Source organism: Hyperolius riggenbachi, chromosome 5, assembly GCF_040937935.1.
Source record: "Hyperolius riggenbachi isolate aHypRig1 chromosome 5, aHypRig1.pri, whole genome shotgun sequence".
In the NCBI taxonomy this organism is placed as follows: Eukaryota; Metazoa; Chordata; class Amphibia; order Anura; family Hyperoliidae; genus Hyperolius; species Hyperolius riggenbachi.
In genome coordinates this window covers 417,521,742-417,665,920 of record NC_090650.1, presented here as the reverse complement: position 1 = coordinate 417,665,920, position 144,179 = coordinate 417,521,742, and positions in this window count along the sequence as shown.

Below are 144,179 nucleotides of genomic sequence, written 5' to 3'. Positions count from 1 at the left end.
GGGAGTGCGCAGAGTATGGATTTCTCCGTCCCTGGGGGTGAAAGGATGGAAAAAGGGGCGGAGAAATCCATACGCGCGGGGGTAAAGTGGTTAAACACTTCGTTTCTGTACAGCCAAGGTAAACAATCAAAATTTAAAGGATACCTTAGCTGTCAATAGATTTTAAAAAGGACGCCTAATGTGTGTATGCGGAGTTGTGCGGCGTACGAAAGGAATTGGCGCAGGAGACTTGGGCGCAGGATACAGCCTGTATGGCTTATCCTGCTGCTGCACAAATTCCCATTGATTTTAAATACTATGTCCCCCCTCCCCCTCCCCCAGGGCGCCATGGATGGTAAGCATCATCTTCTGACAGCGCTGAAGTTACTCACTGCTGCGCCCAAGTCTCCTGCGCTGGAATGGCAGTGTTCGGTTGTGCGAATGCTTACCACACCTCCCGTCTCCCTCCGTTCTCCTGTACTGATGCCCATAATCTTCTTCCTGGTTGGTGCGGTCTGTGCCCTCCGACCCAGACATACTATGCTGCACATGAGCATCATGTCTGCTTCGGCCACTTGCGTACTGGAGTACTGGAGAACGGAGGAGAGGTAAGCCTCCGCACAACTCCGCATACACAAATTAGGCGTCCTTTTTAAAATGTATTTACCGCTAAGGTATCCTTTAAACTTGGTAAAATGACATATTGTGGTACACTTTAAAGCAGCCTTTCCCAGCAGGAGCAGCATTAGGTATGTGTCGCAGCTCACCGCCCCACTCTGTCTCTCACCGCTTCTCCCCACCTCTGCTCTGACTGTAATTAGAGCAGGGCTACAAGAAAATGGCCACTGATGTCCACAAATGTGGACATCGGCGGCCAGGGCCGGATTTGTACTTTTTACCGCCCAAGGCCAACTATACCGTCTGTATGGCTATTATCTCTGTGTGCCCCAATGAGAATTGTACTTACATCATTGGATGTCACAGACAATAACTATTTCAGTAATACACGTATAAATTATAAGTTATATTTTCCTTAAGAACTTTTACGTTATGTTTGCCATCTCATTAATGATGGACCCATTGTGCCACCATGAGAGTTAGGCTGAAGTGTACCTGCAGGTTAGCGCTTACAGGTCTTGCAAGGACGACACAAGTACACAGGACAGAGAGTTCAAAGGTTAAAGCAGTCCCTGTAGATAGGGATGGCTGCATAGAACAGCTTTACTGTCCCTCACTGAGCCGCCCCTAAATTTCTGGTGCCCTAGGCCATGGTTTATGTGGCCTTGCCAGAAATCCAGCCCTGTCGGCGGCCATTTTCTTGTAGCTCTGCTCTAACTACAGTCAGAGTGGAGGTGGGGAGAGAAGAGTGACGTCAGCGCTGGAACGAGTGGAGCTGGTGAATCAGCCACCACCTCCAGCACATGCCGCTGAGGGCTCCTACAACTCGAATGAAAGCCGCTACTGCTCTCACAGGAGTGTTATGATACTGGAGCCTGCTGACAAGTTTTGGCAGCTGACAGCGCTGGAGCAGAGGGATGGAGGAGGAAGCCTCATTAGGATCCAGAGGCTTCCCCCTTCTGAGGTAAGTAACCCCCACGGGCTTTTTTTTTCTTTAGGTCTTTAATGACCTCCCCATGGCCTTGTGGGCAGCTCTTTTATTCCACCTCTCTAGGCTGTGCCAATGGAGGCAAGCTAGTTTAGACTCATCCCTCTGCTAAAGGTAAATGGAGAGGGGAGGAGCCAGATTCTCGGAGCTGCCACCGTACCATCTATGCAAGCTGTAATCTGGTGTCAGACATGTCCGCTGCAGTATCAAGTGCGGCATCTGATTAAAATAATTACCGTGTGATAATGAACTACTGGATTTCCACCTGGTGATACTGTATACTGTTTTGTGTGCTGGCATGAGCACATGGAAAATAAGGAGTAATAGGCTCACTGTTATGTAAATATTTAAAATAAGCTGAACATGGAGAGCATTGTTGGCACAACAGAACTTCCAGTCTTCTCTGCTTCTGTTTGGCCAAAGTACATTATTGTCCTACAATCTCTCCAGCTCGCATGTGTGACCCCCACACCGATACCCAGACTCCCCTGACCTGGAAGCAGGGCCAGTTCTAGACTTTTCACTGCCTGAGACAAACTTGTGACGATGCGCCAACGAACTGGAATGATCGCACAGCACCCGACAATTTGCACCGCATGTTATAGCTTTGGTGACCCCCCCCCCCCCCCAAAAAAAAAATCCCTTCAGTATAGGTAGTTAGCCAGTTATAGGTGCCACCAGTGTTGGTAGCTAAGTAGAGTTGCCCCCAGTATAGGTTAGCCAGGTACAGTTGCCCCAGTATAGGTTAGCCAGGTACAGTTGCCCCCAGTATAGGTTGGCCAGGCACTCTCTTCACTTCCTGTTTCTGCCTGGTGCTGCCTGAGGAAGTCGCCTCACTTGGCATTATGGGCAGACCGGGCCTGACTGGAAGACACTAGAACACAAAAGGGGGTTGGATTTACAAAATTGTTTTGCCATTAGGTGGAAAAAGCCTAGTTACCTTTTATAAAGACGCTGACAGGGGGCGTAACTAGAACCTGGCAGCCCGCCCCCCCCCCCCCCCCAGCAAATATGAGCCAGCTGGCCCCCTGCAAAACCCTTTATCCCCCACCCCCAGGACTGGGCGTAAGTATAGTTATGCCACTGGCGAGCTGGGCGCAGGGTGAGGCAAATGACAGCTTTCCCTGCTGCCGCTCAAGTCCCCGGCTGCGTTAAATACTATTCCCCATCCGAGTCGTAGAAACTTGGAGGGAGATGTAATTTGGGGTACCAGCGATCGCCGGAACCCCTAATTACCAGTACGCGCCCCGTGCACTATAGCATTACTGCCATAGCGCCACCTACTTTCGGACTCGCTGAGTGTCGTGTGCCAAAACCACCCGCTTTGAGGCCAGGGTAAAAAATGTGTCTGGGCACACCAGCACTACCCTATCAATTTTAAAGTAATGATGGGAAAAAAGTTTTCAGTGTTGGAAATGTACACATATCCCCAAAACAGCAGTGCATTTCCTACTGTCGTTTTCTGATGGTCAGTACACTGACCAGAGGAGTAACAAGTAACAGGGACCCCCCTGTGAAATTGTCATAGGGCTCTAAACTATCCAACCTCCTCCCGGCCATAACCGATCCCCCCCCACCCACACACACACACACACCAGAGGCGTTGCCAGCCCCAAAGATCAGTGGCACATGCCCCGGATCTATTCTGGGGTGCCCCGGATGTCCCCCAGGCACCACAGCACCCAGCATGGCACCACACAGTACCCAGCATGCCCCACAGAAATGCCACTGCACCCAGCATGGCACTACACAGCACCCAATATGGCACCACAGCACCCAGCATGGCATTACAACACCCAGTGTGGCCCATAAAGGCACCAAAGCACCCAGCATGACACCACAGCCCCCAGCATGGCACCAAAGCACACAGCAATTGGGAGAATGCTGGGTTCTATTGTGCCTCCATGTGGACACATGTGATACCATGCTAGGTGCTGTAATGTCTTTATGGGGACATGCATGGAGCTGTGGTTCTTCAATGGGGCATGCTGGGAGTTGTGGTGGGGTGGGAACAGGGAAGGGGGTCCACTAGAAGGTTAGGGAATGCTATGCAGGGACTGCCAGACAACCTGGCATCAGGCCAGCATGCCCAGCAGGAAGCCAGACCAGCCAGCACAGAAACCAGGTAACTCCGCCTAGTTCTGTTTAAGTGACACTGCCTATTTATGCGATATGCTGCCATTTTTTTTATTCCTGTGCATGGCCACACCCATGTTTAAGCTGGAGTGCCCCAAAGTGCCCCAGATCTCTTAGGATCCTAGCAACACCCCTGCCACACACACACACAATTTGCCCATTGCAGAGCCGCTTCCAGCGCTGCGGGTCTCCTCCATGCATCACGTGACTTGCGTCGGTCATGTGATTGGGAGCCAGCGAATGGCAGCAGAGTATCAGAGCGTGCGGCTGTGATGCATGGAAGAGAGGAGCGGGAATAATGACATCACTCCCTGTGCTACTCTGCATGCAGGTGGGCAAAGGGAGGAGGAGTGTGCCTCAAAGCTCCTCCCCTGTGGGTGCTACTGGTATGCCCCTGACAAACAATGACATTGCAAATGACCAACAGGAAACCCAGGGGCAAGTTGCAACGCTTTTACTGGGGAGCAGCTGTGTAAGGATCCCTGACAAATACAGGTATTATTTTGCATTAAAACAAGTAAACGGTTTGAAAACAATGTTTAGTAACATGGAAAGCAAAGGAAGGCATTTGACATTCACATTTCTGGCTTCCTTACAGATCTAGGAGTTGAATCCAGAACAGGATCATCCACCTAGGCAGGTGCCTGGGGCCTAGTGGGTGTCAATGGGGCCCACCAGCCACCTTCTCTGACCTCTCTCCACTTCAGCTTACCAAAAAAGACCACAAGGTGGCACCAAATCTATTACCTTGCCCAGGGCCCAATTACATCTGAAATGACACTGAAGCAAAAAATTGTATGTGTATTAAGATCATTAATAGTACAGATAATTAATAGAGCATAAGTAGCAAAGAAGAGAGTCTCATATTTTTATATTCAGTTATATAGCTTTTTTATAACTGCACCATTCTCTAATATTTGAAGTTTACAAACTACACTCTGTATTTTAAACTATAAAACAGAGCAGAACTAATGATCCTTTGAACTTATCTGCAGTAAAACCTTAAACAAACAAGGAAACAGTGAGAGACAAGTTGAGATAAGTGCTTCAGAAAACAGCACTGTATCCAACCAAGCTTGGTCTGAGAGCGAAGGGCTAGTTCACACTGGGACGATTCTTTAGCGCTTTGCTGATCGCTGGCGATCAGCAAAGCGCTGCTACTAATGTATCCCTATGGATGCATTCACACTGCAGCGGTTGCGATTTCGATTAATCGCAAATGTGCTGCATGCAGCGTTTCAGGGGCAATTGCGCAGTGATTCTTGCTCTGTTGAACGGAATCACAAGCACAAATCGTGCTGAATTGCGAGATTTCGCCCGCAGATCGTGGAGCCGAACGTGATCGCGGGAAGCGCCGAGTGTGAACCGGCTCTAAGAGAAGATCTTTTGCATAGATAACAACTGAAGTTTCTTAACTCTTCCTGTACTGGAAAACAATATGAGACTCATATCAGTGAAAAAAAGCAGTTAAAGGCGCCCCAAAAAGATAGCCAGCCACTTCCTTTCCTGGTTCGCAACCACCTCTGCTGCTGTGCCAAGGATAAGTCCACTTTTCCTTCACAGAAAACAGTCAGATAAAGACACAGCCACTGGCGTAACAATAGGGGATGCGACCCCTGCCCCCCCTACGGTATAGGTAAACTTTATTCATGCAAAGCACATCAGTCAGGTATGTACAAAAATCACTCACATAATGAGGGTCCTATTCCATGTAGGACCCTCTCCGGAAATTGTGCTTTCCACCCTTGTGGTACTACAATAACAATAGCGATCTCTGGTGTCCAGCCCGCTCCCGTCCCTGGGACGGGATTTCTGGAGGTGGATTGGAGCTTGTATATGCCAACAGCAACATAATACCTGGCGCTGTGTCCAGGGGCGTAACTAGGCCCCACTGGGCCCCCCTTCAGAAATTCTGAGCGCCCCCCCCCCCTCCCCGGGGCCTGCTCGGGGCCGATTTGGGGGGCTGGAGGGGTAGCAACATGAGGGGAAAGCCATGCCCACAGTCGGCGGGTCCCTCCCCTCTGCGCTCCCCTCCAGCTTAATGAGTATCCGGGCAGCGACAGGGCAGGCAACGGCTGATACATACCTTCCGTCTTCCGTGCGCTCCAGCGTGCGTTCCTCACTCTAGTCTCTGATGTGACTTCCTGTTTCCTGTTTATACAGGAAGTCTCGTCAGAGACTAGAGTGAGGAACACACGCTGGAGTGCACGGAAGACGGAAGGTATGTATCAGCCGTTGCCTGCCCTGTCGCTGCCCGGACACTCATTAAGCTGGAGGGGAGCGCAGAGGGGAGAGCCCCGAGGTGAGGGAGAGCCCCGCCGTCTTTGAGCATGGCTTTCCCCTCATGCTGCGACCCCTCCAGCCCCCCAAAATGGCCCCGAGCGGGCCCGGTTGAAGCGCTCAGAATTTCTAAAGGGGGGCCCGGTGGGGCCTAGTTATGCCCCTGGACACAGCGGCAGGTATTATGTTGCTGTTGGCATATACAAGCTCCAATCCACCTCCAGAAATCCCGTCCCAGGGACGGGAGCGGGCTGGACACCAGCGATCGCTATTGTTATTGTAGTACCACAAGGGTGAGAAGCACAATTTTCAGAGAGGGTCCTACATGGAATAGGACCCTCATTATGTGAGTGATTTTTGTACATACCTGAGTGATGTGCTTTGCATGAATAAAGTTTACCTATACCGTATCCACTGAGAGAATTCCCTTTTGTTTCTCTTTGGGGTGCACGGAGTTGCACTATAGGAACCCAGGTTACAGGAGGGATCTCTGGAGGTGGATTGGAGCTTGTATATGCCAACATTAACATAATACCTGGCGCTGTGTCTTTATGTGACCAGACTCATATCTGTGCTGCTCATTCGGATTTCGCGGAATTGAAATTGCCGAATTTCCAATCGGAAAATGGAACTCGGAAATCGGAAACCAATCGGAAATCCGCAAAATCGGTGATCGGCATTGGCGGAAAGCGGCGTTTCTGCAGAATCGGAAATCAACATTTCCGACTATCCCTATGTTCTATTTCTTAGCTGTACTACAGATACAATTCATTATCTCCAGTAGCAGCTCCAGGATTTTTTTTAGGGGGTGCTATGCAGGTGCTGGACCAATTTCCGGGGTAGCTGATGACCTGCGCGCCGCAGAAAAAAATGGGTGTGGCTACAACCTGTGATGCGGCAAAAAATGGGCGTGGCCATGACCGGGTGAGGGCGGAGCTAACTGTAATTTATAGTGAACCCGAGGTGAAAGTGATATGGAGGCTGCCATATTTATTTCCTTTTAAACATTACTAGTTGCCTGGCAGCCCTGCTGATCTATTTGGCTGCAGTAGTGAACTGAATTACACCAGAAACAAGCATGCAGCTAATCTTGGCAGTTCTGACAATATTGTCAGAAACCCCTGACCTGCTGCATGCTTGTTCAGGGTCTATAGTTGAAAGAATTAGAGGCAGAGGACCAGCACAGCAGCCAGGCAACTGGTATTGCTTAAAAGGAGATAAATATGGCAGCCTCAATATTATTCTCACCCCGGGTTCCTTTTAAAAGTGCAACGCAAAGACAGTGGGCCCAAGTTTTGGTGACCCTTTCCCCAGAAAATTCACATAATTGTGCAGGTTTTCTCAAGACAATACACATAATGTGAGCAGATTTGCCCAGAAAATATGTTCAATCCTGTCGACAGATTTGACCAAAAAACACATTCAAATCATGAGGCAGATTTGACCAGAAAACATGTTCAATCATGACGGCAGATTTGACCAGAAAATACGTGCAATCGTGGCAGATTTGACCAGAAAATACGTGCAATCATGTCGGCAGATTTGACCAGAAAATACGTGCAATCGTGGCAGATTTGACTAGAAAATACATGTAATCATGTCGGCATATTTGTCCAGAAAATACGTGCAATCATGTCAGCAGATTTGAGTAGAAATACGTGCAATCATGTCAGCAGATTTGAGCAGAAAATACATGCAATCATGTCAGCAGATTTGACAAGAAATATGTGCAATCATGTGGCAGACAGACCTGGCCAGAAAACACTTCAATCATATAGCAGAGTTGCCCAGAACATACACCTGGCTGGTTGCCTGTCTGTAATATAAAAAAAAAACATTTACTCACCTGAGGAACTCCTGTCCAGCCCGGCCTCAATCCGGCACGCAGCTCCCACGATCCTCTGCAGCCAGCAACTGAAACTCCCGCGCTGAGCAAGGCTACGGGAAAATGGCGCCCGAAGCCCTGCACTGCAGACTCAAAGTCTCCAGAGCAGGGCTTCGGACGCAATTTTCCCGCACCCCAAAGCACCCCCCTGGCGCCACCCATGATTATCTCATAAGTTTATATTCACTTCAGATTCCCTTTTATCCATCTCTGGTTGAACCTACCTAAAAAGTCATCTTTTTACTTTATTTCAGGGGAAAATAAGCATCCACTGCACTTTGGTATTGCTGTCCTGACTGTATCAAATATGCTTGCAAAAAGAATGTTTGCAGAAATCGCAGTACCCTGAAGTATCCAGCAGAGGTCACAGTAATATATGAAAAGAGCTACAGGAGAAATTACCTAATGGTTGGTGCATCACAGCGAAACCCGCACAAGTATTTAAAGGACGGATCCGGTGAGCACGTGAAACCCGGTCATCGATTTGACAGAGTTGTTATGAAACCTCAGCACTTAAGCTAAAGTTAGACTGCCGTGTATCACTGACCAACTTAACCAGAACAATTAGCTTACTCAACGGATGAAAGATTTTAAAGGAAACCTCTGGGCGACAGAGCTGGGGATACTGAAGAACAGCAGGTCCTGCTCAATCTTTATTCATTCAACAGTCCTAATATAATTAAAAAACACCTAGGCTACCTGATTCAGGGGCGGAGGGGGGTGGAGAACGGCCGGTCGGTTCAGGTAGCCGCAACCCACGCCGCTTTCCGTTGCCCACAGCTCTGGGGTCATGACGCTGGAAGGAGAGAGCTCTCTCCCAGCATGCAGGGAGGCAGTGGGGCGGCATGTCCAGGGAGCGAGAGCTGCCCAATGCCAGCTCTGGAAAGCCTGCAGAAACGCCCAGGGGCGTAGCAATAGGGGTTGCAGAGGTTGCGACCGCATCGGGGCCCTTGGGCCAGAGGGGCCCCGAAGGGACCTTTCTCAACTACAGTATTAGCTCTCTATTGGTCCTGTGCTCATAATAATCACTTCTATAGATGCTTTGAATAGTGGTAATCATTAACACACCGTCCCCCATCCCCGTCTTGCACCTCTGACACTGTAGTTGCCAATGGCAAGTTTTGGTGCGCCATATCAATTGTTCTGTATAGTGTGCTTGGGGGGCCCCAATGTAAAACCTGCACCGGGGCCCGCAGCTACACCACTGCAAACGCCCCTAGCGGGCATTTAAGTAGGGAATCCTTCCCCTCCCAAATATTGTTGCTAATTTCAGGGGGTTATAGCCCAGCGGCGGTGGGAGGGCTGTAGCACAGGGGGGGGGGGGGGCAGAGATCGACGTCAGGAAGATATAGAGGCATGTTATGAGGCAGAGAACATGCCTCTGTGTCCCATATGCCCCCCCCCCCCCCTCCCGTGTGGCGTGGTCAGGGGTGCAGGGGCGTGGCTTAAGTGTCTCTCTTTCTTATCTCAAAAAGTTGGGAGGTATACAGTTACTAGTGTTGCAGAGAAGTCTGTGAAGATATCACAGACAAAAGTCTCCTTTCCTGTTGCCTAGCAGAGCTAATCAAGCCAAACAGTGAATTAAAAATGGTTTTCAAACTGAAAAGCAACAGTTTATCTGCCGATAATGGGTTGTGACCTGCAGCTGATCTGAGGGCCACCATTACATGTACTGTAGATGCTGAGGTCGAGTGGTCCCCCGTGTGGGTAACGGGTGATCTGCGTTCCTTTGTGCGCGTCTCATCGTTACACCTCTGCCCTCATTCTTATACAAGAACAAATTTGTAACAACAACAATACAAATGACTGGAGATGGATTCCTGATAAGGGACACAGTGACTCCACTGTGTGTACATAGTAACCATACCAAGAAGGTATTGTCTCTGCGAATGCAAAGAGAATCATGTGGGTGCGGAATGCAGACTGTCCACGGGCTATAAAACGGACAATCGAGTCCACACAGCACAGTGAGAAGCACAGGACCCTTCTGAGGATACTGCTCACATGTCGGAGAGCAGCTACTGCTCTTACCGAGCCATTACCCACAACAGCCAATCAGAAACCATCTCTTCACAGAGGTCACTATGTTACACTGAGCTCTGTATAGTTACAGCACTACAGTAGAATGGCTTTATATTAAATCCCAAGGACCCAGGCCAAGTAGTTTACTATATCAGAAATTGTCATACTTAAAGTGGACCTGAACTCTTGCACAGGACAGAAGGAAAACATAGGGATATGCATCTCCTTGTATGAATTGCCTTCTCAAATATATTTATTTTTTTGCTCTCATCTGAGGCAGACACACAAAAAAATTTCCACACCACTGAGCCCTGTGATGATGGCACTTTGGTGATGGCCGCCGACGGAGTGTTAAGTGGGGTGCCAGAATCAGAGCAGGAGGAGGAAGATATGTCACGCTTCCATGCGGAAGCTGAGAAAGATGAGGTGTTCTGTGTTAAATAGTCAACTACGTCCTGACAATATTGGGGGTTGATGGCACGTGCCTTCTTCTGAACACTGTACTTTGGTCGAGGGCCGCACGAAGTCACGACAGCGCGACCTCGAACAGACCTGCCAGGTGGCCTGCCTCTGACTAATACAATGTACGGTTACACAGGTGCAGTGAACAGGTTGCAGTGACTGCTGGTACGACAATGTGCGGTTACACAGGTGCAGTGAACAGGTTGCAGTGACTGCTGGTACAACAATGTGCGGTTACACAGGTGCAGTGAACAGGTTGCAGTGACTGCTGGTACAACAATGTGCGGTTACACAGGTGCAGTGAACAGGTTGCAGTGACTGCTGGTACAACAATGTGCGGTTACACAGGTGCAGTTAACAGGTATGCACGGACTGGTATATAAAACAGCGTGCGGTCACACAGATGCAGTGTACAGGTATGCAGTGACTGATAGTACAAATGTGCAGCTGTCACACACACAGGTACCGTGAACAGGTGCAGTGACTGGTGGTATATAACACTGCGTGCGCTCACGTAGGTAGGTAGGTGCACTGAACAGGTGGGTATGCAGTGATTGGTATTACAAATGTGCAGCTGTCACACACACAGGTACCGTGAACAGGTACAGCGACTGGTGGTGGCATATTAAACTGCGTACACTCACGTAGGTAGGTGCACTGAACAGGTGGGTATACAGTGATTGGTATTACAAATATGCAGCTGTCACACACACAGGTACCATGAACAGGTGCAGCGACCGGTGGTGGTATATAAACTGCGTGCGCTCATGTAGGTAGGTAGATGCACTGAGCAGGTTTGTATGCAGTGATTGGTATTACAAATGTGCAGCTGCCTGTCACACACACAGGTAGTCACTGAATGTGCTGGGTCTGGCAGTGGCACAGTAGGAATTACCAAGACTGACAGGGCTGTATATGCAACACAAGTGTCTGTGGGACACACACACACACAAAATAGATCACAAGAACAACATTAGCTCTTAAAAGAGCTGTTGAGGATGAGGAGTGCTTTTTAGCAATAGGTATCAGCAAGAAGGAGCAACCTAACAAGCCTAATACAAGAGCCTAACTAAGCTTTCTCTATGTCAGCAGGTTCTCTCCCTTCTCTAATTACTGCAGTCCAGTGCTGGTCGTAATGGAAAAATCTACGCTTACGGATTATTACGCGTAATTTTACGCTATTACGCATTACACAATTATGGTTACGGCGTAGGAAATTATCTACGGTACATCACTGTAATTATGCGTAAACTTACGCAGTTACGCGTAAGGATACCGTAATGTAGGGGCTTACACTACGATGTTACGCGTATTGCCGTAATACCCATTAATGCGTATTTTTTTACGCATACGGACGATATGTACGCAATAGTCGTCAATGTGACAGTTATTGCGTACATATCATTCGTATGCGTCAAAACGTACGCTTATACTGAAGGACGGGAGAAGATACTATTGGTTGCTTAGGATGTTGACTGATTGGCTACTCTTAGAAAAGGGGAGTTTTTAGGTTAGTAATTACGCGTAAGTGTTCGTAAAATTACGCATACCTAGCAATTACGGTAGACAGTGTAATTACGATACCACTTTACTGCTTATGCGTAAATAATTACGCGTAAGACCGTAAGTTACGCGTAGCGCTTACGCGTAATTTTACATTGAATTACGATGCGTAATTACGCTCATGCGTAATTTCGGCCCAGCACTGCTGCAGTCACACGAGTGAGTGAAATGGCTGATGCTGCCTGCGTTTTATAAGGGGGGGGGGGGGGCTCCAGGAGGGAGTGTAGCCTTATTGGCTACCCTGTGTCTGCTGAATGTGATGTAGAGGGTCAAAGTTGACCCTAATGATGTAGTATAGGGGGCGGGTCGAAGTCGCAAATAGTTCGCGGTTCACCGCGAACGCGAACAAGCGAAGTTTGTGCAAATACATTCGCTTGCGATCCGTTCGGGGCATCTCTAGTGTTAGGCAGCCAGGCTCGTGGCGAGAGATAGGGGGACACTGGCAGCAGGGTGTAGGGAGTAGAATTTGGTGGAGGTGGGATGTGTGCATATACATACATTACCTTGTCCTGGACGGCGATCATCATCGCTCCTTCACTTCCTAGTTAGTTTGCAGGAGTCCTGCAGCCAGCTATTCACCAGGCGGGGACTGAAGCCACATGGTGATTGGCTGGATGCAGGACTACAACAAACCAACTGAAGAAGTGAAAGAGCGATTACCAGCCGGGACAAGGTAATGTATGCATATGCACACATCCTCCCTTCCCCTATTCCTACTCCCTCCACCCCGCTGCCTGTCCCGCTGCCTCTCCCCCCCCCCCCCCCCCGACCCTCGTTGCCTAACACCAGTGTCCCACTGCCTCTCCCCCCGAGCCCCGCTGCCTAACACCAGTGTCCCGCTGCCTCTCCCCCCCCCCGCTGCCTAACACCAGTGTCCCGCTGCTTCCCACCCCCGCTGCCTAACACCAGTGTCCCGCTGCCTCTCCCCCCGACCCCCGCTGCCTAACACCAGTGTCCCGCTGCTTCCCACCCCCGCTGCCTAACACCAGTGTCCCGCTGCCTCTCCCCCCGACCCCCGCTGCCTAACACCAGTGTCCCGCTGCTTCCCACCCCCGCTGCCTAACACCAGTGTCCCGCTGCCTCTCCCCCCGACCCCCGCTGCCTAACACCAGTGTCCCGCTGCTTCCCACCCCGGCTGCCTAACACCAGTGTCCCGCTGCCTCTCCCCCCGACCCCCGCTGCCTAACACCAGTGTCCCGCTGCCTCTCCCCCCGACCCCCGCTGCCTAACACCAGTGTCCCGCTGCCTCTCCCCCCGACCCCCGCTGCCTAACACCAGTGTCCCGCTGCCTCTCCCCCCGACCCCCGCTGCCTAACACCAGTGTCCCGCTGCCTCTCCCCCCGACCCCCGCTGCCTAACACCAGTGTCCCGCTGCCTCTCCCCGCCGACCCCCGCTGCCTAACACCAGTGTCCCGCTGCCTCCCCCCCCCCCCCCCCCCCCCGAAACATGCTGCCTAACATTAGCCCCGTGCATTTTTATTTTTAACACTTGTAACACATGCATTTTTAACACTTATCCCCTACTCTGCCTGGGGGATATCTGGGGCACCCCAGAATACATCAGGGACACATGCCACTGATCTTTGGGGCTAGCAATGCCCCTGAACATAACTAATTAACGTAGACTACTATATTTCTATTCAGATTTGGGAGGACAATAGGTGCCTTGCCTGGAGTCTCCACCTTTACTCATCATCTATTCAGGGTTATAGGTAACACACTAAGCCCGACTCCCACCAGTGGTTTTCTACTTCTGTTGGTTTAAGAGTATGAGAAGGTGCCCAGGCTGGAGGAAAGGAAGATTTGATGGTCACAGAGTGAAGATGGCTCTTGGCCCAGAGCAGGCTCATCCACCAGGCAACCTAGGTACGTTCTTGGAGCCTAGTATGTGTCAAGGAGCCCACTTGCCACCTTCTCTGACCTCTCTCCACCTCAGCTTACCAAAAGAACCACAAGGGTGGGCCCAAATCTACTAACTTGCCTAGGGCCCCATTACAGATCTGAATCCAACGTTGTCTTGGCCTCCTCAGAATCGTAAAGGTTCTTTTCTCAAAAATCATTTTTCTGATAACGATGATGAGATGAAATGAGGCAATTTTTGGTTAGTAGGAGTTTTTGTGTTTATTATGGTTGTTTGAATTCCCCCAGTGCGTAAGAGCAACACTCCCCACCCCCCCCCCCACCCCCAGCTGTTTATCTACAGTACAGCACTCCGGAACGCTTAGAGAATAACATCACACTAAATATAGCTGCCCCTGAGAATCATACTAATTCCTCACAGATCCATATTTACATAGCTCTGAAAACATCGCTGCATATCTCCAAATATGACTAGGATTTCAGCCTCTCCTGCGGTTTCATTTTTTTCTACTAGAAAGTCATTGCCGTATTTGCAGTCTTCAGGCCCCTCCCCCCCATGGGTTTTTCCGTGAGAATGTGTGGTGGTGGGCAGCATCACTCGTGTCCTTGGTCTGGAGAATGAAAGAATAACAAAAGGAAAAACAGAACAATCACGCTGAAAAGAGGAAGTAACAGCATCGGTTTTCCTATGGGAAAAAAAGAAGACGATATAAGGATTGTAAAGCCAAGTCAATGTCAGCAGCGCTAATATTTACCAAACAGGATGATGGGGGAATTAATCTTCCATTCCGCTAAGCTGTTTTATTAGTAAACTATTTTAGTGTCTAGTGCCAACATGCTTAGTGCCAGAGATGGAACAATGGCACCAGTAGTTGAGGTGACCTAAATTAAACCGGGCATAAGAGAATAAGCTCTATAATGGGAGGCCATAGACTGGAAAGACTGTGTAAATGTTCTGCCGCACCAGAGATTGGAGTAGTTGTAAGTGGAAATGAGAGTAAAGTGAGTTGAGTTACATAGTTTGGTTGAAAAAAGACATCCGTCCATCAAGTTCAACCAGAAAAAACAAACAAAAAACACCATCCTAAACCTGCACATATACCAGTTGATCCAGGGGAAGGTGAAAAACCTTACAAGGCCTGGGCCAATTAGCCTTAAAAGGGAAAACTTCCTTTCCGACTCCAGATGGCAGTCAGATAAAATCCCTGGATCAACTCTCCGGGGAATTACCTAGTAATTATAGCTGTGGATGCCCTTCAAAGCAAGGAAAACATCCAAGCCCTCTTTACGTGCAGATATACAGTTTGAGTTTGATATAGAGAAGATATATCCCACCCTTTAGATTGTAAGCCTTGGCAGGGCCTCCCCCCTCCCTTAGTGTGTCCTTAATTTTACTACCCCGGCAATTACACCCTTCTCATGAACTAACTCGTACTTGTTTTGCCGGGTCTCTGTAAACCGCATTTTACACCCTGATTGTATGTATAATCTTGTGCTATGTTGTATAACCGTTTGCTACCTCTCTGTCTGTCACTCCTTGTTGCAATGTATGTATCTCTATTTATTGTCCAGCGCTGCGTAATATGTTGGCGCTTTATAAATACAATAAATAATAATAATAATATTGCCATAACTACTTTTTGAGGTAAAATATTCCAGATTGTAACCACTCTCACTGTGAAGGACCCCTTTCTAAATAGATGGCAAAAACTTTTTTCCTCCATACGCATGCCCCCTAGGGCTGTACAAAGGCTAATCAGCCTAACTTTTGTATTGCCCTCTGATGTATTTATACATGTTAATCAGGTCACCTCTCAGTTGCCTTTTTTCCAAGCTAAATAAGCCCAGTTTGTCCAACATTCTTGAAGTTTTCAATCAGGATGATACATTTTCTTGACTAACTTAGAGGACTTCTACGTTAGCCAATAAATATATCATCCTGATTCAAAGCTTTTTGCTTTTACTAATGGCTAACATTGTACAACACTCTACTGTTCCAACATTCTTGGTTAAGGAAATCTTTCATCCCTCTGATTAATTTAGTTGCCTGTCTTTGTACCTGTTCTAGAAGGTCAATATCCTCTCTATGGTGGGATGCCCAAAACTGTATCCCATACCCCAGATGTGGCCTCACAAGTGATTAACCAACTTCTCTGGTGTTGATCGATATAGCTATATATCACAGTAGAGAGACTTGAAAGGTAAAAGGGGAGGGGCTTGCTCCTGAGTCCAGACACTGAAGCACGTTCTTCCGACAAAGTTATAAATAGCATGGATCCCCACTGTCCCTTCTTTCCCATTATCAGTGGGAGTGAATTAGTAGCTGAGTACAGCTCTGGACCCAGCAGCTGCTCCTCTGTGGTTAAGCCCCTGATATAAGACTATGCTTTTTTTGTGACTAGAGGTGTGGATTGAATGTTTGGAAAGCATTTAAACACAAATATTGAGAAATGTTTATAAATATATATGTATCATTGGGTACTTAAAGGAGTACTGTAGGTGGGGTAGGGGGAAAATGAGTTGAACTTACCTGGGGCTTCTAATGGTCCCCGGCAGACGTCCTGCGCCTGTGCAGCCACTCACCGATGCTCCGGCCCCGCCTCCGGTTTACTTCTGGAATTTGCGACTTGAAAGCCAGGAAAACCACTGCGCCTGCGTTGCCATGCCCTCTCTCATGCTGACACCAAGAGTGTATTGCGCAGGCCCAGTACAGTCTGCCCCTGTGCAGTACGCTCCTGGTGACATCAGTGGGAGTGGGGATACTGCTGCACAGGTGCAGTGGTTTTCCGACTTTAAAGTCGGAAATTCCAGAAGTGAACTGGAGCATCGGTGAGTGGCTGCGCGGGCACAGGATATCTGCGGGGACCATTAGAAGCCCCAGTTAAGTTCAACTCTTTTTCCCCCGACCCCCCTACAGTAGTCCTTTAAAGAAAACCCTGCAGTGAGGAAACTCATTTCAGGGTTAATACATACCTAAGTAAAGGGAAAGCAATGGATACCATAGAAGCTTCCTGGTCCTTGGTACGTCCAATCATTCTTGCGTCTTGCCCTGTTAAAGTTATTTGTCCTGCCATGTCTTTGGTACCCCTCGGGCAGCTTTCGGAACTCCTGACTGATGCACTTGTCTTTGGAGTTATATAGTACCGAAAGCTGCCCAAGGAGTATCGAAGAGCTATTCGACCTAACAAGCCAACCAGGGATTCCCTCTATTTAGCTATATATCTAACCTGTTTCCTCACGTCAGATTCCATTTTAGATTATATAATTCACAATAGGGGTATTCAGCAATCACCATATTTCACTTCAGTACCAGCAGTCCCTGGCCCCTTAAGGACCAGAGACTGCTGGTTCAAAAAAATGTGGCTCACTGATATCTCGCCACACAGACCCTTCGCTGTTGCCGTTCACGCCAATCTCCCGTCCCTAAAGCCCACTTATCCTGTTGTCGTTATGACAGCAGTCAGCAGAGCTCCGTAAGGCGGTCCGGAGCCGATTTAATTGGCTCCTGACCCTGTGATCCCTGTGAGCTAATGTGATTGGCTTCCAGTGATCACAGGGTCAGGAGCCATTGAAATTGGCTCCTGACCGGCTCATGGAGCTCTACTGTCATAGCAACAGCAGGTTGACTGGGTTGCAGCGGCAGCAGTGAGGTGCGATCGGCAGTAGCAGTGCAGTCATTTAAATCTACATCCTGGCAGGATTAACAGGTTCCAAACAGGGCGTAGATTTCAATTAGCATGGTCTGGAAGCAGTTATAGGGGTACATGTTACAATGGTGTTGAGAATAAACACTAATTCCTACTGTACCACCATGCTTTGATCAAGTCATTAGCGCTTGTCTGCTTTAGGGGAACCAGCAGGAAACCTCATGGGGAATGGTTCTCCAGTCTCAGCACCCAGCACAAAACTTCTTGATTGGCTGAATAGTGGGGCATAGTTTACTACAACCTATTGTAAACCTAGCTGCAGGGTCGTTTCTTGGGCAGTGCAGGCAGAGCGACCGCCCTGGGCTCAGACCGGCAAGTAGAAGAATGGGGGCGCAGGTAGAAGGACATACCCTCTATGGAGCGGTGGAGACAAATGGAAGAAGAGAGATTACCAGCACGTTCACCTTCCTTGACTCCTCCTGGGCAGCCTGCGTCAGACGTCAAGTCATCCTCATGCCACCACCACGTGATGACACCTGATGTCCTGTAGCGGTACCGCAGGCTGTCAGTGCGCGGCGCCCATGAAGGAGTCGGCTTTCTGGGCTCTCTTTGCCTGTGTGTCTTCTTGGTCCCCTTCTGGATGAGCGACTGGTAACTAGTAAGTAGACAGATCAACTTGTGACCTGTGGCTGTGTGACTGTCCCTAAAGAGAAAGGGTTCGCGAGTCCATGGGGGTGGGAGTGTTTTTGTGGGCGCAATTTTTACTCCTTCGCCCTGGGTGAAATTTAGCCTAGAAACTGCCCTGGCTAGCTGCTCGAGAGGGTGCCGTCCACTAATTCCCATGAGCTGAATTTCCCTATGAAGGTTTCCTGCTGGGTCCCCTATGCTAGACTAGCGCCATTCCTCAGCTGCGGTGCCTTGTCTTGTGAACTTTGCCATCACAGCTATTGCTGTCCCCATCCTCCATGGCTCCCTCCGCAGTCAGCACGTGGCAGTTGCACGCCACCCATGTACAGTTCTGAGCAGCTATTGCACAACCTCTCCGTCCGGTGTCAGTACGACTTGTGTTATAATGAAATAAAGGAGGTGAAACAAAAACAGCATTAGCATCCTTTAATTGTGCTGACGAAACTTTTAACAAGGCGCAGTTGGCACCGGACAGGTAATCTGATAAATGGCAGTGTTTGGCAATGCCCGTGTGAGTGTGTGTTTAATGTTGGATACATTGTGTAACCCAGACCTTGCCTTGTGATACTTTATAAGCAGAGATGGAGCAACACAGGACCACTGAATCATCCACCACTTGTCCAAACAACCGGCACAGCGCTGGGAACAAACAGGAGAAATGTCACATTTAAAGAGAACCTGAGACGAAGTTTAAAAAAAAGTTTTATACATACCTGGGGCTTCCTCCAGCCCCCTTCAGGCTGATCGGTCCCTCGCCGTCCTCTTACGACGCCTGGATCTTTCACTAGGCGGCATACTGCTCATGTGCGGCCCTATTGCGCTCCCATCGCTAGGACAGTACTGCACAAGCACAGAACGCTCCCGGCCGCGAGAGTGCGCACTGCTGGACTGCGCCTGCGGTGACTGGCACCGATTTGCGAAATTACCAGGCGGTGGAGGACAGTGAGGGACCAATCAGCCTGAGGGAGGCTGGAGGAAGCCCCTGGTACGTATTAGGCCTCGTTCACATTATCACACACAGATTGCCGTGTGATCGGAACGAGACGCGTATGATCGCACGCCATCTGCATTTGCATGCGTTGCGTGGCTGATCCTATTCACTTGTAGTGAATGGGTCAGCCGCACGTTTTGCTAAAAAATGCATGCAACATGTGTTCGCGCACCGCACTGGTACAGATCGCATGCAGTGTGAACATCAGACAGTGCACTTCTGATCTTCATACCTGTCTGCCTCCTGCATGCGTTGCCGAAATACGGACGGCAAAGCGTGTAATGTGAACAAGGCTTAAAACTTTTTTTTTTTACTTAAAGAGGAACTCCAGTGAAAACAATGTAATAAAAAAAGTGCCAAGTGTAAGTATAAATGATTTAATCAGTGTTTGCCCATTTAATATCTTTTAAATCCCTGATTTACATTCTGACATTTATCACATGCTGACATTTTTACTATTGGCAGGTGAGGTCACTGGAAGGAGATGCTGCTTGCTTTTTTGGCAGTTGATAACAGCTGTAAACAGCTAATTCCCACAATGCAACAAGGTTCACAGACAGGAAACTGCCAGGACCATGGTCCTCAGAGTTCCTTGTGGGAGGGGTTTCACCACAATATCAGTCATACAGCGCCGCCTGATGATCCGTTTGTGAAAAGGAATAGATTTCTCATGTAAAAGGGGCTATCAGCTACTGATTGGGATGAAGTTCAATTCTTGGTCACGGTTTCTCTTTAACTCAGGTACAGTTTAAAGTATAAATGAACTTTATACTTTAAATACTACCCCTACTTAATACTTTAACAACTTCAGGACTAGAGCAATTTTCATTTTTCACCGCTCATTTGCTTCTCATTAACTTGCATAGATGAATATCTACGCCCTGAAACAATACTGCTCCCTTATCAGTAATATCTTTATGATCCAATACCGATCTCCATGTCCTACCAATCTCCTCCTCCTCTACTCTCTCAATCCCTATGTGCCCTAGCAATCTTCTCCTCATCTCTCACACTCCCTCTGGTATCCTACAAATCTTCTCCTGCTCTCTCTCTGTCCCTCTGTGTCCTACCAATCTTCTCTTCTCTCACAATCCCTCTGTGTCCTACCAATCTTCTCCTCATCTCTCACAATCCCTCTGTGTCCTACCAATCTTCTCCTCATCTCTCGCAATCCCTCTGTGTCCTACCAATCTTCTCCTCATCTCTCACAATCCCTCTGTGTCCTACCAATCCTCTCTTCTCTCACAATCCCTCTGTGTCCTACCAATCTTCTCCTCATCTCTCGCAATCCCTCTGTGTCCTACCAATCTTCTCCACAGCTCTCACAATCCCTCTGTGTCCTACCAATCTTCTCCTCATCTCTCACAATCCCTCTGTGTCCTACCAATCTTCTCTTCTCTCACAATCCCGCTGTGTCCTACCAATCTTCTCCACAGCTCTCACAATCCCTCTGTGTCCTACCAATCTTCTCCTCATCTCTCACAATCCCTCTGTGTCCTACCAATCTTCTCCTCATCTCTCACAATCCCGCTGTGTCCTACCAATCTTCTCCTCATCTCTCACAATCCCGCTGTGTCCTACCAATCTTCTCTTCTCTCACAATCCCTCTGTGTCCTAGCAGTCTTCTCTTCTCTCACAATCCCTCTGTGTCCTACTAATCTTCTCCTCATCTCTCACAATCCCTCTGTGTCCTACCAATCTTCTCCTCATCTCTCACAATCCTTCTGTGTCCTAGCAGTCTTCTCTTCTCTCACAATCCCTCTGTGTCCTACCCATAGCCGGCCTTTGACCTGAGCGACTGGAGCGGTCGCTCAGGGCGTCGGCTTCCAAGGGGGCGCCTATAGCTGGTTGCCTATACTGAGGACATCTACACTTGATTTCCTATACTGTGGGCACCTATAGCTGGCTACCTTTACTGAGGGCACCAGTACCTGGCTACCTATACTGGAGGCACCTACACCTGGCTACCTATGGGGGGGATAGAGACCTTCAACTGACTTCCTATACTGGGGGCACCTATACCTGGCAACCTATATTGAGAGCATCTACACATGAGATCCTATACTGGGGGCACCTATACCTGGCTACCTACCTATACTGAGTCTGAAGGCTTTTGGGGGGCGCACTGCGGCTATAATGCGTGGTGCAAATTGTTGGTGCTGTGCTTTCATTCTAAATGGGGGGGGGAGAGGGGGGGCGGCTAACTGTTCCACTGATTGTTTTATTAATATTCCTGAAAGGTTCTAGCCTACATTTTTAAGTATATTCATGATAATGCACTCTTTCCTACCATTCGTGGCTATTAATAGTATTTTTTTCTATTATACATATGTGACGTGTCACAGAGATCTGAGCATTTGTGTCACAATGTCAAAAAGGTTGGGAACCACTGTCCTAGGAGATATCCCAGGAGAAAAGGTGAATTGCATATGGGCCTGTGTGTGCGCACGCACGCTGGAAGAGGATGACGGGGGGGGCACAAAAATCAGGTTTCGCTCAGGGCGCTGTGAAACCTAAGGCCGGCCCTGGTCCTACCAATCTTCTCCTCATCTCTCACAATCCCTCTGTGTCCTAGCAGTCTTCTCTCACAATCCCGCTGTGTCCTACCAATCTTCTCCTGCTCTCTCTCGCAATCCCTCTGTGTCCTACCAATCTTCTCCTTATCTCTCACAATCCCGCTCTGTCCTACCAATCTTCTCCTTATCTCTCACAAATTCCCTCTGTGTCCTACCAATCTTCTCCTCATCTTTCAGAACCCTTCTATGTCCTAGCAATCTTCTGCTCTTTCTCAGTACCTCTATGTCCTAGAAATCTTCTCCTGCTCTTTCTCCGTCCCTCTGTGTCCTACCAATATTCTCTTCTCTCACAATCCCTCTGTGTCCTACCAATCTCCTTCTCATCTCTCACAATCCCTCTGTGTCCTACCAATCTTCTCCTCATCTCTCACAATCCCTCTGTGTCCTAGCAATCTTCTCATCTCTCACAATCCCTCTGTCCTACCAATCTTCTCCTCATCTCTCACAATCCCTCTGTGTCCTACCAATCTTCTCCTCATCTCTCACAATACCTCTGTGTCCTACCAATCTTCTCCTGCTCTCTCTCGCAATCCCTCTGTGTTCTACCAATCTTATCCTCATCTTCCAGAACCCCTCTATGTCTTAGCAATCTTCTCATCTCTCCCTATATGTCCTATCAATGGCTTTTTTCTCTCTTAGTCCATCTATGTCCATCCTACTGATATTCTCCACCGCTCTTGCAATCCCTATAATCATCTCCTCTTCTCTCTCAGTCCCTCTACGTATGTCCTACCAATCTTCTCATTCTCTTTCCAAATCCCTCTGTGTCCTACCAATCTTCTCCTCCTCTCCTGTAATCCCTCTATGTCCTACTTATCTTTATCTTCCCTCCCTCCTTCCCTCCCTCCCTATGTCCTACCACCAGACTTCTCCTTTCTCTCAATCCCTCTATGTCCTACCAATCTCCCCAGCACCTAACCCTAATCTTCCCCCAATCACAAAGTAAAGACAAAACCCAAAGTACTTATCTGGTGAAAAACTGAGAGCATCAGAAGCTTACGCTGAAACCACCGAACACCACAACAAAAATGGCAGAGTTTGCAAAACACTGTGTAATCTCAGCACTTGGCATTTTGGCACCAATGTGTTTAAAGCACAGCTGAATTCAGCAAACCGTTGAAATGAATGCAGTACCAGCACCAAGAGAGGAACTCTGCACCAAAATATCCCAGCCCTGGAATTATGTGCTTAGGCTCTTCAATGTCCCCACGGTTATTTGTTCACTTCTCTGTGCCATAAGTCCATTTTCATTTTCCTTGCTTCAAATGGAGACAGCCAGAACACTCAAAAGACTTGTAGAACCAGGATAAGTGTACTGCTGCAACTGCTGGAATACAGGGCAGTACATCACAGAGCTGCATGGAATGAAGTCTTTACATACTGTTAACTGTTGTTATACTATCTTTGTAACTGTTGTTTTTATTCATGAAACACCTACCAAATCAAGTTTAATTTAAAGAGGAACTCCAGTGAACATTTTACTGTTGGCAGGTGATGTAGCTGCTGCAAGGTTTTTGGCAGTTGGAAACAGCTGTAAACAGCTATTTCCCACAATGCAGCAAGGTTCACAGACAGGAAACTGTCAAAAGTTCGAACTTTTCTCGCGGGAGGGGTTACTTGTGGGAGGGGTTTCACCACAATATCAGTCACACAGCGCCCCCCTGATGGTCTGTTTGTGAAAAGGAATAGATTTCTCATGTAAAAGGGGGTATCAGCTACTGATTGGGATAAAGTTAAATTTTTGGTCAGAGTTTCTCTTTAAAGAACAACTCCAGTGTAAATAATGTGATAAAAAAAAGTGCTTCATTTTTACAATAAGTATCTATAAATGATTTAGACAGTGTTTGCCCATTGTAAAACCTTTCTCTATCCTTGATTTACAATATGACATTTATCACAAGGTGACATTTTTACTGCTGGTAGGTGATGTCACTGGAAGGAGATGCTGCTTGTTTTGTTGGCAGTTGTAAACAGCTGTTCTATCCCACAATGCAACAAGGCTCCCATAGTGTGATGTCAGCACCATGGTCTTGACATCACACAATATCGGCCATACAGAGCCCCCTGATGATCCGTTTGTGAAAAGGAAAAGATTTCTCATGTAAAATGTGGTATCAGCTACTGATTGGGATGAAGTTCAATGCTTGGTTACTGTTTCTCTTCAAAGCCTAATTCACACATCCAACTTTGATTGGCCAATTTTACCATTTCCATGTGGTATGAGAGCTTGCACAGTGGGAGACATGGCAGCGCTTTCAAACAAAACTTATACCTGAATAATTTATTTGCATTGATGTGCAGAGCTCCAATAACTGGACTAAATTACACAACTAGCTCTCACTACAGGCAAAGGGGGGTGTTAGCTTCAATGATGATGTGCGCACAAATTATTACCTAATAGACTTCCCCACGGCGGTGACGTACCCCCTTGGGGAAGACCTAACACTAATTTAATGATAAAGACAGAATATTCCTTGTGCTGCTTATCATAATGGTATACAAGCAAGTAGGACCAGCACCACTCAAACAGTAGTATTAAAGCTCTTTTATTCGGTCAAAATGATGGCTTAGCAATGACAGACGCTGTTTCGGGCCATGCCCTTTGTCAACCTGCAACAGAGTAACCAAGCAGCTCAGGGTGACCCAAACCACTAGGAATGTATAGGGGGAAAAAAGGAACCAAAAAGCCCTCCTACTAAAAAAGCAAAGCTTGGTGTAATTTGCCTTCTTAAAACAGAAGGAAATTTGCAATAAGTTAGTTATAAGTGAACATTTGTGGTTACCCACAATGCTCTACTGAATATGCAAATTATCCCTTTTCGCCCTTGTTAAGCCAAGCAAGTGCAACAGAAAGGGCATGGCCCGAAACAGCATCTAAGCCATCATTTTGAGCGAATAAAAGAGCTTTAATACTACTTTTTGAGTGGTGTCAGTCCTACTTGCTTATGGATTGCTGCAGGTCTCTATGGGCACTGAGGCCTTGACCGAGGCACACCTGAAGTCTACGATTCTTGGTGCTTCTCCTGAACATTGCTTGCTTATCATAATGGTACACACATTTCACAAAACAAACAGACAGATAAGTGACAACGCTTAAGGATGCACCTGAAACGTAAGCCAACAGGCAATGCAGAGCCCCGCCGCAACTAAATACATGCCTTGAATGCAAATCAGATGCAAATTATGTGCTAATTTTTATCTAAAAATTTGGAAGTGAATGTGAAGCAGTGAATGCAGCTAGCCATTAGTATACTTACATTCAATATGCACAGTGGGAGACATGGCAGCGCTTTCAAACAAAACTTATACCTGTTTTATTTATACCTATTTGCATCTGATTTGCATTCAAGGCATGCATTTGGTTCCGGAGGGGCTCTGCATTCCCTCTGTTGGCTTACATTTCAGGTGCATCCTTGAGCGCTGTCACTTATCTGTCTGCTAGTATAATATCTTACCAGGGGATTAACTAGAGGGGAGCATCCCCTGCGATCGCAGTGGGGGCCCAGAGCTGTTCTGGGGCTCCAACTACCAATCTTTCCCACCTCCAATAAAAGGGCCCATCCTTCAGATCAGGTGTTTTTGTGGCTACATTTGTTATGGGTTTTAGATCATGAAGGCCACACTTGTTTTATGACCCTTGTGAGATGGGCCCCAAGGCCCCTTGTGAAGGGAGCCAATGAGAGGCAAGGGAGGTGTGTGAACAGGGCCGTGCAGAGGCTCTTTAAGTGGGGGGTGCTCAAATTTAAAAAAGGGGCCCTATTTCAAATGTGTATTAAGTAGTGATGATCGTAATCTGCTAATTATGATTACAATTTCATTTTTCCAATTACAGCCATACATAAATTACGATTCTAAAATTATAACTATTATTGTTTTATAAAGCGTCAACATATTCCATGGCACTGAAATTCTATTGATTTTGTGTAATCCATTCGTAATGTCACATAATTTTTGAGCCAATTTAGCAGTTAATAGCAAAAACCCCATACATGCTGCCGTCACCAGAATTGCTATGCATGTTAAGTGGCCTCTGCTTTCACCTCTTCCCCAAGAAAGCAGTAAGTAGGTCTCTGACTCTCTTTATTCTCCCCCTCCCCCCCCCCCCAACCAGCAAAGCAGCTATAGCCCCCCCAACAGTAGTTACAGGCTAAAGCGGCACAGGAAATTTGGGTGCAACATGCACTGCCACAGGCCATAATGTGAATTACGGCTGCAGCGGCACTCTGATAGTATTTTGGGAGCTGTCAAAAGACTAAGCCCACATTACTATGAAACAAAACAATAACATTTATATAGCACTTTTCTCCTGGCAGACTCAAAGCGCTTGAGCTGCAGCCACTAGGACACACTCTATAGGCAGTAGCAGTGTAAGGGAGTCTTGCCCAAGGACTCCTTACGGAATAAGTGCTGACTACAGTATTGAACAGGAAGAGATTTGAACTCTCGTTTCCTGTGTCAGAGGCAGACTTAACCAGTGCACTATCCAGCCACAGCAACAGCTGGCAACTGAATTACATCTTGCCCCTAAAGGTGCGTACACATGCACTACAAAAGGCAACGACTGGTCCGCCGGACCCTCCTGCTGGGCGGTCTTTGTCGGCGGACTTATAAGGCTGTTCCTGAACGATCCAGAAACAGCCTTATCAGTCCGACAACAGCGCATACACACGTGCTACTGTCGGCTGAACGTCCGCCCAGCGGAAGGGTCCGGCGGACTCGTCGTTGCCTTTTGTAGTGCGTGTGTACGCACCTTAAGACACAACAAAAACAGGACGTTCTTTAGGCTCTGTGACTCCATCCCTGGCATGCAGATCTGTCAGCGGTGGGTGGCTGCCAGGCAAATTTTACATTTTTAATGGATAAAAGGCCCAAAAAAACACCCACAATTTTGGACAGACAGGGAGTGGAGTCAGTAGCAAAATATTAAGGAAAGTTGTAGGCTAAACTGTGGGCATTTTTATACATTTTTATTGTTTCTTAGTATATATTAGATATCACAATCTAATCCCTTTTCCCTACCATAGTCATAGTCTAATGTCCTACCATATTATTATTATTATGTATTTATATAGCACTGACATCTTCTGCAGCACATTACAGAGTACATAGTCATGTCACTGACTGTCCTCAGAGGAGCTCACACTCTAATCCTACCATAGTCATATGTGTAATGTCCTACCATATTATTATGTATTTATATAGCACTGACATCTTCTGCAGCACTTTACAGAGTACATAGTCATGTCACTGACTGTCCTCAGAGGAGCTCACACTCTAATCCTACCATAGTCATATGTGTAATGTCCTACCATATTATTATGTATTTATATAGCACTGACATCTTCTGCAGCACATTACAGAGTACATAGTCATGTCACTGACTGTCCTCAGAGGAGCTCATACTCTAATCCTACCATAGTCATAGGGCTTGATTCAGTAAACCGTGCTAAGTGTTAGCACGCCTGTGAAAAGCCCTATATCATGCCTAAAGTTAGTTTAGGCATGATAAATTCACATCTAAAGACTTTAGGCGTGATAACTAGGGTGCTAACTGGGTTAGCACTCTTTACTAAATTCACATCGCGCACAGTCCCGCACGCAAAACTTTGCATGCGCACCGCAAAAACAGCGCACCCGATGCGCCTATAAGGTCGCATTGGGTGCGACCTCAATGTCGCACCATGTGACGTTAAAGTCGCACGCAATGCGACCTTATAGGCGCATCAATGCACCGTTTTCGTCGCACCGCGATGCGACATTTCGCGCACACCGCTCTGTGGGCACGCAAAGTTTTCAGTGTGGGACTTTGCGCGCGATGTAAATTTAGTAAACGGTGCTGACCCAGTTAGCACCCTAGTTATCACGCCCAAAGTCTTTAGGCGTGCTAACTGGGTTAGCACTGTTTACTGAATCAAGCCCATAGTCTAATGTCCTACCATATTATTATTATGTATTTATATAGCACTGATATCTCCTGCAGCACATTACAGAGTACATAGTCATGTCACTGACTGTCCTCAGAGAATCTCACACTCTAATCCTACCACAGTCATAGTGTAATGTCCTACCATATTATTATGTATTTATATAGCACTGACATCTTCTGAAGCACTTTACAGAGTACATAGTCATGTCACTGACTGTCCTCAGAGGAGCTCACAATCTAACCCTACCAGAGTCATAGTCTAATGTCCTACCATATTATTATTATGTATTTATATAGCACTGATATCTCCTGCAGCACATTACAGAGTACATAGTCATGTCACTGACTGTCCTCAGAGAATCTCACACTCTAATCCTACCACAGTCATAGTGTAATGTCCTACCATATTATTATGTATTTATATAGCACTGACATCTTCTGAAGCACTTTACAGAGTACATAGTCATGTCACTGACTGTCCTCAGAGGAGCTCACAATCTAACCCTACCAGAGTCATAGTCTAATGTCCTACCATATTATTATGTATTTATATAGCACTGATATCTCCTGCAGCACATTACAGAGTACATAGTCATGTCACTGACTGTCCTCAGAGAATCTCACACTCTAATCCTACCACAGTCATAGTGTAATGTCCTACCATATTATTATGTATTTATATAGCACTGGCATCTTCTGAAGCACTTTACAGAGTACATAGTCATGTCACTGACTGTCCTCAGAGAAACTCACAATCTAATCCTACCATAGTCATAGTCTAATGTCCTACCATATTATGATTATGTATTTATATAGCAGTGACATCTTCTGCAGCACATTACGGAGTACATAGTCATGTCACTGACTGTCCTCAGAGGAGCTCACACTCTAATCCTGCCATAGTCATAGTCTAATGTCCTACCATATTATTATGTATTTATATAGCACTGACATTCTGCAGCACATTACAGAGTACATAGTCATGTCACTGACTGTCCTCAGAGGAGCTCACAGTCTAATCCTACCATAGTCATAGTCCAATGTCCTAACATAGTACCCCATTACATAGAAGCATATATTAGGGAAAGAAGTAGTAATGGGAGTAGCAGATGTGCAGAGTTGGGGTCTCAGGCATGCATACACCTCACCCCCAGTTAAAGTACTAGACTACAGAGGCCCATGCTCAGGACACTATTTACTCTGAGTTTGTATGCTGTGCCTGTGTGGGTTTCCTCTGGGCATTGCTTAATCACTGGCAAATAATTAAAAACTGGAATGCTTTTTTATTTCCTCAGCACCTTCCAATACACTTATTGGCCAGAAGCATCAGCCGAAGGGGCCGCGGAGTGAGAAATTATAGGAGATAGTACTGCTCTCCTCCTACTCCTTGTCTCAGGAAGTCCCTTATCTGTTGAGAGAGGACAGCCTGACCTCAGTGTTATGTGAGATGGGCACCAAGCACATGCCTGCAGGAATGGGGATCACATTGGTGGTGGGAGTAGTGGGGGCCATCCCAGCAATGACATCACCCAGCAGACTGTGACTACATCTGCCAGGTGCAGCCTGTGATGTCACACGGAACATGGCCTGACTTCCCATTCCGCTGCAGTGACATACCTCCCAATGTTTGAAGTCAGTATTACACATGGGCTTGCCACACCTGTAGTCATGCCCTAAATTTACATACATTATGCTCCCCATACAGTTCCCTGGCATCTTATGGTCACCCTCCCTCCCACATAAAGTAAACTAGTTAGACCCAATTCTACAGATGGTACACTTAACCATAGAGCTATGTGATGCAGGGGAGGGTGGGGGAGAAAAAAACCCACTGACTTTCATCCACAAAAGTTTGCAATATAACTGCGGGTTTTAAAGCGGAACTGAAAGGTCTAAAAAAAATAAGCGTTTCACTTACCTGGTTTACTTCTGCCAGCCCCATGCAGCCGCCCTGTGCCTGCCACGTGACATACTGATCTTCCGCTCCCATGCCACGGCTCACATTCACTTCGCACAGTGGGTTTCCACTGCGCTTGTGCAGTCCCGTGCATCCTCGTTCACATCGCTGGGAGTGCACTGCGCAGTACAGATTTTTTCATACTGCGTCTGCGCAGGTCACGCCTAGCTACGGTAAACCATGCCAGGATACGTGTGGCCAGGGCGCAGTGGAGGTTGACTTAAAAGTCAGCTTACACTATGAGAAGAAAAGTGAGCCGCAGGGGAACTGAGGATCAAAATGTCACAGCAAGGGCACAGGGAAGCTGCAGGGGGCTGGCAGGAGCCTCAGGTAAGTGAAACTCTTCTTTTTTTTTTTAGACCTTTCAGATCTGCAAGATCACCAACACTTGTGACCACTTCCAAACAAAGGAGGCTCCCATAAGTACAAAAAACGAAGTTGTAAAAAGTTCTACCTGACCAGGTGTACAGCTTATGAAATCCATTCAGACTGAGTGGCTGGTTATGTTCCCTAACACTGACTGCAGTGAAAAGGGGACAGAGAGATCAGATGGGCCCTGGAGATGGGAGCTGCTGATCTCTGCTCTCTGGTTAGCTGACCAGACTACACTGCACTTGCTCCTTGGAGCTGAAAGCTAAATGCCTTTGTTTGCTGTGCAGTGTATATTACCAGCAGGGAAACGTGTGCTTATCAGCTTGTGTAAACATTAACAAAGTCCAGTCTTGAGCTGCAAGTTCCTGATTTCCTCAAATTTGCAGTAGCATGTACAGAGATTCTAGCATGCATTCCTTCCATGTGCGTTTAGGATGTACTGTTCTTCTTCATAGCTGCTCCGAGGCTCTGCAATCAAGGAAGAAAGGGGGTTGGCGGAGCTCCCACGCAGCTCTGACCAATCACAGAGCCACAATTGATGACTGGGGAAAAGGGGGTAGGCTATCAGGGACAGTGCAGCGCTGGCCAAAAAACATCAAAAGAATGTCACTTTTTATGGAAAAGTGTCTATATAACGCTTGGCAACCTTGCTGCTGGCCAGTAAGTATATATTAACACACTCCAGGCGCTACAATGAGAAAGTCCAGGGAAAGGGGCCACATTTGTGAATCTTACAAAAGGGGGGGTGCTGGAGCATCCAAAGCACCCCTCTCTGCACGTGCCTGTGTGTGAACATGGAGGGGGGAAGCAAAGTTTTGCCTGGGGGGATGGCATGCTTTGTAGTTACACCACTGGAGCTTACCCACACAATCAGGGGCGCCTCTAGACATAGGCAGTACAGGCCATTGCCTGGAGTGCCATTGGTCCTGGGGGGCGCCATGTTGCAGAATTAAGCCCCACCCCCAAATTAAGCAACACCCCCTGTGGCTGTTCTATTACTTGCTTCTGCTGAATCTACTTAGCGTAAGTTGCAGGCAGCTGACACCTCTGTGCCTTGTGCATCCTTCTTTCCTCCTTTGTGCCATCTCTGCCTCCTTCTGTGCCCTTTGTGCCTCCTTATGTCCCCTTTGCCTTTATTTGTCCCCTTGTGCTACCTCTGCCCCCACTGTTCCTCCTTTAGTCCCACTCTGCCTCCTTCCTGTGCCTCCTTCTGTTTCCCTTTGTGCCTCCTTCTGTCTCCATGTGCCTCTTCAGTCCCCATGTGCCACCTCTGTCCCCTGCATCTTCCTCTGTCCCCATGTGCCTCCTTTAGTCCCCCTGTGACTCCTTCTGTCCCCCTTTGTGCCTCCTTCTGACCCATTGTAGAGGGTGCCAGGCCGACCAGGCATGAGTGCTGTGCAGGGAGGACCGCGGTCAACCCCCCCCCCCCCCAGATGTTGTGTCCCCAGATGGTGAACAGGCTTGCGGCGTCAAATAGACTCCACATCAGTTCACTGGCCCACAGCCCGTAAGCTCACTTCTGCAGCCTTACATTACGTGTATTTTCTGGTGAAACACTGCCCGGATTGCTAATTTTCTGATGAAACGCTGCCGCATTATAATTATTTTCATGGAAGGGCGCCGTGGGGGGGGGGGGGGGGCACAGATTTTCTCGCCTGAAGTGACAACATGGCTAGAGGCGCCCCTGCACACAATCAGTTCACAGAATTTAATATCTGTTGGCCATCATACTACATGGAGGTGGCAAAATTGGTCAGTGATTGGACAATCATAATTGAAAGTGTGTACCAGGCTTTAAGCCTGCTGCACACATCCAATTTTGATAGGGCCAATAATTGGCTAATTCTACCACCTCCATGTAGGATGAGGAGAGAGCCAACAGATTTTGAGTACTACAGTATGAACAGATTGAGTAGGTTAAGCTCTCGTACTACATGAAGGTGGTAACATTGGCCAGTGATAAGCCAATCGAAATTGGATGTGTGTACCATGCTATACTGTTTGACCAATAAAAAAATATTCCAATTCTGATAAACAGGAAAGCAAGCTAAGAGCGCAGTTTGCAGACTGTTACTATATCCGATTAGCTGGCAATGCGGACTGATGAGCCATTCAACCGCCTCTGTCAATAGAAAACAACGTCACAAGGGCTGCCTCCAGGCACAAAGCCACCAGAGATGAACGTTTCATAAAAAATAAACATATCAGTTGATAGCTTGTAAAGAATAAATGCTCTACCTGATAATTTCGCCGCTCTGGTGTGCCTTTTTTAGTGTTTTTTATCCATTATTGCTCCAGGAAATATCCAATATGGCCGCCGGCTTATATCCCTTCTCCTTCGGGTTATGAGTTGTTCTGGATGTGCTGTCTAGGCTATATGAGACTAGGCTGCTATCTAGGCTAAATGCAGACTTTCATCTATGTGCTTTCATTTTGGTATGACGTGCAGCTGCCTGTAGGAAGTGTCTCTCATAGGAATGAAACTGCAGTCATCATCAGTATCTATGCTGAGAGCACACAGAGCACACAGGGATCATATTGCAGCCACAGGGCTTCTCTCTCAGCAGGAGCAGCCCCTCCCATGTCATCACAGCTCTCAGTATGCAAAGCATGAAATCTGAGCCAGGAGGTGGCAGGCTTGGGCTTGAAAAGACTCCACAGCAGAGTGACTCAGCTATAATGATTCCAGGTCAAACCTAGACTGAGCCAGTCTGGGATTCTTATCACAGTTGCTAATAGACTAATTAAGCAGATAACAATGAAACTAAAAGCAGGGTAGGTGTTTACTGTCATGTTTCCACTGATAAATGTAATAAAATACATGAGGGTGCTTCGTCTCTGGTTCTCTTTAACCAAACTAGGTAACCTGACTGCAAGCTGTGTTCAGCATGTACCACTGAGTGATCACAGTCGATATTCTTCTTGGGCATGGACTTAACAAGATGCTGATACCGTTGCTGAGGAATGTTGGCTCATGCAGACATAATGGCAGCTCTAAGTTGGGTCAGTTTGGACGGTGGCATTTCCAAGCTTTGAAGTGATCTTTCGACCTCGCCCCACAAATGCTCAATAGGATAGCAGGAAAAAATGGCGCCGGTTAAGGGTGGATGAAAAGGTTACGGCCATAGACTTGAATGCAATTATCGTTGATACAGGAAAAAAAGGGCGCCTCGATAAATATCGTTAACATTAGAACATGTATGTTATCGTTTTAGAAGCTTGCAACGTTATAGTTTTTATTAAATTATTTAATTTCTATGTACAGATTTTACGTTATCAAAGATATTATCGTTTCTATGTGTAAAAGGGTGTTTCTGCAGAGGGAGTGGTTAGGGTTAGTCACCACCCGGGCGGCGGTTAGTTTTAGGCAACACCAGGGGGGATGGTTAGGCACCACCAGGGGGGTAGTTAGGGTTAGGCACCACCAGGGGGGTTAGGGTTAGGCACCACTGGTTAGGGTTAGGCACCACTGGGGGGGGGGGGGGTAGGGTTAGGCACCACTAGGGGAGTGATTAGTTTTAGACACAACCAGGGGAGGGTTCTGTGTGAGAGTAGGGTTGGGTTAAGCTGTTTTTTTGAATTACGTAACACTTTTTAACATTAATATCTTTTCGTTATTATTTCCCGTCTGTTTTTACAACAGTATTTATCGTTAACCAAGTTTGACAATGATGTTTATCGTTATCAGATTTCATTATCCACTGGCGCCATTTTGTTATCCAGCTGAGCCCTGTTTTCATGGCGCCTTTTTTCATACATGCCTCAATAAGATTGAGGTCAGGGGACTGAGCTGGCCATGGAATGGAAGCAGGTTAAACTCTGATTGATGTTCCTCAAACCAATTTGAGACCAATCAAACACGGTGGCAAGAGCCTGCAACAAACACAACGGGGGTTGTCCACAGACCTCAGAAATCACTCTGTTAATCTCGGGGAGTCACAGATCATCGTGGGAGGTCCATCAAGCCTCCAATCATAATCCAGTCCATACACAATCAATCGATTCCGGACTCAACCCTTGCACGAATAATCTTCAGAATTTATTGTAATAATGTATGCGGTTATACAGCAGACAAACCGCATACATTATTACAATAAATTCTGAAGATTATTCGTGCAAGGGTTGAGTCCGGAATCGATTGATTGTGTATGGACAAGAGCCTGCAACAGCCATCTTTTCCTGTTTTTTTCTGATACCAAAGGCACTCTTGATGTTCTCCTGCTGCTAAAGCCCATCCTTTGCAAAGTCTGTCTTGTTTTATGTTGGGATATACTTTGTGATGCACCTGCATTAAATTCAGCTGTAATTTGTTGTGTTGTTGCCCTTCTGTTGCTGGGGACTATGCGTCCTCCTCACCTTCTCCCCTCTCATTCACCAGCCTTTTTCGACTAGAATATTCCTTATCACTTGAAGTTTTTTTTTTCTCAATTGCCACTCATCTTTACATTGATATTTAAAAAGTTTAGACCCTTAGGTAAATATTTACATTATTTTTTTTATTGTAATGTTTTTTTGTTTTTTTTTATTAAACATTTTATTTGGGTAAATAGTAATTTTTTTTATGTAAATATGTGTTTATTTTTTATTTTTTTTACCTGTAGATGTAGTTTTACTTTTTGGCCACCAGTTGGCATCCTTGAGTTTGTTTACATGATGTCACTCTAAGCATAGCATGTACGCTTAGAGGGACGTAGGGGGACGTAAGAGGCAGAAAAAGCAAGGCTTCCGAGAGAAGCAGTCACTTTTTTTGAAAGGGGGAGGAATCAATCATCAGGCACCATGTCCTGATTTATTGATTCCTGGGCTAACGATCCGCGGCCAGGAGCACGCGTGCATGCGCGCGATCAGCCGCGTGAACGCACATGGCCTTCTGGACGTAGCTTCTACGTCCAAAAGGCTTAAATGGTTAACTACTTTCGGACAATGCTAATTGAAATCTACGCCCTGTTTTGATCTTGCTGGCAGGGTGTAGATTTCAACTCACTTCCGCTGCGCGCATCCGCCATTTTCGTCCCTCCCACCATTCTTGCCACTGACTCCTCGCCATCACCGGTCTCAGCTCACTTGAACTGCAAGTCTCTATGACTGCAGAGCCCTGTGAGCCTTTCAGGAGCCGATTTCATTTCAATGTAAGCAAGTCCCATTGGCTTACATTGATAGACATGGCCAGGAGCCAATGAAAGTGGCTCCTGACCGGCTCACAGGAACTCTGCAGAGTAGGTAGCCCAGGTTCTCGACGTGCGGCGGTGACGGCGGGCTCTGGTCCTTAAAGAACAAGTGACACCCATGCTAACCTAGAAATAAAAAACACATATAAGTAGATAAATACTACTTCTACTTACATAACAGATGTATTGTGCTATCCACATTATGATTCCTGTGAAATTTATAAAGGAAAAGCAGAAAATCCTATTCTAGGCAGTGGCCATCTTGCCAAGCTAATGCTGACATCATATCCTCCCTGACTCTTGTTTTCCCCCCTCCCTTCTCTTGCTCATTGTGTATTCATTAGCTGCCCTCCTCCCAGAGTCTTTAGACACTCCCACTGAGGTGTATACTAACAACTGCACTGTCTTTTTTTATTTACACATCCAATCACTGCGTCAACTTTCTGATAAGCAGCTAGGCAGGGAAATAAATGGAAGAAGAGGAATATATTATAGATAAAAATAACTCCCAGCATTCATCTCTTTGGCACTGTTTGGCACTAGGGCCAGTGCTCCTAACGTATGTGATAACTCCAAACCATAACAGCAGAAAAAGTTTTGCAAGTTTTAAATGCAGGATTAGCATCTTTATAACTTAATACACTTAGACCAGTTGCTGTTAAATTAGATTTTTATGGTGACGATACCGCTTTAAGGGGGCAGAGACTGCTGGTACTTCAGTGGTTAACCACCCTGCCGTTCTATTAAGATCGCCAGGGCGGCTGCGGGAGGGTTTTTTTTTTATTAAAAAAAAAACTATTCCATGCAGCCAACTGAAAGTTGGCTGCATGAAAGCCCACTAGAGGGCGCTCCGGACGCGTCATTCTGATCGCCTCCGGCGATCAGAATTAACAAGGAAGACCGCAATGAGCGGCCTTCCTTGTTTTGCTTACCTCATCGCCATGGCGACGAGCGGAGTGACGTCATAGACGTCAGCCGACGTCCTGACGTCAGCCGCCTCCGATCCAGCCCTTAGCGCTGACCAGAACTGTTTGTTCCGGCTACGCTGGGCTTGGGCGGCTGGGGGGACCCTCTTTCGCCGCTGCACGTGGCGGATCGCCGCGCTGCGGCGGCGATCAGGTAGCACACGCGGCTGGCAAAGTGCCGGCTGCGTGTGCTCCTTTTTATTTCTTGAAAATCGGCCCAGCAGGGCCTGAGCGGCAGCCTACGGCAGTGGTGGACGAGCTGAGCTCGTCCATACCGCCCAGCAGGTTAAAGGTTATTATGCTGTTGCGTATCTTTTAGAGCAGAGAGGAAGTTCTGAGTTCAGGTCCGCTTTATTAAAGAATACATTCATGTAAACAGAAATAAAACAAAAACAAAAAAAACTGCTACGCACCCGCATCGTTTGCCTTTAATTAGATTTTTAAGTCGATGCTAAAATGTTCTTAGATACGAGGCACCTCACCAAAGAAAGTCAGTCCGGAATCCCCTCCCCTCCCAGCGTTCTTGGCACTCAGTGCTCCCGGCTTCCTGTATTACTCATATCTCTCGGTGTCCTCAGATTCCCTGGCTCCACACGTGTACTTCATTATTGCGAAAGACAAGCCTCTAGATATTTCATCTGCCTTCCCTGAACAGTAACGCTCTCATTGGTGGCTCAGGAACCGTTCCCATCGCGCAAACAAGCACGCTGGATGCCGCCAAGGGTAATTGTTTTCTGGTGGATTTTCAGATGATTTTGTGTCGGGCCAGGAGACAGCTGAGTACTGTGATTACCGGTCATTCACAATTCACGTTGCATTAGCATGCAAATGTTAGGAATGATAGAAAAAGTGTGCAGGCAGCAGGCCCTATGTGAGATGGCCTAGATTGGACAGAGGTGGTCAGTATGGATGAGGGGGCTGCACATGGGCATTGCCGTGATTTTCAGACTATAAGACGCTCCGGACTATAAGACGCACCTAGGTTTAGAGGACAAAAACCAGGAGAAAAAAAATATACTAAGCTTGGTGCATCCATGGTGAAGGGGCATATTGTGGATTATGCCCCCTTTGTACCTCATGACCCCTTGTACATCTTGTGTCTCCCTGTGTCCTCCTCTGCCGCCCTTGTGTCCTCCTGTGTCCCCCTCTGTCCTCCTTGTGTCCTCCTCTGCGCCCCTTTGTGCCCCCCTTGTGTCCTCCTTTATGCCCCTTTGTCCCCCCCTATGCCCTCCCTTTGTCCCCCTGTGTCCTCCTCTGCATGGGCACAGTACGGGGAGTCCCCGACATTGCGGTGGGTTGGAGGTATATTGGCAGGCGTTAGGGCCACCTTCAGGGTAGTACAGGAGGTACTGCTGTATGGGGCCCCAAGACAGTCTGGGGCCCAAACAGTGGAAGTTCCACATAGACCCCAGCTGTCAATCACTCCCGCAGTGTGGCCCCTTTCAACTACATGAGCTTTGTGGTGAAACGCCATTGATGCCAGCTGCTTTATGTCCCCTCTCCCCCTGCTGCATGACATGCCGCAATGCAGGGGGGGAGGACTACTAGGCATTGTGGCTCTGCCCCACCCTGCTGTGGCTCCACCCCCTTGTGAGTCTATTACGGCAGGTGGAGGAGGCCTGCTACACCAAAAGGCCCTGCTGGTTACTACGATACATCTAACACTACCTACCTGCTACTAACAGGGCCATAGCTACCATATAAAAAATATGCCATTGCCCCAGGGCCCCAGAGCCTGTAGGGGCCCCCAAGGTGTCCTTCCCCATCTTAAATGTTGGTCCCCAGGGACTCTGCAGAGTCTGTTAAGTTGGGAGGTGATTGGGGGAGGGTGAGAAGCCAGCTCAGGGGCCCAGGAGGGAAATTTGGCTGTAACAAAGAGCCTCTAATGACATTTTTTGGTCAGGGGGTGTCTGTTGGGGGGCCCCCAGGCTAATTTTGCCCTAGGGCCCAATTGTTACTTGAACCGGCCCTGGCTACTAAGCTACCTATCAAATTGTGATTTGACATGTGGAGGCACGGCGGAGTAAGGGGGGGGGGGGGGCAGTAGGTTGGGCACAGAAAACCCTTATGGCAGCACTGGCAGGCATTCACAAGTCAGGAACTCCCTGCATTTGGACTATAAGACGCAGTGACTTTTTCCCCCACTTTGGGGAGAAAAAGTGAGTTTTATAGTCCAAAAAATATAGTACTTTGAAAATCAGTTTTCTTTCAGTTATAACTGAGAGCAACTGATTACGTGTTAAAGAGGCCTAAGGGCCCATTTCCACTACTTAGTGATGCGGATGCGGCTACCTAGTCGCATCGCATCCCTTCCGCCGCCGGCCGCATCACTCCCGCATCTCCCGATGTGGAAGTGTATTGGTGGAGATGGGACGCGGATGTGGCCGTGCGAGACTCTGCAGCATGCTGCAGATTCACGGATCGCTCCGCACCGCTCCGCACAACATGCACTCGGTGGAAACTCTTCCATTGCTGTGCATGTGTTTCAGGATACCCGCGGTGCGATGTGGCTATGTAGCCGCATCGCACCGCTCCTAGTGGAAACGGGTCCTAAGAGGCCCCAAATACCTTAATCTCTAGTTATCTGGCTTGTAGTCACTGCCATGTATCCCCTTTTCCAATTTCTCTTTGCTTCAAACACAATAGGGGAATGAGAGCTGAGTGAGTTGGAGCCTCTCTCACCTCTGCCTCAGCCCTGCGCCCCCCTCCTACACTGCGCCCTGAGGCTGGAGCCTCTCTTGCCTCTGCCTCAGCCCTGCGCCCCCCTCCTACACTGCGCCCTGAGGCTGGAGCCTCTCTCGCCTCTGCCTCAGCCCTGCGCCCCCTCCTACACTGCGCTCTGAGACTGGAGCCTCTCTCGCCTCTGCCTCAGCCCTGCGCCCCCTCCTACACTGCGCCCTGAGGCTGGAGCCTCTCTCACCTCTGCCTCAGCCCTGCGCCCCCCTCCTACACTGCGCTCTGAGACTGGAGCCTCTCTCACCTCTGCCTCAGCCCTGCGCCCCCCTCCTACACTGCGCCCTGAGGCTGGAGCCTCTCTCACCTCTGCCTCAGCCCTGCGCCCCCCTCCTACACTGCGCCCTGAGGCTGGAGCCTCTCTCGCCTCTGCCTCAGCCCTGCGCCCCCCTCCTACACTGCGCTCTGAGGCTGAAGCCTCTCTCGCCTCTGCCTCAGCCCTGCGCCCCCTCCTACACTGCGCCCTGAGGCTGGAGCCTCTCTCGCCTCTGCCTCAGCCCTGCGCCCCCCTCCTACACTGCGCCCTGAGGCTGGAGCCTCTCTCGCCTCTGCCTCAGCCCTGCGCCCCCCTCCTACACTGCGCCCTGAGGCTGGAGCCTCTCTCGCCTTTGCCTCAGCCCTGCGCCCCCCTCCTACACTGCGCCCTGAGGCTGGAGCCTCTCTCGCCTCTACCTCGGCCGGTGTCGTAAAGTTAGAATTGGAATCATGGGAATGCATTCATAAGCTAATGCATTTCAGATTTTCTAAAAACTTAATTGTGGTTCTGCTGCATTTTTCCTGCATTTTGATTGAGGCCAAAATAGTGAAAATTGTATAAAAAAAGCATATGAATCCCTGATTGTGTTTAGCGATTGTGTTTTGCGACTTTCACTGGTGTGAAAAAGCCCTTAATAGTCAGTGCTTTCAGTGAGTAGCAAAAATACAATTTTTAGCAATATTGAAAAGCATATTATAAATCAAGGGGAAAATACATCATTTAAAGGGACACTGTAGGGGGTCAGGGGAAAATGAGTTGAAGTTTCCCGGGGCTTCTAATGGTCCCCCGCAGACATCCTGTGCCCGCGCAGCCACACCCCAATGCTCTGGCCCCACCTCCGGTTCACCTCTGGAATTTCAGACTTTAAAGTCTGAAAACCACTGCGCCTGCGTTGCCGTGTCCTCGCTCCCGCTGATGTCACCAGGATCATAATGTGCAGGTCCAGTATGGTCTGTGTCTGTGCAGTATGGTCCTGGTGACATCAGCGGGAGCGAGGACACGGCAACGCAGGCGCAGTGGTTTTCAGACTTTAAAGTCTGAAATTCCAGAAGTGAACAAGAGGCGGGGCCGGAGCATCGGTGAGTGGCTGCGCGGGCACAGGATGTCTGTGGGGGACCATTAGAAGCCCTGGGTAAATTCAACTCATTTTCCCCCGACCCCCCCCTACAGTATCCCTTTAAAGATTTATTTTAAAAAAAAAACTGATACTGCTAGGAAGAAACGTCTTTTCCTTTTAAACAATGCACATTGCCTGGCTGTCCTGCTGATCTTTTGCCTCTAACTCCCTTAGCCATAGTCCCTGAACAAGCATGTAGATCAGATGTTTCTGACTCAAAGGACAACTGTAATGAGGTGGATATGGAGGCTGCCATATTTCTTTCTTTTTAAGCAATCCCAGTTGCCTGGCTGTCCTGCTGATCATTCTGCCTCTAATAGTATTAGCCATAGACCCTGAACAAGCATACAGCATATCAGGTGTTTCTGACATTATTGTCAGATCTGACAAGATTAGCTGCATGCTCGTTTCTGGTGTTATTCAGACACTACTGCAGCAAAATAGACCAGCGGGGCTGCCAGGCAGTCAATATCCCTCTTGTTACAGTTGTCCTGTAAGAGTGACTGGATTAGGCTTATGCATGTTTTAGGTCTGTGATTCATACACCACTGAAGCAAAAAGGAGCATCAGGACAGCCAGGCAACTGGTATTGTTTAAAAGGAAGTAAATATGGCAGCCACCATATCTCTTTCAGTTCCAGTGTACATTAATGCCTATTATACTGGTATGCACTATAGGAAACAGCCCAAGCCATACCTCCCAACTTTTTGAGATCAGAAACAGGGGCATTTAAGCCACACCCCTGGCACGCGTCAAACCACACGCACGACACACCCCTAGTCTGACTACTATGAACATTTCATGAGAAAAAAAAATGTTTTATAATTGAAACCACCCTGGTCCTTTCTATCCTGGTTTATTTACCTTCATATTAACATTTGTAAATAATAAATATGCCAATTTAAAGGATGGGAATAAAGTTTAAAGTCACTTAAACACATTTTTCAGTAGAAAAATGCATATATTTACATAGATCTGTGACTCAGTCCTGAAAGAGGGACACATGAGGAAGAAAGAGGAACAGAGGGACAGGGTACCCAAAGAGGGACTGTCCCTCCGAAAGAGGGACAGTTGGGAGCTATGGCCCAAGCAGCCCTCGTATTGCTTGCCTAAGCAGATCCATAGACTATACACAAACACACATGACCCACATTCAGGTAACAGTCACTCTGTTACTCCCACTTCTGGAGCAAGACGTTCCAAGCCTTGGATTTCCCAATCCCTGAAAAACTGGCTCTATCCAGCTTGAAACTACGCAGACCGTTCTGCCGAGGATCTTAATGATGATTACATATAATTGTGTAAGAAAGCATAATACCTGTTTTTCCTAGAACTGTGTTATATTGCAGGACTTGAGTCTGTCAACCTCTAGCCCCACCTCATCACTGAGAAGAGAGACCAAAAGGGGGCGCTGCCCAAAGGAAACCTGCGCTGAAAGGCGAGTAAAAAAGGCTGTAATTCTAATAATAAATGTAGAAATGCACAAGGCAAATTGTCAAAGCAATGATATATGATAGGCCCAATCAGGCCTACATCACAGGAGCCTATAGGCACAGGTGTCCTGGCACCAGGGCAGGGCCGAGGCAAGATAGGCTCCAGCCTCAGGGTGCAGTGTAGGAGGGGGCGCACAACTCGCTCAGCTATCATTCCCCTATTGTATTTGAAGCAAAGAGAAATAAGAAAAGGGGATACATGGCAGTGACTGCCAGCCAGATAACTAGAAATTAAGGTGTTGGGGGCCCTGGGGAGCCTCTTAGCCTAATAGCAATCAGTGTGTGACGGCTGGGGTGGGAGGGATGGAGGGGCGCACTTTGGTGTCTCAGCCTTGGGTGCTGGAGGACCTTGTCCCGGCTCTGCCTGGCACCCTAGGCTTCACCCTCCAGAAACCCACAAACCCCCACCGAACCGCACCACAAGTGTTCTGGCTGTCCCAGCTGTGACTTCTCCCTAACCAGTAGAGTACATAGGTAGTTACAGGTGCCCCCTAGCATTAGGTAGCCAGCTAGTGGTGCCCCGACTGAATGGAGATCTTGTCAGTGGAATGCTGAGAGCAGGGTGACTAAACTCTCATTTAAGATCTGCTCAGGACTAGTGTTGGGCAAACACCTAGATGTTCGGGTTCGCAAACGTTCGCCGAACATCGCCGCGATGTTCGGGTGTTCGCGCCGAACTCCGAACATAAGTAAACAGAATGCTATATAGTGTGGCTGAGCGAGGTACACAGAGTGGCAGTAAACACAATGCTATATAGTGTGGCTGAGCGAGCGGTGTACTACTATTCCCAGCAGCGACACAATGACTGGGGGGACCCTGGCTAGCGTGGCTGGAGTGCGAACTACCCTGCCTGCCTACCCAAAGCTAAACCCACAGACAAATGGCGGAGATATGACGTGGTTCGGGTATTTATTTACCCGAACCACGTGACAGTTCGGCCAATCAGAGCGCGTTCGGGTCCGAACCACGTGACCCGTTCGGCCAATCACAGCGCTAGCCGAACGTTCGGGGAACGTTCGGCCATGCGCTCTTAGTTCGGCCATGTGGCCGAACGGTTTGGCCGAACACCATCAGGTGTTCGGCCGAACTCGAACATCACCCGAACAGGGTGATGTTCTGCAGAACCCGAACAGTGGCGAACACTGTTCGCCCAACACTACTCAGGACTCTGCAAAGAGGAGGGAGGCGCTAGGGTAGGGGAGTGAGCCGCCCCTCCATCATCAGGCGCCTGTAGGCGCGTGCCTACTTGCCTTATGGTAAATCCGGCCCTGGGCCCAATGTTGGACATAGTCCGACACAGGAAAACATGGCTGCTGCTACGGTGTGCTGTTGTCGGATAAAATCTGCTACGGCAGTGTTCCCCGACCCTGTCCTCAAGGCCCACCAACAGTGTATGTTTTCTGGAAATCCACCATGGTCCTGACATCACACTGTGGGAGGGGTTTCACCACAATATCAGCCATACAGAGCCCCCTGATGATCCATTTGTGAAAAGGAATAGATTTCTCCTGGGAAAGGGGGCATCAGCTACTGATTGGGATGAAGTTCAGTTCTTGGTTACGCTTTTATGCTGCAGAATTTTCAAATCCAATCATTGCAACAAGCTATTCTTCTAGCTCTCAGTGAGGCTACTGTACTGTAAACTGGTAGTTAGGCCCACTGTCCCTGAGCTATGTCAGGATACAGGTGCTTTTTACGGAACACATACGTATAGGTACAACATGCATTTATTTTTTTTGCCTAGAGTTCCTCTTTAAAAATAAATTAAATTAAATTTGTGACTGCATTAAAGGCTGCTTCTTTATGTATACCCAAAATACTGTTTTAAACGATATTTGTTGAGCACTCGGTAAATATTTGTCTGCCGTCTGACAGCGTATGACCTCTCCTGTATGACTGTTGTTTATTCTGTTAGCAGTTATTTTGTAATGTTATCAGAGCTCCTCTGTGTCTGTTATGTCTTCATACAGTGTGTTGTTGTTTTACGCATGTTTAAAAAAACAAAATGTATTATGAAATGACACAATATGCCAGGTTTACCATTTTTGTTTTATTTACATCAGCCGTTTAAAATAACACATGCTCTGTCTATTGCAGTGCACTGGAAAACGGGGAGGTGGAACAATGCAATTGTGAAGGTTTTATGTTTTGATTTACCTAACAGGCCCGGATTTAAATCACAGGAGCCTAGAGGTACAAATGTCCTCCTGGCATCCTAGACGCTGCCCTCAACAAAAATCTACACCCCTGGAACAGCACAGCGAGTGAACTAGCTGGCCCAGCTGTCACTTTTCTGTTAATTCCCTTGCCCGTCATATGCCCCTTAGTCACAGGTACTCCTTAGTATTAGGTAGCCAGAGCTATCTGTCCTCAGTCAGTATTAAGCAGCTAGAGGTGCCCCTGACTGAAGGGAGATCTGGTCAGTGGAATGCAGAGAGCAGGGTAAGTAACCTCTCATTTACCCTCTGCTCGGGACTCTGCATAGGTGCCTGTAGGCACGAGCCTGCAGAGCCTTATGGTAAATCTGGACTTGCCTACTAAAAAGTAGGGATGATCGACGGATTTTGAGGAATTCCGACTTTTGCATCGGAATGTTAGCAATTTCAAGCTGAAATTCAGGATTCAACTCCAAAGAGTAATTGGGAATTGGAGATTGGAGAGGGGTGGTTTGGGTCAGGCATTAGGAAGGGGTTGGAGAGGGGTGGTTTGGGTCAGGCATTGGAAATTGGAGGTTGGAGAGGGGTGGATTGGGTCAGGCATTAGGAAGGGGTTGGAGAGGGGTGATTCGGGTTAGGCATTGGGAATTGGAGGTTGGAGAGACGTGGTTTGGGTCAGGCATTGGGAATTGGAGGTTGGAGAGTGGTGGTTTGGGTCAGGCACTGGGAATTGGAGGTTGGAGAAGGGTGGTTTGGGTCAGGCATTAGGAAGGGGTTGGAGAGGTGTGGTTTGGGTCAGGCATTAGGAAGGGGTTAGAGAGGGGTGGTTTGGATCAGGCATTAGGAAGGGGTTGGAGAAGGGTGGTTTGGGTCAGGCATTAGGAAGGGGTTGGAGAGGGGTGGTTTGGGTCAGGCATTAGGAAGGGGTTGGAGAGGGGAGGTTTGGGTCAGGCATTAGGTAGGGGTTGGAGAGGGGTGGTTTGGATCAGGCATTAGGAAGGGGTTGGAACTTGGAGAAGGGTGGTTTGGATCAGGCATTAGGAAGGGGTTGGAGAAGGGTGGTTTGGGTCAGGCATTAGGAAGGGGTTGGAGAGGGGTGGTTTGGGTCAGGCATTAGGAAGGGGTTGGAGAGGGGAGGTTTGGGTCAGGCATTAGGAAGGGGTTGGAGAGGGGTGGTTTGGATCAGGCATTATGAAGGGGTTGGAACTTGGAGAAGGGAGGTTTGGGTCAGGCATTAGGAAGGGGTTGGAGAGGGGAGGTTTGGATCAGGCATTAGGAAGGGGTTGGAGAAGGGTGGTTTGGGTCAGGCATTAGGAAGGGGTTGGAGAAGGGTGGTTTGGGTCAGGCATTAGGAAGGGGTTGGAGAGGGGTGGTTTGGGTCAGGCATTAGGAAGGGGTTGGAGAGGGGTGGTTTGGATCAGGCATTAGGAAGGGGAGGTTTGGATTAGAGACAAGGGAAGGCTTTACACTGGGGAGATGGGGAATTACAGTTGGGAAGGAAATGATTTAGGCGCCCAGAGTGGAGTCTACAGAGCCTTATGGAAAATTTGGCCCTGATGGTGGGTAGGGATGCTGATTTGGATTCCGTGGAATTTAAATTTGTGCATTTTCAAAAATGGAAAATGGAATTCCGCGAAAATTGGATTTACTGTAATTCAGAGAATGCAGAATTTTTTCTCGCAAAAATTGGATCACTGCAGCAATTTTAGACCAATCACAGGACTGATTTTCTGTCCTTTCAATTTCCTGATTCCTGTATCTCCGTATTTTTTTTTTGTTTGTTTGTTTTGTTCTATGTGAATGTTTTTTTTAATTTTTTGCATTCTCTGATGCAGAAAAAAAAGACTATTAAAATACTCCTCAAAAATCGGAGAAAAAAAGGAAAGTCAGAAAGTTGGAAAAACAAAAATTGGCATTGGTGGAAATCAAAGCAGGTATATACTGTCACTTATCCTAATACCCACCGCTCCCCCTGTTCTCCTCTCTGCCCCCCTATCATACGGTACCTAGAAGACCCCCGGACCCTCTTCCATGTTACCTAAGTCGGGCTGTACTGCACAGGACGCTGGCACTGCACACTACGCACGTCCTACAGCTTGTGCCCATGGCTGGGACTCGGGAGCCCACTGTGCATGCGCATGACGTCATGCCCATGTGCAGTGCTCTCCCAACAACTTAGTGCTCCAACGACACAGAAGAGGGTCCCGAGGGGCTTCTGCTCTCTATGAACTATTGACCCTTTTTATATCTCTTTCCTGCTCTCAGAAGCCATTTTCTGCTAGAGAATTGTTTTATAGTTGTAATTTCTTATCAGTGAGGGTCACACTGTAGTCTGACCCAGTCCTGACTCAGACAGGAACTGCCACTTACACACCTGGGACTTGATTCACTAACTGGCGCTAAGTGTTAGCGCCGGAGTGAAAAGCCACTTAGGGCACAAAAAGTAGCATTGCGGGCACTAATAGTCGCGCAAACCTACATCGCATACAAAATAGCGCACTGCGCGCGCACTACATGGCCTTTGCGCGCACAACGTCACAACATCGCATGCTTCTCTGGCTGGTAGTGGCCTGTGGATGGTGTCAGTGTACTACAGCCTGTTTCACCATCTTCTGGCTGCTCACTGAGAAACAGTCCTGGGCGTTCCCAGCTCTGCCATGTGGGCTCCAGTCACCCTCCGCTCTGCTCAGTGAAGGCAATTCATGATTCATGCAGCAGTAATTGATGACAGTCGCTGCACTGTGTGAATTGGGCCTCTTCTCAGCGAAAAAAAAAAAAAAAAACCTTTAGCTTCTGAATCCCAACTTGTGGGAGGTGAGGGGCTGAGGGGAGCTGGAAGGAAAAGCAAACTTCAGAGTGAACCTCCAACATTTAAAGAGGCCCTGTACTGACATATAGTAGAGTGCAGTAAACTATTCAGGATATCCATGTTTACGCTAAATATCCTGGTTTCAGCATCAAAAACACTTCCTACAGCTATATGTTGCTGTATATTGAATGTAGCCCCGCCTCCCCTTGAGACCTAAGGTGGCCACACACCATACAATTTTTTAAATATCTGTTCAATTCAAGAATTGCAATCAATTTGTCTGACTGATTGTAACATTTCAAAATATGACCAATGTACCACACACACGCTCGATTTTTCCCCAATCATGATAAAAATGATTGGAAACTCTGAGAAAATTGAAAAAACATTGCTAGGGTGTGTAAATTGATAAATTGACAATCTAACACATGCCTTACAATCTTTAGAAATATTGAAGAAACAATTCCAGATTAATAAAAATCGGGGAAAAAATGGGAAATCAGCTTTCGATTTTTTCGGGAGATCCGATCATATTTATCGAATTGCCATAAAATCGGATCATTTTATTGTATCGTGTGTGGCCACCTTTAGCCTAGACTGTGTATTATGCAGAATCCCCACCCCAGAGCATTTTGGGAGGTTTAGAGATCTTTTCTGCTGGATTTAGAATTCTACGAAACAAAACATTCTGCAGAGCTGCACCTGACAGGACTTAAGATGTCACTGCCTTGTTCTTGGGTGTAAAGATCTCTGCAGATGAAGAATGCAGCCATGAAATTAAGACATTTACTCCTTGGAAGGAAAGCAGTGACAAACTTGGACAGTTTAACCACTTGAGGACTGCAGGGCTAAACCCCCCTAGTGACCAGGCCATTTTTAGCAAAATTGGCCACTGCAGCTTTAAGGCCAAGCTACAGGGCCGCACAACTCAGCACATAAGTGATTCCCCCCCCCCCTTTTCTCCCCACCAACAGAGCTCTCTGTTGGTGGGGTCTGATCGCTCCCCCCATGTTTATTTTTTTTTTAAATAAATATTATTGTTTGTTTTTTTCTTGAAAAACCCATTTCTTTAAATTCCTTCCCTCCCTCCCTCCCTCCCTCCCCACAGCCAGCCAATTATGGCGATCGGCTGTCATAGGCTTCTGCCTATGAGAGCCGATCGCTCTCTTGTCCTCCATGGGGACAGCCGTGTCACACGGCTGTCCCCAGTGCAGCGCTGCTGCTCATCGCAGCGCTGCACCAAGTAAATAGACGGCGTGATCGCCGTCTAACAGTCTCCCGAGCGGCTATTGCTGAAGGCGGGGCGGAGCTCCGCCCTCCAAGCATGAGATGCGCGCGCACCATGCAAAACAGAGCCCCAGGACTTTACGCCAATTGGCGTTAGGCGGTCCTGGGGCTGCCGCCGCGGCCACGCCTACTGGCGTGACGCGGGCGGCTGAAGGTTAATAAAAAGCAAAGATGTTAACTTTTCAACAGAGGTTTGTATAGTCAAAGCCATGGTTTTTCCAGTAGTAATGTATGGTTGTGAGAATTGGACTATAAGGAAGGCTGAGCACCGAAGAATCGACACCTTTGAATTGTGGAGCTGGGGAAGACTTCTGAGTGTCCCTTGGACTGCAAGAATATCCAATCAAATAAAGAGACAGCCATACTATCCCAGGGAAAAAAAACACATAGATAGCTATTTGTTCTACTTACATAACATATGTATAGTACTGCCCATGTTTTGATTTCAGTGAATTTTATATAGTAAATAAAGAGAATTCTGTTCCTGGCATTCGCCATCTTGGTTCCCTCTGAATGAAGCCAATCCTGATGTCATTTCCTTCCTTACTTTTTTTTTTCTCCTAGAAACTGCATGGTCATAGCTAGCTTGTAAACACATGAGAGCAAAGCTTAAGATCAGACTTCAACAGCATACTGAACTGTCCTCAGCCAATCAGTGAGGAGCAGGACTGTGGGCGGGGTGATGACAAGCTTCCTTCTCATCGGCAATGTACAAAATAGAGCCAGGCTGACTGAGATAAGATTTATTACAGCAGAAACATTTTTTGAATAGATAGGAGTGCTTGCAATGCAGCAGGGTAAGGTTGCAGGCTGCATATTAAACACAGAGCAGTAGATAAATGGAGTTTTATTTTATGGCTAACAATCTCTTTTTAAATAAATTAACCCTGACTGTTCATTGGAGGGAGCAGTGCTGAAGATGAAGCTGAAATACTTTGGACACTCAATGAGAAGGTGTAGCTCATTGGAGATGACCCTGATGCTGAGAAAGATTGAGGGCAGGAAGAGGAGAGAATGGTAGATAATGAGATGGTTAGATAGTATCATGGAAGCAACAAACATGGGCTTGGACAAGCTTCGAGATGCAGTAGAAGACAGAGGGGCCTGGCATGCTGTAATCCATGGGGGTGCAATGGCTATCATTCAGAAAGCATTTCCGTATGCGGAAATGCTTAAAACAGCTGACTTTACCGAACACTCGGCAAAGTCAGCATTCATAAAGGCTCTTTCCGCATGAAAAAATGACACTACCGAGCAGAGTGATAAATCCCCGCCTTGTGCGGTGATTATAGGAACAAATGTAACAAAATGGTAATTCATAAAGATTACTGCAAGCGGTATGAGGACGGGAAGTACCGCTCCCTCTTATGTGGTGATAACAATGTAAAGTTAATGGAGACACACAGACCTCCCAGGCAGCTGCAGCAGAGCGGAACACGGAGAAATTTATCAACTCGGCAGCTTCCGTGTCTCCGCAAGCCTACCGCCAGCCTAGTTCAGGAAATCTCTGCAGTGCTATCGCACCTGAACACTTTTTTTTATGAATGCCCACCCAGAAGTCTAAAATACCGGCAGCGGTGTTTTCCCGCACTGATTCTCCTTACCGACAGCTCTTTTTTTCAGAGCTTTAAAGAGACACTGAAGCGAAAAAAAAATGATGATATTATGATTTGTACTAGCCGACCCGCAGCGTATCATACGCCGCATAAGGGGGTAGAGGGCAGGAAGGGGGTATTGGGCACAGTGGCGGGGAGGGGGGTCGGACCCCCCCCCCCCCCCTCAACTGGGTCCCCCATGTGTGCTCCCCCTCCAGCTTAAGCTCAGCAGGAACCCCCCCTCCCTCACCTGGGTCCCCCATGTGCACTCCCCCTCCAGCTTAAGCTCAGCAGGAACCCCCCCTCCCTCACCTGGGTCCCCCATGTGCGCTCCCCCTCCTGCTTAAGCTCAGCAGGACCCCCCTCCCTCACCTGGGTCCCCCATGTGCACTCCCCCTCCAGCTTAAGCTCAGCAGGAACCCCCCCTCACCTGGGTCTCCCATGTGCATTCTCCCTGCAGCTTAAGCTCAGCAGGAACCCCCCCTTCCTCACCTGTGTCCCCCATGTGCGCTCCCCTCCTGCTTAAGCACAGTAGCAGCCGCCACTATTAGTAAGAGGCAGCGAGCGGGGATGCCTCACCTCTTCCGTGTTCCAGCGTGCGATCCACTGTTGTCACTTCCTGCAATGCTCCCCACTGTATTGGTGTAATTTGCCTTTTTAAAACAGAAGGAAATCTGCAATAATTCAGCTATAAGTGAACATTTTTAAATATGCAAATTATCCCTTTTCAACCTTAGTAATCCAAGCAAACATCCAGAACCACTGGTGTATAGCAAGCTTATAGCTTTAAATTTTACACAGCTATATCAAACCCACATGTGACAGCCTGTTTCAGCCTTTTGGTCCTCATCAGTACATAGCAGAGATTGATATGGCAGTATGAGATGGGGCTTGGACCAGTACAACAGAGTAACCAAGCAGCTCAGGGTGACCCAAACCACTCGGAATGTATAGGGGGATAAAAGGAACCAAAAAGACCTTCTACTAAAAAAAATCAAAGCTTGGTGTAATTTGGCTTCTTAAAACAGAAGAAAATCTGCAATAATTCAGCTATAAGTGAACATTTGTGGTTACCCACAATGCACCGCTACTAAATATGCAAACTATTCCTTTTCACTCTTGGTAAGTCAAGCAAGCCTATGGGCCGGATTCACAAAGCGGTGCAAACTGCTTAGCACGGTTGTGCTAAACAGTTAGCACGTGAAGTGCCGTTCGCGGACTTTTGCGCGCACAAAGTGCTGCGATTTGCGTGATTGCGGTCTTTTGCGCGCGCATTTTGCCACAAATCGCGGTACTTTACACACGCCAAAGTCCGCGATTGCGCTCTTTTGCACGATTCACAGCACTTTCCACGCACAAAAGTCCACAAATGGCACTTCACGTGCTAACTGTTTAGCACACCCATGCTTAACAGTTTGCACCATTTTGTGAATCAGGCCCTATAGCTTTAAATTTTACACAGTCATATCAAAACCAAATGTGACAGCCTATTTCAGACTTTTAGTCTTCATCAGTTCACAGCAGAGATTGATATGGCTGTATGAGATAGGGCTTGGACCAGTACAACAGAGTAACCAAGCAGCTCAGGGTGACCCAAATTACTAAGAATGTATAGGGGGATAAAAGGGACCAAAAAGCCCTCCTACTAAAAAAAGCAAAGCTTGGTGTAATTTTCCTTCTTAAAACATAAGCAAATCTGCAATAATTCAGCTATAAGTGAACATTTGTGGTTACCCACAATGCACTGCTACTGAATATGCAGATTATCCCTCTTTGCCCTTGGTTTGATTTGACACTACTTCTTCTTGCTTGGACCAGCCCCTTCTTCTTGCTTGGACCAGCCCCTTCTTCTTGCTTGGACCGGCCCTGGGGGCAGGGCACTACTTCTTCTTCTTGTTTGAAGCACTTACTCTATTATATATAGAGATTCCCCCTCCAGGCCGCCATGGATAGTGGGGGAATGATATAATTCGGCTTCCAGCGATTGCCGGAGGTCGAATTATTGTGTTTTTTTTAAGCAACTTCGGCTCCGTCTTCTGACGGCGCTGACGTTACTCACTGAGCGCAGCTATAGACTGATTCCCATTACAGTCTATAGCGGCACTCGCTGCGCCTAAATCTAGCAGTGCTGTAAAGCACTGCTCCACGACCGCTTTGCAGTATTGGTTTTTTGACCCTGCATAGTTTGACATGCGAAAGCAAATGCATATTTGCATGAGCATTGCCTCATGAATAGTCAATTAGGACAGATTTGCAAAGCCAGACTTGCTAGGGTTAAGCCTCCTTTCCACAGACTGTTGATAGGCAGTGAAATGCCTCTCAAACTCTCTCAACTGCTCACTGCTGCCTAGTAACTGCTCACTGCTGCCTAGTAACTACTTGTTGCTGCCTGATAACTGCTTGTTGCTGCCTGATAACTTCTTACCTGTGCCTGGTAACTGCTTGCTGAGCACACAGCTCAACAGTCCGTGGAAAGGAGGCCTCAAACTTGGTCTTTGAGCACGCATAAATTTTCTCATGCAAAGTACTTCTTCTTCTTGCTGGAAGGTTGAGGCACTTACTGAATTATATATATAGATGTGTAGTACAGCTAAGAAAAAAAACATTAAGATCAGATACATCAGTCTAATTGTTTCCAGTACAGGAAGAGTTGAGAAACTCCAGTTGTTATCTCTATGCAAACAAGCCATTAAGCTCTCCGACTAACAAGAGCAGGCCATACACTGGCCCGATTTGCGCCCGTTTCGACAGCAGATTCGATCACTGGGATCGAATCTGCTGCCAATCGTTCACGCTACACGCCGAATTTCGATCCATTTCGTCCGATCCCGTCGATCGTGCCGTGCGGAAAATAACCGTCGATCGCCCGCGGGTAAAGAGCGCATCGCTAGCGGCGTTCGAGTGCCCGACGACCGACGCAATAGAGCCCGCATACATTACCTGCTCCGCCGGCGCGACTGCAGTCTCCCGGTCACCGCTGCTCTGTCTGCGCTCTGGTCTCCGGCCCCGGCATGCCTCACTTCTTCTAGCCCGGCAGGAAGTTTAAACAGTAGAGCGCCCTCTACTGTTTAAACTTCCTGCCGGGCTAGAAGAAGTGAGGCATGCCGGACCTGGAGACCAGAGCGCAGACAGAGCAGCGGTGACCGGGAGACTGCAGTCGCGCCGGCGGAGCAGGTAATGTATGCGGGCGGGCGGGGGCAGCAGCAGCAGTACCACCACAACAGATTGTGAACGGTTTCAGGCTGAAATCGGTTCACAATCTGTTTGCTGTAAAGGTAGCCATACGATCCCTCTCTGATCAGATTCGATCAGAGAGGGATCTATCTGTTGGTCGAATCTGATGGCAAATCGACCAGTGTATGGCCACCTTTAGTCCTGGAGAGGGCTGTTATCTGACTTTTATTATCTCAACTGTAATTGAACTGTTTACTTTTCCTCTGCTAGAGGAGAGGTCATTACTTCACAGACTGCTCTGAAAGAATCATTTTGAATGCTGAGTGTTGTGTAATCTGCACATATTATAGGATAATGCAATGTTAGAAAAAACACTATATACCTGAAAATAAAAATATGAGAATATTTTCTTTGCTGCTAATCTTCTAGTAATTATTCATAGTACACAACCAATTCATTATATCATATATTTTTTTTCGCTTCAGTGTCTCTTTAAATCCCAACTTCAGGCTTGTGTTTTCTAATGCATATTGTATGGAATATTTCATCATTTGCAATTCTCAAAATCTCCTGCATTGCATAATGAAAATAATTTTTGCATTTTTTTAATTACCTGGCTGGCTGGCTGGCTGGGTTTGCTTTGCTGACTTCCTGAGTAAGTATCAGATACTGCTTGGGTCTGTGTTCTGTTCAATCTCCTCCCCCTATACAATCATTAGAGATCAGTGGGAGCTGTATAGGGGAGGGAGTGGGTCACTAGACACCAGTGAACAATATAGGGCAGGTAGACAGGGCCACTAGACACCAGGGAACTCTACGGGGAGGGAGAAGGCATTAGACACCAGGGAACTGTATAGGGGAAGGAGAAGGGCCACTCGACATCTGGGAACTGTATAGGGGAGGGAGGGGGGCCCCTAGACACCAGGGAACTGTATAAGGGAGGGAGGGAAGCACTAGACATCAGGGAACTGTAAAGGGAAGGGAGGGGGCCTTTAGATACCAGGGAACGTTATAAGGCAGTAAGTTGGCTACTAGAAATCCAGGTTGTCCTATGACTTGGCCCCAGTGTTCAATGTCGGCCCACTTCGTATTTGAGTTTGACACCCCTGTATCTAGGTCGAAAGCAATGACCTGGCCATTGGCAATGAGGAGATAAGCTGCACCAGGAAATCCCATCTCTATCTGTGAGGAAACGCGGAAAAGCCGCCGCGTGTGCCAAGAGCTAGGCGGCTGACTCCGCGTCCTACGCAGCGGTTTGCACGCGTCTGGTTGTGTGGTGGAACGCGGAAAAGCCGCCGCATGTCCTGTCAGCAAAGCGGCTGTTTGCATGCAGCAGCATGTGCTTGGTGTGGCTGGGTCTGTTAGTGCACCTAGGCAGATGGAGAGCTATGCACGCGCGGGCCTGAATTCAGGACCTTTATACCTGCAGAGGAAGTGTCAGCTGATCAGGAAGGTCAGCTGATTCCTGCAGGAATCATGATTGGCTGAATGGTTCGGGCGGGGCAGCAGAGTCCAGCAACTATATATTCTGCTGCTTATTCAGTTGCTGGTTGTCTGGCGTTGCGATCACATACGTGGGAGCACCCAGATCCGTAGTCAGATCCGCAAGTGTGCCGGGACCAGCTGGAGCTGTAATCCTACACTTAGCTAGATTTTGTTGATAGCTTAAAGTACTAGTTTGATTGTGATTATCTGTTATGACTTCCTGCTTGCCTGACTATCCTCCTGAATCTTGCACCTCGATATTTCTGATACTCTGTTGCCGAACCCCCCGGCTCGTCCCTAGACTCTGTTTCTGCCTCCTGATTTTGTACCTCGATATATCTGATACCCCGTTGCCGAACCCTGCCTGCACTTAGACTCCGCCTTTGCCTCCTGATCTTGTACCTCGATATTTCTGACACCCTGTTGCTGAACCCTGCCTGTACCTAGACTCCGCCTCTGCTTTATGATCTTGTACTTTGTCTGTCCGTGTGTGTACGACCTGGCTTGTCCGACCTCGAGAACCGACCTTACTCTTGGAGGCGGTTCCCCGTCCTGTCAGTGACATCTCCTCCTGAGTGTCACTTTCAGACAATCCTTCCTACTGTCAGTCTGACTCCTCCCGTCTTGGAGAGCTCAGGTCTGCGGAAGGAATCTGTGCAGTACTCCTTGCTGCACTGAGGCCTAGTCCTCTAATGCTACGTACACACATGCGACAACGATCGTTCGTTGAGAACGACGAACGAACTTTTAATTGATGAAAGAACGACCTATGTAAAGATAGTTTTAAAAGGTGTGTAACGATCTGATCGTTAGAACGAACGTTACATCATGTAAAGCAACTATTGCGCCTGCGCATAAAAATGAGAAGTTTCACAGAGAAATAGTGAAATGCGCATGTCAAGCCTAGTACGAACGACCGTTTCCAACGATGTGCTACTTTTGCAAACGATCGTCGTTGGTTAAAATCCGCCGAGACAGAACTTACTTTTGTAGCGATTTGGCTCGTTCGTCGTTTGCCTTAATAGTCGGTGGTTCGTTTTTTGTAACGATCGTCGTTGGTAAAGATCGGGGAACGATCGTTACAAACGACTATAGTCGCATGTGTGTACGCACCTTAAGTGTTACTGTTGCACCAAACACTACACTCTACTCAGGTGAACAGAGGTTAGCTAGTATATCGGATTATCGGTGATACTGCAGATCACTTATAATCTGGTATACATCTGTATTTCCAGTGATACTGCAGATCACCGGTAATCAGGTCCTCTCTGTGCTTCACCGATCGTTACACTATCATTTAAAGTATTTAAAAAATATACTTCAGAAATCTAAACCTGCGTTCTAATAAATGCATACGTAAAACAGGTCACAAAGCCGTGGCTTCAACAAAATTAACATGGGTGTATTCAAAGCATTCATCGTCATCATGGTTTGAAGGGGGGAGCACAACACAGGTGGCCTCAGGGGGCAGAAAGAATAAATCCAGGCCTGGAGGAAGTCCCCCGCAGCACTCTGTAAATGGGAGAATTAGCCTGATCATTTCACACAATAAACTCTTGCCTTTTCGGGGGCTGCAGAGAGAGGAGTTGGTTCTGTGGAGCACATAATGATCTCTGTATGTAATATGTGATTCTAATGAAAGATGATGTGTTCATATCCATAAGAGCTCATCACACATGAATGAATCATCGGCCCTTGTTTAGAGTAATGTAAACGCTTCGCCCGGTCGATGAATCACTGTAACCTACACAGTGCTGCACATGTAACCCCTCAACACAGAGGCGTTCAGTGCTAAGCAAGGCCTCGCCTTTAACCCTGCTACCTCCAATATATATATGCTATATAAGCTAAATTCGAAATTATTCACAAAGGACACACATTATGTTTTCATGCTGCCGCAAGTCCTTTTTTTAAATGTTTAATTTTTGTAACACACTACTGGCCCGTATGCAATTCACTTTTTCTCTGGAGTCCTGTTGATATTTCACAAATTGCCAACAAAATGCTTTTTAAATCACCAGCAAGCTAGAAAATACTCAAAATTATTTTGGTGGTACTTTTTCGCCTACTTTGTGGTCCTTTTTAACAGCAAAGTGAAAAGTTATTTTAAAAAGATTCTGAAAAACAATATCTCAGGAGAAAACTCAGGGAAAAACTTTAATTGCATATGGGCCTGGGCAATTCACTTTTTCTCCTGAGTTATCTCCTAAGATATATATTTTATATTCTCTTCAAAATAACATTTAAAGGGATACTGTAGGGGGGTCGGGGAAAAATGAGTTGAACTTACCCGGGGAGTCTAATGGTCCCCCGCAGCCATCCTGTGCCCGCACAGCCACTCACTAATGCTCCGGCCCCGCCTCCAGTTCACTACTGGAATTTCAGACTTTAAAGTCTGAAAACCACTGCATCTGCGTTGCCGTGTCTTCGATCCCGCTGATGTCACCAGAAGTGTACTGCGCAGGCCCAGTATGGTCTCTCAGCTAGGAGAACGCCAGCGCATAAGGCTGCATCTGAAATGACCACCGGCTCAGTGTGCAGCACCTAAATAGATTTTCTGCACACTTCGCATTCAATTCAGATGCAAATCATATGCAAATCTGCTACTACTTGTTATGCAAACAGGAAAATTGCAACATGTGTTTAGGGATACGCAGCCTTTCCCCCCACCTTTCCAGTATGGTCTGGGTCTGTGCAGTACGCTCCTGGTGACAACAGCGGAAGCAAGGACACGGCAACGCAGGCGCAGTGGTTTTCAGACTTTAAAGTCTGAAATTCCAGAAGTGAACCGGAGGCGGGGCTGGAGCATCGGTGAGTAGCTGCGCGGGCTCAGGATGTCTGCGGGGGACGATTAGAAGCCCCGGGTAAGTTCCACTCATTTTCCCCCGACCCCCCTGCAGTATTCCTTTAAGCATTTTACAATTGAAAAAGTACTCAAAAGTTGGTAAAGAAAAAAAAGGTACAATCAAAATTATTTTGAGTATTTTCTTGCTCGCTTACTTCTGCTTTCAATGACATTTTATTGACAATATTGAACATGTCAGCTGAGAGAATTGAAATAGGGCTCTAGGGCTATATGCAGTTAAAGAGGAACTTCAGCCTCAACAAACATACTGTCATTAAGTTACATTAGTCATGTCAATTAAAATAGATAGGTAATATAATCTCTTACCCTCCATGTTTTAAAAGAACAGGAAAATGTTTGTGATTTCATGGGGGCAGCCATCTTTTTGGTTAAAGGAGGTGACAGGGAGCATGAGACACAGTTCCAACTGTCCTGTGTCCTGATCACCCCTCCCAGCTGCGCGCGCTAGGCTTCAAATTTCAAATTCAAAATGTTAAAAAAATTGCGCCAAAGCAGAAGAAGTAGAGCAACCACGTCAGAAAACCCATCATGCTTTGCACAGCATCAGGGGAAAATGCCCGGGCAGTTTTTTTCTGTGCAGCTAAAAATGAAGCTTGGGTAAGAAAAACAAAGTTCTGATGCTGTGAAACTGTTAAAGAAACACCAAGCCTTTTCAGTGCTGCTGAGTAGATTTTTAGTCTGGAGGTTCACTTTAACTTTTTCTCCTAGGTGATATTTGTACAACTTGTCAATAAAATGCCACTACCAGCAAAAAGTATATTCAAAATAATTTTGATATTACTTTTTCACCTAATTTTTGGTACTTTTTCAATTGCAAAGTGCTGAAAAGCTATTTTCAAAAGATGAAAAATTATCTCCTACAACAAAAAAATAATGGCATATGGGTCAATGAAGGAGAAAACGTGAGTTGAGTAAGGGCCTAAGGCCCCGTTCACACTTGCGTTTCTGTAAAGAACGGACCGGATGACCGGATCCGGTCCGTTTGCATACGTATTGATAAGGCTGCGATCCGGATCCGTTTGGTAAAAGAGATAACAAACTATATAAATATTGTTGGGGTCTGGGAGGTCAGCAGAAGGTGCACATGTAGAATCAGGTCCTCCGCTGTTTAGGGCCTCACCTCCACCTCCGACATACTGCCAAACAGCTCCAGCACGTGTGTCACTGCTGCTCCACTCCAGAAATGCTGGGCCCATGTGTCCCCATCCAAAATGGCCGCTATTACCATAGAAAACGCATAGGAAGTGGGGTAGAACGTCAGGTTTTTATAGCCAGTGAGTTCTGTGCTTTCCGTTCCCCATTGGTTTCTATATTCTGATGGTGCAGTCAGGCTCCGGTCCGGGTGCGTGGGCCGGATGATCTGGACCCAAAAATAGAGCATGTTGGAAAAGTGTCCGGAGTCCGGATCCGATCCGGCTCCGTTCTGTACGGAACGTACGCATGTGAACGTCCGCATAGACTTTGCATTGCTATGCGGAACGTACGTTCCGTGTGTACAGTATACGGTCCGGATCCGATCAGGCGGATCTGGACAGCGAACGCTAATGTGAACCGGGCCTTAAGGCTCGTATGTAATCAACTTTTTATGCTGAGTTTTCTCCTGGGTGATTTTTTCACAACGTAAAATGCCTTTTAAACCACCAGTAAGTAAGAAAATACTCAAAATGATTTAGGTAGTACTTCATCATCAATGTTTTGGTACTTTTTCAATTGCAAAGTGCTGAAAAGGTATTTTACTGTAAATACAAACATTATCCCCTAGGAGAAAACTCAGAAGAAAAAGTTAATTGCATATTTGGCATAGATCTCCAGGCAAATTTTGAGATTCAAAAGTATTTACAAAGCAAAGCGGGGTGCTTCAAAATCAATGATTTTAATCTGGTTTGTATTAACAGTGGGATTATAGTCAAGACACCTCCAGAATATTACACAGCAATTGTGTTTTGGGTTAAATATAGGTGGTATCAGTGGCCTCTGGCACCCTGGCCTGGCGGTGGGAGCTGCACAGGCAGCAGGAGCAGGGCAATGCAGCAGCAGCAGGTGTAACGTGTGACAGGAGCATGCCGGACGTGGCACATGGCACTTGCCAAGTGTCATGTGGCACTTGCCACGCGGCACTTGCCAAGTGTCACGTGGCACTTGCCATGTGTTACGTGGCACTTGCCAAGTGTCACGTGGCACTTGAGTGTCACGTGAGTGTCACGTGATACGTGGCAAGGGCCACGTGACACTTGGCAAGTGCCACGTTACACCTGGAAAGTGCCACGGCACACGTGGCAAGTACTACGTGACAAGTGTCTCGTGACACTTGGCAAGTGCCACGCGACGCGTGGCAAGTGCCGAGTGACAGTCAGGCAGCAGAGGAAAGTCAAGAAAACAACCCTGCTATAGAACTTGCTAGTAACTTACTCAGTTGTTTCTGCCCATATGAATAGACTAAAGGTGGCCATACACTCGTTAGATTAGCAGCAGATAGATCATCAGATACATTTGTGATCTATCTGATTTGTTTAGGAACATTTTTTACTAGGAACAGATTTCCAATAGATTTCAGTATGAAATCTATTGAAAATTGATCTGATGGCATTTTTTGCCATCAGATTTGCATTAGGGTGAATGCAAACTGATAAGCAATCTCAACAGATCGATTTTGATTTTCCAGCATGTCAGATCGATTGAAATCGATCAAAATCAATCGAAATCGGCCGCAAATCAATCGATCAGGCAATTGATTTGCGATTGAAGCTGAGTGTATGGGCCCCTTAAGAATGCTCAGCAGCAAATTCAAAATTTAAATACTCCCATCCTTGGCTTATTTGAATTTTTCCAACCTATTAATTAACACAATCGACTAATAGAATGCCCTAGTGGGAAATTCAAAGATAGAAGCTGGGACTAATTGTGCTGCAATTGTCTGGCAAGATATTAGCAGAATAGAAGAAAACAAGAAGAAGGCCAGAAGACAGAAGATCATAAAAACTTAAAGAGAATCCGAGGTGGGGATCTTAGAAATAAATCTATACACAGAGGCTGGGTCTGGCTATAGTGCCCAGCCTCTGTTGCTATTTGAATCCTCCCTAAGTCCCCTCTGCGCTCCGCTCTCCCCCATAAATTACAGCCGCGCTGGCGACACGCAGCGTGTCACTCACGCCACTCCCCCGCCTCCTGCAGAGCACCGGTCCCCGCCCGCGTCCCTTCCCTCGCCGCTGATTTGAAGGAAGGGACGCGGGTGAGGACCGGCGCTCTGCAGGAGGCGGGAGGAGCAGTGTGAGTGACATTAGGGAGGTAAACAACAACCGAGAGCGCGGCTGTAATTTATGGGGGAGAGCAGAGCACAGGGGGCACCTAGGGGGGATTCAAATAGCAACAGAGGCTGGGCACTATAGCCAGACCCAGCCTCTGTATATAGATTTCTTTCTAAGATCCCCACCTCGGGTTCTCTTTAAAGTGGAACTATAGACAAAATTTCCCCTCTCCTCCAACAGATTGGCTACACTATAAGACTCTCAAAAGGACAAACAGCTAGCTTTTTAATGATTTTGCCACAGGTACCCCGATTCCTCCTGAGTACCTAGAAGCAATTATCACAGTGATTCCTAAATCAGGAAAAGACCAGACCAGTCCTGCCAACTTTAGACCGATTTCTTTGCTCAACATCGACACAAAATTGTATGCAAAAATCATTGCCAATAGGTTAATGCACTTTACTCCTAATCTATTGTCTTACGACCAGGTGGGCTTTACTAGGGGGAGACAGGCTTCGGACGGCACGAGACGAATGTTAGACCTACTAAAACATGTTGAGCTCTGTCGAATGCCTTCAGCGATCTTAACTCTGGACGCGGAGAAGGCATTCGACAGAGTTCACTGGCAATTTCTGAAGGAAACATTAATTAAATTTGGATTCACTGGTGAAATTTTGACAGCAATTATGGCCCTTTACTCTTCCCCTTCTGCTAAAGTGAATGCTGCAGGGTTTATCTCAAAATCCTTCAAATTTCCAATGGCACACGACAGGGTTGTCCTCTATACCCTATCATTTTTGTGCTCCTTATGGAAACTATTGCCCAAAAAATACGTTCCAACCCTGATATTTTAGGAATCACTGTAGGCGATGCCCATCATGTTATTAGCATGTTCGCAGACGACGTAGCCTTAATACTCTCTAATCCTGAGACTTCACTTCAACATCTCATCAGTGAACTTTATGCCTTCTCAGAAGCCTCCTATTATAAATTAAACCACCACAAATCTCTATTAATGGGTCTGAACTTGTCTCCCTCTGTGATGTCCAGGATTCGTGACAAATTCAACTTCCCATGGGCAAGCTGTATTGTCCCGTACTTGGGTATACAGCTGTGTAAGAATACTGCTGATCTATTTAAAAGCAATTTTATCCCCCTTCTATCCGCTATTAAAACTGAATGTGCTGATCTATCCAAATTTTGGCTGTCTTGGTCAGGCCGTATAGCGGCCTTCAAGATGCTTATTCTTCCAAAAATATTATACTTCTCTAGAACCATCCACATTCCATTACGCAACGCATTCCTGCTAGATCTCAAACGAAGTGTAAACCACTTTATTTGGAACGGCAAGAAAGCCAGAGTCCCCTACGAAGTAATGGTTCTCCCCAAAAAAACTGGAGGTTTGGGTCTTCCGAATATCGTTTTATATTAACGCGCCGCAAACCTAGAGATGGCCAAACACTGGTGGAATCCTAATTTTCCCAAACTTTGGATAAGTTAAGAGAGACACTTCCTAAGCTCACCGCTGAGAAATGTCCTGCTTGGTATGGTTCTTGGTGCCCCCTCTCCACGATCCCAATACCCCTCCATACAATCCACATTACTAGCTTGGGAATACTTCCTCAAGCACCCCCAGACATCAAAAATACTCACAGTCCTTTGATCATTTGTCGGTTCTACAGCAGTTTACTCCTGATCTTAACCTTTCTGCATGGTACTCCGCTAATATTAACTTCCTTAATGTAGAGTGACCATACGTCCCAGATTACCTGGGACGGGTCCCAGATTCGGGGTCCCCTGTCCCAGGCTGGCTTGGGTCCCAGGAAAAGTCCCACTTTTAGATGCAGGACGTCCCAGCTGCGGGAGTATGTGACATCAGTGTTCCGTCCTCGGCCCACCGCCGCCCTGCTCTGCCCTGCTGCTACTGCTCCCCTCCCTCCCTGTCTTCTGCCTGCATTGAATTGGCTAACAACTGGATTCCTGTTGCAGTCTGCCCCGCCCCCCGCTGTTTAAAGGGAACCTAAACTGAGAGGGGTATGGATTTTTCTTTTAAACAATACCAGTTGCCTGGCAGCCTTGTTGCTCTCTATGGCTGCAGAAGTGGCTGAATGACACACCTGAAACAAGCATGCAGCTAATCCAGTCTGACTTCAGTCAGAGCTAGAGTGACCAGACGTCCCGGATTGCCCGGGACACGTCCCGGATTCGGGGTCCGCTGTCCCAGGCTTAATGAGGTCCCGGGAAACGTCCCGCTTTCAGCAGCGGGACGTCCCGGCCTCGGGACTCTGGCCACTCTCTCCTCAATGAACTGGCAGCGGCGTCTATAGACGCCGTGCCAGTTCATTGCCCGCAGCCCCGCTCCAGCCTCGTCTTCCGGTGTCTGTTTCCGACACCGGCAGGCGAGCAGGGCTACGGCAAGATGGCTGCCGAAGCCCTGTACTGGAGACCTATTTGTGTCACTAGTACAGGGCTTCGGGCGCCATCTTGCCGTAGCCCTGTCAGCGCGGGAGAGAAGAGCAGGAGGAGGAAGACGGTCCCGGGACGGAGCAGCGCGCCAGAGGCCGGACACTTCTGCCAGGTGAGTAAATGTTTTCTTTTCCAGGTGAAATGTTTGCCCGCATTGTTTCTTTTCCAGGTGAAATGTTTGCCCGCATTGTTTCTTTTCCAGGTGAAATGTTTGCCCGCATTGTTTCTTTTCCAGGTGAAATGTTTGCCCGCATTGTTTCTTTTCCAGGTGAAATGTTTGCCCGCATTGTTTCTTTTCTGGTGAAATGTTTGCCCGCATTGTTTCTTTTCCAGGTGAAATGTTTGCCCGCATTGTTTCTTTTCCAGGTGAAATGTTTGCCCGCATTGTTTCTTTTCTGGCGAAATGTTTGCCCGCAGTGCGTTTCTTTTCTGGCGAAATGTTTGCCCGCATTGCGTTTCTTTTCTGGTGAAATGTTTGGCCGCAGTGCGTTTCTTTTCTGGTGAAATGTTTGCCCGCAGTGCGTTTCTTTTCTGGTGAAATGTTTGGCCGCAGTGCGTTTCTTTTCTGGTGAAATGTTTGGCCGCAGTGCGTTTCTTTTCTGGTGAAATGTTTGCCCGCAGTGCGTTTATTTTGTACTGACATGTTGCCCGCATTGCGTTTATTTTGTACTGACATGTTTGCCCGCATTGCATTTATTTTATACTGACATGTTGCCTATTGCGTTTATTTTCTGGTGTCCGGGGTAACTGTTACTGCATTTATTATTTAATGGTCATAGATGGCTATGTTTGCTGCTTTGTGGTTACGGTATACTATTAGCATCACACAGTTTCTGCACACCCATGATACAAAGTCTCGTTTGTCCACATCATGGCGTAAACACTGCTTTCTTATGCCTCGCTGTTACATCATTACGTTAGCTCCGCCCATACAATGTCATGGCCACGCCCATTTTTCCGGCGCGGCCGCCCTCCCCCAGTCTTCGCCGCTGCGTGCTCCTCACTCCTTCCCACTTTTCGCCGCGGCGCAGCGCCGCTGTTTAGAAACTTCAAGATCTCTCCACAACTAGCTCTATTACTGGTGGGACTAAATACACTTCCCAAAAACCTACAGCCACAGATATGCCATATCATCCTAGCGGCACAGTCTCTTATTTTTTCTAATTGGAAAGCCGCAGATCAAATTACAATGCCCAAACTTTTAGCCCCAATCCACCGGAATTTAACATTAGAAAATAAGATCAGGACTCAGGAGTAGAACCGCTGGGTCCGCTCTCATATCCTCCCTCCCGGACTCCTGGATGCAATACTCTGAGCGCTAACACTATGGCTCATGCATCTATATGGACACAAAATAAGAAAAGTCTAGAAATATTGATCTTGGTGAGGCCTGTTCACTGACCCTTGACCCCTTTCCCCCATTACCCTACCTGTATAGTTAGTTCACTTATCTGTTTATGTTTATCTGCCCTGGGTTTTCTTTTATATTAGCTTTGGAAAATATAGGGCTTAGGTGGTAATACAATGATTAGCACCTACACTGCTCTCACTCCAGCTTGACTATGATCTCATCACTCTCGTTGGGCCTTGGCCCTCTGCTATGGATGGGTGGTATCGATACAAATTACTTATGGTACAAGCCCATAGTGGCCTAGATAATTGTCTCCATAAGTAACTCTATTCTTAAAAATGGTTGTCAACTTCCTGACATGCGCATCCCGCATCTATCACTGATTTATCAAAGGTTTACAACTGTTTATAATATGCCTTGTATATGTTTACATCATATTTTGCCTCATGTAATACTTTCTGCTCATGTCTCTATCTGTTTGTTGCTTTAAACATTCAATAAAAAGGCATTATAATGAAAAAAAAGGACAAACACCTGTTTTTTTATAAAAAGTTATTGAAAAGGTTAACAGACTGAAAATCTTATCAGTTACAGTGTTGTTTTCTTAGCAGTTCCACAGAATATTCTTTAATTAAGCCAGCAAAATCCCCAGGACTGAACTCCTGAAATATAAGCAAAACCAGAAAGAGGACCGTGTCCCATTGGTTGTCACCTACAACCCACACCTGGAAATTTTAAGGAGGATTGCTAAGGAACTTCATCCCATTTTAACCAGGGATCACAGACTGAGAAAGATTTTCCCTAAACCTCCGCTCTTGTCATATCGGCAACCACACAATCTAAAACAGATGATTGTCAGGAGTTCTTTGAATAGGCCTCAACAAAACGGAACATCACCCTGCCGACAAAAAATATGTGGAACCTGCAGACACATTTACTCCACTGACAGGGTAACGATACCAGGTTCACAACAGGAGTACAGAGTACAAGGTACATTTTCCTGTGGTTCCACCAATCTGGTATATCTGATCATGTGTGCTAAATGCCCCAATGTGATGTACGTGGGAGAAACTGGACAAATTCTGCGCAAACGTATGAATGGACACAGGCACACTATTAACGATACCAAATCTGAACTCCCAGTTGCTACACACTTTCAGTCCAACGGACACAGCATGGATGATCTTCGTGTCACTGCCCTGAAGGGTGGCTTCAAAACGTCAAATGATCGATTAATAGCAGAAACAAAATTTATAAAATGGTTCAAAGCGGTGCAGAACGGTTTGAATAAGGACAACAACTTCTTATATTGGTATGAGGCGGATGATATTTAAACTTTCTCAGCCATTTTAGCTGAACTTGTGAACTAAGAATTTACGATACCTCTGGGTCAATCCTAATCCCAGGTCTGTGAGCATGGCGTAAACAAGGATGCTTATCTTAGCTAACTACCTTTAACCCCATTTAGATGGTCTGTTTGAATTAAGGCATCTTAATGACATGTATTTATGCTTGAAAAAAATATCTGTTTTCCCTTTTGATGTGGCATGTATATAAGCTGTCTGTACCACCAGCCTGCAAACTAACAAGATATAAGCCCGACGAAGGCTGCAAGGCCGAAAGCTTGCTTATTTTTATTCATTTTTAGTTAGCCAATAAATGGTATCATCCTGATTTAAAACTCCTTGAATTATATAGATAAGACTAAAGCAATAAAGAATAGATTTTCTCTGTGCAGGATTCAGGAAAACAAGGAACCAAAGAAAATCTCTCCCTTTCTCTCCTCTCTAATTATCCCATCAGGTATGACCTGCATAGAGGACCATCTTCAATGTTTATTCCTGGATGCAATTATACAAATCATTATTGTGAGATCACAGAGTGCCAGGCCTTTGGATCAACCTTACGTTTGTCTGCAAAGGCTTTATTTAGTCAATAACAGTAGAAAGGGAAGAGGGCCTGTCCCGCTCCCATCAGGTTTAGAATCCAGGAGGTGGGGGAGCACAGGATACAGTAGGAAGGGAAGAGAACCTGTCAGGCTTATAGTCTAGGAGGTGGGAGAATACAGGATACAGTAGGAAGGGAAGAGGACCTGTCTTATCAGGCTTATAATCTAATAGGTGAGAGAACACAGAATACAGTAGAAAGGGAATAGGGAACCTGTCTCATTAGGCTTATGATCTATAAGGTGGAGGAACACAGGATACAGTAGGATGAGAAGAGGAACTGCCCCATCAGGCTTATAATCTAGGAGGTGGGAGCATACAGGATACAGTAGGAAGGGAAGAGGACCTGTCAGGCCTATAGTCTAGGAGGTGGGAGAATACAGGATACAGTAGGAAGGGAAGTGGACCTGTCCCATCAGGTTTATAATCTAGGAGGTGGGGGAAAACAGGATAAAGTAGGAAGAGAAGAGAACCTGTCCCATTAGGCTTATAATCTAGGGGGTGGGGGAACACATGATATAGCAGGAAGGGAAGAGGACCTGTCCCTCAGGCTAATCATTTAAACAAGTGAGAGAACACAGAATGAAGCTGGTAAGTTAAAATTCACTAAGCAAAACGTAATTGTACTTGAAGGGATAGAGTATATAGGAGAATGAAAGGGGCATTCTGAAGAAGTATACTGGAGGGACAACTGACAGCAATATTACATGATTGATTTATAGGTTGGTTTGGAATATTGTGGAAAATGGAAAAAACTTTCAGAGTTTTTACCCCCCCCCCCACCCAACACCACCAAGTTTTCTATTAAACAATGAGAATGCAGACAGAGAGTCATATGTTTTCCGTGTCATTGGTGGGATGAGAGGGACTTGGTGAGGTGGTTGTTCCATGTTTTTGTATTGTCTCCTTGTAAATCACGGGGACTCTGGGAATCTGCATTCTTGGCATGCTTGGGGTTTGTATCATCTCGGGAGCTGGATGTCAGGATGATTCCGATTCCCAGAGATGAACAATGACTTTCTTCAGGCAGAAAGTCCAGGAAAAGTCAAGCCGCGGTTTCCTGAGCGAAAGTGAAGTCAGATGACACAACACCAGCCGCCGCTTCACCACCCTCTCCTAACCTGCCCATTGGGCTCATTATAAGATAACTCCGGCTCGGAGACTATGAATTGTTTTTTTTGGGGGGGGGGCAGAACTTATCCTCCTCCTGTGATTATGTGTTTTAAAGGACCACTATCATGAAAGATTGTAAAATACATGAAAACACATATATAAAAGGTACATTTAACTCAGGGTAAAATTAACTATAAATTATTTATCTCCTATGTTGCTGTCACCTACGGTAGTAAATATTGACAGAATTGACAGGTTTTACACTGATCTATCTCTTCATGGGGGATTCTCAGCAATTCATTTATTCTTTACAAAAGCACTTCCTGGAAAGGATCTATGCAAAGATGCAGGCTGCCCCTACCTGTTTATACATTATTCTGGCAGTTGGACTGAGCCACTGCCATTCACCAAATGCTTTTGAAATAAAAAAAAAAAAACCCCGAGAATCCCCCATGAGGAGATGGACTAGTCCAAAACCTGTCAATTTGTCAGATTTTTACTACCTACTGTAAGTGAAAGTAACATAGGAGAAAAGTAATTTATATCTCATTGTACTCTGAGAGAAATATAGTTTTTATTTATGTATTTTCATCTATTTTAAACTTTTTGCAATAGCGGTCCTTTAGTTTTCTAAGCTATACCTCTTACTACTTATCAAAGCCAGATCATCCACAAGGCAACTTACACAGGTACCTAAGGCGAGTTTCCAGGGGCCTGGCTGGACCCTTTTCTAATCCCCATTCCCCATTTTACCTTGCCTAAGAAGTCAGGTCGAACAACAGGGGGAGTAAAATTTCCTATCTTGCCTATCTCTGCTGGTTATAGCCCATTAACCTTCTTACCGGTATGGCTGACACTGTGTCAGGCATACCGCTCGCTGGCCTCAGGAGTCCCCCTTGCTTAATTTATTTGATCAAATGGCTGCAAAACCTTTAGCTAGCACTAGGCTAGCTAGTGCAGGTGTCCAGCACCCCCCGATCGCCCCCGATCCCCCCGCTTATACATTACACAGCCTGGCTCCAGCGATCGGCGCAGCCTCCCTGCACAGCTCCGGTCTCTCTATGGGCACAAAAGATATAAATCCAGCCTTGCCTGTAAGATCAGGGCCGAACTCTTCTTCATGAATGAGGGTGATTGTACTGTGCTTGTGCGAGTACGGCCATGCCTGCACAGTCAGGGATGGTCGTAGTCCGCCAACTTCGCTACACTGGAACAACGCATAGTTTTACGCAATTACGCTTCGCCAAACTACGGCTTTGAAATCAAATATTCGCTTTGTATGCATTTCGTAGACTATGCGTTAAAACACGCAATTACGCGTAGTGCGAAGCGTAGTGTTTGCGGATGCTTATGCCCATATGCAGAAAAGTTTACGCATTAATTCCTTTTTTAAAGAGAACCAGAGACTAAGAAGATATAGATTTATACATACCTGAGGCTTTCTCCAGCTCCATAAACCTGGATTGCTCCCACGCCGCCATCCTCCACTGCCTCTGTCCGCCGGTACCGGGTCCCGTAATTTCGAGACAGTCGACGCAAGCGCACTGCGCTCCCTCCATACTGTGGCGGCGCATGCACGCAAAGCCAGAGGGAGCCCCTGCGAATGCGTACAACTGGTCGCGTCCGGCGGAAGTGACGGGACCCGGTACCGGCGATAGAGGCAGCGGAGGATGGCGGCGTGGGAGCGATCCAGGCTTATGGGGCTGGAGGAAGCCCCAGGTATGTATAACATCTTTTTCAATTTTTTAGCTATGGTTCGCCTCTGGTTCCCTTTAAATGCTTATATCGGGAACTCTTCTATGCGTACATTCCCCTTTCCAATGCGTAAATTTGTAAGCATACAATCGCACGCGGAAACCGCGAGTAACGCATTCGTAGTTTCACTACGCAATACACATGTTAACTACGCATAGTGGGCGTAAGCTACGCGTAGCAGTACTTTGCTACGCGTAAATTCGTAAGCATAGTTTTGAAACTTCACCTACGAACTACGATACGTAGATGCGAACTATGATGCGTAAATTCGCACTGGCGTTGTTTCTGCTCATCCCTGTGCACAGTAAGCCGGAATCGCTTGTATGTCGGATTTCTTTGAGAAACTCATCCTGAAGGGTCTTCTGGAGTATGACATGATAGTTTTTCCCCTCTTGGTGCTATTGAAAGGTAGCTGAGGCTTTCATGGTGGTGAGTGGTGGGGGTGTGGCTAAAGCTGGGACAAGGTCCTCTAAGCAATTAATTGCCCAAAGCAATTAAGATATACAACTTGGAGCAATGGTAGAAGGTGACCTGATCTAATGATTTCTGTTTTCTTCAGCCTCCAAGTCCCCCAAATCTGATTGATCATCTGTAGGATGTTCTGTTAAAACAATTCTGATCCATGAAGGCCTTACTTACAGGGGTTAAGGGTCTGCTACCAATAACCAAATTGGTGCAAGATACCACAGAGCCTTTTCAGAGGTTTTGCTCACTCCACTGGCTAGGGCTACCCATAATATAGACAATTTTCTCCACAACTGGCCTACTAACATTTAAATCTCTACACAATGTAAGGCTTGGATACAGGCTCTAATAACCTGGTCACCCTCAAAACCTTTGGAGCCAGAGCCTTCTGTCATGCTGCCTCTACCCTTTGGAACGCCTTACCACACTCAATCAAGACAGATTCAACTCTTGATGTGTTTAAATCAAAATTGAAATGCCACCTTTTTATTCTGGTATTCATGGACACATAGCTTTCTCCTCCCATGCATATTCCACACCACAACTAATCACTTGTTTGAGACATAGTATGCACTCTATTTGAGTCCTGTGGGAGAAAAGCACTTTACAAATGCTGTAGTTGTTGTTGCTAGCGAAGTCCATGCCTTGAAAAGTCAGAGCACATGGGGAACCTACGCAGAGTGGTGTAACTAAGCAACTTGGGACCCCAGTGAAAGTTCTGCATGGGACCCCAAGCAATCAATTGATATAAAGTCCCAAAACCTACCAAGGACAGCTGCAGAGGTGTATTTAGAGCAGGAGTCGGGAACCCTTTTGGCTGAGAGAGCCATAAACGCCACCTAATTCAAAATGTAATTGCGTGAGAGCCATACGATATGTTTTAAACTGGCACAGTCTGCATGCGCAGCAACGGGCTCACGTTCCTTTTTCCATGGTTATGTGTATACAGTTAATCCTCTGGGCAGCATAAGTGTCCGACGCGTCTTTAGAGATGTCACGAACCTCCGATTTTTGGTTCGCGAACTGTCGCGGAAGGTTCGGTTCGCGCAAACTTTCGCAAAACGCAATAGACTTCAATGGGGAGGCGAACTTAAAAATTTTGAAAAATTTCTGCTGACTAGAAAAATGATAGAAAAGATGTTTCAAGGGGTCTGATACCTGGAGGGAGACATGGTTGAGTGAAATATACATCAAAAGTCTCAGAAAAAAAATCTGGATTTAACACAAAGCAGTGTTTTAAGGTCAGAAATCTCATTGAATGTTCAATTGCAGGCCTACACTGCTTTACAACATCGGGAAGTGTAATCCCTCCCTCCCTCCCCCGAGGGTTTTGTCTTTCAAGGAAATTGTAGTATTTCAAAAGCCAGCTTACATACCTTGGCCAGGAATTGAACCCAGGTCTGAGTGCTTGGTAGGTAGCTCACTTCACCACTATACCACCACCAACACTACATGCTGAAGCCAGCCTAGCATGTACCATTATGATATATCCAAGAGAAAAATGAGCTTCCTTAAAGGGATACTGTAGGGGGGTCGGGGGAAAATGAGTTGAAGTTACCCGGGGCTTCTAATGGTCCCCCACAGACATCCTGTGCCAGCGCAGCCACTCCCCAATGCTCCGGCCCCGCCTCCAGTTCATTTCTGGAATTTCAGACTTTAAAGTCTGAAAACCACTGCGCCTGCGTTGCCGTGTCCTCGCTTCTCCCTGATGTCACCAGGAGCGCACGGCGCAGGCACAGACTATACTGGGCCTGCGCAGTACGCTCCTGGTGCCATCAGCGGGAGTGAGGACACGACAACGCAGGCGCAGTGGTTTTCAGACTTTAAAGTCTGAAATTCCAGAAGTGAACCAGAGGCGGGGCCGGAGCATAGGAGAGTGGCTGCGCTGGCACAGGATGTCTGTGGGGGACCATTAGAAGCCCCGGGTAACTTCAACTCATTTTCCCCCGACCCCTTACAGTATCCCTTTAAGGATTTGTAGTATGTCAAAAGCCAGCTTACATACCTTGGCCGGGAATTGAACCCAGGTCTGAGTGCGTGCGGGAGGAAGGAGGGAGAAAGAGGAGTAATATAAGGAATAACAATCAGCTAGGAACAAGCCTACAAGACCCTAACTAAACTCTCCCTAGCAGAGTCTGTCAGCAGCTGTCCCTTAACTAATTACTGTAGGCAGACGAGTGAGTAAAATGATAGAAGAACCTCGCCTTTTACAAGGGGGGTGGGGCTCCAGGAGTGAGTATAGTTTGATTGGTGACAATGTGCCTGCTGACTGTGATGTAGAGGGTCAAAGTTCTGCTCAATGGAGCATTATGGGGGCGAATCAAACTTCCGGGAAAGTTCGCCTTCGCCACCCAAAGTTCGCCTGGAACCGTTCGCCAGCAAACCATCTCTACGCGTCTTCAGCTTCTCTTGGGTTTCAGCAACATCAGCAATTTCCCACACAGACAGGAGAAATACCGACTAACAGCTTGTACAATTAGCTAGCTGACTTAGGAGTTGATTAACTTTGCAGGATGAGATCCCCGCACTTTGGCCCAATAGGCTGCCTGTCAAGTGACAAGCAGCCTATTGGGCCAATCAAAGTGCAGGAATCTTGTCCTACAAAGTCACTGGACTTGACAGGGCCCAGGGTGGGACAAATGGAGCGGCCGTTAGTATTGGGGGAGCGCGAGTAAGTTAGTAGTGCATGCTACAGCAGTAGGGTACCTACTTTGAAAATTTTACTTGTGCTGCCACACTAAGCTGCATTGCTTGAGCAGTGTAGCTTAGTGAATCCACCCCTAACTGTGAGCCAGATGTAGCCATCAAAGGAGTCACATTTGGCTCTGGAGCCATAGTTTCCCTACCCCTGCTTTTAGAGTAATGAATGTTATGGATTACCACCAAGGCATTTTACCACCTCTAGGCCAAGTATGCAAGGAGCTTCCCCCCCATGTGCAGCAGCACCCCTCCCATTCCATGTGCAGCCCCCTCCCCCATGTGTAACATCCATGTACAGCAGCCCCTCCCATTCCATGTGCAGCCCCCTCTTCCATGTGTATCCATGTATTCAGCCCCTCTCTTTCATGCACAGCTCTTTTGAGCATTAGCTTTCCTTTTATATGTGTTGCTCTTCTTTTTCAGCCTTCTCTATCATATAGCAACCCTATTTCATGTCCAGGTGCCCCCTTGGCCAGCAGCCGCCCAAGGTCCAGGCCTTTGTGGCCTTCCCAAAAATCCGGCCTTGATTTCTACTATTCAATGCACATAGAGGTATTCATTATCAGCATTGCATCAATGAAAAGCCAATAAGATGGGGAAGAGAAGAGGGTCCCCTAGTGGGTCCCTCTTGTACTGGGCCTTGGTGCGGTCACCACCTCTGCGTCCTCTATTGTTACACCTCTACCTACACATATTAGACAGATGGCATATTGGGCAAATGGCATATTGGGCAAAAGTTTTAATCATTTTATGTATTCAAATATATGCCTTTCTACTCATCCAAGTTCATAACACTGTGTTATTCCTTAAAGAGAACCCGAGGTGGGATTTACTTATGTTAGTGGGGCACAGAGGCTGGTTGTGCACACTAACACCAGCCTCTGTTGCCCCATGGTGTGCCTCCAGGACCCCCCTGCGCGCCGCTATACCCCCCGCAGTGCTGGCGAGATGCAGCGTGTTGCCAGCACAATGTTTACCTATGCGCTGTCTGTCAGCGCCGCTCCCCCGCCTCCTCCGCATCGGCGCTACCCGCCCGCGTCACTTCCCTCCTATCAGCGTGAGGGAAGGGACGCGGGCGGGTAGCACCGATACGGAGGAGGTGGGGTAGCGGCGCTAACAGACAGGCATAGGTAAACATTGTGCTGGCGACACGCTGTGTGTCGCCAGCACTGCGGGGGGTATAGCGGCGCGCAGGGGGGTCCTGGAGGCACACCATGGGGCAACAGAGGCTGGTGTTAGTGTGCACAACCAGCCTCTGTGCCCCACTAACATAAGTAAATCCCACCTCGGGTTCTCTTTAACAAAGAAGAAAAGAAGGGCATACCGGTGACCGTTGTTGGATTTAGCATTTTCAGCATTTACTGGAACTGGGACTCATGAGGGTGAGTCAGGGATGCCTCAGGTGAACTTGTCTAATAATGTGAATTCCTGGCTAAAGGGTCAGCTATGCGGGTTGGGTGTTTTTATAGTAAACCGGCAGGCTACAGGCAGCTAACAATAAAAGGTTCATCTTCCCGACAGATCAAACCAGTACTGCGCACAAAAGATAATTTTGCTTTGGTGTATCATTTTGCAAATAAAAGCAACCTATCAGTCTGGAAGACAAGTGTGATTGCTGACCGGCCTATAGATCAGGACAGGCTGGGGAAAAGGTCAGGGTTGGTTATAGGAAAGCAGGATCAATATGTGATTAGGACATGATTAGGAGTCAAAAACTGAGAATCTAGGAAGAGCTCTTTGCCTAGGCACCTGCCAGGTGCACCGAACCTTCTTAAAAAAAACCAGAGATGATCTAAACTAAAAGTTTTATACATACCTGGGGCTTCCTCCAGCCTCATGCGCATGGATCGTTCCAACTCCGCTGTCCTCAGCGTTCTGTATCACCGGTACCAGGTCCCATAACTTCAACCTCTCGACCACTCTCTCCACCACCGGAGAGATACGTAGAGGGCGCACTTCTCTTACGCAGACTGGCTGAGTCTGAGGATAGCGGCGTGGGAACGATCTGTGTGCATGGGGCTAGAGGAAGCCCCAGGTATGTATAAAACTTTTAGTTTCTCTGGTACACTTTAAATTAAACTACTGGAGGTGCCCAAAATATGATGAAAAATTAAAAACAGTTGAAAAGCAGGGTAAGTCGTGGCTTACCTTTTTATCATTCAACTGGTACATTTTTAGACTTTCATTGAAAATATTGCACAAAAAAGTACTGTTAATGCTAGTTAAGTTCAACTTCATGGCAAGAAATAAATAAAAAGTAGATTACAGAGAGAGCCCCCAACCAAATCCCATCTTAAACACAGGGCCGTTTTTAGGCAAAGGCATTCCAGGCCACTGCCTGGAGTGCCATTGGTCCTGGGGGTGTGCCATGCCCCTGGACTAAGCCCTGCCCCCAAATTAAGGGCTACCCCCAAATGGAGCCTTATCCCAAATGTGTGTGCAGCAGCAGGAAGTTTGGTGTATCCTGAAAAGCAGCAGCATCACCGCTCCCTGGAGAGCAGACATCACATATCCGGACAGCATAATTGCAGGCAGCACTGTGTCCCTCTGTGCCACCTCTCCACACCCCCTAACAGATTAGTTACAGAGGGGGGCAGAAGGAGGCACGAGAGGACAGAAGGATCTCTGTCCTCTTGTGCCTCCTTCTACCCACCTCTGTAACTTCTTCTGTCCTCCTGTGCGGCCTTCTGTCCCCTTTGCGCCTCTCTCTGTCCCCCTTTGTGCCTCCTTCTGTTCCCTTTGTGCCTCTATCTGCCCCCGTGCCACCTCTGTCCCCCTTTGTGTCTCTCTGTCCCCCTGTGCCTCTTTCTGTCCCCTTGTATCTCCCTCTGTCCCCCTTTGTGCCTCCTTCTTTCCCCTTTGTGCCTCTATCTGCCCCCTTTGTGTCTCTCTGTCCCCCTGTGCCTCTTTCTGTCCCCTTGTGTCTCCCTCTGTCCCCCTATGACTCCTTCTGTCCCCCTGTGCCTCCTTCTGTCCCCCTTTGTGTCTCTGTTGGTCCCCCTTTGTACCTCCTTCTGTTTCCTTGTGCCCCTTTGCGTCCCTAGATAGAGGACTTTCCAACCAGGTCCCAATATCCCCTATAACATTAAGCAGATACTCAAGATCAAATTGTTTTTCAGTGATGTATTTAGAACTAGCTAAAGATTCCTTGTCCCAGATTGCCAGCCGCATGGGAAGTTTATTGGCCTGCTTATGCGTGCTTTATATATGTCATCATCATCATTTATAGGTTGTTTAAGTGTCACTGGGGAAGCCGGTGGCTGCAGCAATGTGCTGTAAAACAACAGGCTCCTACCGCAAGGTCACATTAAGGGAAATTTATACGATTACTTCTCGGATTAATGATTGCTCAGTCTGTGCATCCCATCTCTGCGCAGCTGCTGTGGGAAAAGCAAACAAACAACGGGGCTGAATAAAATAGCTGATTCAACATCAACATTATTTTACAGTTTCTCTGATCTGTCAGCTGCAGTCAGTTGAGAAGGAAGCCCCCAGAGCAGGGCAGAGCTAGGCAGAGAGGGGGTATGACCTGGGTGGGAGAAAGTGACTACTGATGAGCAGAAATTACGCCTATGCATAATTATTATTATTATTATGATTATTTAGTATTTATATAGCGCCGACATATTACGCAGCACTGTACAGTGTATATATATATATACAGGATCTTCTCAAAAAATTAGCATATTGTGATAAAGTTCATTATTTTTTGTAATGTACTGATAAACTTTAGACTTTCATATATTTTAGATTCAAATACACACAACTGAAGTAGTTCAAGCCTTTTATTGTTTTAATATTGATGATTTTGGCATACAGCTCATGAAAACCCCAAATTCCTATCTCAAAAAATTAGCATATTTCATCCGACCAATAAAAGAAAAGTGTTTTTAAAACAAAAAAAGTCAGCCTTCAAATAATTATGTTCAGTTATGCACTCAATACTTGGTCGGGAATCCTTTTACAGAAATGACTGCTTCAATGCGGCGGGGCATGGAGGCAATCAGCCCGTGGCACTGCTCAGGTGTTATGGAGGCCCAGGATGCTTCGATAGCGGCCTTAAGCTAATCCAGAGTGTTGGGTCTTGCGTCTCTCAACTTTCTCTTCACAATATCCCACAGATTCTCTATGGGGTTCAGGTCAGGAGAGTTGGCAGGCCAATTGAGCACAGTAATACCATGGTCAGTAAACCATTTACCAGTGGTTTTGGCACTGTGAGCAGGTGCCAGATCATGCTGAAAAATGAAATCTTCATCTCCACAAAGCTTTTCAGCAGATGGAAGCATGAAGTGCTCCAAAATCTCCTGATAGCTAGCTGCATTGACCCTGCCCTTGATAAAACACAGTGGACCAACACCAGCAGCTGACATGGCACCTCAGACCATCACTGACTGTGGGTACTTGACACTGGACTCTCCCCAGTCTTCCTCCAGACTCTGGCACCTTGATTTCCGAATGACATGTAAAAGTTGCTTTCATCCGAAAAAAGTACTTTGGACCACTGAGCAACAGTCCAGTGCTGCTTCTCTGTAGCCCACGTCAGGCGCTTCTGCCACTGTTTCTGGTTCAAAAGTGGGTTCATGCTTGCATCTGCTGAAAAGCTTTATGGAGATGAAGATTTCATTTTTCAGCACGACCTGGCACCTGCTCACAGTGCCAAAACCACTGGTAAGTGGTTTACTGACTATGGTATTACTGTGCTCAATTGGCCTGCCAACTCTCCTGACCTGAACCCCATATAGAATCTGTGGGATATTGTGAAGAGAAAGTTGAGAGACGCAAGACCCAACACTCTGGATGAGCTTAAGGCCGCTATCGAAGCATCCTGGGCCTCCATAACACCTGAGCAGTGCCACAGGCTGATTGCCTCCATGCCACGCCGCATTGAAGCAGTAATTTCTGCAAAAGGATTCCCGACCAAGTATTGAGTGCATAACTGAACATAATTATTTGAAGGTTGACTTTTTTTGTTTTAAAAACACTTTTCTTTTATTGGGCGGATGAAATATGCTAATTTTTTGAGATAGGAATTTGGGGTTTTCATGAGCTGTATGCCAAAATCATCAATAAGAAAAGCAATAAAAGTCTTGAACTACTTCAGTTGTGTGTAATGAATCTAAAATATATGAAAGTCTAATGTTTATCAGTACATTACAGAAAATAATGAACTTTATCACAATATGCTAATTTTTTGAGAAGATCCTGTATATCTTGTCACTAACTGTCCCTCAAAGGAGCTCACAATTTAATCCCTACCATTGCCATATGTCTATATTATGTAGTGTAAGTACTGTAGTCTAGGGCCAATTTTTTAGGGGGAGCCAATTAACTTACCCGTTTGTTTTTGGAATGTGGGAGGAAACTGGAGTGCCCGGAGGAAACCCACGCAGACACGGAGAGAACATACAAACTCTTTGCAGATAGTGCCCTGGCTGGAATTCGAACCAGGGACCCAGCGCTGCAAGGCGAGAGAGTTAACCACTACGCCACCGTGCTGCCGCATTTACGCATTGTAATCGTTACGCATTGTATTCGTAACGCGAAATTTCAGGGAAAAATATAATTAATTTTATATGTAATTGTAAGCATTCGTAATTTACGCGTAATTTTTTTGCCAACTTTTGTCGGTGAATAGCAAATCCCCCATACATGCTATTGCTACCAAAATTGCTACATATATTAAGCGGGAATAGTGGGTACAAGTTAAAAATAGAAATTGTTCAAAAAAGACCTTGTAGTTTTTGAGAAAATCGATTTTAAAAATACTAAGAAAAAAGGGGTTTTAAACTGCCATTTTTTCTAGTTTAAAAACTATTTTTGTTTGCATTTTTAAAAATCGATTTTCTCAAAAACTACAAAGTCTTTTTGAAAAATTCTTATTTTACTTGTGCCCAATATTCTCCTTAACATATGTAGCAATTTTGGTAGCAATAGCATGTATGGGGGATTTGCTATAAACCGATTAAGTCGGCACAAAATTATACGTAAGTTATGCGTAAATTAATGCGTAATTACGAATGCCTATACAAAGTCAAAGTCAATTGAATTAACAATTTGTAATTACGTTAAGACGTAACTGCTAAAAATTATGTGTAATTTAGCATAATCGTAATTAGCTGATTATGACCATCACCTCAAGTGACCTTCAGAGAGGACAAGGGTCAAGGTGTTACATAGGGGCGGGCAAGGGAACAGTTAGGGACAACAAAAGACAAAGGGGGGAAGCTGGTATTTCCTTTTCAAAGTTGAGGAAACCTCCGAAGTGCTGTGGAGGGCCCCTTGACAAGCCCCATGTGGATGCTTAAAGTGAACCTCCGGACTAAAAATCCACTGGGCAGCACTGAAAAGGCTTGGTGTTTCTGTAACAGTTTCACAGCATCAGAACTTTGTTTTTCTTACCAAAGCATCATTTTTAGCTGCATTTTAGCTAAGCTCCACCCATCAAAGAAAACTGCCCGGGATTTTTTTCCCTGATGCTGTGCAAAGCATGATGGGATTTCTGATATGGTTGTTCTCATTGCCTAGCAGCTGGGAGGGGTAATCAGGACACAGGACAGTTGGAGCTGTGTCTCATGCTCCCTGTCACCTCCTTTCAACCAAAAAGATGGCTGCCTTCATGAAATCACAAACATTTGCCTGTTCTTTTAAAACAGAGTGGGTAAGAGATTATATTACCTATCTATTTTAATTAACATAACTAATGTAACTTAAAGTGACTCCGAGCTCAACAAAAAAATGAAAGTTGTACTCACCTGGGGCTTTCTCCAGCCCAGTGCTGGTCGGGAGGTCCCACGCCGGCGTCCTCGCTCATCACGGCGCCGGCGTGAAAGTACTGCGCATGCGTGCTTTAATCGCGCATGCGCAGTACTTTCACGCCGGCCGCCGTGATGACGCGAGGTGGCCGGCGTGTGACGTAATCTGCGTCATATGCGGAAGGAGCAGCCCGACACTCGGGAGAGTGTCGCCCGGGCTGCGGCCTGTCAGCCATTCCGGAGCGGGGAGAAGGAGAGGAGCCAGGACGCCGGTGTGGGACCTCCCGACCAGCACTGGGCTGGAGAAAGCCCCTGGTGAGTACAACTTTTATTTTTTAGATGAGCTCGGAGTCCCTTTAATGACAGTATGTTTGTTTAGGCTGAAGTTCCTCTTGAAGTTGTGGAGCTGGCAGCATTATGTACCCACTGAACTGTTATAATTGTCACTGGTGGGATGGTACAGGGTGCGCTGCGGCTCACTCAATTGGGTGGCCTTTGTCAGTGGACACAGAAAAGTTTTGTTTTTTATTGATTTTGTCTGGTAATACATTTTGAAAAGAGATTTACATGAAAAATGTCTGTGAATTATGTTTTGAAAAGCCGGGGTCTTAGTTAACAAAGGAATGCATTCTTATGCTTAGTCACCTACACTGCGCAGAAGTAACCAGGTAAACATAGGTGTTCTAACTCTGGCCCTGTAACATGCATAGTGCAGACATGCAAACATTCATTGCATCAAACCTATCTTGGGATGTATTAAACTTCAAACACTAGAAACTTGTACAAGCAGGGTCATTTTGGATGAGGCTGGATTTGCATCTCAGGGGGGTGTAGAGGTACAAATGACCTAGTGAGTTAAACTCTGCCCATCAAAATAAGCCATAGGTATCTATTTACTTGCCTTCAGATATACTTTAAAGTGAACCCAAGGTGAAAATAAACTGGTGAGATAAACAGTTGTATTTATCTTCCTACTCCTAAGGATGACTTTTTTTAGATACCCCATGACGATATTAAAGATTTACAAAGTTGATTGAATGTTTTTTTGTCTCTGCTCAATGGCAGTCTATTAAGTGTCCCAGAGTTAAAACACATAAACCCTTTTTCTATCTCCTCTCTGCCCTCAAAAGTTGTATTCTGCCAGGAAAACTTTTATGGCTGTAATTTGCATACCATTAAGACAAGCTGTCACTTGCATGCCTGAAAATGTGCTCTTTCATTCAATAAAATAAAATTAGAAAAACAGTCTGTTTATTAATAGGTTTTGCAATGTACATACACATGTGTATCTCACATATCGCCTCAGGTATACTTTAAGTAATGTAAACTACTGTACTTTTTGGACCAATCAAATGCTTCAAAACTCCCATTTTACTGTCCATCTAAAAGAGCCAGAATGCAGCCTCCAATAGTCCTCAGAGTCAAGACATAACTGGGACCCCCTAGCAAAACCTTGACCCTCATGCTGACCCTCCTTCCAAGTTGCAGTATAAGAGTTCACCCTTGTTTTTTTTTTTTTTTTGCCAAGGAACAGTAAATGGAGTGCTTCTCATGTCTGTTAGTTGAGGGTGATTGACTCCATACCCTTAATCCATCCATAAACAATGCAGAGAGACTGGCACTTTCTTCAATAATAGCTTTAGTCAAGCAGACACAAGCCAACGTTTCAGGACTCAGAGGTCCCTTCTTTAGGGCAGTCTGTTAACTATATCCAAATGAGTCTACATGTGACACTTCTGCCAATCTACTCACCAACAAGCGATGTGGTCCATCTGGTGGCCACAGAACTCTGGTGGCCACAGCCACCGTGACCAGATGGACCAAATTGTTTGTTGGACACATTTAGACTTATTTGGATATATACTTAACAGACCAGTTTGCCCAGAAGACCGCACCCCTTTCACCTTGAGGACATCCACCAGGGGGGATATGTCACAACTGCGATTGCAGAGTTTCCCCCCCCCAGTTCTGCCTTGGCTTTACTGACATAATCAGTAGGGTGGATTTGTGCCATATGCCTTGGGAGTGAAAGGAAATCAGAGGACGTGGGTGGGTATTCAGACTCAGTGTGGGCATTTCAGGTCTTCCTTGTTCACTCTGATCAAGATGTGACTCTTTCCTCTTTATCTAGTCTGGTCTGCCAGTTAGCTATCTCTGGAGAACGTGTGTGGCCTCCATTAACTGTGTCCTGGGATCACGGTGATGACAGGTTCTCTTGCATCTTTACATGATAATAGGCAGCCAAAGTTCTTCTCCCGCTACATAAATCACTAGCGGGTGGTCTAGGAGCAGATTAATAAGCCGGGTTGCATGTGCTGCGCAACTTAAAACCGGATCCAGCTCCCGAGCTTTTATTGATAACATATGTGCATCTGTAGGACCATCAGCAGCTCCCGTTCATGTGCCAATGCTAAGACTGAGCTCCAGGATTACAGATTAAAGCAGAACTCCACAGAGCATCGCTGCATCTGGCATTGTAGAGCAATAACTTTTATTATGCCTTCTTTTTACAAGTGTTTGTCCTTCAAGCATCAGCTGCGGATGTTTAAAGTGTAAATGCTCAACTCCAATTTAATCCAGTAGGTTCATCAAATTACAGCAAAGGTGTGCGCAAAGCAGCCAGCAGCCTGACAGCCGTTTTGCATTCCCCTGCTTCGTCAGAGGCCCCTCGGAAGTATTTGGTCAATTAGAGAATGCAAAAAAATGAACAAAAAAGACTCCTCAGAAATCGTAAATTTGAGGAGTCGGTGATCAACACAGTGCTGGGCCGAAATTACGCATGAGCGTAATTACGCATTGTAATTCAATGTAAAATTACGCGTAAGCGCTACGCGTAACTTACGGTCTTACGCATAATTATTTACGCATAAGCAGTAAAGTGGTATCGTAATTACACTGTCTACCGTAATTGCTAGGTATGCGTAATTTTACGAACACTTACGCGTAATTTTACGCGTAATTACTAACCTAAAAACTCCCCTTTTCTAAGAGTAGCCAATCAGTCAACATCCTAAGCAACCAATAGTATCTTCTCCCGCCCTTCAGTATAAGCGTACGTTTTGACGCATACGAATGATATGTACGCAATAACTGTCACATTGACGACTATTGCGTACATATCGTCCGTATGCGTCAAAAAATACGCATTAATGGGTATTACGGCAATACGCGTAACATCGTAGTGTAAGCGCCTACATTACGGTATCCTTACGCGTAACTGCGTAAGTTTACGCATAATTACAGTGATGTACCGTAGATAATTTCCTACGCCGTAACTGTAATTGCGTAATGCGTAATAGCGTAAAATTACGCGTAATGATCCGTAAGCGTAGATTTTTCCATTACGACCAGCACTGGATCAACATTGGCAGAAATAGGAAACTCTGCAGAATCGGAAATCAGCTTGTCCCACTATCTCTACACTATATAGAGAAACAATTTTATTTTTGTATCTTACTGCTCAATTTATCATAGCTGTCTGCAAAGCTATGTAAGCTATGGTCTTCTTATTCATTAGATTGAGGGGTGGGGGGCAGGCAATAGCTGCCTTGTCTTTGGGTGCCAAAATGGCCAAAACTGACTCTGAGCAGGAAGGTGAGCAAGGACCAGGCGAATGATGGAAGGCGAGCACCAAAACTTTCATCCAAAAAGCATTGCACAACTAAGATAGCATCAGAGCCGTATGAATGCCCAGGGCCGGATTTACCATAAGGCACTGTAGGCTCGTGCGTACAGGTGCCTGATAATGGAAAGGTAGCTTACTCCCCTCCCCTAGCGCTTCCTTCCCTATGCAGAGTCCTGAGCAGAGTGTAAATGAGAGGGTACACACACTGCTCTCACCATTCCACTGCCGAGATCTCCTCACAGTCGGGGGCACCTCTAGCCACCTAAAACTGAGGGTACCGCTGGCTACCTAATACTAAGGGTCAACCGTAGCTATGATGGGCACAGGAAGTAAGGGAGAAGTGACAGCTGAGCCAGCCAGCATGCCTGTGGTGCGGTTCGGCGGGGGTTTGAGGTTCATGGAGGGTGAAGTCAAAGGTGCCAAGACATCTGTGCCTGTAGGCTCCTGTGATGTAAATCCGGGCCTGTGAATGCCCCATGATCAATATGTTGATGAGTAGGAATATTAGAGAAGATTTTGAGTAGTGTTCCAGGCACAAGCTCTGTAAGAGAAGGTCAGGCTCAGACGCAAATCCAGTATTTTCAAGATGGGGATTCCTGAAAGGTCTCCCTCTGCCATTCACAGTAATAATATGGTAGGTCGTCATGCTGGGTATACACAATGCAATTTCCCATCTGATTGACGGTATCTGACGATTATTTCTGACATGTCCGATTTGCTCACGATCAACAACAGGATCCATTGGTAGCAGTTTGAATACAGATGATAATGAGGACAGCTGACATCTGTAATGAAGGGGAAAGTGAAGCATTCTGCAAGGTCCCTAACTCTAACCTTAGCCCAACTTCCTTCTTTCCTAGCGCACAACAGGGACACAGGGCTGTACTCATACCTGGCTCTCTGCTCTGTCAAGTTCCCCAGATCTGCTACAAGGCTCTGTACACATGCTGCTGCAACATCCAAGTCTTCTGTAGCTAGGAAAGAAAGGAGGCGGGGCGGCACATAGTGCAGGTAGCTGCAGGATGCCTCAACTTGTGCCTGTCCCCTGACACTGCACCGGCCCCGGTCTGAGGTGGGATTCTGGGCATCAGTAATCCCAGCCTAAACTTGCCTATAAGGCTGAGGCTATGAATGGCATCCGGTGGAAGCAGGGCGCTGGGTTGTGGGCCGCGTGCATAGCTAAGGGACGGAACTACAGAAACAAGCCTATATTTGGATCTCACCATCCTTCAGGCTTTTTATACGACGCATGGATTTGATTGATAATCTAACTTTGCCTCCAAAAAAAAAAGAAAGAGCACATTTCATGAAATAAGATTTTGCAAACCTTGGAGGCTTGCCAAGATTTTGCAACATTTCTTCAAATATTTGTTGTTTTACTCATCTTTCATTTTGTTCCAGCAGAAGGTCTGTTTTATGTTGCTGATCCACCTGGATAGAATTCACTGCCAACCCGCTTGCAAATGTCAGGCTCTGCATAAAAATGCTCTTAAAAACCAGAGAGCGAGCGCGATCTGCCAGGAATCCAGCAGTCTTAAAGGGCAACTGCACTTGTAGTTAACTGAGCTTAAAGGGGTTCTGTGGCATGTCTTATGCTGGATACACACGGTGCGTTCGTGCACTCGATTTTCCCGTCGATTCCCGTCGATTCCCGTCGATTCGTTTATTTCCAACATGTCCGATTTGGATTTCGATGGATCGTTAGGTCGATTCGCATGCAAAGTATGCCGAATCGACCTAACGATCCATCGAAATCCAAATCGGACATGTTGGAAATAAACGAATCGACGGGAATCGACGGGAAAATCGAGTGCACGAACGCACCGTGTGTATCCAGCATTACCTGGGGCTTCTATCAGCCACCTGCAGCCGTCCTCCTACAATCTTCCGTTCCCTGCCTCCGGTAACCTGCTAATTATTCATCCAACTAGCCAATAGGCCAAATTTGCAAAGCCAGATTTTATCAGTTTCTACTTGGTTGATGCACACATTTTCTCTTTGTTGTAGCAGTTGCGCAATTCTATCCTTTGGAGGCGGTTGGTGAATGGCTTGTTCTAGGAGGTGAGAGCCCTGGGGCAGGCTGTTTGCGACTGTCCTCTCCCCCCCCCCCCCTCTGGAGTCTTGCATGAGAGCTACCCCTGAGCCCTACAAGCTTAGGGGGCTCATGCTTCACTCCTTTCTCCTTTGTCGCGCCCAGGTCATGCACATGCAGCAGAATGCAATGGACGTTAAGGTAAGTGCCTGTTTTTAATTTTGGGAGGAGGATGCAGGTGGCTCTTCCCAGCGCTAGCCATGCTGGGGGGGGGGGGGGTCGCCTGCACCTCCCAACCTCCCCCCCTTCGGGGTGCCGCAGTGTGGGTTCCAGGCAGTGAGAGAGTTTGGGGCCCCCCGATTGTATTAGGGCATTATGAAGCCTTCCCGTGGCGCTCCTGGATAGTGCTAATGTAGCATGAACTAATCCCCGCAGGGCAACCGCTTTGCGGTATTCGTTTTAGACCCTGCATATTTTGGCATTCGAAAGCAAATGCATATTTGCATGAGCAATGTCTTGTGATGATAAGCCAATAGCCGCAGTTCTATTCGTCTAGTTAGACGAATAATTAGCAGGTTACCGGCGGCAGGAAAGGGAAAATCATAGGAGGACGGTGCGGAACATGACAGCTGCAGGGGCCTGATAGAAGCCCCAGGTAAGTGTCAGTTTTAGTTTTTTTAAACATGCCACAGAACCCCTTTAAAGAGGAACTTCTGCCTAAACGAACATACTGTCATTAAGTTACATTAGTTATGTTAATTAAAATAGATAGGCAACATAATCTCTTACCCACTCTGTTTTAAAAGAACAGGAAAATGTTTGTGATTTCATGGGGGCAGCCATCTTTTTGGTTGAAAGAAGGTGACAGGGAGCATGAGACACAGTTCCAACTGTCCTGTTTCCTGATCACCCCTCCCAGCTGCGCGCTAGACAACGAGAACAACATCATCAGAAATCCCATCATGCTTTGCACAGCATCAGGGGAAAAATGCCCAGGCAGTTTTCTTCTGTGCAGCTAAAAATGAGGCTTGGGTAAGAAAAACAAAGATCTGATGCTGTGAAACTGTTGAAAAAACACCAAGCCTTTTCAGTGCTGCTGAGTAAATGTGGAGGTTCTGTCTAAAAATGAGAGTCTGATGTAATACTGTATACCCACATTATTGCTTTTTTCAGCCTTAGTTACAGTTCATTCTTTGTAAGCTGTTAATGTGTGCCTTTATAAACATCTGATCTGCATGCTTGTTCAGGGGCTATGGCTAAAAGTATTAGAGGCAGAGGATCAGCAGGATAGCCAGGCAACTGGTATTGCTGAAAATGAGATAAATATGGTAGCCTCCATATCCCTCTCGCTTCAAGTGTCCTTTAACCCCTTGCGTACCAGCAGCCTCTTGCCCATTAAGGTCCAGAGACTGCTGGTGACACAAAACTGCACTTTCCGTCGAATCGGCGCACATACCCACCGCTCTCACCGGTTATGTCGCTCTCCCATCGACGCAGGCCCCTTTCTCTGCCATCACTATGACAGCAGAGCTCTGTGCACCGATCAGGAGCAGCTTTCATTGGCTCCTGACGCTGTCCACCAATGTAAGCCAATGGCAAATCGGCTTCCGACTGGCTCACAGAACACTGTCCTCATATAGATGGCAGGGTGAGTAAAAGTATTTAAAACTAGTTGATGGTCCAGTGTTGCCCGGGTATGTATTTGGCTCTGCCCACTTTTTCTAACCCTGACACACAATTACTCACTGACCTAGTTTGTGAGCTTTGCGGTCTTTGGCATCAATAATTTGCAATGAAATTAAACAAATCTGATTGGTTGTGGCTCCACCCCCATTTCTGAATTTGAACCCCAGTCACCCAATGACCAACTGTACCAGGTTTGAGGCCTGTGCCATTAACAGTGCAAGAATGGCAGCAATTAAACATTCCCCTTGAAAATCATTGGGTGAATTTTCATTGGATTTGTTAGGCTCCACCCACTTTTCTGAATATTGATCCCATTCACCCAGTGACCAATAGAGATGGCCCGAACCGTTCGCCGGGCGAATCTCTCTGGGCCTTCTACTACTTCCGGGTCGCAATGATCCGGAGTAGTACGCCTGCGTTGCCCGGCAGAGTGCATCCTAGATCGCGCTCCTGTTGCCGGACACTTTCTGCACATGAGTGTGACATCACTCATGACGTCACGCACATGCGCAGAAAATGCCCGGCAACAGGAGCGCGATCTAGGACGCGCTCCGCCGGGCAGCGCAGGCGTACTACTCCGGATCATTGCGACCCGGAAGTAGTAGAAGGCGCACAGATTTTGAGATGTTCGCTGGCGAACGGTTCGCAACATCTCTAGTGACCAACTGTGCAAAGTTTGAGAACCCTGCCATAAAAAGTGTAAGAATAGCTGCAGTTTACATTTTCCCAGTGAAATTTGTATTTGTTTCCGCCCACTTTTTGGTTATGGGAATAAAAAGTATCCTATACTTTATTCCAGGTAATGTACAATGTGTGTGCCAAATTCCATTCAAATCCGTTCAGCCATTAATGTGTGGTTGAGTAACAAACATCCAAACATCCAAATGTTCACATTTATAATATTAGTAAGATAAACACATGATGTACCTGTCCTGCATATAAATATTACATACTTGCCTTGCTGTCAGTTCCTCTCAGAAGCTCACCATTTGTTTTCAACAATGATTCCTTCTAGTTCTGAAAAGATGTTGTCAGAGTGTCTGCCAGTTATATATCAGGTGCTATCAGTTACAAGTGAAAGGACAACTGATGAGCAAGGTAACATACACTACACGATACATACATGGACATATGACTATGGTAGGGATTAGATTGTGAGCCCCTCTGAGGGACACTTAGTGACAAGACAATATACTTTGTACAGCGCTGCACAAGATATTGGCGCTATATAAATACTAAATTACAATCTAAATTTCTGCTCTTGAATTTTTATAAGCAAGGCAAAGCTATTCCTCTATTTTTTTTCACCTTCGTCCCTATTTCCAATCCTTCGCTTAGCCTGAAAAGCCTCGATTAAACCCTCTGGGGGGAGTTTAATAATAATTCCATTATTGAAATTGCCCATCCTGTTACATTAACTGCGCTGATTCCATAAAAAGGAACTGACGAGCCGTCTCCAGCAGACTGAGGTGCTAATTCCACTGCTTGACCTTTCCGTTTTATTTCCATTACAGTATTTTTAGCATTTCATTTTATTTATTTTTATAAACCTGTTACATAAATTGTTTTTAATTCGGCCCGCAGCTGGTTAGCATGAGTAATAACCGTAAGTCTGTTTCAAAGAAGAAACTTTATTAGACGCGAGCTGTGAGGACGCTCTCATGCAGGCTTAGCTCTCGTCTCCTCTCATCTGTGGTCTTCTATTTTAGTAGATAAAAATAATTAAACGCTGAGCTGCAGGCTCAAGCCGGGATTGAAGTACATTTATTGTACAATGTACTCTCATTAGATCCAGACGGTAGTGTACATTTAAAGCAATCCCGGGCCCAAGAATAAAGGTAAAAGAAAACATACTACTTGATGCGGGGATGTCTAGCCAGATCAGGCTGAGCCTCTTAGCACCGCTTCCCGCCGCTCCTGTGACCAGAAATCAGTCAGTTTTGTTTTAAAGAGAAATCATAACCAATAATTGAACTTCATCTCAATCAGTAGCTGATACCCCCTTTCCCATGAGAAATCTTTTCCTTTTCACAAACAGATGACCAGGGGGGGTCTGTATGGCTGATTTTGTGGTGAAACCCCTTACAGCACTGAGGGACTGACATCACACTGTGGGAGCCTAGTTGCATTGTGGGAAATAACAGCTGTTTCCAACTGCCAACAAAAGCAAGCAGCATCTCCTTCCGGTGACATCACCTGCCAGCAGTAAAAATGTCACCATGTGATAAATGTCAGAATGTAAATCACGGAGAGGAAAGATTTTACAATGAGCAAACACTGACTAAATCGTTTATACATAATTATTGTAAAAATTAAGCAATTTTTTATTACAATATTTTCACTGGCGTTCCTCTTTAAGTGACCCTGGGGCCACGACACTGCAGCTCGCCTCTCTGCTTCTCCTCACAAAGCAGAGAGGTGGGGGAGAGCTGCGGAGGGGCGGGACCGAGCCAGAGGAGAAGCTCAGAGGGGAAGGATAGAGGTGGGGGAGAGCCGCGGAGGGGCAGGACCGAGCCAGAGGAGAAGCTCAGAGGGGAGGGATAGAGGTGGGAGAGAGGCGCACAGAGGCGGGGAAGAGGCTCCAGGAAGAGGGGAAGGGGCGTTTTGCAGGAGTGCCTCTTCTACTAGAAACACCCCTTCCCTTAGTTATTTAGCGACAATCCCGTTGTCCGCATTTTCGGGCATCCGCAGCACAGAGAAGGGGGGACACAGAGACATGCCATTAAGCAAAGAACATGCCTCTGTCTCCAATTTGTGTTACAAAAAAAAGCCTTTGGATACACTTTAAAATGTCACATAATCGTAATGAGCTGGTTACAATCATCACTATATATTAGTGACAGCAGCCTGCAGTGACAGTGTGCCAAATATGTATACTTTATGCTTTATACTACTGCAAAGGCTTTCCAGGCTTTTTCTTGCATCAAGCCAATGTGACTGGCTCCCCAACGCAGAGAGGAAGTGTGGGTTAGTAAGCAGGCCAATCAATCATCGCAGTTACCTGAGGTATGCAGTTCATCAGTCGCTGTAATTACTCCTCGACTACCTCCAGCAAGTTGTGCAATCCATCTCTGTATTCCTTCCACGTTTGTCATGGCCATTTAGCACACAATCACACCCTCACTACTAGACTACAATGTACATTTCTTAGAAACATTTAGTGAAAATAACAGCATACCGGGTTGCCAGTATTGTCTTGCCCTGGCTGCACCTTTGATAATGGCATGAGTTAGTTACTAGTTGATGCTCAGTTTCAGAATTCAGGCATTTGGTAACCTGTACTCTAGGAAGTGTGGGGAGCATTTAGTAGAAAGCCCAGAAAAGAAGGGCATTCTTGGCATTAAGAATGTATGTGTAGTTGAGAAGACATTTTGGAGTTTTGCTTTACAGCTATCATCCCACAGCTTTTCAGGGCTTCTTTCTTTTTTAATTTACCTAATTTAATTTGGGTTTATGAGAGTGCAGATTGTCTTTTATTTGGGGGTGGGGGGGGGGGGGGTCCTTGTCTTTATTTTGGCTTTTTTGGCTTTTTAAATGGCATTTATACAACTTTGTACCCTCCAGAAAGTGGAGATTGCTGCCCATGGTGACTGCAATGCCAGCAAAATACATTACAAAACGTCCTTTGCTGCCTCTGTTTTCTTTGGGAGACTTTCTGTTACCAGAGATAGTAGGCCAAGGCCTTGGAGATTTTGGCTTTGTGGACTGTGTATGTAATGAGAGCCTTTGTGACATTAAGCAATACGGGTGGAGCAGAAGATTTTCACAGGTGGCATATGTGGCTTCTGCGAGGGCTATCTCAGGGTGTCCAGGGAAAGCTGTGTCATTGACTTCTGAATCATTTGTCTTCCAACCAAGAACATCTCAGTTTGCACTCTCAGAGCTCTCTAACGTGTAGTTTGGTTTACAATGCTAGACATCTTCTAGGCCTGAGCTTCCCACCTAGCTTAACTCTAACCAAAGTCCTAGCCTTTATATAACCCTAATATTTCACCTCGACCATGCCTAAAGCCTTGTAACCATATTCAAGGACTGTTCTGGACTGGGACACTTTCCTGCCGGTGGTAGATCAAGGTTGAATTCGGTACAGGCACATCTTTAGCTTATTGGCTGTTGCTATGCACAAGGGGAAAAGGACTTAAGGGCATGTCGCTCAACGAAGCAGAACAGAGCAGGCGTGGTAAGATGGAGAATGATGCCCTCAGCTTTTATACTACTGGTGCCGCTCCTGACCATAAGACGCACCTAGGTTTAGAGGACAAAAACCAGGGGAAAAATATATATACAGGTAGTCCCCGGTTAACGAACGAGATGGGGACTGTAGTTTCGTTCTTAACCTGAATCTGTTTTTAAGTTGGAACACTGTGCCATCTCTGTCCCCTTTAGGAAAAAGGTAGGAGGCGCCCGGTGGAATGCAACAGTATAATCACTCTATACGGTAGGTATAACATTCAAAAAGAATATGGTGTGATCCTACCTTCTAGGTGTCCCTTATCAGGAAGTATACAAACGGGATTTTTTTTACTTTAGAAATTCTGTTTATTTTGCACAAGACAACGCGTTTCACGGTAAAAACCGCTTCCTCGGGTCAGTGACAGTGCCTTTAGGATTATAAAAAACACAGCGCTCAGATACAGTCAGTTTTCCTCTCCTCATAAAAGTTATATCATAATAACAACAACAAAGCCATAAATATAATAAATATAAAACATGATATGTGGTTTAAGATATATAAAAAAACATAAAACATAGGCTATGCTCATGTACAAATGCTCTCATAAAACCACATGTGCAAATCTACATACATACAAACATACAACATCTTGTAAACACTATAAGAGTAACAGGGATAAGGGACTTATGTCCTAGTCCTAGTGTGTGTATCCAGGACAAGAGTATAAGTAAATCTTAAATCTTAAAAACTGGGGGTGTCTACTTATGCCCTGGATAAGGATATACGGTAGGTGGGTGGTATTAAAAGAGGGGAGGGGGGGTTGTGTCTTTAGGACTCCCCTTACTTCCCCATATCTCCGATGGATGGCTCAGGGCTGAGTGACATTTACAATATGGCAGCCCATCAGCAATAGGTTTGCATGAAGACTACAATTTATCTATAATTTTGACACTACTAGTAATATTCAAGGGAAGCCTTATAGGCTCCTTCTAAACTACAGATGTAGTTATGGTCAAATATATATAATGCGAGGTGCAGTCTGTTTTTTATAATCCTAAAGGCACTGTCACTGACCTGAGGAAGCGGTTTTTACCGTGAAACGCGTTGTCTTGTGCAAAATAAACAGAATTTCTAAAGTCAAAAAAATCCCGTTTGTATACTTCCTGATAAGGGACACCTAGAAGGTAGGATCACACCATATTCTTTTTGAATGTTATACCTACCGTATAGAGTGATTATACTGTTGCATTCCACCGGGCGCCTCCTACCTTTTTCCTAAAGTTACTTTAACCCCTAGTCTGAGGGGAAGATCCTCATCGGAGAATCTCCGATTGATAAATTGTTTTTCTGGAGCTGCGACCAAGGATAAAAGGCCGAGTGGGGACGGTACTTCCCCACAAGCGAATACGAGTGGTTGCCTCATTCAGCAACCCACACTTGTGAGTATAAACACTTTGTACTTACCAAATATCCCCATACCGATTAACGTATTGCACCTGATCGGGCTCCCGGACCCCCTGTGCTTTCTCTCCTACTACTTCTATCTCTGTCCCCTGTACCTCCTCTGTGCCCCCCCTGTGCCTCCAGTGTCCCCCTCTGTGTCACCTCTGCCCTTTGTACCTATTTATACAAGTTTAAAAGCCATTTTTTCTTTGATTTTTATAAAATCGATTTTCTCAAAAACTACAAAACCAATTTGAAATTTTTTTTGGACTTGTTCCCATGGAAACACAGAATCCATGCCATTCGTATTGGTGGGTCATTTGTAAGTTGGGCATTCGTAAGTCGGGGACTACCTGTACTAAACCTGGTGCATCAATGGTGAAGGGGCATCTTGAGGATTATGGCCCCTTTGTATCTCATGCCCCCTTGTACCTCTTGTGTCTCCCTGTGTCCTCCTCTGTCCCCCCTGTGTCCTCCTATGTCCCCAGGTGTCCGCCTCTGTCCTCCTTGTGTCCTCCTCTATGCCCTTTGGTGTCCCTCTTGTGTCTTTCTCTATGCCCCTTTGTGTATCCTCCGTTTGCCCCCTTGCGCCCTTCTCTGCATGGGCACCGTACAGGGAGTCCTCGAAATTGTGGTGGGTGGGAGGTTTGTATTGGCAGGCGTTTACAAGTCAGGAACTCCCTGCATTTGGACTATAAGAGGCAGTGAATTTTTTTACCCCACTTTTGCAGGAGAAAAAGTGAGTCTTATAGTTCAAAAAATACAGAAGTTTTTCCTTGAGGCATAACACAGAACTAGATCAGAACCATACTGACCCAGTTCTGTAAAATGCCTGAAGAAGAAACTTGATGTTTTGAAAGCTTGCAGTAAACCATGTACTAACTAGTCGTTAAAGATTTTACTCACATTCACGTTTATTGGTTTGATGTCTGCATTTAAACATGCACATAAACTATTGTTAAAGGATCACTCCAGAGAGAAAAAGTAAGACGTTAAAATCTGACAGAAATGACAGGTTCTGGACTAGTCCATCTTCTCATGGTGGATTCTCTGGATTTTCTTTGTTTTCAAAAGCATTTCCTGAACGGCAGTTTAACTGCCAAAATAGTAAGACACCAGCCAGCCTCCCTACTCATTTGCACACTATTTTGTCAGATAGACTTAGCAACTGCCATTCAGGAAATGCTTTTAAAATAAAAAAAAAAAACCTGAGAATCCTCCATGAAGAGATGGACTAGTCCAAAAAACCCGTCGGTTCTGTCAGATTTTAACTGCTTATTTTTCACTGGAGTGGTCCTTCAAATTGCCTTTCTGTAGTGTGTTTAATAATATAAATGACTACAAGATATACTACAACAGATAACTTAGATTCAGCACTATAAGGTGTAGACAATATATACGAATATACCATAACATAACATAACATGACTCGATTCAAACATGGTTTCTTTTCAGCCATCTGCATAGTAGTGTAATGAGCAGACACTGTGATATAAAGCCCCATCTACACGATACGATTCTTTATACGATTCGATTACGATTCTATTTATGATTCGATTAAATCCAACATGTCCGGTTGGGATTCGATTCGATTCAATTCGATCTGCCATTGTTTTGCATTGGCAAATCGAATTGCATCAAATCGAATCCCGATCGGACATGGTGGATTTAATCAGATCGTAAATAGAATCGTAATCGAATCGTATAAAGAATCGTATCGTGTAGATGGGGCTTAACACCAGAGCCCATAAGTCTGACTGCATTCCAGATATAGCTGAATGTTCCAATTCTCATAAAGTAAAGTTCTTATTATCCTGAGCAAAGGCGTGACCAAGCAGCAGACTCAGTGAGTCATGTCAGCGGAAGCAGAGATAGGACGATGGCCAAAAGCTCCACCCATTGTTAGTAACGCAGTTAGTTGATAAGATAGCAGTGGTAAATCCTCTAATTGACCATGAAACTAGCAACATATATAAAGTAAGAAAGTGGAACAATCTGATGTGTGTCCTAACCACCCAGCAAGAGGTGGAAGTCACATGGAAGATATAGTGAGGTCAATCGCTACCAGAGGTGTACCTGAGGGGGGGAAACAGGTTAACAGATAGTCTAATCTACAGTCACCAGATGTCCTAGTTTACCTGGGACATGCCACAGAATTAGGGACCTTCTGTCCCAGGCACAAATCTGTCCCAGCCAATGTCCCAAGTGGGCAGCCGGATGCCCCATGCTCCTATCGTCACACCTACCGCTCATTGGTTCCAGCACCGGCTCCTCAGTCATCGGTACAAGCTGTCCCGGAGGACTTCCGGGACCGGCATGCTCAGGAACTTACTAGGCACACGTTGTACGTCGGTGGGGGGAGTGGCGTGGCTTCAGCACTGGCACGCAGGTCAAGGTATTTAAGCCCTGACCAATCAGGACTTTAAAATCACAAACACTGGTTTGCACGACGGCCAGGGGCCCCAGTCTCTCTCACTGGCTGGGACCCCCAAACCACCATGCGGTACCCAGAGGGAAGTGTGAGTGATCCCTGGATCTCTCACAACCAGGGAAGTCACCCCCACTGCCTCTGAACTGAAAGCTAACTGCAACACACACAATTTGCTCACTCCCAGCTAAAGCAATTTCCTACCTTTATCTGGTCAGCAGGCGCCAGTCAGCCAATCAGGTGTACTGTCATACACTCTTTGCTTGCCATACCAAATCTAGAAATTGCATAAATTAGCATTCATGTGGGAGGCTTCAGTTGGACGTAATCATAGATTACATCTTTTACAGGGGCGCCCCGTGTGGGCAGATCTCCCACACGGCCCCCTCCCTAACCACTCACCTGTCAACCGCATCCTGGAAGCTGCAAAAAAGAATCAGTGCCAGTCAAGTCCTGTCTTGTCATGTCAGTCCTGTCTCCCCAGTCAGTCCTGTCATACCAGTTGTGCCAGTCAGTCCTGTCACACCTGTCCTGTCATGCCAGTCCTGTCATCTCAGTCCTAAACACTGGTTCGCATGACAGCTGGGGGCCCCAGTTTCTCTCACTGGCTGTGGCCCCCAAACCACCATGCGATACCTAGAGGGAAGTGCGGGCAAACCCTGGACCTCTCACCTCCAGGGAACTCACCCCCACTGCCTCTAAACGGAATGCTAATTGCAACAAACACAATTGCTAACTCCCAGCTAGAGCAATCTCCTGCCTTTATCTGGTCAGCAGACGCCAGTCAGCCAATCAGGTGTACTATTATACAACCTTTGCCTGCTGCACCAAATCTAGCAGTAATTGCATAAATTAGCATTCAGGTGGGAGGCTTCGGTTGGACGCAATCGTAGATTGCATTGGTTACAGGGAAACTCCGTGTAGGCACATCTCCCACATGGTCCCCTCCCTAACTACTCAACTGTCGACCGCATCCTGGAAGCTGCAAAAAAGAAATTTAAAATCACAAACACTGGTCCGCACGACAGCCGGGGGCCCCAGTCTCTCTCACTAGCTGGATCCCCCAAACCACCATGCGATACCTAGAGGGAAGTGCAGGCAAGCCCTGGACCTCTCACCTCTAGGGAAGACTGGGGCCCCCGGCTGTCACGCGGACCAGTGTTTGTGATTTTAAATTTCTTTTTTGCAGCTTCTAGGATGCGGTCGACAGGTGAGTGGTTAGGGAGGGGACCGTGTGGGAGATGTGCCTACACAGGGCATCCCTGTAACCGATGCAATCTACGATTGCGTCTAACCGAAGCCTCCCACCTGAATGCTAATTTATGCAATTCCTGCTAGATTTGGTACAGCAGGCAAAGAGAGTATAATAGTACACCTGATTGGCTGACTGCTGTCTGCTGACCAGATAAAGTCAGGACAGTGCTCTAGCTGGGAGTTAGCAATTGTGTTTGTCACATCAGTCCTACCATGATTAAGCTCCAGGGGGAAAGTGAAACTAAGTCTTATTAACCATCTTAGGCACTTTTATCTTTTTACTAAAGTAATTGCATTATTATGCAAATACATTAAAGTAGAGGGGAAATTCGGGCTGTAATTCCACTTTATAGTATTGCTGGGTGAGGTAATCTTAGGACAGCTACAAAACTAAAATACATGTTATAATTGTGTGTCTTAATCAGACAAGTCACAGAGCACAGAACCAGGATGGTCGTAGTCAGTCAACTTCGCTACGCTGGAACTACGCGTAGTTTTACGCAATTACGCTTCGCCAAACTACGGCTTCGAAATCAAATATTCGCTTCGTATGCATTTCGTAGACTACGCGTTAAAATACGCAATTATGCGTAATGCGAAGCGCAGTGCGTGCGGATGCTTATGCCCGCATGCAGAAAATTTTACGCATGAATTCCGCTTTAATTTATACCGGGAACTCTTCTATGCGTACATTCCCCTTTCCAATGCGTACATTTGTAAGCATACAATCGTACGCAGAAAATTAGACGCGAGAAACACATTCGTAGGTCACTACGCAATGCACATGTTAACTACGCATAGTGGGCGTAAGCTACGCGTAGCTGTAATTCGCTACACGTAAATTCGTAAGCGTAGTTTTGAAACGTCACCTACGAACTACGATGTGTAGATGCGAACTACGATGCGTAAATTCGCACTGGCGTCGTTTCTGCTCATCCCTGCACGGAACACACAGAGGTCGCTAGCAGGCAGCGAAAGGTGGTACTTTCTGTGGGACACACAAATGGCGATATTTTAATGCCAGGCTCTACCCCCCCCTCCCCCCCCCGCCTTCTCTTGTGTATCTCCAGGAGCAGGAATAACATGTACACACAGTGAGCAGAGAACACAGCCGTCAATGTCTTCCTTTCATCTGCCTTGACATATTGCAATGTCCTCTCAGCCCTGTGAGTAATCGCTGCACCAGCCTGTTACATTTCTCAGAATCACTGAATGCCATTCTCTCTCCAGAGCCATTTCCCTCGCGTTTGTCACGAATCTGGAAGGAATGTTCCCTGCTCATTCTAATGGACCACACGACTTTTCCCTTCGCAGCATCGAGTCCAGATGACAATAAGGTTGTTATGTTATGGAATCCGCCTGCTATACATAGCACAAGGCCTCCTGCACATCCTGTGCTTCTCTGCTTTCCATGAGTGCCTCGTGGCCCCCATACACAGCATGACCCACTTGTTCTATATATACATTTATTTTTTTTTAAGCTGACTTATTTTAGTAGCACCATCTTGTTGAAGAATTTGTCTAGTTCAGTTTCTCACCCCAGGCGATACTTGGAATTTGTCACAGAGAACTGAGCCGAGATCTATTCACCATAATAATTATTAAAGAACAGCTGAAGTGAGGAGAATATGGAAGCTGCCATATTTATTTCCTTTTAAAGGGACCCTGAACAGGACCTAAAAATGCCATAATAAACTTACCTGGGGCTTCCTCCAGCCCCTTGTAGTCTGTGATTTCCCTCAGAGTCCTCTGGGCTCCCACCGGCGGCTCCATTAGCTGCGCAAATTCTGTAGGAGTTGTGTGCAACTGCACGTGCGTGGCCCCCCACGCCGGTCTCACCCGTGCACCTGGCACCATGAGCGTTCTGCGCACTTGCTGTTCACTCTTTCGAGAAACGTGCACGACTCTCGCGCATGGCCAACGGAGCCCTCTGGGGAAGAACGGAGGGTGCCCAGAGGACGCTGGGGGACATCGCGGACTACAAGGGGCTGGAGTAAGTTGCAGTTTGCACTGTGGCTTCTGGCTGGGTTTGCTATAGGTTGTAGCGCTCATGCAGTTTGCACTGTGGCTTCTGGCCGGTTGCTGTAGGCTGTAGAGCTCATGCAGTTTGCACTGTGGCTTCTGGCCGGTTGCTGTAGGCTGTAGAGCTCATGCAGTTTGCACTGTGGCTTCTGGCTGGGTTTGCTATAGGTTGTAGAGCTCATGCAGTTTGCACTGTGGCTTCTGGCCGGTTGCTATAGGCTGTAGCATTCATGCAGTTTGCACTGTGGCTTCTGGCTGGTTGCTATAGGCTGTAGCGCTCATGCAGTTTGCACTGCGGCTTCTGGCCGGTTGCTATAGGTTGTAGTGCTCATGCAGTTTGCACTGTGGCTTCTGGCCGGTTGCTATAGGCTGTAGCGCTCATGCAGTTTGCATTGTGGCTTCTGGCTGGTTGCTATAGGCTGTAGCGCTCATGCAGTTTGCATTGTGGCTTCTGGCTGGTTGCTATAGGCTGTAGCGCTCATGCAGTTTGCACTGCGGTTTCTGGCCGGTTGCTATAGGTTGTAGTGCTCATGCAGTTTGCACTGTGGCTTCTGGCCGGTTGCTATAGGCTGTAGCATTCATGCAGTTTGCACTGTGGCTTCTGGCTGGTTGCTATAGGCTGTAGCGCTCATGCAGTTTGCACTGTGGCTTCTGGCCGGTTGCTATAGGCTGTAGCGCTTATGCAGTTTGCACTATGGCTTCTGGCCTGTTGCTATAGGCTATAGCGCTTAAGCAGTTTGCACTGTGGCTTCTGGCCTGTTGCTATAGGCTGTAGCGCTCATGTAGTTTGCACTGTGGCTTCTGGCCGGTTGCTATAGGCTGTAGCGGTCCTGCAGTTTGCACTGTGGCTTCTGGCCGGTTGCTATAGGCTATAGCGCTTATGCAGTTTGCACTATGGCTTCTGGCCTGTTGCTCTAGGCTGTAGCGCTCATGTAGTTTGCACTGTGGCTTCTGGCTAGTTGCTATAGGCTGTAGCGCTCATGCAGTTTGCACTATGGCTTCTGGCCTGTTGCTATAGGCTATAGCGCTTATGCAGTTTGCACTATGGCTTCTGGTCTGTTGCTATAGGCTGTAGCGCTCATGCAGTTTGCACTGTGGCTTCTGGCCGGTTGCTATAGGCTATAGCGCTTATGCAGTTTGCACTATGCATTCTGGCCTGTTGCTATAGGCTGTAGCGCTCATGTAGTTTGCACTGTGGCTTCTGGCCGGTATCTATAGGCTGTAGCGATCCTACAGTTTGCACTGTGGCTTCTGGCCGGTTGCTATAGGCTGTAGTGGTCATGTAGTCTGCACTGTGGCTTCTGCGGTGTTACTGAGCCAGCCCAGTGGAGTGTTCTCTCTCTCCTCCCTACTCAGTAAGGCTATTGCTGCAACAAGTAAGCCCATGAAACAAAGGCCATCTTTCAGCAGCGCACACATGGAACACAAGAGCATGAGTCACCCAGGAGGACACTGCTTTGTTAGGAGTAAATATTTTACTTTCATTATACGCAAGTATTGATGGAACGTCTGACAAAGTGTGTTGTAACACACACATGGATTTAATAATGTAAGCAAAAGAGAGCTGCTCCGGGTTGCCAAGTTTGCACCCACTATTAATACCGGGAATACGAGATTCTGGCTTCAGGCGCACCACAGGCTGGGAAAATGGATTTTCTGATGCAGGTGCAAAGAGACGCATCTTAAAGTGAACCTGAAACCAGTAAAAATATTTATAATAAACACATTGTAATGCTGGGGGGCCATACTTTGACCACCCTGCGCAACAAGGCTAAGTAGCTGGATAATGGAAGAGGCTCCACAGATGGACACAGGAGCAATGAACAAGGGAGCAAGATTGCCCAGAGCAACTGCACTGAGGCGCTACACCTGCTATTGCTGAAATTCTGTCTTGTCCCCATGTTTATTGCCTGATGAAGCGGGCTGGGCCTGCGAAACGCGTTGCACTGTTTTGGGGTACTAGTTAATAAATGTGATTGCTACTATTCAGACAGTCTTTCGTGTCTGCTTTATGGAGGTAAGTCCACCGCTTCCTCCCAGCAAATTTTAAAGTTTTTATCCGCTTTTATCCTGCTGGCGCCTCTGTTCTCCTACTGCTGTATTGGAAGGATTAGGCAGATTCGTAGCCGAGAGGCAGGCAAAGGTCGGTACACAATGCAATATTACAATAATACAATACTGACTAACTAGAGTACATATATATCATGCTGATGCGCAACATATGAAATGTAGCTCTCAAATAACTCACTAGCTAAAGCACAAGTAATGACAATTAACAAGACAGACAACAGACAGACAGACGGAATGCTCAGCCAATCTTGTCGCTGTTTCAGGGACGGCGACATTCACACTGAGATAGACAAGACTAACAGGTAGGAGCGAACTAATGGCAACCGCTGCTATAGTTCGTCCTCAATAACAAGGCTAGAAGGAATACTACCAGCCAACCACATTGTGCTGGCAGAATCTAACTATCAGGATCAGAAGGACTTCACTGACCCCCGCAGGTCAGCAAACGTCCAGCAGACATGACAATACAGAGCAAGGCATTATACATTTACAATAACAACTTTCACAGCATAGACCCAACGACAACTCAGAGAGCTGAACGCTATGTTGGGCGGGGTCTGAAATGGGAGGCAGACTTTTATGCTAGCATCAGCCAAGGGATGCAGGTATGCAAATTCCCACACAGCTGAATGGTAATCATTCAATCCTGAGCTGGTTTTATTACCATTTGCTAGCTGAAAGACTAATATAACAAATGCATGTAGTACCATGCAACAACATGCATGCAGGAAATCCAGGGCTATCTGGCTGGAGTTCCACTGCAGCAAACCATAGGAGGAATCCTGACAGTATCCTGAACTCCTCTGAACTGCAGAGTAATTGCAAATGACAATAAGACTCGCTGCAAATGTGCAACCAAATGCAAGCAGACAAGTCAGAACTGCCCAGGTGCAGCTCCACTGCACATGCTACAGGAGAAATCCTGACACACATAGGGCTTGATTCACTAACCGGCGCGCCGGTGGGAAAAGCCACTTTCTGCCCCTAGTGCGCGCAAAGCTACTTCGCGCACAGCCCCGCTCAGTGCGTGCACAGTGCTGTGCGCCTGTATTAATGCGCGGTGCGACGTTATCGTCGTATCTGCTGCTCTGTAAATGTTGCACCCGGTGTGACGAAAACGGCGCCTCAGGTGCCCCCGAAACGGCACATCAATGCGCTGCTTTATGGGCACCCGATGCGCCGTTTTCGTCGTTTACAGAGCAGCGGATACGACGATAGCGTCGCACTACACAGTATTACCCGCGATGCGCGCTGCATGCGCACTGAGTGGCGCTATACTTAGTGTGTGAGCGCAAACCACCTAACGCCCTGGTTTGCGCACACAAAGCATTAGGGCGCACTAACCGGCTTAGCGCTGGTTAGTGAATCAAGCCCCAGTCTTCTGCATGCTTGTTCAGGGTCTATGGCTAAAAGTATTAGAGACACAGGATCAGGAGGACTGCCAGGCAACTGGTATGGTTTAAAAGGAAATAAATATGGCAGCCTCCATATCCCTCTCACCTCTTGTTCACTTTAAGACCATAAAACCGAGATCTGTGGCAGTCCTGCACATTACTCACCTCCCGGGGATCCAGTGCTGCAATTCTCCCTCTGTCCTCCAGGTGGTGCTGTACCCCTATAGTGAGATCGCTGTCTGTGGTCATGACAACAAACAGCAATCCCATCAGAGGGATTCAGAGCCTCCATGGACCAGAAGGATATTGGCTGCCAACATCTGGTTCCCGGGAGAGGTGAGTTGAAACGCCGGCCCCTGCGCTTTAGGCTTTGCATAGACCTACCGGTGGTTCCCCCGAGTCAGGCTAGGGATTATCGCTCCTTGGCTTATTTTACTGCCAGGGAGATTAATCTTATGATTAGTGCAAACATGTTCTTGCAATAATTTACAATTTTGCAATGCAAAGCAGCGAAGTTCTGAATTTGTTCGGAATTGCGTGCAAGTTTCTGGAATTTTGTTGGATTTTGAATTCGGCAATTTCGATCATCCCTACTGACCATCCCTGAGTTCTGTCAGCTGGAAAAGAAAAGAAAATGAGTAACAAATATAGGGGTTGATTCGGCCGTGCTATGCGTTTAGCGCGCGTTGTAATGCACGTACATTTTTATGCGCGCTAACAAAGTTTTTTTCACCTTAAAGAGAACCCGAGGTGTGTTTAAAGAATGTTATCTGCATACAGAGGCTGGATCTGCCTATACAGCCCAGCCTCTGTTGCTATCCCAAACCCCCCTAAGGTCCCCCTGCACTCTGCAATCCCTCATAAATCACAGCCGTGCTGTGAGGCTGTGTTTACATCTGTAGTGTCAGTCTCAGCTGCTCCCCCGCCTCCTGCATAGCTCCGGTCCCTGCCCCCGTCCCTTCCCTCCAATCAGCAGGGAGGGAAGGGATGCAGGCAGGGACTTGAGTTTTTCAGGAGGCGGGGAGTGCAGCAGACTGACACTATAGAGATAAACACAGCCAGCTCTGACAAGCTGTTTGTCAGCAGCGTGGCTGTGATTTATGAGGGATTGCAGAGTGCAGGGGGACCTTAGGGGGGTTTGGGATAGCAACAGAGGCTGGGCTGTATAGGCAGATCCAGCCTCTGTATGCAGATAATATTTTTCAAACCCATATCATGCAGTATAACTCCATAACACGCGTTGGGGATACACATCGCGCTTTATAACTGCGCAGCGCACGATGCGCTTAAAACTTTGCGCACGTAGACCATTACGCGCACTAAATGCAATTATGCATGCATTTTGATTAGTGTTTGTACCTTCACATTTGTCAGCTGTTTTTTCCCTTTAAAAGCTTTGCTCACCAGCACCTGCTTCAGAAAGTTTTGTGACTGAGCAAGTAAGTGTTATTGGTTTGCATGTGTCCCTTTAGATTTTGGCTATCGGCGTTACGCTGTACGCGCGGAAAAAAGTAACACGCGGGAGCTAAAATTAATATGCGCAAAGTAATTAACTCCTATAACATAGCACGGTTTAGTGAATCAACCCCAAAGAGTGATAGTGAGATATCGGAACGTGAGATAGAAATTATGATGCGTCCTTATTCCTGCTGAGTGACAATCATCTAATGACTATAGGTAATCACCTATAGGTAATCTCCCTATTAAAAGCTAGTAGTCACATTTAAAGCCGTGTGCTTGGAGTGACTGTGCCAGCGGGTCACATGACCTCCATCAGGCCGAGCCAATGCATCCGGATCATGTTCTAATTAGATTCAAATTTGCTGATGCTGTGACTCTGTGAAATGGAATGACGCGCTGAGAAGCGATTGGCTGAGGCTTCTGCAAATATCCCAGCAGTGATTCGCCAATAACCGCTGCCACCTGGCCCAGAAAGTGCAAGGCTGATATGCCACAGCGATTGATTGATGGCAATGGATTAAAGAGTCATGTAATCTGGCCAGAGGAATGAATATCTCCAGCATCAAATCACAGTTTACCAGCAGCTATCACAATACTAACCCAGTTTACACAACTAACGAGGTGTACAGACCTGTTACTAGCTTACAGTAAATAGCCGTATGTCAAACAAGATTAAAGAGGAACTCCTAATGAGTCCAACTGTACTTCTGGCTAGTTTTAGGGTGCTTTCACACTGGGGCGGTGTGGTATTTTAAAGGGAAACTCCGACCAAGGATTGAACTTTATCCCAATCAGTAGCTGATACCCCCTTTTACATGAGAAATCTATTCCTTTTCACAAACGGATCGTCAGGGGGCGCTGTATGACTGATATTGTGGTGAAACCCCTCCCATAAGAAACTCTGAGGACCGTGGTACTCCTGGCAGTTTCCTGTCTGTGAACCTTGTTGCATTGTGGGAAATAGCTGTTTACAGCTGTATTCAACTGCCAAAATAGCAAACAGCAGCAATATCATCAACCAGCGGTAAAAATGTCACCATGTGATAAATGTCCGAATGTAAATCAGGGATTTAACAGATTTTACAATGGGCAAACACTGACTAAATGTTTTATACATAATTATTGTAAAAATGAAGCTCTTTTTTTATTACATTATTTTCACCGGAGTTCCTCTTTAAACACACCCAACCGCAGCCCGATGAAAGTCTATGTTCATAACGACACGGTGTGGCGCAATACCACATAAAGGTCAGATCTACGTTACTTTGCGGTTCTGCGGCGTCCTGCGATGACGTGCGGCGGACCGGAAGTGATGTAAGTCTGTGGTGACGCAGGGTTGGCGTTGCAGTGAGCATGCGCTAAAGCGTATTTTTACAAAACACTTCCATGCACTTCCATATTTCTGAAACAGGAAGTGAGCGCACACGAGCATTACTTCCTGTTTGGCTGTCAGTCAGAAGGGGATTACCACGTATTAACACAGTAATCCCCGAAGGCCTGTTTTTGGCAGTGCGGAGTCTCCAAAGAGGGACAGTTGGGAGCTATGGTCCCAGCGCTGGTATCCCTGAACTTCATCGACAAGGGCTTGTCAAGGGACGGTGGAAGGGAGGCGAAGTGGGCTCTTGCCTGTGCAGTAGCAGGCAGCCAATTGGGCACATGCTACCTAGCTAACACTGCAAAACACCCCCCTCCTCCAGCAACTGTGGTGTAAATAATGTATACACCGCAGAATAGCAGCATTTGGGCAGTCCGCAATGCCTGATATATAGCGGGTGCTGTATCAGCTCCTGCTATATATCAGGCACCCAAATTTCCGCTCTGGCGCCCAAAGACCGCCATTTTGTTTTGGCGCCTACGGCGGCACCCATTTAGTCCAATTGCCACATGCACCCTTTTTTCCCTGCTCCGTAGCAAGGTATGTAGGTGCCCCCGGTAGGTAGCCAGCCCCCCCTCCCATGGCCGCTGCTCTATTTACCTTGTAACTGTAGCACCACAGTGATGAGAAAATAGGGGAGTGGTTCCCCTGGTACCGTCGCAAATACACAAAGTAACTGCTACCTGTATAGACGCCTCTCTCCTGTTTTCTCATCAATGTGGCACTGCGGGTCGCTGCTCATCTGACGTCTGTTAGCGAGGGGAGGACCGGGGACTATCACAGAGGGGGCAGCTGCCAAGTCATAAGTCAGTGACATGACTATGTACTCTGTAAAGTGCTGTGGAAGATGTCAGTGCTATATATAAAAATAACATGACAGGACATTAGACTATGACTATGGTAGGGTTAGAGTGTGATCTCCCCTGAGGACCGCCAGTGACGTGACTATGTACTCTGTAAAGTGCTGTGGAAGAGGTCAGTGCTATATATAATAATAATATGGCAGGACATTAGACTATGACTATGGTAGGGTTAGAGTTAGAGTGTGATCTCCCCTGAGGACCGCCAGTGCAGTGACATGACTATGTACTCTGTAAAGTGCTGCGGAAGATGTCAGTGCTAAATAAAGAATAATAATTGTATGAAGGAGCAGCCAGATGAGTATTGCAGACAGTAAGGGATGAATCCCTTGAAGTCTCCATCGATAACACCCACGGGTGAGCTATACGCGCAGTCAGATCCGCCGGTTGCCTCACACACATACAGCTACGCTGTACTGCAGCTGCGTGAGTCAGCCGCTGAACACAAATAGCAAATAATGACTTTTCTCAGCCCGGCAGCTGGCAAGAGGACAAGTGTGTGTACAGCGCATTGATCGTATCGCAAAGTACCAAACAATTCACAGAAAGACACCGTGCTTGTGCAAGCCCTGCTGATTATTACCCGCTGTTACGAAACCTATCCAAACAAACCCGGCACAAAGGAGCAAGGCTGTGCTATAAATACAGCCTATTTTGTCAGGTAGGCTCACCTGGCGATGGCCTATTACTGCGATGCAGCGCGGGGCTCTGGGAGTGGCTGACAAGAGTCGTTTCGTAGTGTCACAATGCCACACCTCGTGTTTATCTGGATGTGACTCACTCCTCAGCTTGGCAAAGCAAGGAAGAGAAAAAAATTGTTTGACCTAAACTGCCCTTTGCCTGTGTGTGTGAGCTTTTTACATTTTTTTTTCTTTTTCCCAGTATGTAGCTAAATGTTTGATGGAATGTGATGTTTTGTGGAAGGAAGCAGCGCTGTGTGTTTCCTGGAAGGCGTTCCACGCGTCTCAATAAGACACGTGGAAGCCGCACCCACTTTCTGGAAAGCATCAGGAATCAGTTCTACGTTGACTGTAACATGTTAGGTTTGTTAAGGTGGCCACTAACGGTTCAATTTCTAGCGAAAAATTGTTCGAGCAATCAGAAATTCTGATCGGATTGGTTGAAAATAACCTCAGTTGATGGGCACAATTGATTATGAACGATTATAAAAATAGTCGTCCGATTGGATTTTTGTCAAACCAAAATTTGGATTTTCTTGATTGGTTGTAATAGATAGGAAGCAAAGATAGGTTCGTTGATGGAGTAGTGAACGATTTTTCTTCCGATCAGAATTTCTGATCGCTCAAACGATTTTTCGCTAGAAATTGGACCATTAGTGGCCACCTTTAAAGAGACTCTGTAACAAAAAAAAGTTCCCCTGGGGGGTACTCACCTCGGTAGGGGGTAGCCTCAGGGTCCCAATGAGGCTTCCCCCTCTCCTGTAGCTGCAGGCAGTCCAGCGCTGGCTCCCCTGAAGCGTCCCGCAATCCTCCCTCGACTAGCTTGACAAGGCTTGATATATTTACCTTCCCTGGCTCCAGCGGGTGGCGCTGTTGCGGCTCTCAGCATTGAGATAGGCGGAAATAGCCGATCTCTGTCGGGTCCACTCTACTATGCAGGTGCAGGAGACTTGTGCCTGCGCAGTGAAGCGGCCCGTCAGCGATCGGCTATTTCCGCCTATCTCCGAGCGGAGAGCCGATACTGCGACTGCGCTAGAACCGGGAAGGTAAATATTTACATCCCCGCTATTCGGAGGGGCACAGCGGGACCGCCGTGGGACACAGGAGGACGGGGGAAGCCTCGGTAGGATCCGGAGGCTTCCCCCACCCGAGATGAGTACCACCCAGGGGAACTTTCTTTTAGTTACAGATTTTCTTTAAAGTGACCCTGAGGTATATGTTGGCTGCCATATTTATTTCTTTTTAAACAATACCAGCAGGGCTGGCACTACCGTGTGGGCAACCTGGGCAATTGCCCCAGGTCCCTGAGTCGGCTGCTGAGCTCTCACAGGTGAGGTCACCCCCTTAAAGAGGAACTTTAATCCAGGATTGAATTTCATCCCAATCAGTAGCCCAAACCCCCTTTTCCTGCAAGAAAATTCTTGAATAGATCATCAGGGGGGGTCTGTATGGCTGATATTGTGGTGAAACCCCTCCTACAGTGTGATGTCATGACCACGGTCCTGACAGTTTGCTGTCTGGGAACCTCGTTGCATTGTGGGGAATAACAGCTTTTTCCAACTGGCAAGCAAGCAGCATCTCCCTCTGTGCATAGAACTCTCAGTAAAAACATTCTGCACCAATCACCTGGCGGCCAGGAATAAAGATGTCACCACATGTCACCACAGAATGTAAATCTGGGAGAGGAAACATTTTACAATGGGTGAACGCTGACTAAATAATCAAAATAAATGAATATTGTAAAAAATAAACAATTTTATTTGTTGTGGCACTTTCACTACAGGTCCTCTTTAACTGTGTTCCTGGGGCTCCTGCAATGGCTTCGGCAGAGTAACGTCTCACCCATCCCGGCCAGCAGGCTCCTGCTCCTCCTGTCTGTCCGTGACTCTGTGTACTCCCATCTGCATCAGGGGAGGACTGGGGCCTTTTGGACTGGGGGGAAAACACAAACTAGAGCCCTGTTTTCTCGACAATGGAGGAGCGGCGGACACGGCGTCACAAGGCCAATTCCCAAGAGATTTCAGCATGATGTTACAAGGCAGATTTCATGCTCAAATCTCTCGGGAATCAGTCTGCTGGTGTATGGGCAGGCAACAGATCTCTGTGGGGTTATGGGCAGGCAACAGGCCGTAGAATCCACGCAGTAATGAAGTTCTGGCCCTGCATCGGGGATGTGGCGAAAATGTCACTTTCGTGGTCTCGTGCCGTAACGTAGCAGTATGAAAGTCTCCATAGACTGCACGGCGGTGGGGTGCGGTAAAAATACCGCATCGCCTTGTTGTGAAAGTGCCCTGAGCTGTTTACCTGCTGTGCTGGAGATTAGGGCATTTGGCATAATGCCGATTTAGCGAAAGAGAGGTCTCAGTTCTGTCAGGAGGGCAGGGACGGATCTAGGGGGGGCTAGCGGGTATCTTGCCCCAGGCGCAGTTTGTTAAATTCTTAAAAAGGCGGAAAAATGAATGGCAGTTTAGGTGCCAAAACCTGACCTTTAGGCGTCAAAACCTGACCTTGCCCCAGGCGCAACTTGGTCTTGATCCGTCCCTGCAGGAGAGCTACCTCTGGCGACTTGATTGATCCTTAATCCTTTTAATTTATTCTGGGTTTTGTTGTTTTTTCCCATGAACTGTTATTAGTTTATTACACCTCTCCATTGGCTGTTTTATGAAGCACTAGCTGATGACCCAGCGTTGCCTAGGTATGTATTTGGCTACTGTTGGCTCTGCGCACTTTTTCTAACACATGAACACTCAATGACCAGGTTTGTGAGCTTTGAAGCCCTTCGCATCAATAATTTGTATTTTCCCAGAGAAATGAAACAAATCTGATTGTCATTTTGTGGCTCCGCCTCCTTTTCTGAATTTGAACCTCAGTGACCCAATCACCAACTGCACCAGGTTTGAGGCTTGTGTCATTAACAGTGCAAGAATGGAAGCAATTTTAACATTCCACTTGAAAATCAACAGGTGAATTTTGAATGGCTTTTTTTAGGGTCCACTCACTTTTCTGAATATTAATCCCAGTCACACAGTAACCAGCTGTGCAAAGTTTGAGAACCCTGCCATTAACAGTGAAGAAGGGCTGCAGTTTACATTTTTCCAGGGAAATTTGTTTTTGACTCCACCCACTTTTTGTAACCTTGACACGCAGTCACTCAATGACCAAGTTTGTGAGCTTTCGGGTTCCTGGCATTAAAATTGTGTGAATGGAAGCAGTTTATCCAGCAAAGAAATCTGATTGGCTGTGTGTGGCTCCACCCCTTTATTGAATTTGAACCCCAGTCACTTATTGATTGTTTTAGGCCCCACCCACTTCTCTGACCTTGATACACAGTCACTCAATGACCAAGTTTGTGAGCCTTTGGGTTCCTGGCTTCACAAATGTGTAAATGGAAGCAGTTTATTCAGCAAAAAAATCTGATTGGCTGCTTGTGGCTCTGTCCCCTTTACAGAATTTGAACCCCAGTCACCCACTGACCGACTGTAGCAAGTGTGAAGCCTCTGCCATTAACAGTGTAAGAATGGCAGCAGTTTAAATATTCTCCTTAAAAATCAATAGGTGAATTTTGATTGGCTGTTGTAGGCTCCACCCACTTTCCTGAATATAAATCCCAGTCATCCAGTGACCAACTTTGTCCCGTCTGAGAACCCTGCCATTAACAATATAAAAATAGTTGCAGTCTATATTTTTCCATTTAAAAAATGTAGTTGTTGGCACCACCCACTTTTTCTAACCTTGACATACAGTCACTCAATTACCAAGTTTATGAGCTTTGGGGTCCTTAGTATCAATAATTTGTATATTCCCAATGAAATTAAACAAATCTGATTGGATTTTTGTTGCTCCGCCCCTTTTTAAATTTGAACCCCAATCACACAGTGACCAAATGTACCAGGTTTGAGGCATCTGCTATTAACAGTGTAAGAATGGCAGAAATGTAAATATTCCCCTTGAAAATCAATAGGTGAATTTTGATTGGCTGTTGTAGGCTCCTCTCACTTTCCTAAATATTAATCCCAGTCATCCAGTGACCAGCTGTGCACAGTTTGAGAACGATGCCATTAACAGTGTAAGAATGGCTGCAGTTTATATTTTCCCATGTAAAAAATGTAGTTGTTGGCACCACCCAATTTTTCTAACCTTGACATACAGTCATTCAGTTACCAAGTTTATGAGCTTTTGGTTCCTTGGTATCTATAATTTGTATATTCCCAATGAAATTAAACACATCTGATTGGCTATTTATGGATCCCCCCTTTCTGAATTTGAACCCCAGTCACCCAGTGACCAACTGTACCAGGTTTGAGGCATCTGATATTAACAGTGTAAGAATGGCAGTAATTTAACCACTTTACCACTGAGGGGTTTTACCCCCTGACCACCAGAGCAATTTTCACCTTTCAGCGCTCCATCCATTCATTCGTCTATAACTTTATCATAACTTATCACAATGAAATGAACTATATCTTGTTTTTTCCGCCACCAATTAGGCTTTCTTTAGGTGGGACATTATGCCAAGAATTATTTTATTCTAACTGTGTTTTAATAGGAAAATAGGAAAAATGTGGGAAAAAAATTAATTATTTTTCAGTTTCCGGCCATTATAGTTTTTAAATAATGCATGCTACTGTAATTAAAACCCATGAAATTTATGTGCCCTTTTGTCCCGGTTATAAAACCGTTTAAATTATGTCCCTATCACAATGTTTGGCGCCAATATTTTATTTGGAAATAAAGGTGCATTTTTTCAGTTTTGCGTCCATCCCTAATTACAAGCCCATAGTTTATAAAGTAACAGTGTTATACCCTCTTGACGTAAATATTTAAAAAGTTCAGTCCCTAAGGTAACTTTTTATGTATTTTTTTTAATTGTAAATTTTTTAATTTTTTTTAACCACTTCGCCATATCTGGACGCATATATCCGTCCAGATAGGCAGTGGTGCTGCAGCCGTGTGGTGCGCGCGATCGGGCGCGCGCCCGCGCGCGCCCCCGCTGCCCCCCCCGATCAGTGAATGGGAATATAATTCCCATTCACCGATCCAAGTCCCCGGCAGAAATACCGACGCTTTCTCATCAGAGAGCGTGGTATTTCTGCCCCCAGGAAACAACTTCTCTTCATTTTAGTTCCTAGATGCGACATCGTTCGCATCTAGGAACTTTTTGAATGTGGCCATCTTGTGGCCAAATAGTAAACTGCACCCACATACCTGTATTGAATAAAAAATACATTATTTTACATCTAAAATTGGCTATTTACCTCCCAAACTAAAATTACCCAAATACATTTTTGTATTAAAAAAAATAATAAAAAAAATTACAATTAAAAAAAAAAAACTACATAAATAGTTACCTAAGGGTCTGAACTTTTTAAATATACATGTCAAGAGAGTATCTTATTACATTTTTTAAAATTATAAGCTTGTAAATAGTGATCGACGCAAATTGAAAAAATGCACCTTTATTTCTAAATAAAATATCGGCGCCATAAATTGTGATAGGGACGTAATTTAAATGGTGTAATAAGCGGGACAAATGGGCACATAAAATGCATGGGTTTTAATTACTGTAGCATGTATTAATTTTAAACTATAATGGCCAAAAACTGAGAAATAATGTTTTTTTTCCATTTCTATCTTAATCTTCCTGTTAAAATGTATTTACAGTAAAGTGGCTCTTAGCAAAATGTACTACCTAAAGAAAGCCTAATTAGTGGCGGAAAAAACGAGATATAGATCAATTAATTTTGATAAGTAGCGATAAAGTTATTAGCGAATGAATGGGAGGTGAACATTGCTTGGATGCATAAGATTTTCGAAGCTGTAGGCTGAAGTGGTTAATTACAAACAAAAAAAATGGGGAGTGTGGGAGGTAATGAGTTAATTTTTAGTGTAAAACTAAATTATTTCTATGTAAAAAATGCTAAGGGTGTAGTTTTACTGTTTGGCCACAAGATGGCAACAGTAACTTTTTGTTTATTGCGACCTGCGAGCGTCCTTCCGGACGCTCGCAGAAAGTATAAGGAGGCTGTGAGTGTTTGTTTTTTCTCACAATGATCGCGCTGCCCATAGGAGAGCAGCGGATCATTGTGGGGCTTAGATCAACGAACGGGAATGGATTTTCCCATTCATTGATCTCCGGGCGAGCGGGCGGCGGCGTGTTTACTAGCGGCGGGCGGCGTGTTTACGAGCGGGAGCGCGGACAGCGGCGGGATTTCTCCGTCCCTGGGGGTTAAAGGATGGAAAAAGGGACGGAGAAATCCGTACGGGCGTCGGTAAAGTGGTTAAATATTCCCCTTGAAAATCAACAGGTGAATTTTGATTGGCTGTTGTAGGCTCCACCCATTTTCCTGAATATTAATCCAAGTCACCCAGTGACCAACTGTACAAAGTTTGAGAACCCTGCCATTAACAGTGTAAGAATGGCTGCAGTTTATATTTTCCCAGTGAAATTTGTTTTTGGCTCCACCCACTTTTGTGACCTTGACACACAGTTACTCTATTAACCAAGTTTGTGAGCCTTCGGGTTCCTGGCATCAAAAATGTGTAAGTGGAAGCAGTTTATCCAGCAAATAAATCTGATTGGCTCTTTGTAGCTCTGCCCATTTAGTGAATTTGAACCCCAGTCACCCAATGACCAACTGTAGCAAGTTTGAAGCCTCTGTCATTAACAGTGTAAGAATGGCAGCAGTTTAAATATTCCCCTTGAAAATCAATAGATGAATTTTGATTGGATGTTAGAGGCTCCACCCACTTTCCTGAATCTAAATTTCAGTCACCCAGTGACCAAGTGTGGCAAGTTTGAGAACCCTGCGATTAACAGTCTAAAAATGGCTGCAGTTTACATTTTCCCATTGAAAATGAATAGCTAAAATTTGATTGGCTGTCTTACGCTCCGCCCACTTTTCCTGGATTTGTAACCTCGGTCACCAAGTGACCAACTGTGCCAAGTGTGGGGTCTCTGGCTTGATTACTGTGAGAATGGCAGCCATTTTTTCCATTGACATGAATGGGTGAAATCTGATTTGCTGTTTATAGCTCCACCTAGGTGTGCAGGGGGGCCGCGAGACCCCCAGAACATATCAGGTAGTAAGAGATCTGTATACCAAGTTTCGTTCAAATCGGTTAAGCTGTTTTGGAGTGATCGCGACACACACACACACACACACACACACACACACACACACACACACACACACACACACACACACACACACACACACACACACACACACACACGATTTTATATATATATATTGATAGATTATATAGTACTGCTAGAAAAATATTTTTTGTGCATGTGTGCGCATGTCTTTCATGCAAAAATATGTGATTATTTTGGAGGGGGTGCTTCTTACCTATTCTCCCTCTAGATCAGCTAAAAAAAATTATCAATCAGTTCCCAGCATCTTAGAATCTTCAGTTGTTGTTGAGTCATTTTCAAGGGGTATTTTCTCATTCAGGCCACAGGCTCAGAGTTTAGACAGGCCGATGACCTTTTGCAACCGATGATTTGGACTTCCAGACGAAAAAAAATTCACCCAGTAAAAGAGAAGTTATTTTTTTGTGAAACTATGAGAAGCCCACAGTTGCACTAAAACTAAATTTCAGCATTTTCTTTCACAGCTCGGTTACAGCAACAAGGTCCCGTTACTTCACCTGCCATTTCTTCACTCCGATTTCTATAGCTGAAGTCGCCGGACACCTCTGACAAACCACACAGCATCCTGGGAAGTGGCTGAACCCTCTGGCATACCTCATCCCTGATATCTAACATTATGGTTCTAAAGGAGAAGGATGTTTTATCGCAGGGCTTAGAGGCTAAAAGCGTCCCTCACCAGCCCCCGCCACACCAGCCGTTCTCCTGATGTAACACCCTGTGCTGCATTACAACAATCCTGTTGGGTTAAGTCACGGCAATGTCACCGAGTGGTGTAATACTAATGACAGGCAGCGCTGCTGAAATGCAATACTGGTTAAACTGATGAGGGATGGCATTCGAAGTGCAGAATGTCCTGCTGCTGGCATACTGCTCTGTATGTCACCTTTAAAGACTGGTGAGCTTGCAATGTGCCCGTTATCCGTACCGTACACCTTGTATTTGATAGCCTGCCGAAATTCTGACACCTTACAAAGCTTTTCTCGCAGCCATCTTACTGTGAAATCTTTATTAATCCCAAAATTACACAAAGTACAGGTAAAACTCCAAAATTTAGAATATCGTGCAAAAGTCCATTTGGTTCAGTTATTCAAGTTGAGGACCACAAATTTATACCCCCCAGTGACCAGGCGATTTTTCATAATTCAGCACTTTGCCACTTTAACGATTTATTGCTCGGCCATACAACTTACCATCCAAATTAATTTTATCTCCTTCTCTTGCCACTAGGAGAGCTTTCTTTTGGTGGTCTCTGATTGCGGCTGCGATCATTAGGAAAGAGAGATTTTTTTTGCATTTTTTAATCCCCCCCTCCCCACCTAAATTGGCCCTAGACGGCAATCCATACACTACACTACACTCGGCATCAGCCTATGAGAGGGATTAGATTGTTAGCCATTCAGAGGGACAGCTAAGTGACAGGGCTGTCCCCTGTACAGCGTTGTGCTAGATCGCAGCGCTGTACAAATGTTTATTTGTGGGGTTTTTTTGTATATTGCAGCCTGCCAGCTCCGATCGTAGCTGACAGGCTGATCACAGATTACAGCTGCAGGGAATGGGCACGGGAGTGAGCGCTCGTTCCCTGCTAGTCCCGTCTCCAGGACTTTGACGAAATAGGATCCCTTTGCAGGTGTTTTGGTTTAATTAGCTGATTAGAGTCTGATACTTTGAGCCGAGAATATTGAACATTTCCACAATATTCTAATGGGCTGAGATTTTGATTTTGGGGATCTCATAAGCTGTAAGACATAATCATCAAATTATAACAAATAGAGGCTTGAAATATCTCACATTGCTTGTAATGAGTCTATGTCATATGTTAGTTTGACAGTTTAAATACTGAAATAAATGGACTTTTGCACAATATTTTCATTTTTCAAGTTTCACCTATACATATGAAATGAAGTTAGGCCAAGTGCACACCAGAGCGGTTCTGCTGCGGTTTGCGATCCACTTGCGGGTGCGGATCCGCTAGGGTAATGTATTTCAATGGGCTGGCGCACACCAGAGCGGGAGGCGTTTTGCAGAAACGCATACTCCCGGGCTGCTGCAGATTTTGGATTGCGGAGGCGTTTCTGCCTCAATGTTAAGTATAGGAAAAACGCAAACCACTCTAAAAAACGGCAGTTCAGAGCGGTTTTGCAGGCGTAACAGCTTTACTGTAACAATACATGAAATCTACAACACCAAAAACGCTTCACAAAACCGCAAAATGCTAGCTGAAATGCTACAGAAAAAGAAGAAAAAGCGTTTCAAAATCTGCTAGCATTTTGCGGATCTGCTAGCGGTCTTTGGTGTGCACCAGGCCTTAGACACATTTTTTTCGTCCTACTACTGTAGCTGTTTCTTCACTCACTGGGAAGCAGTGTCGGACTGGGAGCTGGAAAAGCTGAGGAAATCCCCTTGCCGGCCAAACAGCAGTAATCAGGTGTTGCTGCTCTCAGTGAAGACTTGCTGCAGGTTTCTATTGGGAGTGATAACACAGGGTTACTGCTGCTTGGCCTGCAGGTGGATTTCCTCAGTTTTACCACCTCCCAGTCCGACACTGTTGGGAAGCTTCCATCAGTAATAAGAATGCCAAGGAAATTAATACAAGACACATAACATATTGTGCTTTTCTCCTAGCAGACTCAGAGCACGAGAGCTGCAACCACTAGGATACGCTCTATAAGCAGTAGCAGTGATAGCAGGGCCGGATTTGTACATTTTACCGCCCAAAGCCCACTGTCAACCCCACCCTTCCCACTCTGTATCCTCTGGCCTTGAGCACCCCACGTGCTATGCTCCCTTGTCCTATGCCTCCCCCATCCTGTGCTGCGCTCGACTGCTATGCCCTGTGGTAGCAGTGTGGCCACGGACGGAGTCTGATCGATGTTTGGCAATTTAACTGCCTGAGTGTGCCAGCCCACTTCCCGCCCCTTGCATCCAGGTGCCCTAGGCCATGGCCTTTGTGGCCAGCACCTGAATAGGTGCTGGCTTACTGAACAGTAAGAGCCGAGGTTTGAACTCTGGTCTCCTGTGTCTAAAGCAGAGCCCTCAACCAGCAGGACCACCAACCCTGCCCCCCCCCCCCCCAATCGCCCCGTCCTGTGCGTCACATGTCCAGTGGCCTCCCCCTGTCCCGTTTGTTTCCCTGGTCCTGGTGTTGTGCTCCCCCCTCCTGTGTACTTCCATGATCTTGGGCTTCTCCCATTCTGTGCTGTGCTTGGGAGGGAGCACAGCTGAGGATGGGCAGAGCACAGGACCAATACGCCACTGCTCACCCCTATGGAAGCAGGACGGCTGTGGACTGGGTTCGTGACTGCTGCGGTTTACATGTTTGACAGTTTAACTGCTTTAGTGTGCCAGCCTTCTGCCCCCCTTGCTTCTTGGTGCCCTAGGCCATGGCCTGTATGGCCTTGCCTCAAATCCAGCCATATTAACCAATACACTATCCAGCCACTTAGCCGGTATAGGTTGAAGGAGTTAAAATTGGTGCTGTTGTTTATCTCATGGCTTCAATGCCTGGCAGAGAGTTAATTTCTGGGAGGTGAGGCCCGGGGGACGGTTTATACATGGTGCTGGAAACACCATTACACAATAAACACCACCAGCTCTGAAGACAGTGACAGCATTGTTTAGGATTATTGGCTGAGGTTAGGTGTAGATGAAGCGAGTTAGGTAATAGTGTAGGGGAGATTTGGTTTGCTTGTTATAGTTAAAAGGTAAAGGTTAGATATCAGGAAGGGGGCTAATGTTGAAGCGGACCTGAACTCAGAACTTCCTCTCTGCTCTAAAAGATAAGAAACAGCATAATAACCTGTAAAGAAAAACATGTCTTTGTTACAACTGATACAAATACTGCAATAAATCAGCAGTGTGTCTATTTGCTGCTTTCATGGAAGCAGACATAGGGCTAACATCCTGTGTTTACAAATTAGCTGCTCTGCCGAGGCAGCCAGCTGACACAGCAGAAAGATCAAATTACAGTTGTGATTAGACAGATGAGGGGGAATTAGACAGGGTAAACTCTCTAAACACATACAGGGTACATTTCTTTCTTTTTTCCTTTTGTCCTGTGGAAGAATTCAGGTCCACTTTAATGTTCTGGTTAGGGTTAGACACCACAAGCAGGTCAATTTAAAGGAGAAATGGATTAGGCGTCAGGACAGGTTAGTGTAGGAGGTGTTTATGGCTAGGTCCCAAAATAAGAGTTTTTGATACAGAAGTATTATGAGTATTAACTGGATGTCAAGGATGAAATGATAAAATGCTGTTGAAAATATCTTACCTGATATCCCAGAAGGGTGCTAAAATTACCCATGCCAAGTCTACACATGCACATTTTAGTGCCTTTTGTTTGAGTGTCAAAGACTCAAAGCTTGGCTAAAATAACTCTGGTTGTGCAATCAGGTTCCTGGGACGTTCAGTAGATGGGCTATGGATTGGGTTTTGGAGCCGAAATGAAGACAATGAAAGGTGAGAATTGGTTAGAGACAGGAGACCACCAGGAAATTTCGGTTTTGGGTGACCACTAGGACGATTAGGATTAGGCGACCTCCAGGAAGGTTAGAATTTGGTGACCACCAAGAAAGTTAGGGTTAGGTGACTGGTAGGGAGGTTAGGATTAAGTGCCCACAAGGAAGGTTGGGGTTAAATGATCGCTAGGAAGGTTATGGATAGGTGACCACCAGAAAGGTTAGAAGAATGGTAGCAAAAAACGCACAATGCATGTTAAATGCCATGCCACTGACTTGCATTGATGTGCGTCGAATGCGAATTTGCAAAAACAGGAATCGGGCGGAACTGTGTCGGGTATCATGCAGTGTTTCGCTTTCTTAAAGGACCACTTCAGCAAAAAAAAGAAAGCAGTTAAAATGTGACAGAACCGATAGGTTTTGGACTAGTTCATCGCCTCATGGGGGGCTCTCAGGGTTTTCTTTTGTTTTCAAAAGCATTTCCTGAATGGCAGTTTAACTGCCAAAATAGTAAAATATCAGCCAGCCTCCCTACTCACTTGCACACTATTTTGTCAGAAAGGGCAGGTGCACGCCATGCGCGCTTCTGAGCGCTTTTAAAAACGCTATCGCTTCAAAAAGCGCTTGGCTAAAGTTATTGAATGGAATTGATCATACCAGAGTGATGTGATTATTTCCCAAACATGGGTCCTGTGGCATTTATGAGGCGATTACGCCTCAATGTAAAGTATGGGAAAAGTGGAAAATCGCTCCAAAAAGCGCTGAACAGAGCCGATTTTTTTAAGCAAAAGCTGTTCACTTCCAGGTCAAAGTGTTCAAAAAGTATAAAATCACTAAACTAAAACACTCTAAAAATCGCTAGGGATAAATAGAAAATCGCTAGGCACATGCCTGGATGGAATCATTTATAAAAAATTGTTTAAAAAAAACGCTAAGCATTTGCGATTACCATTGCGCTTTTCGTGTGTACTAGCCCTTAGACTTATCAACTGCTGTTCAGGAATTGCTTTTGAAAACAAAGAAAACCCTGAGTATCCCCCATGAGGAAGTGAACTAGTCAAAAACCTGTTGGTTCTGCGAGATTTCAACTGCTTACACATGGAGGGGTCCTTTAACGAATGTTGTTCTTACTGCCAGTGGCGACAGTTAGCTGATAGTTCAGCAGACAAATGTCTTAATTTCAGTTACAGATACAGCACAAGGCTTTCCTCTCCTGGATGAATCACAGCTCTGATTTTGCAACTGTTCCTTTGAGAATTCCTCCCCAAACTCATTATCTAATTATTTTAAGCATATGAAAGAAAAAAAGAACTACTATTTCCCTGCAGGGCAGCAGAGTTGGGAAATACCTTAATAAAGAAACGATTTTCACTTACTAAAGCAATACACACTTTACTGAAAAGCAGGGTGTGTGTTTTTATTTTTTTTATAAAGAGCTGGTGAAATCACAAACTTTACTCAGTTAGCCCTTCTGTCTTTTTTCTTTGCAGTAAATTTAACCAGAGATGAAGCACCCTCTTGTATTTTACCTTATAAATCAGTGGGAACATGACAGTAAACACCTAATCTGCTCTTTGTTTCATTGTTCTCTGTTTAATCTGACTGTTATCACCTCTGATAAGAATCCCGACTGAGCACTCAGTCTAGCTTTGTTACGGAAAGATTATAGCTGAGTCTGTCTTCTCTGGTGTCTTTTCAAGCCCAAGCCTGCCCCCTTGTGGCTCTGCTATAATGACTCAGCTATAATTATTCCCTGCAAAGCCAGACTGAATGCTCAGTCCGGGAATCTTATCACAGCTAATAACAGACACTTTTAGCAGTGAGGATGAAACAGAGAGCATGGTAAGTGTTTTCTCTAATGTTCTTACTGATATATATGGTAAAATACACAAGGGTTCTTCGTATCTGGTTCCCTTTAAGGGACTGAGCCTACTAACGCAGTTGTTTGCATGTTGTGTGCAGTTGTGTTGCTGAAATGCGGACACAACTACACATAACTGCGTTAGTGGGCTCAGACCCTCAAGGACCACGATGGCGAAAAAAATAGGTAGTTAAAATCTGACAGAACTGACAGGTTTTGGGCTAGTCTATCTCTTCATGGGGGATTCTCAGGGTTTTCTTTGTTTTCAAAAGTATTTTCTGAACAGCAGTTTAATCACTTCAGCCTTCAGTCGTTTTTCACCTTATGTATCCAAGCACCTCATTCGTTCACCAATAACTTTATCACTAATTATCACAATGAATTAATCTATATCTTGTTTTTTCCACCACTAATTAGGCTTTCTTTGAGTGGTACATTTTGCTAAGAACTATTTTTTTCTAAATGCATTTTAACAGGAACATTAAGAAGAAATGGAAAAAAAATATTATTTCTCAGTTTTCGGCCATTATAGTTTTAAAATAATACATGCTACTATAATTAAAACCTACATATTTTATTTGCCCATTTGTCCCGGTTATTACACCATTTAAATGATGTCCCTATCACAATGTATGGCGCCAATATTTTATTTGGAAATAAAGTTTTGCGCCTATCACTATTTACAAGCTTTTAAAAAATATGAATTGTATATCCTCTTCACATGCATATTAAAAAGTTAGGTAATTTAGGTAATTTTTTTTTTTAAATTGTAATTTTTTATTTTTTATTTTTTTAGTTAAAAATTGTATTTGTGTATTTTTTGGGTGTGGAAGGTAAACAGTTCATTTTAAAAGTAATTTATTGTGTCTTTTTTGCAATAAAAATGTATGTGCATGTAGTTTTACTATTTGGCCACAAGATGGCCACAATGATGTTTTTGCTTTTCTATCCTGTGAGTGAGCATGCTCGCTTACATGAACTATAAGGCCCCATTCACACCTAAACCGCAAAACGTCGGCGATTACTGCTAGCATTTTGCGGGAGTGATTTTTCCATGATTAATGCAGAAAAATCACTGGACACTGCAGCGTTTTGGGAGCGATCATGATCACTGGTGCTATGCATGCTGATCGCGATCGCTTATAGCGAATATCCGGCAAAACGCTGCATGTCACGCATTTGCGGTTAACGCTAACCGCACACGCGGCAGTGAGAACACTGCCATAGGCTTACATGGGCTAGCGTTTTGCGCTGAGTGGGAATCACACGATTCCCGCTCAAGTGTGAAGGAGGACGTGATTTTTTTCTTTTTTAGAAAGACCGCAGCCTCTGATGAGAGGCTGTCAGTTTTTCTAACGGGGACTTAGATCAATGAATAGGAACTATGTTCCCATTCATTGATCTCCGGGCTAACGGGGGCAGCACGGGGGTGTACGTACGCGCGAGCGGGAGTGCGCAATACCGCAGCAGCAACCTTTTGGACATGAAAGTCACGTCCAAAAGGCTAAAATGGTTAGAGGATACCTGAGGTGACATGTGACATGATGAGATAGACATGGGAATGTACAGTGCATAGCCCACAAATACCTATAAGGTTCCTTTTTTTCTTTCACTGCCTGAAAGAGTTAAATATCAGGTATGTAAGTGGCTGACTCAGTCCAGACAGGAAGTGACTACAGTGTGACCCCCTCACTGATAAGAAATTCCAACTATAAAACACTTTCCTAGCAGAAAATGGCTTCTGAGAGCAGGAAAGAGATAAAAAGGGTCAATAGTTCATAGATTTTAGCTCTGGCATACTTCAATGAATGTGTCTTTGAGCAAAAACAATAAAACAGTCAAAACTTAACAAGCAGATTTAAACATAAAATAAAACTGTGGAATATCTTAAAAAAGTCATTTTTAGGAGAAGGAAGATAGATACATTCGTTTACTTTATTTGTTTATTTTCGCCTCAGATGTCCTTTAACTACCAAAATTTTAAGATACCAGCCAGCCTCCCTACTCACTTGCACACTATTTTGTCAGTTAGACTTTGCAACTACTGTTCAGGAAATGCTGTTGAAAAGAAAGAAAACCCTGAGAATCCCCCATGAGGAGATGGACGGGCCCAAAACCTGTCGGTTCTGTCAGATTTTAACTGCCTACTTTTTTGCGAAAGTGGTCCTTTAAAATAACTTGAGTGCTAGATTCGCAGTGGTCAGTTGCATATTGCATGTATTACAATGAGTGTGAACTACAATGGGGACTGGGCATCGATTTTAATACAAAGCCTGCAGCATGCAGGGAGTTAAAATTACGCGATCAGTTACAACGCAGTACTGAAAAAGAAAAAAAAGGGGTTTTTTTGGCTGGAGTCCCTCTTTAAAGGAACTATATAACTTAGAAACAGTTATAGTTTAAAATGTAAATCAGAACCAAATGTGGGAATCTGAGGTCACAAGTTAACTCAATTTAATAAGGCCATCTGTGTGATAAATTGGCCCAGCTATTCTTTGATAACTTCTCTGAACTGTGTTTCACATCCTGAAATAAATTATAATGATATTTTATAAAAGTGGGAGGAAAATACAGAATACAGTATTTATGAAACAGCTGCATCACATTAAGTCAGGCAGTAAGGTGAGCTCAGATTTCGGGAGTCAGTTGCCCGTGATCCATGGATCCCTGGAGGTATCTGAGATAAGTTCGCTGGATACTTCTTAGACTTCAAGAGACCTGATCTAAACTTTACTCCCCCTTAACCCATCTTGGTTCCATACACCAAAATAACATCGTTTTACTGGTTTGTGGCATAATCTTACCGTACTGGTCAGAGCTGTACAACCTGCTCCCTGTTTTCCGTGGGGGGGATGCTTACTTTATTTTTGGAAATTCTGAGAACCTTGTTGGTCTTTTCCTAAGGCCAGTTATCTTATTTGATGGATGGTCAAGCCGTGCAGCAGACAGTTGGAAGAAGGCCACAGACCACAGAAGCACCAGGAGGCCGTAGGGACAGTACATCTCAGGATCAGACCGCAAACAATACCTATAATCTCAGCTGCTTGAAGTCTATGCTTCAAATTGTGGTCACTAATATCTATGGGGGCAAAGATCATTGCAAGCAGACCAGACTAACATGACAATCAAAGCTCCCAACCGTCCCTCTTTGGGAACTATGTCCCTCTTTTTCTTTCTCATCTGTCCCTCTTTCAGGACTCATGTACAGATCTATGTAAATATATGTAACTTTCTTCTGAAAAATCTGTTTTATTGACTCATAGGCTCGGTTCACACTTGCTTTAAAAACTTATCCGTGAGATACGATTTTAAAGCTCTTTGAAAACGCAGGAAGTGGATCCTATGTTGAAAATAGGACCTGCTTCCACTTGTTAAAAACAGAGATCCGTGTCCAGACTTTGCACCTTTTCCCGGACTGGACAGGAAAATGTGCTCAATGAAAGCCTATGAGAACGGACTCTATCCGCTCTCAGTAGGCTAGTCGCCGAATCCATGTCGCCTGTTTTTGTCGCGTCCATGGTGCCGCCGTGACATAATACTCACGTGTCCTGACTCCCATCGCCGCTGCTCGGTCCATTCTGCCCAGCCTGATGGCCAGGGACTCTCTCCATTGAGCTACAACAGATACAGCAGACCAATGGGGATCCTCAGCAACAGGTAGAATTCTCATTGGTTCATGTTGAACCAATGAAACCTCTCCCTGTTGCTAGGCAGAATTGGCCTGTTGCAGCCTATAGAGAGCCATGCTTCTACTGGCCCCCGCGCTGCTGAAGGGACCGAGCAGCACGACAAGTGGCATCAGAGAGAAACAGTGGCGGCTCCAGGATTTGTTTTTTTGGGGGGGTGCTATGGAGGTGCTGAACCAACTTCTGGGGTAGCTGATGACCTGTGGCGCGCGATACAAAGGAGCGAGGCAAAAAATGGGCATGGCCATGACCGGATGAGGGCAGAGCTTATTGTAATTTAAAGTGAACCCGATGTGAGAGTGATATTTATTTATTTATTTCCTTTTAAACAATACTAGTTTCCTGGCAGCCCTGCTGATCTATTTGGCTGCAGTAGTGAACTGAATTACACCAGAAACAAGCATGCAGCTAATCTTGTCAGTTCTGACAATATTGTCAGAAACCCCTGACCTGCTGCATGCTTGTTCAGGGTCTATGGTTGAAAGAATTAGAGGCAGAGGACCAGCACGGCAGCCAGGCAACTGGTATTGCTTTAAAGGAGATAAATATGGCAGCCTCAATATTATTCTCACCTCGGGTTCCCTTTAAAAGTGCAACGCAAAGACAGTGGGCCCAAGTTTTGGTGACCCTTTCCCCGGAAAATTCACATAATTGTGTAGGTTTTCTCAAGAAAATACACGTAATGTGAGCAGATTTGCCCAGAAAATACGTTCAACCATGTTTCAGATTTGACCAGAAAACACGTTCAATCATGTGGCAGATTTGACCAGAAAATACGTTCAATCATGTCGGCAGATTTGACCAGGGAATATGTTTAATCACGTTGGCAGATTGGAATCAGAAAATACGTTCAATCATGTGGCAGATTTGACCAGAAAATAGTTCAATCATGTGGCAGATTTGACAAGAAAATACGTTCAATCATGTGGCAGATTTGACCAGAAAATACGTTCAATCATGTGGCAGACTTGACTAGAAAATATGTTCAATCATGTGGCAGACTTGCCCAGAAAACACTTCAATCATGTGGCAGACTTGCCCAGAATATACTTCAATCGTGGCAGACTTGACCAGAAAACACTTCAATCATGTGGCAGACTTGCACTAAATAAAAAAAAACATATACTCACCTGGCTGCAGCAGACTTCCTGTCCCAGCCTCCGTCCGGCACGCAGCTCCCACGATCCTCTGCAGCCAGCCAGCAACTAAAACTCCTGTGCTGAGAGCAGGGCTAGGGGAAAATGGTACCCGAAGCCCTGCACTGCAGACTCGAAGTCTCCAGAGCAGGGCTTCGGACGCCATTTTACCGTAGCCCTGCTCTGCCGCTGCCAGAGCTGCGGGCTGCTGCTGCCGGTAAACTGACACGGCGTCTATTAGACACTGAAAGTCAGTTCACGCTGAGGGGTGCTAATAGAGTGCCTGGAGAATTTTAGGGGTGCTTCAGTCACTTATAGTCACACCCCCAGTCACCCTTCATCACACCTCCAGTCACACATTTATCTCACTTCCAGACACAAGGGGCCCATCTCACAAGGGCCAAAAAACAAGTGTGGCCATCATGATCATCACACTCATAAGATTTGTAGTCACAAAAACACCTGATCTGGAGAATATTACAACAAAACAACTCTGGACCCCCTTCTCCTCTCTAGTTACCTGGCACCCAGCTCGCGCTACTCTGCACCTCAGGGGTCTCCATGTGGCCTGCAGCAGACCAGCCTGAGCTACAGGACCCCTTGCAGCCGCTATGGTTCCTATGGTGATCCTTACTCCTGATTCCAGGCCTATGGCTCCATTTGGCCATAATCCAGCACTGTATGAGTAAAACCTTCATCAAGGTGCATTGATGCCTACATTGGAGTCCTCCTTGGCGCTGCCTGTAGATGTCTTCAGGCCAGTAATCATATTCTCGGTACAAACTCGGATCTCAGGACCAGCGGCAGACCTTTTGCTGAAAGCAACAACTAAAAGTAGGCCAGTTCCTTGTTCCTAACTACAAGAAATGGAAATCTGGAAAGCTTTGTAAAATTCCACATGAACACAATCATATCTGGAGGATCAAACGGACACCAAGCGATGGCCAAGAAACAGAGAGACCATTATAATGACCGCTCTCATAAAGGAGCTGTGGGAACATCAGAATTCTCATTACACCCCTCCTACGGCCTGAATGTCAGCCTCAGCATGCCTTTCCCACTCACCCCGGCTGTAGATGGACTGCACATGCCCAGCTCAATGCGACACTGGAACATGCACTGGCTATAGAGTTAATTTGCTACGGCTCTCCTGAGCTGGTTTGGATTTAAAGGGACTATGAGCAGTGCAAAAACTATGGAAAGATGCATATCATTTTAAAGCTCTCTTTCTCCTCTTTCCAATGATATATAAACCGCCACCCTATCCCTTTTAGTTTTCGCTATTTTCGCGATTGAAATTGCTGCAGCCGCGATTTCAATCGCGAAAATAGAGAAAACTAAAAGGTGTAGGGCGACGATTTAGGTGTCGCCAGAAAGAGGAGAAAGAGAGCTTTAAAATGATATCCATCTTTCCATAGTTACTTGTATTACACAGGACGACACTTTCCCCAGTGTCAGCAGCTCCATTCAGCAGAAAAGTCGCCTTGTGTAATACAATGTAACTATGGAAAGATGGATGTCATTTTAAAGCTCTCTTTCTCCTCTTTCTGGCGACCCCTAAATCGTCACCATACGCCTTTTAGTTTTCTCTATTTTCGCGATCGAAATCGCGGCCGCGGCAATTTCAATCGCGAAAATAGCGAAAACTAAAGGACATAGGGTGGTGGTTTATATATCATTGGAAAGAGGAGAAAGAGAGCTTTAAAATGATATGCATCTTTCCATAGTTTCTGCACTGCTCGGAGTCCCTTTAAAAAAACTTGCCTGCTACAAGGAGATAATATTGTGCCACCCTTAGGCCCCTTTCACATTGCATTGGGCTGGTTTTGCCGCAGACAAACAGTACGCCAATGAAAGTCTATGGGGCCTTTCATACTGACGGCGTTTGGCGCAAAGTGACGGAAGTGACAATTTTGTCGTATCCCCGACGGGAGCCCATACCTACATTAACGGGCGACTTGCACGGCGCCGCGCAGCACCCTGGAAGTCATGTACAGTGAGGCGTACATTGTAAAATAAATCTTGCGTTACTGTTGCGGCGGGCACATGCGTAAAAGCGTATTTTAGCAATACATTTCCGTGCAATTCCTTTCTGCAGCCACAGGTGAGTGCTAGAGAGCCTCACTTCCTACTTGGACTGCTGCCAGATGGGGATTACCGATTTAATCCCCGAAGGCTGGTTGTTGTCATCGGTTAGCAGTGTGTTAGCAGGCCTTAAAGAGGAACTCCAGTGAAAATAATGTAATAAAAAAAGTGCTTCATTTTTACAATAAATATGTTTAAATGATTTAGTCAGTGTTTGCCCATTGTAAAAGCTTTTCTCTCCCTGATTTACATTCTGACATTTATCACATGGCGACATTTTTACTGTTGGCAGGTGATGTCAGTGGAAGGAGATGCTGCTTTTTTTTTTTTTTGGCAGTTGGACACAGCTGTAAACAGCTATTTCCCACAATGCAGCAAGGTTCACAGACAGGAAACTGCCAGGACCATGGTCCTCACAGTTTCCTGTGGGAGGGGTTTCACCACAATATCAGCCATACAGAGCTCCCTGATGATCTGTTTGAGAAAAGGAATAGATTTCTCATGGGAAAGGGGGTATCAGCTACTGATTGGGGTGAAGTTCAATTCTTGGTTACGGTTTCTCTTTACATGGGTCATATAAGATGTTTGCTAAAAGGCTATGGAATAAGAATTCATGCTATGGCAGTCACCTGCAGTGCATAGGTCAAAAAGGGTGCGGGGGAGCTATGATCATTTATTTTGCTTGAGGCCCTGGAGGGCTGTTGTTATGTCACAGGTTTACTGAATCTCCCATCTGTATATAAAATCCTTACAGATCGCTGCAACAGACAGAAGTATCCTTTATAAGCTGTATTCCTGTTGGTGGCCCTTTAAGAGATAGGGCTGTAATCGTTGATCCAGGCCACAGGTCACCATACAGACAGATGATGATGGGGACACTTCTGGACTGTAGCAAGCCAATCTGAGCACACATCCCTGTAATCGCCTATGTCAAGCAGCGTGAAGAAACGTACTGTATGGGGAAATGGCCGGGTTGATGAAATGCTAACTGTAACCAGTTAAAAGAAATAAGTATTCTTCTCAGGGTAGGATTCTGAGAGTTTTCTGCCTGCTGCTGCTATCACATCCAGAGTATATTTATTTGGGTCCAATTAGGTCCCAAAATTGTATGTTGAATGTGTCTTGGCACAATATTTCATGTACCAGAGATTCCACCTCCCTTGTGGCGGAACCAGCCCAACCCTGATGCCTCGCTGAGAGATTTGGACAGTCGCAGACCAAAGGCCCACAGCCATGCTGGTCTGAACTTGGCTGTGGTGGTGAATAACGTCCACCAAGGCAGAGAATCGTGTGTCAGACAAGCATCTGAACAATGGCCACACGACTAATCGCTAAAGATCATTGCTTTAAACTAAAAAGTACTTGTACCGCCTAGGGTTGAAATAGAATACTGCTTCCAGACTGATATCCAACCAACCCCGTCACTGCCACATAACGCCAGTCCTGCACTCCCTTCACTGGCTACCTATAGAATGGAGGGTCCTATTCAAGATCGGCCTACTGACATTTAAGTCACTTCATAATCTGGGCCCCGGATACATGAATGAAATGTTACAGCTGCATAGAAATCCCTGCAATTTCAGATCCACAGGTTCTAATGATACAGTAATTCCCAGAGTCCACCTGAAAACTTTTGATCCCAGAGCCTTCTGTCATGCTGCTCCTACGTTATGGAACTCCTTACCTCAGCAGATCAAGACAGCTTCATCTCTGGACGGGTTTAAAACCAGACTGAAAACCCACCTGTTCAGTTTGGCATTTGCAGAAACATAATTTTTTTTGTGCAAATACTTTATCCTACTACCAACTACTGAATCTGAGAGAGCCTAAGTGCTTTGAGTCCTATGGTAGAAAAGCGCTATAGAAATGTTATTGTTATATAATTGCATTTCTAACGGGTTGCAATTATATTGTAATGGTACCGCTCACATCGATGCATTAGCAGTGCGGAACGACGGAATCTGTTGGAGTAACTTGATGCATGCTGTGCAGCGAAGCAGGAAAAGGCGCTCGCCTGGCCCGTCCAATTGAAATTTTTCATTTTTTTAAAAAATTATATCTTCGAAGTCTATCATTTTGAAATGTATCTTTTTGAAATGTATCATTTTTGAAATTTTTATAGAAAAACTGGAAAAATTGAATCTTTTTATTGTATGGTGTGTGGCTACCTTTAGGGATGGTTCGCACAGACGTCTTTCCGGCGTTATGCGACACACTCGTTGTTTAAGTGCTGTTTATTCAAATTAATAAACAACCATCGGTACAATCTCTTATCCTTGTTTACTGCTGTTTGTGCAAATGCCACGTTCAATCCCATCATTTCATCATCTCCTTGCTTTCCTGGACCCAACCTGAAGCTTCCAGGATTGGTAACTGAAATGCTACCGCGTCCCCTCCTGTGGGAGTCAAAAACTCAATGCACACAGCAAATGCATGCAGAAAAGCATTTCATCAAGACGCTCGCTGCTGTGGGCTGTTGGTTCAGATGCCCTGAGAGAGATAGAAAAAGCCAGTAGAATCCTCAGTGCACCACCAAAGCCTTGGTGAGTTTAAAGAACAAGTGACACCCGTGCTAACCTACAAATACACATATATAAGTAGATAAATACTAGTTCTACTTACATAACAGATGTATTGCACTGTCCGCGTTATAATTCCTGTGAATTTTATAAAGGAAAATCAGAGAATCCTATTCTAGGCAGTTTCCATCTTTGTTACCTTTGACCGCCTGACATCATTTCCTCCCTCACTTTTTGCTCCTCTTGCTAATTGTGTATCCGTTACCGGCCCTCCTCCCAGAGTCTTCAGACACTTCCACTGAGGTCTGTACTAGGAAGTGAACTGTCTTATGTCATTAGAAGGAGGAGGGAAATAAAGAGAAGAGGAGGAATATATTATAGATAAAAAGACCCCCAGCATGCAAATGTTTGGCATTTGCACTTAAAGGGCCAGTGCTCCTAAGGTATGTGATAATTCCAAACCATAACAGCAGAAAAAGTTTTGAAAGTTTTGAATGCAGGATTGGCCTCTTTATCACTTACTACACCAGTTGCAGTTGAAATTAGATTTTTATGGTGACAATCCCACCTTAAAGTGAAGTAACCCTGTAAGTTGACCTCGATGACCTTTCAATCAACAAAAGCTGGATGAGGTCTAGGATGTGGCAGAACAATTCACTGCTGAGTTTAATCTCCATCACCTGACTAATACTAGCCCATCATTACTCAATTAGGACAGCTGTCAGAGCAGTGTGGGAACCACATCACTGACCGGACTGATTAAGCCCACCAGTCATATTCTGGCCTATTACTCTTTACTGAAATCCCTCTGACTTTTTAACACTTAAAGAGACACTGAAGCGAAAAAAAAATTATATTATGATTTGTATGTGTAGTACAGCTAAGAAATAAAACATTAAGATCAGATACATCAGTCTAATTGTTTCCAGTACAGGAAGATGTAAGAAACTCCAGTTGTTATCTCTATACAAAAAAGCCATTAAGCTCTCCGACTTTCAAAGTCGTGGAGAGGGCTGTTTTCTGACTTTTATTATCTCAACTGTTAAGGGGCCCATACACTCAGCCGATTTTCTGGCCGATCGATCGATCCCGATCGATCGATCGATTGATCGTTTGAAAATCGGTTGGCCAATCGATGGCCAAGGTGGAGTATTGTACCATGTTAGCCATCAGAAAAATAATCATTAAATAAGTCAAACGAAGGCAATTTTCTTATTAGCTAGTTGATGCCTTTTGATAGCCGAGCAACAGGTCTCTGATAACAGTACAACAGAGAAGGAGGTGAACATTTCTCTATCTGCCTTCAGTTCTGCTACTTCACTACTAAGGGACTCACTGCTGTGACAGGAAATACAATCATTTGGCAGCTGAGAGGAAACATACACATACATACACTGGTACACACCATGTAATTTCCATCAGATTGACAGGTTGAATCGATTTTTTTCTAGAAGTGATTGAAAAATTTACCAGAAAAACAGTCGGAAATCACATTGGACCTGTTGGAAATTATTGATTATACCCAATCTTACGGGAAATTGCATTTCTGCTTTTCCTCCTACAATCAAGTGATCGCCAGTCAGGGTGTTGGACAGAATGATATTGGGTGGAGGGAAGGCGGATGGTGGCAGCGGCCTTGGGTACTGGAAAGTACAAATCCGGCCCTGATTGTGATGAAAGCTCTACCAGACACACCCATTGAGCGCTGGATGGCATTCTTTCAGTAACTGCACTCAGTGATTGTGATAAGGTATGAGATGCCCCTCTCGGTCCTCCAGCTCTCTCGTCACATGTGTGTTGTGGTTGATGACCTCACAGTATCACATCGGGGTAACAAGTTATGACCAATTCAGCAAACGCTGCATGGAAAATCTCCCCGTCTGAAGCTCGCAGCTCTTCCTGTCTTGTGATGGTTTAATTACACGGCTCTTTCATCTCCAGCTTAATGAAATTAACTGATTTGCTTACGTGTTATGATTCATCCCACCATATGTCACCAAACCAAGGCCCGGCAGATGAGCCCTGATGATAAGAGCTTTATTAGCACGGCAAGCTGGGCCTGTCAGTACGGGCTGGAAGGTGGCCTCCAGAACCAGAAATGGAATAGTTTATGCCATATGGTACAGACTCACGTTCTGCTTCTAAAATGAAGAGGAAATGTACTCAAAAGTGCTAGAAGATGGAACCTTTCATACTGTAGCCGGGTCAGACGGCAGAGCCATTCCAGCCAGTGTCAGCACAGTGAAGCCTGAGACAAGACAAAGGCTAGACCCGGTTGCAGAACGCAATCCACAGTCCGGGCTCCTGTTTTTAGACACAAATGCATCCATGCTGGCCTTTTGCAGTATACGTTTTTTTTTGTGTGTGCCAAAAACGGATGGAGGGGGTAGCAGCCAGGACGGGGGGGCTGCAGGCACACCGGCGGGGAGGGGGGTGTCCCCCCGTCCCTGCTCCCCTTCCAGCTATGTGCTACAAAAGTATACGAGCGAGCGAGGAAGCAATTACCTTATACTTCCTCTGCTCTCCGTGACTTCCTGCAATGCCGCGCTCTAGTGGACGGCACTGCAGGAAGTCACGGCGAGCAGAGGAAGTATAAGGTAATTGCTTACCAGCTCACTCGTATACTTTTGTGGCACATAGCTGTAAGGGGAGCGGGGACGGGGGGACCCAGGTGAGGGGGTGACCCCCCTCCCTGCCGCTATGCCTGCAGCCCCCCTCCTCCCCCTGCCCTGGCTGCTACCCCCTCAGGCTACCGGAGGACACCTATAGGGGGCAGGAGCAGGCAGTAGGCAATGCAAAGTTTTGTATGCAAAGTTCTCTGTGTAGAGGGAGATCCATTTTTGCATTGCCTGCCACTACCCCTCCGTGCATCAGGGATACATCCGGGTCCGTGAAGTCCCATCAAATCCGGACCCATTTTTCAAAATGGATCCCCCAGAATGCACATGGATCCATTTTGAAAGTGAGTGAAGACTGTTGCTATTTTTAACATTAGTATCCGTGGCTCCGGTTTTGGTCTGGGCCCCAATATGGAGCCACAGACACGTTTTTTAAAGTGTGAACATACCCTTAGGGCTGGCTATCTAAGAGGAACATCTCATGGCCCCCCTGATGCCCCTCCCCATCAGCAAATTCTCCCCCCAGGGACCTAAAGCCAGCTGCCCCCAAATCCCCCCCCCCCCACCCAGAAAAGGATGAAGATGAAATGGGGCCCTTGGAAAAATAGCAGTTTCTTGCCCACCGCTGACAGTCACCTGGCTTTTTTAGTAAGATTTGGTGGGGACTAGCATCCACTAGGCCCCTAGGCTTTTTCCAAGCCCTAGGCTCTGCCCCTCCCCCCCTCAACAATGTTGTGCTTTCTGGGGGCCCTGCAAACTTTTTGGGCGTATAGCAACTCACCTGTCCTGGATATCACGCTTCTCCATCAGTCCATGTACTCTTGTCTTCATCCTTGCATGGGCGCCTCCACTCAGTGGAACGCAACATGTTATTACATAATGACATGCACAGGGTCACTGAGAAGATGTGGCCAGGAGAGGAAGGGCGGCACAGACTAATGGAGCATTCGGGACAGGTGGGCTGCTATGCTGCCAAAAACTTTTCCCCGGGCTGCAGAAGGTGGGTGGAGATCTGTGGGGCCCTGGGGCAATTGCCCAGGTTGCCCCCATAGTAGCTCCGGCCCTGCTGACAAGTGGCTCTAACTCCAGGACCACCCCCTCGATTTACAGGAACCAGGTCTGTCCACTATGTGTGCATTTTCCTCTGATTGGTCGGCACTGTCCTTGCAATCCCCCACAACATCAACTGCCCCCCCCCCCTCCATGTAATATCCCAGTCTTTCCCCACATCCAAGCATTCTGAGCATAAACACATCAAACAAAATATACTATTCCCACTCTACCAAGGCTGCATTCATTCTTTCTTTCCCCCAGGTCAACTTTCTTGTGGCCCACTCTTCCATGTGAAACACCAATGTACATCAGCCCCTCTATCCCCTGAACAGATCCCTTGGAAAGAATTTCCCCTTTTCCCCATTTGCAGCCTCCCTTTTCCATTTGCAGCTCTCTCCTCCATATGCTGCAACCAGTAATGTAAAGTTAGCGTTATTCCTAGTGAGTTATAATTGATAGGGATTTAAACTTCAGAATCCATATCTCTGCTGTGGTGAAATCAGTCTATTTACATCGCAAAAATCAAGCACCTCATCCCCCAAGAAGATCTCCCAACCTTAGTTCATGCCTTCATCACATCCCGACTGGACTACTGCAATGCTCTCTACACTGGCCTTTAAAAAAAAGAATTGTACTGCCTAGAGCTGATACAGACTGTTAACCAACCAACCAACCAACCCCGTCACTGCCACATAACGCCAGTCCTGCACTTCCTTCACTGGCTACCTATAGAATGGAGGGTCCTATTCAAGTTCGGCCTACTGACATTTAAATCCCTGAATAATCTGGGCCCTGGATACATGAAAGAAATGCTACAGCTGCGTAGCAATCCCCGCGTTCTCAGATCCACAGGTTCTAATAATCTAGTCATACCCAGAGTCCACTTGGAAACTTTTGGTCCCAGAGCCTTCTGTCATGCTGCTCCTATGTTTTGGAGCTCCTTTCCTCAGCAGATCAGGACAGCTTCATCCCTGGACGTGTTTAAATCCAGACTGAAAACCCACCTGTTCAGTTTGGCATTTGCAGAAATATAATTTTTGTTGTGTGAATACTTCATCCTACTACCAATAACTGAATCTGAGAGAGCCTAAGCGCTTTGAGTCTTATGGGAGAAAAGCGCTATAGAAATGTTATTGTATTGTATTGTATTGTATTGTATTGTATAGTGATGCACACAAATTTCACATAATTCGCAATGTTGCATCATAATTCGCAGTTATGATACAAAATTGTAATGCAATTTTTTTTATAACATCTTAATTCATTTTGTTTGTAAACGTAATCAAAAAACATAATTTCACAATTTTACGTAATTTTCACATAATTTCATGCCGACTTTAGCGATTATAACATAGCAAAGCCCCCATACATGCTATCATCCCCAAAATTGCTATGTACGTTACGGTGAATAGTAGACAAGATCAAAAAAAAAAGTTTCAAAAAGACCTTGTAGTTTTTAAGAAAATTGGAAAAAAAACTAATTTTTCTGACTTAGTAGCAGGGGCGTAGCAATAGGGGTTGCAGAGGTTGCGACCGCATCGGGGCCCTTGGGCCAGAGGGGCCCCGAAGGGCCCTCCCTCAACTACAGTATTAGCTCTTTATTGGTCCTGTGCTCATAATAATCACTTCTATAGATACTTTGAATAGTGGTAATCAGTGGCGTCCCTACAATAGAGCGCAGGGGGGCGGGGCGCACCGGGTGTCAGACACCCAGGGGGGTGTCGCCACGACCCCCCACAGCAGCACAATCGGAGGGGGAAGCAGGGCTAGAAGGAGAGGCTGTGGAGGCAGCGGTGGGGAGGGGGGAAATATCCCCCCCCTCCCTCACCTGGGACCCCTCCTTCGGCCTCTCTCTCCCCCTCCAGGAAAGCGGCGATAAGTGCGGGGCGGCCGGAGGCAGGGCCGCGCCTGGGCGAGTGCTGTGGTGTGGGTGCATTGCACCCAGGCGCCGGGCTGTGCTTGCCCCCAGTCTGGTCTTCACCGGTGCCCTCTGCCTCCCCCTCGGTCGCCGCTCTCTCCCCCTGGCCGCCTGCAGCATCAGACCTCATCAGCGGGCGACCAGATAGACGGGCGCCGGCGCTAGGACCTAGCGGACACCGCTCATGCGGAAGTGACATCACTTCCGCATAGCGGTGCGCCCGCCGCCCGCTCTAAGGTCGGGTCGTCCACTGATAGAGAGGTCTGCTGCTGCTGGAAGGTGAGGGGTCCCTGTCACTCACCCTCTACCTAGCCTGGGGGCACCTGTCACTCACTGGGGTCCCTGTCACTCACTACCTACCTAGCCTGGGGGCACCTGTCACTCACTGGGGGTCCCTGTCACTCACTACCTACCTAGCCTGGGGGCACCTGTCACTCACTGGGGGCACCTGTCACTCACTACCTACCTAGCCTGGGGGCACCTGTCACTCACTGGGGGTCCCTGTCACCCACTACCTACCTAGCCTGGGGGCACCTGTCACTCACTGGGGGCACCTGTCACTCACTACCTACCTAGCCTGGGGGCACCTGTCACTCACTGGGGGTCCCTGTCACTCACTACCTACCTAGCCTGGGGGCACCTGTCACTCACTGGGGGCACCTGTCACTCACTACCTACCTAGCCTGGGGGCACCTGTCACCCACTACCTACCTAGCCTGGGGGCACCTGTCACTCACTGGGGGCACCTGTCTCTCACTACCTACCTAGCCTGGGGGCACCTGTCACTCACTGGGGGTCCCTGTCACTCACTACTTACCTAGCCTGGGGGCACCTGTCACTCACTGGGGGTCCCTGTCACTCACTACCTACCTAGCCTGGGGGCACCTGTCACTCACTGGGGGTCCCTGTCACTCACTACCTACCTAGCCTGGGGGCACCTGTCACTGGGGGTCCCTGTCACCCACTACCTACCTAGCCTGGGGGCACCTGTCACTCACTGGGGGTCCCTGTCACTCACTACCTACCTAGCATGGGGGCACCTGTCACTCACTGGGGGTCCCTGTCACTCACTACTTACCTAGCCTGGGGGCACCTGTCACTCACTGGGGGTCCCTGTCACTCACTACCTACCTAGCCTGGGGGTCCCTGTCACTCACTACCTACCTAGCCTGGGGGCACCTGTCACTTACTGGGGGTCCCTGTCACCCACTACCTACCTAGCCTGGGGGCACCTGTCACTCACTACCTACCTAGCCTGGGGGCACCTGTCACTCACTGGGGGTCCCTGTCACTCACTACCTACCTAGCCTGGGGGCACCTGTAACTCACTGGGGGCACCTGTCACTCACTACCTACCTAGCCTGGGGGCACCTGTCACTCACTGGGAGTCCCTGCCACTCACTACCTACCTAGCCTGGGGGCACCTGTCACTCACTGGGGGCACCTGTCACTCACTACCTACCTAGCCTGGGGGCACCTGTCACTCACTGCCTAGCTAGCCTGGGGGCACCTGTCACTCACTGGGGGTCCCTGTCACTCTCTACCTAGCTAGCCTGGGGGCACCTGTCACTCACTGGGGGGTCCCTGTCACTCACTACCTACCTAGCCTGGGGGCACCTGTCACTCACTGGGGGTCCCTGTCACTCACTACCTAGCTAGCCTGGGGGCACCTGTCACTCACTGGGGGTCCCTGTCACTCACTACCTAGCTAGCCTGGGGGCACCTGTCACTCACTGGGGGGTCCCTGTCACTCACTACCTAGCTAGCCTGGGGGCACCTGTCACTCACTGGGGGGTCCCTGTCACTCACTACCTACCTAGCCTGGGGGCACCTGTCACTCACTACCTAAAGGGCTCCCTGTCACTCACTACCTAAAGGGCTCCCTGTCACTCACTACCTAAAGGGGGTCCCTGTCACTCACTACCTAAAGGGGGTCCAGGCTGGCTACATATACTGGGGACACTGGCTGTTTGTCATTATGTGCATTTACTGGTGAAAAGCTGTCTCTTATTATGTGCATTTGCTGGTGAAAAGCTGTCTCTTATTATGTGCATTTACTGGTGAAAAACGGTTTCTTATTATGTGCATTTACTGGTGAAAAGCGGTTTCTTATTATGTGCATTTACTGGTGAAAAGCGGTCTCTTATTATGTGCATTTACTGGTGAAAAGCGGTTTCTTATTATGTGCATTTACTGGTGAAAAGCGGTCTCTTATTATGTGCATTTACTGGTGAAAAGCGGTCTCTTATTATGTGCATTTACTGGTGAAAAGCGGTCTCCTATTATGTGCATTTACTGGTGAAAAGCGGTCTCTTATTATGTGCATTTACTGGTGAAAAGCGGCTTCTTATTATGCGCATTTACTGGTGAAAGGCTGTCTGTCATTACGTGCATTTACTGGTGAAACGCTGTCTCTTATGTGCATTTAGTGGGGAAATTTTGTCAGTAAAAATAATCTTTTGTCCGTAAATTTTTAGGTATTTGTCAGTAAAAAATAACGTGAAAGGTTGGCAACACTGGCAGGCTGTGTGGCGCAACGGGAAAGATACAGGCAGCCCACCTCACACTTGGGCTTGGCGGGGGGAGGAGCCGACGATAGCGAGCGAGAGTAGGGTGGCCGCAGGCAGCCATAAATACGCAGTGTGTGACTGTGTCGCACTCGCAGAGCCTCTCAGCCTGAATCAGTCCAGAGACTCGCAGGCAGCCAAAGCCAGCCAGGAGCAAGCCCATGGAAGAGGGGTAGGAATGGAGTATCGCATGCATGCGTAAAGAGGTGGAAGGTGTGGGTGTGATGAGGCAGGACATGGGTGTGGTTATGTGGTTGGGCGCGGTTAATTTAACCACTCCCATAGGCGCCAGAGAAAATCTTGCACCCAGGTGCCAGGCACCCCAGGCTCTCACCCCTGGGCGTATGGACAATTACTTACTTGATTTCCGCGTTCCAAGCGTGGAGCGCAGCATCATGATGACGTTACAGGTCTCCGTCTTCAATGCCGCCCACTGTGCTTCCTGATTAGCGGAAGCACAGTGGGCGGCATTGGAGGCGGAGACCTGTAACGTCATGACACTTGGATCTCCCCACCACTACCTCCACAGCCCCTCCATCTAGCCCTGCTTCCCCCTCCTGGGGCACCTACACAGGGGGCAACTATACTAGCTTACTGGGGGCAACTATACTAGCCATACTGGGGGCAACTATACCAGCTATACTGGGGGCAACTATACTAGCCATACTGGGGGCAACTATACTAGCCATACTGGGGGCAACTATACTAGCTTACTGGGGGCAACTATACTAGCCATACTGGGGGCAACTAAACTATACCAGCTATACTGGGGGCAACTAAACTATACTAGCTATACTGGGGGCAACCAAACTATACTAGCTATACTGGCTGGGGCAACTATACTAGCTATACTGGGGGCAGCTATCCTGGCTGGGGGGCAACTATACTAGCTATACTGGCTGGGGGCAACTATACTAGCTGTACTGGCTGGGGGCAACTATACTAGCTGTACTGGCTGGGGGCAACTATACTAGCTATACTGTCTGGGGGCAACTACACTAGCTATACTGGCTGGGGCGACCATACTAGCTATACTGGGACAACTATACTAACTTCATTGGGGGCAACTAGCTACACTGGGGGCAACTGTACTAGCTATACTGGGGGCAGCTATACTGGGGGCAACTATATTACCTACACTAAGGGCAACTATACTAGGTATTTTGGGGGCAACTATACTAGCTATACTGGGGCCGCTATTCTGGAGGGGGAAGAGAGAGGCAGAAGGAGGGGTCCCAGGTGAGGGAGGGGGGGATATGTCCCCCCTCCCCACCGCTGCCTCTACAGCTCCTCCATCTAGCCCTGCTTCCCCCTCCTGGGGGTACAGCCTCCATATCACTCCTATCCCGGGTTCACTTTAAATTAGTTAGCTCCGCCCTCATCTGGTCATGGCCATGCCCATTTTCCACCACAGCGCGCTTTGCGCGCCGCAATTTATAGCCACGCCCATTTTTTTTGGGGGGGGGGGTGTCTTTTAATACCCAGCACCGGGTGTCAAATGCCCTAGGTACGCCACTGGTGGTAATCATTACAAACTGTTCCCCATTCCCTTCTTGTATCTCTGACACTGTGGTTGCCATTGGCAGGTTTTGGTGCGCCGTATCAATTGTTATGTATAGAGTGCTTGGGGGGGGGGCCCAATGCAAAACTTGCATCGGGGCCCACAGCTCCTTAGCTACGCCACTGCTTAGTAGCCAGTAGCCAAGCAGCTCGTTGGTGACCCAAACCACTAGGAATGGATAGGGGGATAAAAGAGACCGAAAAGCCCTCCTACTAATAAACAATGCTTGGTATCATTTGCCTTGTTAAAACAGAAGGAAACTTGTAATAATTCAGCTATAAGTGAACATTTGTGGTTACCCACAATGCACCTCTACTGAATATACAAATGATCTCTTTTCGCCCCTGTAAGCCAGACAAGCATCCAGAACCGCTGGTGTATAGCAAGCCTGTAGCTTTATATCTTCTGAGTTTAAAAGCCATTTTCCTTTGCACTTTAAAATCAATCTTTTGAAAAATTGTTGTATGCCTTGTTCCCACCCTTCCCCATATCATACATCAAAATTTTTGTGATGATAGCATGGGGGATTTGCTATTATTCACCACTAAACTCGGTCCAAAATGTATTTATCTATGGCCGTAATTGCAAAAATGTACGTGAAATTTTTGCGTGATTGTAATAAGTAGATTACGATGATCACTAGTTATTTCCATCATATCATGTGCTTCCACAAATCAATGCATATTTCAGAAAAGAAAACTTCTATAAAAACAAAAGAAAGTAAAAAAAAACAAAAACTTTCAAAGATGGATCAGGCCCTTTGATTCCGCGCATCACTCATTGTCCTCAGCTTTGTCAAGTGCTTTTTTTTGGCTTAATCCCGCCAGCCTGTGATGATGACTACTTGAAAGATTTCTGCTGTGTGAATCATGCCGAGACCAGCTATTGCCTTGTGGTATTTGTGGTCGGATGTATGGAGGGCCCAGGGGGCAAGTAGCTGCGAGGGCACACCTGGCTTCCAGCTGCCTGACTGATAATGGCCCCTATTAGGAGAAGCTTTCAGTAAATGGCACAGGCCGGTGCGGTGCGGTCAGTGTGCTGACATTCTGATCCGTCCAGCAATGTCACCATTGGGTGACTGTAGCAATTCTCACTGTCAGGTGTCACCAGCCAAAGCTCATGTCCAAAGTGCAGAGCAAATTGCTACACAGTTTCCAGGAAAGTGGAAATACGTATAGAGAAAACTTATCGTGACGTTATGACATTTTTGTACACAACAAATCTGACATAAATAGTAAAGACACCACTGATTTACTACAATTGGCTGCATGCATGAAGAAAGGGCGCCGTGAAAAAAGGACCCGACTTATTAACGAATTTGGCGCCAGGTATTATTGAAATTTGATAACGAGAACCATGGTTATCAAGCTTTATTAACGATATTTACTGTTGCAAAAAAACAAACAAGATATAATAACGAATACATATTAATGTTAAATTTCGTTGCGTTTTTCATCAATATTGCTTAACCCAACCCTCCCCTCACACAGAACCCTCTCCTAGTGGCGCCTAACACTAACCACCCTGCGGTGGTGTCTAAACCTAACCAACCTACCTAACCCTAACCCCACCGGTGGTGCCTAACCCTAACCACCCCCCTGGTGATTCCTAACCCTAACCACCACCCCTGGTGTTGCCTAAAACTAACCGCCGCCTAGGTGGTGCCTACTGCCTACCCCTAACCACTACCTCTGCAGAAACACCCTTTTACATATATTAACGATAATACCTTTAAAAACGTAAAATCTGTACTTATTAACGAAATAATATGACAAAAACTATAACGTTGTAAACTTCTAAAACGATAACTACCTCAAAAACTATAATGCTCTAATGTTATTAACAAAATTTTTCGTGGTGCCCTTTTTTCTGCTTTTTTCGCCGTATTAACAAGAATTGCATTAAAGTCTATGGTGGTGCCCTTTTTGCCCACCCTCAGCTGGCGCCCTTTTTTCCTGCTACCAATTGACTGTATGGCTCCCAAAATAGGCAATGAATGCAGTAAAATGAACTCGATAGATCAATCAATCAATTGATAGGTCAATCAAGTTATGAAATGGGAGAGGCAAAAAATAAATATTGAATAAAGGCCGGATCACGCTTGCTTAGAAAACGTACCTGTTCGGGTCTTTTTAAGATCCGCTTGGCGCAGGAAGCGAATCCTAATGTTAAAAATAGGCTCCACCGCCACTTGTTAAAAAAAACGGATCCACTTGCGGCATTGTGCTAAGAGGGACGCAGAGTCTGAACTTTGCACATTTTCCTTGACCAGACAGGAAAATGTATGCAATGAAAGCAAATACACATGGCATACATTTGTCTGTAGTTTTGAGGCAGTGACGACAAACAGACAAGAGACAACAGTATATTTATGGCAGCGACAATTCGAGTTCACGACACACGCGACAACAGAAAGAGTGAAGACACAACGGAAGCTGTCTGCCACAGACTACGTATAGTAGTAGTACTATGGAAGCGACTCTGCTGTCTGTAGAAGACTTTCGTACACAGGACAGAACACCAACAGACTAAGCGACAGTCTGAGACACAAAAGTCACAAGTGATTCACCAGTTGAATCGCTCAAACATGGCTGTGTCTGCAAACAGTCTGCTGACAGTCTCTGTCGCTTGCCATGTCCACACGAACAAACCGTCGCATGAACCGTTGCTCAACACTGTATAGACATTTGTACACCGTGTGTATGAGCCTTGTGAGAACTGTCTGTTTTCACTAGGCTAGTTGCTGTGTCTGCTTTGCCCATTTCGTGATGTAATACTTGCATGTCCCGCTGCTGGTCGGTCCCCATAAACAGCCCGGTGGCTGGCAGAAGCATGGGGATCTCCAATGAGCTGTGAAAGATCAATGGGAATCTCAGTAACAGGGAGGAGTCTCATTGGTTCATGTTGGACCAATGAAAATTCTCCCTGTTGCTAGGGAACATTGGCCTAATGAAGCCAATGGAGAGCTCCATGCTCCTGCCGGCCTCCGGACTGAATGTAGATGGACCGAGGGAGCAGCGGCGGGACTGGTGAGCGGTGATGCCTACTGGCAGACGTGGTCGACGCAGGACACAGGATCGAAGCGGATGTGGATGCTGGAAGGGGATGCAAAACAGACGGAGTGCATTTGCCTAGTGTAAACCGGCCCTTACGTACAGAAAGTCCTCTACTTACAAACGACTCGAGTTACAATGTTTCAGAGATACAAACAAAGTCGTCTTGTTGTATAAAACATACAATAGTGGCTTTTTGATTACATACAGTACTTTTGTTGGTACCGTACATATTACAGTATTGTACAATATAAACTGTTATAAGTAGTTTAAAGAGAATCTGTATTGTTAAAATCGCACAAAAGTAAACATACCAGTGCGTTAGGGGACATCTCCTATTACCCTCTGTCACAATTTCACCGCTCCTCGCCGCATTAAAAGTGGTTAAAAACAGTTTTAAAAAGTTTGTTTATAAACAAACAAAATGGCCACCAAAACAGGAAGTAGGTTGATGTACAGTATGTCCACACATAGAAAATACATCCATACACAAGCAGGCTGTATTCAGCCTTCCTTTTGAATCTCAAGAGATCATTTGTGTGTTTCTTTCCCCCTGCAGCTATCTTCCACTGAAGTGTCAGGCTGTTTCTTCCTGCAGAGTGCAGACAGCTCTTCCTGTATGTAATTCCTCAGTATGTGAAAGCCCAGCCAGCTCAGAGGAGGATTTATCCAGCTTGTAAAAGATAAGAGAGAAGAGAGAAGCTGCCCTACTCTAAATAATACACAGGCAGTGTGCAGAGAGGGGTCTGGAGGGGGGAGATGCATCACAGAACCACAACACTGAAGAACTTGGCAGCCTTCCAGACACAGGCTGACAAGTCTGACAAGAGAGAGATAAGTTGATTTATTACAGAGATGGTGATAGTACAAAGTGCTGCAGTAAGCCAGAACACATTAGAATAGCTTTTGGAAGTTGTAGGATGATAAAAAACAGGATGCAATTTTTGTTACGGAGTCTCTTTAAAACACTTTCAGGCCTTGTTCACATTGCGTTCGGTTCGCATGTCCGTCCGCAGTGTGCTTTTTTTTACGCTTTTTTTTCCGGCTATTTTCTGCGCGTTCGCTCGTTTTTGTGACCATTTTTGTAAGCGCTTTTGCAGAGCGCTTCCGTCTTTTCATCCGGAAAAAAATCCGGAAAGAATAAATACAATGTATTTTTTTTTTTTTTTAAACGCTCACGCAATCGCTTGCCAAAGCGATTTTGTGATCGTTTTGAGTTTTTCCTATACCTTCCATTGAGGCAAATCGCCTCAAAAATGGCCCAAGCACCACTTTTCAAAGTGGATCGCAAACGAACCGCTCTAATATGAACTCCCTCATAGAGAATCATTGCACAAGTGCTTTCCGGAGCGATTTTGAAAATCGAGCAAAGAAAGGGTGTCCGCACAATGTCCCTTGCATCAGGTTCCTTTATTATGGACATATCCACACCAAAACACACATCATGTAGCTGACATGTTTCGAACCAAACGGTTCTTACTCATAGCTAAAAATGTATGACACCAGACACTATATATACCAGCCTCCTGTGGAGGGGGAGGTCCCACAATTAGAGGCACTCCCCTAAGCACCACATCCAGGAAGGGATATTCACATTCCAAAGAGAAACAATCCTTGATGGTATATCTCATACGAAATGTCTGTACTCTGTCAAATTTTATTTAAAAATATGTAGAAAAAGTTCCCAATATAAAACAAATAAAATCATATAGTAAGAGAGCAGGAGAAACACATACACCGGAGCAACTCCTCACTAAGTTATTAATGCTAGGTCCCAACGGGAATTTAAACCCATTGGAAGTCTCGTTCCCAGTCTAAAAATCCATAGAGCCTCTCGGCTGGTAAGCCGTTTGACCAGGTTACCCCCTCTCTTGGCTGGAAAGATCCTCTCCAGACCATGAAAAGAGAACTAAGCCATATTTCCACCATGGACCTGGCGAAAGTGCTTCGCTACATTAGAAATATTAGTAGTGAACCACCCTGGGCCGCAATAATGTTCACCAATTCTGGCACGTAAAGGTCTGGTAGTGCACCCCACATACTGTAGGGAACACTCCGTGCACGTGACAAGATATATCACATAAGGCGTGCCACAATTGATGAATTCCTTAATGGGGAACCTACGTCCATTTGAGGTTGATATTGCCTCCCGTGTTCGTTTATGTACACTACAATAGTGGCATGTTCTCACCCCACATTTGTACGAGCCGGTCAGACTGAGCCAGGTTGAGGATCTAGGATTAGACTCAAACAGGCTAGGCTAGAGGGATTGGGCCAGAGTGGGCGCGCGCCTACTAGCAAAGCGTACTCCCTGTTGCAAAATACCCCGCAAGTCCTCATCCCCTTTTAATACAGGAAGATACTTTCTCAAAATGGAAACTATCCTGTTAAATTCCACACTGTAAGTGGTGACGAAGGTGGGCCTCGAATCTGTGGTGTTGTTTCTTCCAATTGTTGTCAGTAGATGATCCCTACTTTTTTTGTTGGCTCTCGTTTTTCCTTTGTTAATCATCCACCCAGGATAACCTCTATCCAAGAGTCTATTCTCCACCCTCTCAAATTCTTCCCCGAGCCACGTCTCCTCTGAACAATTATGTCGCGCCCTGATAAATTCACCCACAGGGACCGCACAGATGGTATGCTTTGGATGGCAACTCGTGGCCCGGAGAGTTGTGTTACCACTACAGGGCTTCCGGAATGTCCTAGTGTGTACTCTCCCCCGGACAGGGTCTCCCACTAAGGTGACATCTAAGTAGTCTATTGAGCCCACCCCCCAGCTATGGGTGAACTGTAGATTCAAAGAATTGCTATTGAGGTCACTCACAAAGGCGGGGATATCCTCAGGGATTCCTTGCCAGACCAATAATAGGTCGTCGATGTACCTCCCGTACCACGCAACACTCCCCAGACGGCGACCCCCACCCCCAAAGATGTGGCTCTCCTCCCACCACCCCATATAGAGGTTGGCCAAAGATGGGGAGAACTTGGCCCCCATGGAGGCGCCACACCTCTGGAGGTAGAAGCCGCCATCAAACATGAAATAATTGCGGGTTAGGAGGTACTCGACAGCCAAATAGATGAAGGTCCGGAGATCCTCAGTGTAAGAGGAGTATTTTTCAAGATGGTATTTGACAGCTTCAATGGCTAAATTGTGGGGGATA